This window comes from Acanthochromis polyacanthus, chromosome 1 (assembly GCF_021347895.1).
Source record: "Acanthochromis polyacanthus isolate Apoly-LR-REF ecotype Palm Island chromosome 1, KAUST_Apoly_ChrSc, whole genome shotgun sequence".
Taxonomy (NCBI): Eukaryota; Metazoa; Chordata; class Actinopteri; family Pomacentridae; genus Acanthochromis; species Acanthochromis polyacanthus.
In genome coordinates, this window is record NC_067113.1 from 62142839 (window position 1) to 62287017 (window position 144179).

The 144179-nt window shown below is 41.0% G+C and overlaps 2 protein-coding genes across 3 annotated transcripts in view; both read left to right on the forward strand.

Annotated features, from left to right (window-relative positions):
• The first annotated feature begins 35945 nt into the window (after nucleotides 1-35945).
• On the forward strand, nucleotides 35946-84864 carry slc38a4 (solute carrier family 38 member 4). 2 transcript variants are annotated; one of them, XM_022220164.2, is made up of 16 exons: nucleotides 35946-36092; nucleotides 57577-57806; nucleotides 58339-58435; nucleotides 59550-59665; nucleotides 62204-62277; nucleotides 62939-63031; nucleotides 63637-63718; nucleotides 63805-63887; nucleotides 64555-64613; nucleotides 67044-67304; nucleotides 68377-68456; nucleotides 70318-70418; nucleotides 70561-70685; nucleotides 77838-77982; nucleotides 80894-80991; nucleotides 81162-84864. In XM_022220164.2, exons 2-16 carry the CDS (start codon nucleotides 57682-57684, stop codon nucleotides 81264-81266), a joined length of 1644 nt encoding a protein of 547 aa, XP_022075856.1. In that variant the 5' UTR covers nucleotides 35946-36092; nucleotides 57577-57681; the 3' UTR covers nucleotides 81267-84864. The 2 variants fall into 2 exon arrangements, with proteins under 2 accessions (XP_022075856.1, XP_022075855.1); XM_022220163.2 differs by lacking the exon at nucleotides 35946-36092 and adding an exon at nucleotides 52515-52663.
• A 56054-nt stretch (nucleotides 84865-140918) lies between these two features.
• The window catches only part of slc38a2 (solute carrier family 38 member 2), an 11684-nt gene continuing 8423 nt past the window's right edge, over nucleotides 140919-144179 (forward strand). The window contains exons 1-4 of the mRNA XM_022220361.2: nucleotides 140919-141257; nucleotides 142456-142587; nucleotides 142686-142767; nucleotides 142873-142988. Of these exons, the coding sequence (XP_022076053.1) occupies nucleotides 142463-142587; nucleotides 142686-142767; nucleotides 142873-142988 (323 nt within the window). The 5' untranslated portion in view covers nucleotides 140919-141257; nucleotides 142456-142462. The remainder of the gene's footprint in view (nucleotides 141258-142455; nucleotides 142588-142685; nucleotides 142768-142872; nucleotides 142989-144179) is intronic.

A 144179-nucleotide genomic window follows, 5' to 3' on the forward strand; every position in this document is an offset into this window, starting at 1 on the left:
AACAAAAGATTTGACTACTACAGCCAAACCTTGAGTTAAGTTTCATTTTTTTTAAATTTTCTTTCAACTTATAGTCACAACCATGCAGGTGGACAGACTGCAGGAGAATCAGGGTATGATGATGATGATGATGATGATGATGATGATGACATGGTGCCACTGTGATCATCATACCCTGATTCTTCAAACTATTGAACTGTTACAAGAAAGACTGTCAGCTTTGAATTTCCACAAATTGGACTTTGCTAGAGCACATTTAAAAACAAGAAAATCACTCAGAGACTGCAGTACTCCACCAAGATTGCTCAGTCCATTGTATGATTCTAAAGATAAGTCCCAGTAAGTCCACAGCGGTGAATTTGTAGTAGGAATCTCAATCATGTGATCATCAGCAGGCAGCTGATGTAGTGTTCACTTGTTGTCATAGTTTACAGTGATGCTGTGCCACTATCTCGCAATGAACAGAAATCTCAACAAATCCGTGGATCCAGACTATAAGCTGCATCACTGACAAGGATCTAATCACTTGGTCTTTCTGTCATTTCTGACCTTCCCTGAAAATTTTATCCAAATCTGTTATCTGTTTTGAGTAATGTGCTAGCAGACAGACAGACAGACAGACAGACAGACAGACAAATGTTCACCAATCATCACAACTAGAGTAAAGAAAAAAAGTTAGAGCTGTAATAGCATAGTCAAATGGTGCGCTGATTATAAAGCTTCTTTCTCCAAGTTCACAAGTTCTGTATACGCAGCAATATTTACACCTTCTCAAATATAGAATTGGTGTAAAATCATCTGATTTCAGCATGATGCAGTGCTTTGATACAAATGTGGACACACTAAAAAGTCATTGTTAAACTGAATCTTTTACCATTTTTCAATCAAGGTTACTGATAGGAAATACACATAAAGCGACTATAGCAGTACATATATATACACACGTGGACAAATTGTTGGTATCCCTCAGTTAAAGAAGGAAAAACCCACAATCTCACTGAAATCACTTGAAACTCACAAAAGTAACAATAAATAAAAATTTATTGAAATTAAATAATCAAAAACAGCCATTACTTTTGAATTGTTGATTAACATAATTATTTAAAAAAACAAACTAATGAAACAGGCCTGGACAAAAATGATGGTACCTCTATAAAGATTGAAAACTATTTGACCAGAGTGACATGATTAACTCAGGTGTGTCATTTAATTGACATCACAGGTGTTTCCAAACTCATAATCAGTCAGTCTGCCTATTTAAAGGGAGACAAGTAGTCACCCTGCTGTTTGGTGAAAAGGTGTGTACCACACTGAACATGGACAACAGAAAGCGAAGGAGAGAATTGTCCCAGGACATCCGAAAAAAAATTATAGACAAACATCTTAAAGGTAAAGGCTATAAGACCATCTCTAAACAGCTTGAAGTTCCTGTGACAACAGTGGCTCATATTATTCAGAAGTTCAAGACCCACGGGACAGTAGCCAACCTCCCTGGACGTGGCCGCAAGAGGAAATTGATGACAAATTGAAGAGACGGATCGTTCGAATTGTATCCAAAGAGCCCAGAGCAACCTCCAAAGAAATTAAAGGTGAACTCCAAGGCCAAGGTACATCAGTGTCAGATCGCACCATTCGTCGTTGTTTGAGCCAAAGTGGACTTCATGGGAGACGACCAAGGAGGACACCACTGCTGAAAAAAACTCATAAAAAAGCGAGACTGGAATTTGCAAAAATGCATGTTGACAAGCCACAAAGCTTCTGGGAGAATGTCCTTTGGACAGATGAGACCAAACTGGAGCTTTTTGGTAAGGCACATCAACTCTATGTTCATAGACTCAAAAACCAAGCATACGAAGAAAAGAACACTGTCCCTACGGTGAAACATGGAGTAGGCTCAGTAATGTTTTGGGGCTGCTTTGCTGCATCTGGCACAGGGTGTCTTGAAAGTGTGCAAGGTAAGATGAAATCTGAAGACTATCAAGGCATTCTGGAGAGAAATGTGCTGCCTAGTGTCAGAAAGCTTGGTCTCAGTCGCAGGTCATGGGTCTTCCAACAGGACAACGATCCAAAACACAGCCAAAAACACCCAAGAATGGCTGAGAGAAAAGCGTTGGACTATTCTAAAGTGGCCTTCTATGAGCCCAGATCTGAATCCCATTGAACATATGTGGAAGGAGCTGAAACATGCCATTTGGAGAAGACACCCATCAAACCTGAGACAACTGGAGCTGTTTGCTCATGAGGAGTGGGCCAAAATACCTGTTGACAGCTGCAGAACGCTCATTGACAAATACAGAAATCGTTTAATTGCAGTGATTGCCTCAAAGGTTGTGCAACAAAATATTAAGTTATGGTACCATCATTTTTGTCCAGCCCTATTTCATTAGTTTGTTTTTTTAAATAATTATGTTAATCAACAATTTTGTCCACGTGTGTATATACACGTGGACAAAATTGTTGGTACCCTCAGTTAAAGAAGGAAAAACCCACAATTCTCACTGAAATCACTTGAAACTCACAAAAGTAACAATAAATAAAAATTTATTGAAAATTAAATAATCAAAATCAGCCATCACTTTTGAATTGTTGATTAACATAATTATTTAAAAAAACAAACTAATGAAATAGGGCTGGACAAAAATGATGGTACCCATAACTTAATATTTTGTTGCACAACCTTTTGAGGCAATCACTGCAATTAAACAATTTCTGTATTTGTCAATGAGCGTTCTGCAGCTGTCAACAGGTATTTTGGCCCACTCCTCATGAGCAAACAGCTCCAGTTGTCTCAGGTTTGATGGGTGTCTTCTCCAAATGGCATGTTTCAGCTCCTTCCACATATGTTCAATGGGATTCAGATCTGGGCTCATAGAAGGCCACTTTAGAATAGTCCAACGCTTTTCTCTCAGCCATTCTTGGGTGTTTTTGGCTGTGTGTTTTGGATCGTTGTCCTGTTGGAAGACCCATGACCTGCGACTGAGACCAAGCTTTCTGACACTAGGCACACATTTCTCTCCAGAACGCCTTGATAGTCTTCAGATTTCATCGTACCTTGCACACTTTCAAGACACCCTGTGCCAGATGCAGCAAAGCAGCCCCAAAACATTACTGAGCCTCCTCCGTGTTTCACCGTAGGGACAGTGTTCTTTTCTTCGTATGCTTGGTTTTTGAGTCTATGAACATAGAGTTGATGTGCCTTACCAAAAAGCTCCAGTTTGGTCTCATCTGTCCAAAGGACATTCTCCAGAAGCTTTGTGGCTTGTCAACATGCATTTTTGCAAATTCCAGTCTCGCTTTTTATGAGTTTTTTTCAGCAGTGGTGTCCTCCTTGGTCGTCTCCCATGAAGTCCACTTTGGCTCAAACAACGACGAATGGTGCGATCTGACACTGATGTACCTTGGCCTTGGAGTTCACCTTTAATTTCTTTGGAGGTTGCTCTGGGCTCTTTGGATACAATTCGAACGATCCGTCTCTTCAATTTGTCATCAATTTTCCTCTTGCGGCCACATCCAGGGAGGTTGGCTACTGTCCCGTGGGTCTTGAACTTCTGAATAATATGAGCCACTGTTGTCACAGGAACTTCAAGCTGTTTAGAGATGGTCTTATAGCCTTTACCTTTAAGATGTTTGTCTATAATTTTTTTTCGGATGTCCTGGGACAATTCTCTCCTTCGCTTTTTGTTGTCCATGTTCAGTGTGGTACACACCTTTTCACGAAACAGCAGGGTGACTACTTGTCTCCCTTTAAATAGGCAGACTGACTGATTATGAGTTTGGAAACACCTGTGATGTCAATTAAATGACACACCTGAGTTAATCATGTCACTCTGGTCAAATAGTTTTCAATCTTTTATAGAGGTACCATCATTTTTGTCCAGGCCTGTTTCTTTAGTTTGTTTTTTTAAATAATTATGTTAATCAACAATTCAAAAGTGATGGCTGTTTTTGATTATTTAATTTTCAATAAATTTTATTATTGTTACTTTGTGAGTTTCAAGTGATTTCAGTGAGAATTGTGGGGTTTTCCTTCTTTAACTGAGGGGTACCAACAATTTTGTCCACGTGTGTACACATATATATAAACATTGCAGGGAGGTTGTTGGATGATGGGTGTGCAAGGAATGGGATTTTGTCACCAGAGCATGGAGTTACATTAGACCTGCAACAACTGGTCAACTACTCAACTGACAGAAACTATTTGGGAACTTTTTTGACAACTGAGTCAGACAAAAGGGCTGCACATTGGATTGGTGGTGAACACCATCACCTCGCAGCTAGAAGATCCCCAGTTTGCATCCCGGCCTTCCCAGGATTTTTCTGCATGGAGTTTGCATGTTGTCCCTGTGCATGTGAGTTTTCTCCTAGTTTTCCCACAGTCCAATTGGTGATTCTAAATTGTCTGTAGGTGTGAATGTGAGTGTGATTGTTTGTCTCTAAATGTAGTTCTGTGATAGACTGGTGACCTGTCCAGGTGTCCCCTGCCTTCACCCTAAGTCAGCTGAGATAGTCTCCAGCCACCCTGACCCTGATGAAGATTATTTGTTGTACAGACGATGGATGGAGTCAGGCAAAAATGTCAAACCTTTGCTGATTCCAGCTTTTGAAATGTGAAATGTGAAATGTTTGAGTCTTTCCTTTTCTTTGGCAAAATGAATCATTTGATTGATAAAAATAATAAATACAATTGTTGGAGCGTGAGTTTGCTTCCCAAGGCTCAGGCAGCAAACTTGCTTTTTTTTTTTTAAAGGTTTTAAAGGTTCAATACAAAACTCAAAGCCAAAATCCCTAATCAAAGCTCTGTGTGGGACTAAACATAGCCATAAATGAGTGGATATCATACAGAAATCAAATACACTGCTGGTGATCACTGTTGCAATCTGAATCAATCTTTTGCAAATTCGCAGATGCATTCATTAAACGAAATTCTCTTTACTGGAAGCACAATATAGGGATCAATAAACTACATAAAGCTTGCTGCTACTCTTAAGACTACATTTAGTTTACTCCTTTTGTGTGGCAGCCTCTTTCACCTCCATATAGCCTTATTATACAGTAAAATTTTGTGCTGTTAGCTGGCTGTGTGTATCTGTGCGAGTGTGAGTCACTTATTCAACATATTCATGCTCAACAAACCCAGTCTGAATAGATAAAGTTAAAAACTGGCATCTGCTTTTGCAGTAAAGCCTTAAATGGTCACTGAGAGATCTGTTGATCCACTCTTATGAACTGACGTGTGTCCATGTTGTGGTGACATTTTGTTCAGCTCTATTCTTAAAGCCTTGAACTTCATGTGTTTGAGGTAATTCAACATTTCCTAGATCAGTAGTTGAGACTATTCTTAGACTGTCTTTGCTCTTGTGGTCAAAATAACATGCATCCTGGATAAACACCCATTTGGGGGAGGTGAAGGGTCTTTGTCTAGGTCTGTGATCCCTCCCTCACTCAGATGAGAACTTCTTTTTATGCTAAATCAGGTAGACAGATGTTGGATTTAACAAAAACACATACAGTGGAGCATTCGCCCTCCTGTGCTGTTGTCAATCTGATTTTCAGCCGCAGCGAAACACAGACGTGAATATTATCCAGAAGACAGGGCGGATTACACAATGCACGTCTCTCTGACTTTGAGCAAGGCACTGCTACGCTTAAAGGTTCAATTCCCTATCTAAATGTATTTTCTTCACCAGTTAATGTGCAGTGAGGTCACAAGACCACAGAGTAGAAAGTTGCTGCGTGCATTTGTGTCATTTCTGTGGCAGTTACATAACGAGCACTTTTGTTTGACTGGTTTGCTCAATTGGAATTATCACAGAGTTACAGGTATGTTCCAGTCTCCAGTTTATGTAAGCTCTATCTGTCAATATTAGGTTCCAAGTTGAAGTTATCAAGTTCAATACTGTTTGAACAGAGTGGACAGAACGGCAGCTGCATGTCGCCATGGAAATGTAACTCTTAATAAGAATGAAATACGTTTGCTGGGGCAGAGACACAATCATCCAATAGAAGCAACTTCTTATTATGTAATTTTTAACTTGCTGATGTGTTTCTTGTAACTGTGACTCACTCTTTGAAATTTAATGCAATTTGTGAAGTAAAGGCTAAAAAAATGCTGTCAAGTGTCCGGTACCATGGGACACTTCTTCCTGGTTTGGCAGACATGCAGTTGAGGATGAATTCAGATCTGTGACGGCAGCATGATGAAAAATGGGATGTTATTATTACATTTTTAAACACTCATCCAAAAAATTGTAAAACAGGGAAAAGGAAGCAGTATTATCCACAATCACATGGCAGGAAGCACCTTAGTCATTGAGGTCAAACAGAATTTCAGTAAAGAGCAATGTGTTCACTGACTCCACTATCGTTATCGTGGTTAAAGGGCTAAAGTGTCGAAAGGAGCTCACGTTCATGCACGTGAGGACTTTTCAGGTTACTCGTTTACTGCCTTTAGGTCAGGACATCTCAGTCTAAATGCACAAAATGCCAAAGACAACCTCTGCTGCTATTTTTGGACCAACAAGGTTACTAATATTGTCTTAAATCATATGTAAAGTGGAGCTTGTAAAATTGTAGATATTTCTGCATTTCAAAAAAAGTGTAAAAACTTTAACAAGTCCCCAAAGTAGAAAAAGAAATGTTGGTATGATCAAACTTTAATGCATCCCTATTCTTTAAAAATCATCACACTGATTAGAAAACACCAGATTCTAACTTCACCTATTATCTGCTAAGCCAGACAGACAGACAGACAGACAGACAGACAGACGAACAAACATAAACTGATCATCATATAACTTGGGCGGAGTAATAAATAAATGCATGAGCAAAATATTTTTGTCTTTGTTCTTGTTTAATAGAAGATTGTTAAAGAAGAATGTTTATATATGTCAAAGTCAAAAACTTCGAATAAATTATCTTGACAACGACTAAAGTCTTTCATTGCTGCTGTATGGAAGCCTTTGCATGCCAACATTAAAGTTAAATAATTTAATCAGACAAGACAGCACATCTCACGCCAGTCATCCAGATGTAATACCTACTGGAAACCTTTTTTTATTTAAATTTGATTAAATAACTGAAAACTAAATAACTGATTTTAATTTTGCCACTCAAAGGTCTCCAGAAAAATACATGAATATAGTACATACTGTCCTTTTATAACATTTCGCCTTAACTTTCTTTAAAATGCTAAGTGTAAATGTTTAGTTCCTGAATTTCACACCAAAACTTTGGACCTGTAAGCTTTTGTTGGTGTTTTTCCTATTTAAATTTTATTCAATCATTTTGATGTAACATTGGCGGGTTCATGAACTTTCAAACACCGTTGTATATTTGGTAGCTCACCTGGTAGAGCACTGCGGTGTTCTGACTGAAGCTACCGACAACAAACAGACACAAGGAGCAACCTTTTGGTAAGGTTTGGACACTCAGGTGAACTGTTGACCCACTTGGAGGGGCATTTGAGGTGGGGCTCTCTTTAAGTTTGGATATGCTTCTATCAACCCCGTCTCTGATAAATTATGTTGCTAAGGCAATCATTTGCTGTGTCAAACAACACTATGGTGACAAACATAACACCACTTGGAAGATAGAGAAGGTATTTTGAGAAGTGTTACATTTATGCCCCATACAATGTTGCAGGGAGGTGCTCGGGGTGGAGGATGGGTGTGTGAAGTGCAGGACTCTAACACCACGGTCTGGTGTTCGCATTAGAGCTGCACCAGTTAGTCAACTAAAAAGTAAGCCCGAACTATTTTGTAATTATCATGATTATCCATTTTTCAGGTAAAAATGCCAGCCCCTGATTCAGCCTCCTAAATGGGAAGATTCAATGTTTGGCACATAAGTTTGTTATTACCATGATGCAAGAACACATGCAGCTGTGGTGTTTAGACGAAAATTACAAACAAGAAATAGGCACAAGGAGCAACTCTCTAATAAGGCTGTAATAAAGAAGCTCGGACACTCAGCTGACCTACTGACCCACTTGGAGGGACATTCGAGCCAACACTCTCTATGTTCTAAGACTGGATATGCTTCTATGAACCCTGTGTCTTAGAAATTATGTTTATCGACGATTCATTTGTTGTGCTGATTTCATCGTGGTGACAGTCATAATATAAATAAATAACGGAAGATAGAGAAAGTTTTTTGAGTGAATAAGGTCTTCTTTTATATACTTCACAAAGCTGTAGGGAGGTGGTCAGGGTGGATGTCAGATTTATAAAGGACTTTGACAGAGTTTTTGATTAGAGTTGCAACAATTAGTCAACAGAAAACTAAACAAGAAATAATTTGATAACTAAGTGACACTTAAGTTATTTTTCAGGCAAAAAGCCAAACACCTGCTGATTCCTACTTTTCAGATGTGAAGATCTGATGCTCTCCTTTAGTATTTGTCTTTTTTTATTTTACTCTTTTTTGATAGTGGCAGAGGGGAGAGACAGGAGAGAGAGAAGTAGAGGTATGGTATCTAGAAATCAAACCAGGGACTCAATTCTAAGTTAATTTGAGAACACACACCGCAGAACATTGTAGAGCCCAACATGTTGACTTGTCTGATGCAGATATACACTAACGTTCAAAAGTTTGGGCTCACTTAATGTCCTCATTTTAGAAAGAAAAGCATCTATTTTTCAATGGAGATGCCAATAAATGAATGATAAAACCAGTTTAGACATTGTTAATGTGGTAAATGACTATTCTTGCTGGAAAAGGCTGATTTTTAATGGAATATCTCCATAGGGGTACAGAGGAACATTTCCAGCAACAATCACTCCTGTGTTCTAATGCTTTATTACCTATTATTCATGAATACGGAGCAGAAAAATGTGAAAGAGAAGGTTTATTTGTCAAACATTTTGAAGCCCAAATCTACAATTCTGGAATGACCCCCATGCTACCAAATGCTAGCATGCTAAACTAAGATGAAGTGGTGAATATTGATGCATTAGCATTGCTATTGTTAGCATACTTAGTAGTTAGCATGTGTGTGTTTATTTACACCATAAAATGCAAGCAGAAGTCAATGTTGCAGTTACATCTTATTGCAATTTTACTAGTTTAATACATTTATTTATTTCAGTGAAAACAATAGTAAATAAAACACCACCTACTTAAAATATGGTGTTATAGTGCTAATAAATTCATATTAGAGCTTAAGTAATAACCCAACTTACTTTGCTAATGGAAAACAAAATGGTTTTCTCACATCACAGATGACACACACCGACCACTCCACCCAGTAAGGCTCAGCAGGAAATACTTGTAGGACACATTGTACTTTCAATCTTTTATGCAAAGCCCATAATGACAATCCTGACAGCTAAAATTGCTTCATAATTAAATTTAAAAAAAAACAAAAAAACAGAACGTGTTTGTTTGAAATGTCAGTGTAACTGGAATCTGTGTCAGAAAGTCACACCTGTGGACGACTTCAGGGCCTTTGTTCAGGTCACACTGTCAGTCATCTTTAGATGTACAGTAACTACCAGCATAACAAATCCCTGCAGCTATCACTAGTTTTGGGAAGGACTATAAAGAATAGAATGTTACTTTTAAGAGTATTTTTGGAGCTTTTTTTGTCTTAGTGACAGCGAAGAGAGACAGGACATGTGGGGAAATAACATGCAGTTAGGATCCAACTGAATCAGGGACTCACTTATTACAGCATCTGAACCCAACCACTCAGCTTCCAGATCACCCCAGAACGAAATGTTTTAAAGAAACCTAAAATCAAATCAGTGTCTCTTTCATATCAAACTGTGCTCTCTGTAAACAAATTAATGACTCGAGGAACTGCATGTCCTTTTCTCACACACCCTAATGAGCATGCAGGTCGGTCTGTTTGTTGTGCTGCAGTGTACTTACGTAAAGAGAACGATGCCAGTGTTTGCCATGGCGAAAGACAGGCCGAGGATGCCACTGCCCATGATGGCGTTGCTCAGGTTGAAGCAGGGCCGGCTCTCCCTATACGCGAATTAAGCGGCTGCTTAGGGCCCCGCCGCCACTAGGGGGCCCCCGAATTGACTGTGTCTGATGGTCTGACCCACAGACTGCCATCTAACATCTAACCCCGGATGCGGGGCACGCGTGGGACATGTCCCCCGCACTTTCCACATCTGTCCCCTCTGTCCCCCCGCACTTTTTTCAGCCGTTACAACAGCTAAACCCGTTATTAGCATCCAGTAACGTGTTTTCCCGAGCCGTCTTTGAATGCACCATGAGCGCATGCTAACGCAGGTGTTCCACAGGAGACGTACTGCTACGACGCTGAAGTTAGCTTCCGATTCGGCACTTAAGGGAAAAGTTAAGGGGAAATGAAATAAACGTGCCGTGCGACAGTTTATCCACTGATTATCAGTTTTTTTTCGACACTTCTTGATGTGTAAACATTTTAGACATTTGGGTAAGACATTAACTATGCCTGACAAGAGGTATTGTATTGGTAAAATTAGTATTTTATTTGTGAAAACGTTTAAGGGGATATTTCACCGTTTTTGCTTTATAACCAGTCCTTATTAGACCAGGTCCAGATTGAAAACCACTGTACCTACACTCTTCAAATCTGGACTGAATTATTCTACAGAGCCTGTAGATTCATAAAAACATAGTCTCTGATTTGTGAAAACTTTATTCTATTTGTGAAAATGCAATAAAGGCACATTTTACAGTTTTTTCTCATCCAGACCACATTAGACCAGGTCCAGGTCGAGAACCGCTACACCTAGACTCTTCAAATCTGGACTGAATTATTCTACAGAGCCTGTAGATTCATAAAAACATAGTCTCTGATTTGTGAAAATTTTATTCTATTTGTGAAAATACAATAAAGGCACTTTTCAATGCTATTTGTCATCTGGGATGGGGTTGCGCAACTTATTTATACAATTAGTCAGAACAATGGCCTCTACAGATAATGTAACAATGATATAAGAATGCATTTTTTATGTTTTCTCATTCTTCTTCCTTTGATATGTGATTACAGGTACCTTGGTTTTGGATGCAAATTTTGTCCTTCTAACTTTTGGGAGTGTTAACTCTTTTTATGTCAAGTTTTGTCTTTGTAATGATCTGACCAATCATTCACAAAATACTCACAATATATGTCAACAATGGTATCATGAACCTGTGACACCCTATTTCTATCATTAATAAACACTGACAATCTTCAACATACATGGACATGGTACATGGACTTTCAAAAAAATGTCAACAGAATTATTAACAACAAAACCAACAACAACAATAATAATGATAATAATAAGAATAAGTATAAGGTTAAGTATAGGCTCTCGAACTAGACCTGCTCTAATGTGGTCTATATGCTGAAGAAAACAGTAAAAATGTGCATTTATCGCATTTTCACAAATAGAATAAAGTTTTCACAAATCAGACACTATGTTTTCATGAATCTACAGGCTCTGTAGAATAATTCAGTCCAGATTTGAAGAGTCTAGGTGTAGCGGTTCTTGACCTGGACCTGGTCTAATGTGGTCTATATGCTGACAAAACAGTAAAATGTGCCTTTATTGCATTTTCACAAATAGAATAAAGTTTTCACAAATCAGAGACTATGTTTTTATGAATCTACAGGCTCTGTAGAATAATTCAGTCCAGATTTGAAGAGTCTAGGTGTAGCGGTTCTCGACCTGGACCTGGTCTAATGTGGTCTGGATGAGAAAAAAACTGTAAAATGTGCCTTTATTGCATTTTCACAAATAGAATAAAGTTTTCACAAATCAGAGACTATGTTTTTATGAATCTACAGGCTCTGTAGAATAATTCAGTCCAGATTTGAAGAGTGTAGGTACAGTGGTTTTCAATCTGGACCTGGTCTAATAAGGACTGGTTATAAAGCAAAAACGGTGAAATATCCCCTTAAACGTTTTCACAAATAAAATACTAATTTTACCAATACAATACCTCTTGTCAGGCATAGTTAATGTCTTACCCAAATGTCTAAAATGTTTACACATCAAGAAGTGTTGAAAAAAACAGATAATCAGTGGATAAACTGTCGCACAGCACGTTCATTTCATTTCCCCTTAACTTTTCCCTTAAGTGCCGAATCGGAAGCTGCCGAATCGGAAGCTAACTTCAGCGTCGTCGTACTGCTGTGCTGAGCAGTGCTAAATTTGTGTCTGGAGTAATGTTTAGCAAACCAGCCAGAACCAGCAAGAAGCAAAAAACTTTACACAGTTTCTTCCAAACAAACTGTGTAAGTTGTGTGACCTTGTTGGATGCAAACAATGTTAGACTTGTTAGCTAAATGATGACAAGGTAAAACGTGGCGATATATCAATATGTTAAGCTAGTTAACAATAATTCAAATGTGGTTGCCTCTGTTACATTACTTGCTAATTTGTTTATTCTTGGAATAAACCCAGTCCTCTTTCATTTCTGGGCAGAAGATGTGCTCACAATTGCTCTCCATGTATTTAAGTCTTTTGGTCCCAAAAGAGGAGAGTCAGGGAGGAGAAAAAAGAATAGGCTATCTATGGTATAAATTTACAACTATTTTTTACTCCTTTCTAATTCTATCTCAGAATTTTGATTTTCAGATTTTTTAGTGATTATTTCCATAACAAAGAGCAGAGTCAGGTAGGAGATGGACCAGAGGTGGTGGCCAGCAGTAAATGTTGACCATGCAGGGTCTGCAGAGGTGAAAAAATATATATAAGTGGCTGAGAAAAAAAATATGTATCTATGGGTTAAAATTGATTTTGAGGTGAAAGTTACTGCCAATTTTTACTTTCCTAATGCTATTTCAGAATTTTTCTTACCACATTTTTTTTATGTTTATTGGCCATAACAGAAAGAGCAGAGTCAGGGAGGAGATGGATCAGAGGCCAGCAGCAGGGACAAGGATGTAGGGTCTTTACAGGTAAGGAGAGATTATAACTTCCTGAAAATAAGATATCTATTTCAGGGAGAAACCAGGCAGTACTGATCAATTTCATGTTCAGTGTTTGGCACCTTTGGCTACTCGTCCAGTAGATGTTCAAGGGACATTGTTGTCAACTCAACTAGAGTTTGGCCACTAAAACTTTAGATTTTATAGTTTAAAGTTTTATACTTTATAGTTTAAAGAAACTAGCCTAGTGGTCCCCTGGTATTGTACTGTGGCTGTTAGGGATTATGTGTTCTTTAGCCACTAAGGACGGTGCAATTAAATGTAAGAGAATGATAAATTGCTCTGAAAAATTTGTCCCCCTCACTTCTGAGATGGTGGTTACGCCCATGCCTGTCTTTATTCCAATAAAACATAAATCATCATGGTAACATCATCACTTTAAACTGGCTTATCAGAAAACTATACGGAAAAATACAGGAAAGAAAAGTAAACCAGCAGTCAGTTGGTGACTCCATGCTTCATGCGTAAGTTAGGCTACTGTGACACCACGGCACCGTTTCAAACTTGATCAATTACACTGGTCTGGAGAAGCCACAGATGGAAAAGCAGTAGCACTAGAGATGGCATCATGGCTCCAAAAAGGAAGTTCAGGAGTGGGCTGAATATTTGCTGTTAATCATGTGCATGTGTGTTTTAACCCAATTACAAGCTGTGCACGTGATTTGGTAGTTGCCCTGTGCATGTTTTGGGGCCACAAAAAAAATCCTGCTTAGGGCCACCAAAGTCCTAGGGCCGGCCCTGGGTTGAAGACAGACATGCCGAAGGAAGTGTGACCAGGATGCTGTTCAGAGAGAAACAGAGGATGATAAGAAATCTTTATGAGGAATGCAAACGAATCACGATAAAAAAATTTAAAAAAATGCATTCCTTAGAGGTAAAACCAGACTAAGTGATGATATATTTAAAGTCTCATTGAGTAATCTTATGGTCAAATATACTATACACTGCCATTCAAAAGTTTGGAATAAAAGTGTGAGTTTCCATGGAGAACCTGAAACTGTCTGGGTGACCCTGAACTTTTGAACGGCAGTGTACATCTGAAGATTTTGCAGTTAGCTGAGTTAGTTATTACAGACACTGCACATGCTTTAACATTCGTGGTTAATGGAATATTAACATAAAAACTATGTGCACATGTGTGGAACAAAGGTTGTTAATGCTATTAGCTACACCTGTGATGGCACTGCTTTTTATTTAACAGCACACTTCTAAGTTATATAGTCAGGTGTAGCTCTGCAGTGCAAACAAGCATTTTTAAAATGTTAAACTCCTTTATTTTTAGCTAAGCTAGGGCAGCTCAGAGACTGCAGCCTTTTGCATTGTTTCCATTTGACTGCCCTTATATGCTGTGGTGCAATTGAGTTAGTTTGATGAAAACTACAAAGTCGCCTGTGATGATGTCATAGGGAAGTGGACCGTCGAGGAAGTGGGAGAGTCAGGATAGCGAGCGGACAGAGGCAGGTATGCTGTTGTATAGTGCAATAAACACACGTCGAAGCTGCAGTTGGATTCACGCAGTGTTTTAATAACACGACATGGTGTCAGAAGTCCTGTAGAGAACGTGTGGGGCCAGCCTGGACTTCCAAAGGTTCGTTGTGTGTCGCGGAAAAAAAAGAAGGGAGTAAAGGGCAGGATGAGTGAAGACGGAGATGCTAACGGAGTGCTAGCTACCGCTCCGGGCGCGGCTGTGGCAGCGGGTCCATGTGCAACGTTCAACATCCAGCCGCTGGAGCCCTTCGACTTTTCTAAGCCGCAGGAATGGCATAAATGAATCAGGAGATTCGACAGATTTCAGCTGGCAAGTAACCTGAACGTTCGCTCTGAGGAAAATCATATATATTGCATGGGGGACAAGGTGGATGATGTCTTACGTGGGCTGTCTCTGACAGATGCACAACGCAGCTCGTATGAAACAGTACGTGACGGATTTCAAAGCTTCTTTGTGGTAAAGAAGAATGTTATTTATGAACGCGCAAAATTTAACTTGAGAAAACAGCGAGAAAGTAGACTGTAGATTTTTGTTACGGCACGATATGCGCTGGCTGAACATTGCAACTATGGTTTGCTACATGCTGAGCTACTTCGGACAGACTATCGTTGGTCTGCTGGATAAAAGGTGTCTGAAACGCATGCAGCTACGCAGATCTAACTCTGGAGAAGGCTATCCAGGATGGCACGGCAGAGTGAGGAGGATGAAAAAAGCAGCAAGCTTCTCTCGTGAGGGAACACCAGAACTCAGTCAAGTGAGGCACTGTCTGTTGATAGAGGTGGTTAAAAGGAAGAGGAAAGTCTGCGTAGAAGTAAACCTCAGCAATGCTCACAAACGTGACATTGTCCAGAATAGCAAGAAAAGGGGTAACAGTCAAATGTTCATAAATGTGGAAGCTAGAGGGGCGGGGCGCACATGAGTGACTAGACGTGTTTGCAGTGCTCTCCTCCAACTAATCGAGCTTTATACACTTAAAACACCTTAAAAGCCAAGGCACTTATTGTATAGAGTTGTTTGTGAACCTAGCTACTGAACATTTTTGGAAAATGCCTCCGAAGAAAGCCGGTATACCTAAAAAAGCTTCAGAAGAAAACGAGGAGGAAACGCACGGGAGTGGCATGCTCAGTGGGCTAGCTGCTGGCCCCTCAGCTGATACTGCTGCTGTGCTCGCTGCTATTGGGGATATGAGCCGAAGAATGGATGAGAGATTTAATGCTTTGCAGTCTGCGCTGTCCGAAAACCAGGCCATGTTGGAAGAACATGAGGGGCGCTTATCTTCGGTGGAAAATGCCACTAGTGGCCATGACGGCAGGCTAGCCAAGCTAGAGCAACGGGCCGCGCGGTTGGAAGAGGCTAACAAGACTTTGCAGGACAAAGTCATCGATTAGAGGCTCGATCCAGACGACAGAACATAAAATTCGTAAATTTGCCAGAAAATATCGAGGCTGGAAATCCAGTGGACTTTGTGTCAAAGCTATTGCCCTCTCTTTTTGGACCTGAGCACTTTTCTAAGCCATCGAAGTAGATCAGGCTCACAGGCTGGGTAGCCTGGCAGCTAGGTCGGCTAACAGGCCTCGTATCCTGATAGCGAAGATTCACAACTACCGCGTCAAGGAGCTCATAATGCGGATGGCAATCGAGCAATCTCCTCTGATGTACCAGGGACATCATATTCACATTTTTACGGACTTTCCGGCTGAGATCATGAGACGTCGTCAACTTTTCGAGGACTCAAGGCAGAAACTAAAGCAGCTGGTCACCGCACAGGTTTCATCTATCCGGCTCGTCTCCGGGTTACCCATGGCAACGAGACAACTACGTTCAACACACCGGAGGAGGCGAGGATCTTTGTGGACAGTCTGAGGAGAGGCGAGGAGGATTAAAGAGAACGCTGGTGCTGGTCACCATTACATCCGCTTCTATGACGTTCTGCACTTTGAACTGTAATCTCAGGTAACATTTTGTAACGGTCTATAAAGGTCATTTTATTTTTGTTAAACACTCTTGAGAGTATGGTTTCCCTACGTTGCCATAAGAACATTTTTGTGCCTTATACTTCTAAAATAACGTACATCAGGTGTTTTACGTAACTGATGCTTTTTTTTTCCATTCTTTAGGAGGAGGAGTACACTTTAAGTAGTAGTTAGTTCATTGTGTTTAACAGCTTAGTTGGTTTGTTACTAAGTACTGTTAGGAGTACCCCTAAGACATATGTTAGTTTTTTTTTTTTTTGACCCTTCACGTGGGGGATTGGGGGGGGGGGGGGGGGGGAGTGTTCTGTATGTTCTGTATGTACTGTATCTTTGTGTGTGTTTTTATATTATTTGAGTTTATGTAGAGCACTAAATCGGTCCACTTACCAAAGAATGAGAAGCACAGTTTTTTGATGACAATGGCTAATAAGAAAGATAGGGGGGTCAATATGATTAGCTGGAATGTGAGGGGTTTAGGTAACCATATTAAAAGGGCTAAGGTTTTTGCACACTTAAAATCTTTGTTTGCAGATATTTCATTTCTACAGGAAACGCATATTAGACCAAAAGATCAGACACGCTTAAAATGCAGCTGGGCAGGGCATATATTCCACTCGACCTTTTCAAGTAAAGCACGAGGGGTAACTATTGTAATAAAGAAAAATATTCCATTTGTGCATATAAGAACTATAAGTGATGTTAATGGAAGGTTTTTAATTGTAATTGGCAAACTATATTCCATGCATGTCACTCTAGTAAATATTTATGGCCCAAATGTGGATGATGCAGGTTTTTTTCGCCAAATTTTTGATAAAATTCCAGATTTTGCAAATACTACTTTGATAATTGCTGGGGATTATAATGTGGTCTTGGACTGGCACTTGGACAGATCGGTGAGAAGACAACCTGCACCATCTAATGCCTCAGTAACCTTGAATAGTCTTATTTCGTCAACCAATTTAGTGGATATTTGGCGCATACAGCACCCTACAGATAGGGATTACTCCTTTTTCTCAAAATTACATAATTCTTACTCTCGAATTGATTTCTTTTTACTAGATTCTAAGCTTTTACCAAATGTCATTGATAGTAAATATCACAATATTTTGATTTCGGACCATGCACCTACTAGTGTAACTTTTGATTTTAATATACCAAAACAAAGCTCAACCTGGAGGTTACAACCATATTTACTGAATGACTCCAACTTTTGTAAACATCTGTCACAGAAAATTGAGGAATTTTTACAGACTAATGACACAATGGACACATCGGACTCTGTTTTATGGGAGACATTTAAGGTGGTCTTGAGAGGACATATAATTTCATATGAGGCCTCTCAGAAAAAAATGAGAGATATTCGACTAAAGGATATCGATGATAAAATATCAGAATTAGAAACAAGTTATAGACAAAATAATTGCAATCTTATTCTACAAGAAATTACTAATCTTAAATACGAATACAATACAATTTTAACAAAACAAGTAATCTCCCAAATGTCACGTCTGCGTGTACGTTATTTTGAACTTGGAGATAAGCCTCACACTCTCCTGGCTAGACAACGTAGAGGTCAACAAAATAGTAGGGCTATACATAGAATTAAATCCAGTACTGGAGACAACATTACTTTGCCAAAGTCCATAAGTCAATGTTTTGCCAATTTTTATAAGGAGCTGTACAGGTCAAAAGCACAAGGAGATGTAGATTTCTGGCTCAAGGAGATCCCCATTCCAAGATTGGATGATTCCTCACGTGACACACTGAACCAACCTCTGTCGATAGAAGAGGTTTTGAATTCCATTAAATCATTTTCTTCGGGGAAAGCCCCAGGTTCTGACGGGTATGGGGCTGAATTTTATAAGAAATTTGCAGTACAGATATCCCCACTCCTACTTAGAATGCTCATACATTCAATAGAAACTAAAGCCCTCCCTCCTACGTTATATGAAGCAAACATAGCCCTACTACTAAAGCCTGGTAGGGAAGAGACCAATCCTGCATCTTACCGTCCAATCTCCATGTTAAATCTTGACTGTAAAATATTTACTAAAATACTTGCTACTAGATTAAATTTATGTATTGAGTCAATTGTGCATGGGGATCAGACTGGGTTCATTCCTAACAGGTATTCTTTTTTCAACACGAGAAGGGTGCTAAATATCACATACTACAAATTCCCAGCAGGCTCTAAACAAGCAATTTTATATTTGGACGCTGAAAAGGCATTTGATCAGGTTGAGTGGGGATATCTGTTCAAGGTGCTAGAAAAATATGGTTTGGGAGAATCTTTTGTGTCCTGGGTCCGTTTAGTTTGTGCACAACCATCTGCTGCAGTTGTTACTAATCAGGACAGATCACATCCGTTTCCACTGGAGAGAGGCACTCGCCAGGGGTGCCCATTATCACCATTGTTATTTGCTCTGGCGATCGAGCCCCTGGCTATTAGCATCAGAGCAAATCCACTTATCAAACCTATAACAATCGGAAGAGTTGAACACAAAATATCACTCTATGCTGATGACGTCGCCATTTTTATATCAGACCTCGAGCATTCTATTTCCATTTTGTTAAAATTGATTAATGGTTTTGGGATGGTATCCGGTTATACCATAAACTGGCAAAAGAGTGATCTTATGGTACTTACAACAGACTTGGATCCTGCATTCGTAGCTTCATTTCAGTTTAAAATTTCAGATACTGTTAAATATTTGGGAATTACAGTCACAAAGAATCCAAATTCTCTATTCAAACTAAATTTTACTAAAATATTAAACTCTCTTAAAGAAAATGTTGAGAAGTGGAGAACATTACCACTATCATTGATTGGTAGAATAAATACTATTAAGATGGTTTCCTTACCTAGATTTCTTTATTTGTTTCAGAATATCCCGGTATATATTCCAAAATCCTATTTTAAGCTGATTGATTCGGTTATTCTACCTTTCATATGGGGCTATAAGGCGCATAGGATATCAAAACAACACCTGCAACAACCTAAGGAATATGGTGGCCTAGGCCTACCTTGTTTTTTGCATTATTATTGGGCCGCCAATGTCAGAGTCATGGTATATTGGCAAATAAATCAAGAATCTTCATCATTAGATAATATCCCCTCTTGGTTGACAATAGAACATACTTTGGTTTCAAAGACTTCTCTCCGTGCAATTCTTTTCTCATCACCTAGGTCATTGGTCTCTCAGAGGGGAGAACACTTTATTATATTGCACTCTCAAAAAATATGGTTGCAGATCCAAAAATTTTGTGAACTCCCAAATACGGCAGTACACACTCCGGTATGGCATAATCATGCTTTTCTCCCCTCATTTACAGATGCTGTTTTCAGGGACTGGAATCAGAAGGGTATTGAGACAATTAAAAATTTGTATATTAACAAAAAATTTAGCTCATTTGAGCAATTACAAACAAAATACAATTTGCCTAAAAGTCATTTTTTTTTAGGTTTTTACAGTTAAGAAACTATGTTAGGCAAAATATTCCAACCTTTGATTCCCTTCCTACGGAAAATGATCTTTTTAAAATATTATTGGGGCCTCCAGAGTCCAAAAATTTGATCTCTTCACTGGTAAAATTCTTTTTAAAAAAATATTCTCGTCCTACACTGACAATTAAACAGAAATGGGAGGAAGATTTAAATATCTCAATTAGGGATGATATCTGGCAGAGAGCGTTGAGCAACCTTCATCATTGTTCTGTGAACTCAAGACTTCAGACCATTCAGTATAAAGTAGTTTTCAGATTGCACTACTCAAAAGTGAAGCTGCATAAGTTTTTTCCACAGACATCACCCTTATGTGAAAGGTGTAAGATTATGGACAGTACACTGGCACATCAATTTTGGCTTTGCCCTAGGATTCGGGATTTTTGGGTCGCAATATTTGAATGGTTTTCCCAAGCGTTTAAAATCACTATTAATCCTAACCCTGAAATGGCTCTTTTGGGCTTCTCAGAAGTATTGCAATCACTGGGTCACAATGTGACTTCACTGATTGCATACGGTATGGTCATAGCTAAAAGGTGCATCCTGAGACTATGGAAGGCAGATGTCCCACCTCAGTTTGAAGCCTGGCTTAGAGAATTTGTGGGAGTGCTGCACATTGAAAAACTGAGATTTGAAATATCGGGTAATCCCCAAAAATTTTATGATGTATGGAAACCAATTTTAGATTAATTGAAATTATAATGTACCCCTATACTTTTTTGTGAACTTGGTGATAATTTGATTTACAAAATGTGGACTGTGGTATTGGTTTAAGCACTACACTTTGTGCTGCTCTTGGTGTTGTTTTTGAATGTGTTTTTTTGTTTTTTACTTGTTTGTATTGAATGTAAGTCAAGTCATAATTTAAATAATTTTTATTATAATTAATCATAATTGTTACTGTTTTGTGTAAAAATTGAAAAAGTTAATAAATAAATTGGGAGAATATTCTAAAATAAATAAATAAATAAATAAATAAAGGTGGAAGCTCTCCATCACATTCAAAACGTGAGTGTCCAGCTAATGAAGTGAACTGTCATGCTTGTGGAAGAAAGGGACATTATAAACATGTGTGTAAGGCCTCAAAATCTGTGCTTGAAGTGGAAGAAGATGAGGATGCTGTCTTTCTCGGCAGCATTACAACTGATGGTGATCCTTGGATGGTTAACATCAACATTCAAGACAGCAGCGTGACATTCAAAATCGACACGGGTGCTGATGTCACAGTTTTGTCACATGCAGTGTTCCAGAAAATACACAGAGAAAATCCTCCTGCACTCCGCAAAGCACCTAAACCGCTCCTGGGACCAGGGAGAAGGCCGCTCAATGTTGTTGGTGTCGCCGAGCTGTTGCTGAAGAAAGGTGAGAAAGAGGAGGTAGAGGACGTGTATGTTGTGCGCTATGTACACACAGCACTGCTGGGGAGGTCTGTGAGTTGTAAACTAGGGCTTGTTGCACGCCTAGAAAGTGTCACTATGGAGACATTAAAGGAGAACTATCCCAAATTATTCAACGGACTAGGTGAGGTGCGCCAGCCATATGCCATCAAGCTCAAACCAGGTGCCAAACCATTCTCACTCAAAACGCCAAGGAGGATTCCTTTGCCTCTGATAGACAAAGTCAAGCAAGAGCTTTCTCACATGGAAAGCCTCGGGGTAATATGCAGAATCTGGAGCCTACAGACTGGTGTGGAGGCATCGTGGTAGTGCCCAGAAAGAACAAGATGGATCCTGTGCGAATATGTAAATGGCCTTAGTAAATGGACTTGCTCTTATATAGCGCTTTTCTACTCATCAGAGTACTCAAAGCGCTTTACAACAATTGTTCCCATTCACCCAGACACACACACATTCACACACTAATGTGCAGGTTGCTAATCAACCTGCAACATCAGTCAGTATACATTCATTGTATACATTGTATACTGTCGACATATGTGTCGACCTCACTAACCTCAATGAGTCCGTGTGCAGAGAAAAGTTTATCTTACCTTCAGTAGAGGAAACACTGGGGAGGCTGGCTGGAGCTAAAATATTTAGCAAGCTGGATGCTAATATGGGGTTTTGGCAAATACCATTGACAGAAGACTCAGCAAACCTGACAACGTTCATTACACCCTTTGGACGTTATTATTTCAAACGGCTACCCTTCGGCATAGCATCAGCCCCTGAACACTTTCAGAACAGGATGGTGACGGAGGTCACAGAAGGGCTCGAAGGTGTAGTTTGTCACATCGACGACGTGCTGGTGTGGGGTTGTACACAAGAAGAGCACGATACTCGCCTGCATACTGTGCTGGGAAAGATCCAGAAGGCAGGCATAACACTCAACGTTAGAAAGTGTGACCTGTCGAAGTCAGAAGTGACATTCTTAGGCCATATCATTTCCGCCAGCGGCATCAGCCCAGACCCAAGCAAGACGGTGGCTGTGAGGAAAATGCCTGAGCCTGAAACAGTGAGTGAACTGAGGTCTTTCCTTGGAATGTTGAACCAGCTAGGCAAGTTCATCCCGCAACTAGCTGGGAGGGACAAAGCTCTCAGAGATCTTCGCTTGAAAAAGAACTGCTGGGTGTGGGGTGCTGAACAGGCTAAAGCTTTTCAAGACTTAAAGGATGCACTGACATCACCACCGGTGCTAGCCGTGTATGATCCTAACAGAGACTGCAAAGTCACAGCAGATGTATCGTCGTACGGACTTGGAGGAGTCCTACTACAGAACTGGGACGAGGAGTGGAGACCAGTAGCCTTCATGTCAAGGTCTCTCACACCCACTGAGCAGAGATACGCGCAGGTGGAAAAAGAGGCTTTGGGCTTGACCTGGGCTTGTGAGAGGCTCAGCAACTTTCTTATTGGAAAACATTTCCAGTTAGAGACAGACCACAAACCTCTCCTAAGTCTCCTGGGGTCTCAACCACTGGACACCCTACCTCCTCGGATACAACGCTTTCGAATGTGGCTTATGCGTTATTCCTATTCAATATCTCATGTGCCTGGGAAGTGTCTGTGGACAGCTGATACATTGTCACGAGCGCCTGTCACAAAAGAAGAAACATCAGCTGACAAAGAGCTGTTTGAGGAGACAAACATCTACGTTGATATGGTCATGGAGAACATACCTGCAAGCACTGTTTATCTGGAGGAGCTGAGAGAACAGCTGCAGAAGGACAGTGATGCAGCTTTGTGCAGAAGGTTGGCCGGCTCATGGCATAAATGAACCTGCACTTAAGCTATACTGGACTGACAGGGCGTTCCTTACTGTTCAGGATGGTCTCTTGTTAAAGGGAGATAGACTTGTCATCCCCTCAGCCATGAGAAATTATGTTCTCGCCAAGCTGCACGAAGGTCATCAGGGTGTGGTGAAGTGTAGAGAGCGGGCACGACAGGCCGTATGGTGGCCAGGGTTGAGTCAGCAGCTGAACGAGATGGTTCTCAACTGCAGAGCATGCTGTCAGGTGAGACAGAACCATAGAGAGCCGCTCATTCCAACACCATACCCAGACCGACCATGGCAGAAGTTGGGAGCAGTTTTGTTCACGTTAGGAAACAAAACTTACCTACTTGTAGTGGACTACATGTCAAAATATGTTGAGATTGCTCTGCTAACGCCATCAAGGTCTAATGACATGATACACCATCTTAAGTCGATCTTTGCACGTCATGGGATTTGTGAGACTCTGGTGACAGACAATGGGCCACAATTCTCCGGAGCAGCTTTTGCAGAGTTTGCAAAGTCGTACAGATTTCGTCATGTGACCAGCAGCCCGATATATCCACAGGGAAACGCTAAAGCTGAACGGGCAGTGCAGACGGTGAAGGGGCTTTTGAAGAAGTCAGCGGATCCCTACCTTGCTCTGCTGGCTTACAGGGCTACAGCTCTCCAAAATGGGTATAGTCCAGCTCAACTGCTTATGGGGAGGAGGCTTCGTACAACTGTGCCTGTATTCCCTACGTTGCTGCGTCCTGCTCTTCCTGATGAAGATGCTGTCCTACTGAAGGAAGGAGAGAGAAAAATAAAAGATGTGCAACGCTACAACCTGCAACATCGCACAAAGAATTTCAATAGACTCACTCCAGGACAGGAAGTGTGGGTTACAGATCAAGGAGCAGCAGGAGCTGTTATCGGAAACCACTCAACACCGCAATCTTATTTGGTGAAGGGACCTCATGGGACCATCAGGCATAACCGTCTTCATCTCATTCCCTGGAACCCCTTGTCTGAGCAAAGTGACATTAGTGAAGCTGAGCAGTTCACAGAAGCCGTCCCAGAGCAATCTTAGGAGGAACAACTGGAAGCTACATCTTCACAGCCGAACGCTCCTGAACCACCATCTACTCCTACTCCAAGAACCAGATCTGGGAGAGCGGTTGTAAGGCCAGCTCGGTTCGACTTGTAAATATTTCAGAGACTGAGAGACAGTATTGAATGTTAGAAAACTATAGTTAAAAGAAGAAAAAAAAAGATTTGAAAATGTGATTGCACTATTTTTCTGATATTGCATATTTTGTTAAGCAAATGTACAAGTCCAGGGCTTAGAGTGAGGACAGTACAGTACAGGATTACTATGCTTCCATAAGACTGTAGTTTGATTTTGCACATATTGTTCCATGCTAAGGTAACTTCATGGAGCTCAAGCAGAAATATTGGTGTTTGTGTGTCTAGCTAACATGAGCTAAATTTCTTTTCCAGTGAACATTAGCCGCTAACTTTGCTAATTGTTTGGTGCTGGACAAATGTGAAATCAATTTATTCCATCTTTCACACATGAAACAGATTCCCTCGAACTTATGAGCTAATCTGAGGGATGAGACGGGGCCACACAGTGAATTTTGAGTTAATAACATAAAACTGCTAGCTAAGAAACAAGGGTAACTAGAAGCCAAGGTCATAGACTCTATGAGCTAGTTTGTCTGGAATACCACATATTCATTTCAGTTTTTTTTATGACATTTCTAAATTAGTATCACTACAGTTGTGGGACTTCACATACTGTGTCTGAAAGTAAAGTAAATGGAGATAAGAACACATGAGCTACCACCATGCTATCGTCTCAAAGACCTTCGACTCTTTCCAACTCCACAAATGACAGGCATTTTCTATTTCAGAAAACTAGGTCGCATGGCTTTGTGAGCCAAGTTTTTTTGGTTTGGACGTGCAGTTTAAAGTGTCAGCTTGAAAATACTTCAGTGCTCAATCAGCAGCTATCATGTCGTAATATTCCACAACATTAACTCAGTGTAGAAGGAGAAAAAAGATTCCAGTTTGACAGCTCATGTGAGTGCACGGAGCATACATGGAGGAATAACCGGTCAGTATTATTGATTACTGATTTCTTTTGGTGACCACGAATGCCCTGAAAACCTACTCACCTGTCCACAGACTCTAAATCCATTTGCTGCCGGTGCTTATTAGGTATTCATAATCGTCGTCAGCTGATGGAGATACACTCTCATGTGAGACTCTTTACTGAGTTTCTGTGGTGTGATTCAGAACATGAGACATCTCGGGTCACGAAGCACCGAAACTTAAAAGGAGGAGTGAAGCTTCTGCACCCTTTGCAGTTCTGCGACATCAGATGTGGCTATTTCTGAACTCAGTGGGTGCTGTAATAGCTTCAGGTGTGTTCTTTTGACTTTTTCATCAGCAAATGTTATCAGAGAGCCTTAGTAAACAATAAATTCTGACCGTCTTGCAGCATGGTCTGAGCAGAGAAACAATGGTCTTTCTTATTTCCAATGTATTAGCTTTTAATTTACATGTCTCCTGCAGGGATTTTTTTCTTCACCAAGGACATTTATGAAGATCATACATTTAGCATTCTAAGTAATCATCATGTACATATGTGAAGCCCTTTTACATGTTTCCTTCTTCTAGCAGTGGTAGCTAGTTAAAGGCAGAATAAGTTATTTTATTCTATTATTTTAATTTATGTTTTGATCAGATTCAGTGACTGTCTCCTTACAGTCTACTAGCTGTCCATTCTATGTGTCTACTGACTTGTTCGCACCATAGACTGTGTCATACAGTTTTGACTTTATAAATAGAAAGCAGGAATTCTCAGTCTGACAAACTGGGCACATGCTAACTAGCTAAATATCAGTCAGTGTTTTTATGGCAAGTTGTTTAACAATCAATGGCGGGAACGCATAAGTATTATATATATTCACAGTTCAATTCTTCCTTTCTGATTACAAATATCTACAGTTAAGCATTGTCTGTCCAAAAAAAGTTGCCATCTGGATTTAACTAAGCTAACAGGTAAGAGCCTTCCATTGGATAATTACTGCAGTGATGAATATGTTTCAGCTGCAACAACTTATTTAACCCTAGCTGATGCAGTGAGCAGTCAGAAGACATATCCTGTGGTCATGGAAAGGATGTTACCGTACTTTCCGGACTATAAGTTACTATTTTTTTCTCACGCTGTGAACCCTGCGGCTAATGTATAGATTTTTACAGGCGAGCTTCATGCCATCAATACGTTTAGCCTCGTCACATCAGACCAATAAAATTACCGAACAGGTCACAGTGGACCAATGAAACTGTTTGAATTAAATCAAACGCCCTCACACTAAATTCTTCAGATCAGTCATTTTGCGCTTCATGCACACACCCCCATCATGGAAAACACATGAAGAAATGCGTATGATGCAGCTTTTAAGGTAAAGGCAATCGATCTGCCTTTTGAAGAAGGAAATAGAGCTGCTGTATGTAAGCTTGGCATCAATGAATCCATGGTGAGATGTTGGAGTTGGCAGCGTGAAGACCTGACTCAATGCATTTTACTGCCGTGCTACAGGTACTGTTTGGAAAATATTTTTTATTTAATTAAACATTAAACGTTAAAAAATCTTTCTAGGGAGCCTGGATAGCTCAGCGGGTTGGGCAGGCGACCCATGTACAAGGGCTTCCCCGATGCAACGGTCTGGGTTTGATTCCCACTCGTGGCCCTTTGCTGCATGTCTTTCACCTTTCCTGTTTGTCTCTCACTGCACCTATCAAATAAAGCCGGAAAAGGCAAAACAAAAAATAATAATCTGTTTAAATATCTTATGTTACAACGAGGACACCTGCGGCTCTTAGACAGGTGCAGCTTATGTATGTGCTTTTTTTTTCTTTTCAAATTTAGTGGGTGCGGCTTTTACTCAGGTGCACTCAGTCGTGCGGAAATTACGGTAATCTGTCTCAGAAAGGTCAAATTATTGGCCTGCATCAAGCAAAGAAAACAACTAAAGAGATTTCTGAAACTACTAAAATCAGGTTAAGAACCGTCCAACGCATCATTAAAGCCTGAAGGATAGTGGAGAACCATCATCTTTGAGGAACAAATGTGGTCGAAACAAACTTATGGATGATCGTGATGAAATCATATAAGAAATCACCAGCAGAACTCACGGCTATGTCTAATAATGAAAGTAGCATTTGCACATGCACAAGGGAGGGGAACTCAAAGGATTGGGACTAAACAGCTGTAGCCCTAAAAAAAAACACTGATCAGTGAAACTAAATGAAAAAAATAGGCTGCAATTTGCTACAGAGCATAAAGATTCAGGTGAGTGCAGATTTACCTTGTTCCAAAGTGATGGGGGCATCAGGGTAAGAAGAGAGGCAATGAAGTGATGAGCTCATCATGGCTAGTGTCTACAAGCCTGTGGGGGTTAGGGTTATGATCTGGGGTTGGTCAGGTTCAGCAACGTTATGTTCCCAAAGAATGAGATCAGCTGATACCTGAAGATACTGAATGAGCAGGTCTTTACATCAGTGGAGTTTTTCTTCCCTGATGGCATGGACATGTTCCAACATGACGATGCCAGGATTCATGGGGCTCACATTGAGAATGAGTGGATCAGGAACATTGAATGTGTGTCATACTCAGAGCTAAAGTCAGCCCACCAAAACATTGGAGTGTGCCACTTTTTTTTTTGGACAGGCAGTGTATCTACAATTTAAATTGTGGATATCTGCAGCTGAGTTAAGATGGATATTAATTCCAGGTTCAGATTTTGACAGATGATTTTTAAGTAGTTTTAATTGTGTTTCAAGATCTTCACTTCCTCTCAATTCAAAATATCTGCATTTTAATTCATAAATATCTGAATCCAAGGTTAAATTAGTTATGATGATGTTGTGAAAATATTGAACTGGAATAATGACAAGTCAAAATTATGATGTAACTGTGTCAAACTGGAATTGTGCCTTGTCGAAATGTAATTACAGATATCTTAAATTGGAGACTTGAATGTCAACCACAAGTCTCCATTAAACAAAGCTATCATTCTTCACAAAATCCTTGCTGATGGCCTCTTCTAATTTGCAGTATTTTCTAATAGTCTGATGACAGAAGTTTAAATGCTTTGCTGGGAAAATATCCATAACGAATCCTCACATGAGCTGCATGATGCACAACAATCGAGATTAGCCGTAACTAGAGTGCCTATATAATGAGAGTGGCGACATGACGGGTCCAAAAAATTTTGGTCACGTGATCTATAGGAGCCATTTTGTTTCCTATTTATGAACGCCGGTTATGCCTGTTAACGTTGTTTACAACGCAGAGAGTAATTCTCTGACTTTTTTGGCTTCATAAATACCTGAAAAATGACGGGCTGTTGTGCCTTTGGGTGCACAAATCGATCCGAGAAGGGATTACACATGTTTAGATTTCCCAGGAGTAGTGAAAGAATGAAACTGTGGGAAAATAAAGTCCGGAGAGTGGGATGGAAACCGACTTCATCATGATTTTTGTGCCAGGTTAGTCCCATGTATGTACTTTCATGTTATGATGTATGGGTGAATGACAGATAGAAAAGTTTGATGTGATTTTAGGCAGTTGTGGTTATTTTGACTTTGACCATTTTCATGCATGGAGATGCATGAAATACGGGCCGCTGAAGTTTAACGGGTTGCCCGTTAAACTTCAGCGGCCCATCTGAGCTTCGACAACAGCCTCCCTGTTCATTCACATGATTTCGAATTCAACAAACAGCTGACAGTTTTCTGTTTCCTATTTTCTGTTTTCCGTCCAACCTGCAGTCACTTATCAGCCTCATATGACCCAAACAGGCTCCGTGTTCTTCACCTGTTTCTGGGCTGTTAGCCGCCGTTAGCATGAGGATGCTGTTAGCCATATGCTTACAGCTGCAGCAGCGTACAGGCGGACGGGAAAACGTATTTTACTAAATTGACCGAAGCTGCAAACTCGATGATAGAAACATTATACACCCATGGAAAGCTTAGATTCTCATGAATCCGCCGGTATAAACCACTTTCAGATGTGATTACCACAGCGGGTAATATAAACACATTTGTCCAACAAACAGCAAATAACGTAAACAGCAGAACTCACCTTTGAAGGCTCAAAACTAGTCACAGATGAAAATATTCCACAAAACAGCCATAATCCAACCTTGAACATCCAGACAAAACAAGCGAGTAAATTATTTTGTCCAAAACATGTCTTGAAATCAGTAAACAATCCATAGTTTTCGTGACTGTGCACCTCGCGCTGCGCGTCCCATATTGAGTGAATGGAAACAAAATGGCTTCAAATCCCCAGTTGTCGCCACTCTCATTATATAGGCACTCTAGCCGTAACGACATTAGACATATCGGCTGATGTTATTTTGGCCGGTCCACATTGAATTACAGATATTTCTAACTGTTGCTTTGACTAGTCAGAATGATGTTACAGATATCTGAAACAAGACAACTAGTCACAGTTTATTTGCAACTAGTCAGAATCCATCCATCCATCCATTATCGAGACACTGTTTAATCCTCATTGGAGTCGTGGGGTGCTGGAATCTATTCGAGCTGACTTAGGGTGAAGGCAGAAGACACCTGGACAGGTAACAGTCTATCACAGGGCTACATATAGAGACCATCAATCACATTCACATTCACATCTACAGACAATTTAGAATCACCAGTTAACCTCAGCATGTTTTTGGACTGTGGGAGGATTGTCAAAATGATGTTGATATTTATTTTAATTCCAGTCAAACGGTGAGGGTAATCAAAACAATAATTAAAATCAAAGTTCCTTACCTTTAACCAATCTTTTTAGTATTTGTCAGACCTTGGTGCATTGTGAAGTGAGCAAGCAACAAGCAAAACGCAATAGGGTTTGTGATCTCCTGGATGCCCAAATCCCTCAGAAGGACATTGCCAAGATTGTTGGCATCAGTGAGAGGACCATTCGCCGCATCCAGCATGCCAGACAATCCAGTTTGGGCACCAAGAGATCTCCAGATGGTCCTGGGAGTCTTGGGCTCAGATGGCAATAAGATACCCCCCTACTTCTTCAAGCCAGATCAGAAAAGTGGGGCTGATGTGTACTACAAAGTTCTGAGATACACCGTTTTGCCCTGGCTGAAGGCCACCTACCCTGACAACAACTATGTGTGGCAGCAAGATGGGGCTCCTGCTCACACATCAATCAAGTTCCAAAAGTTCTGTGAGTAGAATATGGCCAACTTCTGGCCCAAAGGCATTTGGCCCCCGAGCTCACCTGATCTAAACCCCCTGGATTTTTTCTGATGGGGCGCCATTGAGTTTGTTGTATCAAATAAAGCGTAAAACCTCCAGGTGTAAGGATGGAAGTGTCAAAAGGCCGCACACACTTAATAGTGGTCAGATTAAAAAAGAGCAGAATACTGATTGCATTGTTTGTATGAACAGGAAGTTCTGACAGACTGCCAACAGGCAGTACTGGCAGACTGCCAACAGCTGGGGTGGCCACTAGGAAGCTGGAGGGCTCAAGGTCAGGTGTGATGGGAGATTCTTGTTTGTAGGACTTCTGTATTCATAGAAGGAGGAGATGCCCTGGCGTTAACTTAACAACACCTGTTGTTGTCTTTAATGTGCCTTCCATAAAGATGCAGAGAGTGATGATTGGAGGGGCAGGGAGCCAGGATGAGAGGAATCACCTTATAGCGACACTCGAACTTTACCACCATTTAGACACCCTTAAGGAAGGATTAAGGAAGGTAATAGTGACAGATTTATGAGTTTTATGATAAAAGAAGGGTGGCCTTGAGGTGTAGAGAACTCCACACACCAGGGCAAAACAGTATAAAAACCCGTGTTCCTCGGGGATTCTCAGATCGTCCCGGGGCATCTCATTGGTGTTTGGACCGTGTGCACATGGAATAAACGCATTATTTGCTGAATCTGAAGATTGTCTCTGGAGCCTTTTTTCTGCCACAATTGGTGAGGAGCCGTGGACTATTATGCTTAGTCTTATATTCAGAGAATTAGATCTTAAAGCTAAAACAGAAGGACCGTTAAGTTGTGGAAAACAAATCACGACAAGTTGAGGACTAATGCCACCCCTCATGCCAATATGGATTTACTTAAGGCTGCATTCTCCAGGGAATGGGAGGCCTAACCCAAGGAGGATATCAGGAGGGCCTGTGCCTCTTTCAGAGGCTGTATCGAGGCCTTCATCATGGTTGATAGAGGACATACTGAATAAACATGTTCTGAAAGCTTTCAATTTGTGTTCTTCAAGAAATCAGTTCAAAATTCCAAAGAATAAAAAAGTTATACCCATTTATAGTTGTTTTTACCTGACAGGACATTTTTGCTTCCCCACCCTGTACCTAAAATTCAGAATAAACCCTTGGCACACTTAATGAGCACAAATCATTGGAATGTAAACATTAATTGCTGTGAGTTTTAGAAATGTAGTCACATAAATAATGTGGAAATATTACTCCTGTGTTCTAATGCTACATTGTGTTAGCTAATGGTGTTGAAAGGCTCATTGATGATTAGAAAACCCTTGTGCAATTATGTTGGCACATGAATAAAAGTGTGAATTTTCATAGACCCCAGACTTTTGAATGGTATTGTCTTGCATACTTTTATTAATAAATATCATTAGAATAACATGCTGAAAAAATCCACATATGTGCTGGGCAATTACGTTGGTCTACTGTTCTCTGCTATTTCCTAATCCTGTGGTGGAGTAAGAGGAAGCTGATGTTAGTTTGACAATATCTGCCTACAGTTTTCCCCTCTAAGGCGTTTGGCTTGGACACACATCATTTCCTATGGTACGTACAATTAAATGACTTACAGTCCTCCCCGCTTACTTTCCTGGATAAACAATTTACAACAATTAACAACAGTGGGAACACAACAGAATTTAAGAAACAATGCATCTTCAATTAAATACATAAATACAAGTTTCTTATTATCCTGCCAAAATAAAAAAAACTCTTTAATAGTAAATAATAAATATATGATATGAGTATATATCAACAGCTGGAAAACTAGGCAATTCAATACCTTTGAAGCAAGTGATACAGTACCACCAGTCTGTGAATTTCCAGTCATCTAATGAGCTGCTGAGAGAGGAGTTAATGGGTATGGAGTTAATGACCAGTGTGGAGGAGAGAAACCACATATCCACACACAAATGAACCAAATACAGCTTTAAGACTATTTTTAGAAAATGCTAAAATGACTACCAGGCACGTGGTGGACTGTTTTTGCTTTATAATCATTTTGCAATACACTACCGTTAAAAAGTTTGGGGTCACTCAGACAATTTTGTGTTTTCCATGAAAACTCACACTTTTATCCATGTGCTAACATAATTACACAAGGGTTTTCTAATCATCAATGAGCCTTTCAACACCATTAGCTAACACAATGTAGCATTAGAACACAGGAGTGATAGTTGCTGGAAATGTTCCTCTGTACCCCTATGTAGATATTCCATTAAAAATCAGCCATTTCAGCTAGAATAGTCATTTACCACATTAACAACGTCTACACTGGATTTATCATTCACTTAATGTTATCTTCATAGAAAAAAATGCTTTTCTTTCAAGAATGAGGAAATTTTAAGTGGCCCCAAATTTTTGAACAGTAGTGTACATATATGTTATTTGAAATTATCTAAAAAAGGGATGTTTTTCCAGTTGATTCTGTGGAGGTGTTATTGGCAGATATGAATTATTTGTACCTGTTTGATATCCAGCAATCTTCTGCAATCCCATGTAGGATGGATTAAATGTTAAGAAATCCCCTCAAAAATGTATACGCTACCAGTCAAAAGTTTGGATACACCTTCTCATTTAATGCTTTTTATTTATCTACATGACTATTTACGTAGATTCTCTCTCTGAAAGCATCAAAACTATGAATGAACACATATGGAATTATGTAGTAAACATGATTCATAGTTTTGATGCCTTCAGTGAGAATCTACAATGTAATAAAGAAAAAACATTGAATGAGAAGGTGTGTCCAAGCTTTTGACTGGTAGTGCAGCATAAATGACTCTTTTGCACATGTAGTCTGGTACTTCATTCTTTGGAAAATTCCTCTTCCACAGACTTAGTCACATGACGGTATCTGCAGGTTTGTCCAGAGCAAACAGACGAACAACTAGGATTTGTGACGCAGAGATATCTGGTGGGTGAACAAAGAAAAGGAACGCTGCAGAACATCAAGAATCAGAGCTCCACCCACACTGTGACACTGACAGGTGAGCTGTGGACCACAGAAGAAGGAGTAAGATAGAAACACCATGCAGACATCTCACAGATTATTAGTAGTATTAGTGAGTATAAGTAGAAAAATAAAAGTATTAAGATTAGGCAGCAGAAAGCTCAAAATTGTTGCTACATTGCTACAGCTAGTGATTATTTTTATTTTCTGATCATCTGTTAATGATCTATAGGAGGTCAGAAAATAGTTTAAAAAAAATGTTGGGCCTAGTTTCCTGGAATCAAGGCGACATCATCTTAAAGTGACATGAAGCAGGGAAAAGCAGCAAATCATCACGTTGGAAAAACTCCATCTGGGAATCTGAACAGAAAAAGGCCAATTCAACATCGTCCAGTTTAAAGAGTTTAGTTTTCAGGCATGACAAATTGTCATCTGAGAAGTAATAAAAGCTGTCAACAAGATGAGCAGAAAATACAATAATTGCCTCTGACATGTTGTAGAAGTATAAAGATGCATTAAATGGAAATACTCAAGGAAAGTACAAGTATCTTAAATTTGTACTTCATTTGTACTTTGTGCCGTTCTGCTGCTGTAACTCATTTTTGTGCTTTGGCTCAGTACCTTAGACTTGACTCCTTACGAATGATTTCTTGACTTTTGGTAACTGTTTTAGCGCGTTTTAGCTTCCTTGATGACCCCCTCCAGTGAAAAACAAGCTTTCTACCTGTTGTAATGTGATGCAGTTTATCAAAAATGTTGGGACATTTGTCTCTCTGTTCACAGACATCTGATCTGTTCACTGAAGAGAAAATACTTTCTGTCATGTAAAGTGTTTCATTAGATATTTCTGTTTTACAGTCGTACAGCAGGATATACGCAGCAGTGACAGGTAACCAGTAGCAACCAAAACACATTTCAATGTTTTATTGTAAGTTGTTGTACTTAAATACACTACTGTTAAAAAGTTTGGGGTCACCCAGACAATTTCATGTTCTCCATGAAAACTCACTCTTTTATTCATGTGCTACCATAATTGCACAAGGGTTTTCTAATCATCAATTAGCCTTTCAACACCATTAGCTAACACAATGTAGCATTAGAACACAGGAGTGATGGTTGCTGGAAATGTTCCTCTGTACCCCTATGGAGATATTCCATTAAAAATCAGCCATTTCCAGATAGAATAGTCATTTACCACTTTAACAATGTCTAGACTGGATTTATCATTCATTTCATGTTATCTTCATAGAAAAAAAATGCTTTTCTTTCAAAAATCAGGACATTTCTAAGTGACCTCACACTTTTGAACATTAGTGTACATGTATATTATCAAATTTCTAAGTACAATATTTACATTTTTTTTCAGAACATGCAAGGAAGTGTTAATCATTTACAAAGTGCCTGTTATTTTATTGAATAATTAGTCGACCAGCTGTTGCTACTCTAATGTGAAACTCATACTGTGGTGTCAGAGACTTGCGTTTTGCTCACCCATCGTCCACCCCGACCTCCTCCCTTCAACTCTGTATTGTACATAAATGTTGAGTTTGAGTCACTCATAAAAACCTTTTCTATCATCCAGGCAGCGATTGTGATTGCCAACAAAGTGTACTTATCTCAAAAAAAATGAATCCTACTAGACTGTGCTGATACAAGCTATGACCCTTTTTTTTACAACATATTACGAGTTGCTCTTTGTGAATTTTTTATCAGTAACTTTCCTTTAAAATGGTTAGATTTCAGTTTAACACTGACTTTTTAAACAGTGTGTCCACTTTTGTACCAAAGCACTGCGTCATGCTGAAATTAGATAATAATAATAAGAAGAAGAAGAAGAAGAAGAAGAAAAATGTATTTGTAATGCACTTTTCATTTAGGCAAAATCTCAAAGTGCTACAATGAAGTGCTAACAATCAGATAAAATTTAAAAAAAAATAGAAATTTCAGGGGCAGATGACTTTACAACAATTTTATCTTTGAGAAAGTGTAAGTCATTTATTATATTAACAATATCTGGAGTGTATTTCTGATTAATTTAATGTTATCTTTAAAAAAACTGCTTTTCTTTCATAAATACGGACATTTCTGAGTGATCCCAATTTTAGTATAGTGTACAACAAAAGAAATCGAGTAAAAGAAGTCTGTCTGAAGAGTAATGGAGTGAAAATGTAGAGTAACACTAAATGTAGAGGACTCCAGTAAAGCCCAGATCCACCACAGGAACAGCTAAATGACAGGGTTTGCAGGACAGATTCCTGCTGTCTGTCTGCTTTCTCTTTAAAAAACCTAATTGCAGTGAATTGGCAGTGAGCTGCTCTCCCTTCAACAACGTGGCCAGCCGGAATGTAAACAAAGGATCCCAGTCAGTAAACGGCCACAATCACTAAATAAACCTTTTTACATAATCTCGGACACTTCGCAAACACACTTCAGCCACATAAAATATGCACACCGATTATCAAAGGCGAGATTATACATATGAGGTGAGGAAATCGGACTGGGTCCTCTGTAATTGTGACTTGCAGGCATCAAGATGTTGGCAGTGGGAGTCCACAGTGATCAGGACAGGGAAGGAGCCCCCAGCAGAGCAGCCTGCTGTAACACGACGCTCCAAGAGTTGCCATCATCACATGGCAGATGGAAATTTCCACTCAGTCTCCTTGCTGGTTAAATGGGAAGGGTCTCCAACTCCTGTTTCCAGTAGTCCGCCTCCTCCTCCGCCTGCTGCAGTCCGCCGCTCTGACACATTGGGTAAGAGCAAACATTCACTGGTTTTCTTCACGCTTTTACACTTTTCTCGCCCTCATGGGATCAGCTGGTTAATTGTGGTGTTTGATTGCCTCGCTTTAATTGAGACCTCGCAACAGGAGGCTGAGAACTTTATTGGGGTTAATTAGAACATCTAAGAGAATAATAATAAAAAAGGCGGATCAGTCGTGCGGTGGTTTGGTGCATTTTTAGCGAATTGTTTCTAGCTTCCCTGAACAGTTTTGCACATGTTTTAGTGACTAAATGAGAGGTCCTGAGCAGTTCTTCCTGCAGGGTGTGCCTGGAGTCAACAAGCAGCGTGGAAGCGCCAAACACGCGTCTTTATTTATATGAGAGAAATCCGCCTTATTCCGCTGCTAAATGCACGTTTCTGCACACACCAGTTGATCTCATCCACGCAAACTGTATTTTGCACGGAGCTCTTGTGTTTTCACGTCTGCTGCTGCCTCTCCGCGTTCACTGAAAAACAAAAAAATACACAAAGGCGACTATTATCGCAGCCTGTTGGCATCCTCACGCTGCTTTGTGTCTGTTCCCAGCAGTGTGTGAGCAGCTCACAAACCACCAAATGACTCTTTATGAGGGATCAACAGCAGGAAAGATGATTAAAGGTAAAAATGTGGATCATGGTTTATGCAGGAGAAGGCGGCAACATGCTAAGGGTGGCCTTTAGAGCTCAGTGAGGTCTAATAAATATGTTATGACTGCAATCACAGTGTCAGGCTGTTGCCATGCTTTAATGGAGGATATTGTAGCATTTATCTGGGCTACTTTTAACTTCATTTAATCTGCAAAAAACTTGTCAGCAAAGCCCTCTTGACTCCTCACTGAAAACCACAGTTTGCTCATCCTCCTTTGTCATGTGGTGCATTGATTGTTTAATTTAGGCGGTCCTCTCTTTGATTCCTGTTTAATATCCACTTCAAGGAGGAGCATTAGAGGGATTTGCTGATAAGCCAGAGCACTATCATTTAGGTTTTTGGAGGATTCACCAAAATCTGCTTCTCTTTGGATGTTTTTCAGACTTGTGCTCAGCTGTTGTTGGTTTCTTCCTTGTAAAACTTCACATTCATGCTTTTTAGAGCCAGTTTTGGTTTGTGTGTAATTTCAAGGAGCAGAGTGACATCTCAGGACTGAGAACAAAGACTAGACTAAGCCAGGAGAATATCGAGGCTTTAACATATTTTAGCGGTGACTTCAGGTTCTGTCGCTCCCCTCCTGAATGCTAAAAATATCCAGTTGCCATACAGTGACTGTACGCTTTCAAACCCAGGTCAGTGTTCAGTGCTCCTCACTTACATAACACTGATGCGGTGGTGACTTCTCCACTCTGAAGCTCCACCTACATCCATGGAGATTCTTCAGGTTTCTAGTTTCCAGCATACCCAAGTGGGTGTGCTTTAGGGTGAATGTGGCGACCATAAATCTTTGAGGTGATGGTGAGAACAGAGTGAATTTAAGGGAGGATTACAGAGTAAATAAGGTGTGAATTGGGCAAAGTTCCATTTAAAGACTTTTTACAGCTATTTAAAAGTGCACTGCATAAGATTAAGGATTTGCAAGACTCAAGTTTTTTAAAAAGAATGGTCAAACTTAAAGTAGAAGAAGCTAAAATATCCTGATTTTCAAGGACTTGGAAGGATTTTGCATTTTCCATGTTCAACTATACGCCTTGATTTTGTCTTGAGAGGAATAGAGAGAGAATGTGATAATCAGACAGACAGAGGAAGAGTTCCCTGTATGTTTTAATTCACTCCCACTCACTTTGAACTACAGTGTTCTGTTAAAATTTGGCATCTTCAGCGACGCTGGGCTGTGTGGTTTTATGCGCTATGACAAATTCTAATTCATTACCTGATGCACATTGGTCTGAAACACATTTTTCCCACAAGCAATCACTGGGAAAAGGAGCGGCTGTCAAACACTCAATAAATCAGAATACGATCAATTTGCTTCAGTAACATTTAGAAAGATGAGAGGAGCCATTTAAGCCCAATTATGTGTGTTGGGAGTCATTTGGACATCAGCCAGTTGGAGTCTTGATTATGCAGAGGCCTGGAAAACTTTTCCAACGTAAACATCACTAAACAGGTTTCACTTGAATGAATGGATGTCCAGATCTCCTCAGTACAGCCATGACTCAAACCCCAAGCTGTGATAACATGATGCTATCAAACTGGCATCATCACACTTATTTTCTCACCATTTGAGAAGCCCCAGGTGCTAAACCTCAGATCAGTGAAGAACTTGATTGCTGCACCTGTACACTTTCAAACATTTGTTAAAGCATCTTGTAGCACAGCCTCCTTAGTAACTTTATAAAGCTGCAGGTGAAGAGGAAGCCCCAGCATAGATGAGAGCACCTGTGAGCAGGGTGGAGCTTGGACGTGGATCCTCATGGCTCTCAGCAGACATGAATGGCAAATGTAGGTCAGAGCGTGCTGCCTGTTTGGGGGCTAGAACGCTGCGGGAGATGCCTGATGTAACTTGGAGCGCGAATGAATAAATGAGCCATGAGCCAGATGCCGAGTCACTTTCAAAGGAGTAGATATCGGTGACACAATGTGGGGAAGCATTTGGCAACTCTCCAAAATACTGTCGGCATATTCATTTGAAATTTGAGAAAGTAATAGGGGGTACAATGTAAGAAGTTGCCTATTTTTACCTGCAGGATTGCATAATTTACACTAGAGGTGTCAAACTTATGGCCTGCAAGCCAAAAACGGCCCGCAAGAGGGTCCAATCCAGCCCACAGGATGGCTTTGCAAAGTGTCAAAATTACAGAGAAGACACTAACTGCAATTTTTCAATAAAAGTAACTGCTATTTTACATTTATCTACTCTAATGCCACAACATTTATGTATTTTTCATCTCTAAATTTTCTACATTTACGAGACAGGAGGATAACTAAGCCTTCTTCCTTAATACGTCCCATTTACTTTGTATGGTGTGTCAGTTCAGGTGGTCAGGATTACTACACAGATGTGGAAATGAATTTAAATTTAAAGTAATTTCAAAATGTTTCGATCATAGAGTAAAATACGATATTGTTTAGTTCCAAATATCTATCATTAAATGTTTGTTCCTTTGTAGATACTCTGCGATCTGGAGGTTGTAATGAGTAAATGATAAACTGAGGCATAATATTGTTGAAATTTCACTTATTTTCTTCAGAAATTACAGTTTGTTCATAATGTTTTGCAAAAACAAAAGATAAAAAAAAGATTTGTTAAATGTGAATGCTTTCAGAATGTGCTTTTTTGCACTCAAAAAAAGTGAAATATTTGGAATTCTCATTATTTATAGATTAATATGCTGTGATTTTACTGGTCCTGCACACTTGAGATCAAAAAAAGGCTACATGTGGCCCCTGAGCTAAAATGAGTTTGACACTCCTGATTTACACACTTGGAGTGTGCACAGAGTTAACAACCACTTACATGTGTGATTGTTTAGTAGCCTTTTTTTCTGTGTGACACTTTGGTGATCCTTGCAGGGCAGTTCCTCTTTTTTTCCTCAACCAGCATGGTGGTCAGAGGTCAGCAGGGGATCAAGGTGTTTCTGAAGATCCTCTAAACACTGAAATTGTAGTTACAACTGAGTTTACATTCGCTGATATCATTCATTTAAAACAAAACATTATTAATATTTGAAGCCTTGTGGTCTATGACTTTGGATATAACATCAAATGAATCCATTAAATGTGCAGAAGTTTAGCATGAGAGTCGTCAAAGGTCACATTTCTTAGAGTCAGTTCAGCTGGATAGTATTTATAGTAAGCTTTTGTATCATATGTATATATAAGTTAGATTGAGTTTCATTACAATCTTTGGATAAACATTATTTAGAGTCATATGCTAAGTCTGATTACCACAGCCAGGCATTTCCTGCTGCTTGGCTTAAAACAACAGGAAGAAGTTTGGGACATTTTCTTCCAGCATTCTTGGAACATTATTTGATTTGGCTTTAGGTTAAAGACTGGGCACATTAGACATGCTGCATACTTTAAGGAAGTTTTTTTTTTTTAAAAATGTATTAATACGCCTTCTTCCCAAGCATCAGATGAGAAGACTGACATTGGATAAATATGAAGCTACCGCTAGCAGCCAGTTCGTTCAGCTTGACATGGGTCATCACCTAATGCAGCTCTAACCAAAGCACAGCCTCCTAGCACCTCTAAAGCTCAATCATTAACACATAAACTACAACCCTTCAGGTTTACACTTTGGTTTTTGTTTGGACTAAACACCAAAGAAAAAAAAATACTAATTTGTGAGCTTCAGTGGTTTTGGTGAGTTTGATTTTTATCTTGTGTTTAACTGCTAAGACTGTAACTTCATGCTTTTATTCTACAGACTTGAGTTTAATCCGTCTTCCTCGTTAGAAGAATGTGAATATACATTTTTCCAACACGTCATTTGTAATGCTGCCAGTCGTAGATCTAAAACCTAATTAGCTAATCCAAATGTGTACAGGTAAAGTTATAAACAAGTTGTAAACAGCCAACCTTGACCTTGTACACGGCAAGAATATATTTATGCTCTTTCTTTCCTATTTGTCAAGAATTGAAAGTTGGAGTTCATATAAATCAGTACGAGTACTTAACAAAAAGCTGCTAAACCTTGTTAGAATCCTGCTAGAATGTCATTGGTGTTTTCATGATGGAATCGCGCTCAGGTCTGCACATGCTGCTTCCCTTCTGTTTTAAGTGCTTACACACACTGCATTTCATACCACTAATCACCCACTAAAACTGTTGTCATTTGCATATTTTCAGTTTCTGACATCAGACAATAGAACAAGGATAAAATACTGACTGAAATACTACTGTTCAAAAGTTTGGGGTCACTTAGAAATGCCCTTTTTTAAGAAAAGCACCTTTTTCAATGATAACAATACATGAATTATAAATCCCATCTAGACATTGTTAATGTGGTAAATGACTATTGTGGCTGGAAACGTCTGATTTTAATGGAATATCTCCATAGGGGTACAGAGGAACATTTTCAGCAACCATCACTAATGCTACATTGTGTTAGCTAATGGTGTGGAAAGGCTCATTGATGATTAGAAAACCCTTGTGCAGTTATGTTAGCACATGGATAAAAGTGTGTTTGAAATTATCTGGGTGATCCCAAACTTTTGACTGGTACAGGGTGGGGAAGCAAAAATGTCCTGTCTGGTAAAAACAACTATAAATGGGTATAACTTTTTTATTCTTCGGAATTTTGAACTGATTTCTTGAAGAACACAAATTGAAAGCTTTCAGAACATATTTATTCAATATGTCCTCCATCAGCCATGATGAAGGCCTCGATACAGCCTCTGAAAGAGGCACAGGCCCTCCTGATATCCTCCTTGGGGTAGGCCTCCCATTCCCTGGAGAATGCAGCCTTGAGTAAATCCATATTGGCATGAGGGGTGGCATTAGTCCTCAACTCAATGGCGCCCCATCAGAAAAAGTCCAGGGGGTTTAGATCAGGTGAGCTCGAGGGGACAAATGCCTTTGGGCCAGAAGTTGGCCATATTCAGGGATGAGAATTTTCCGCGGATCCGCGGAATTCCGCGGATTTTTATCATTGCCAGGGTCATTCTTGTGAATCGTCTAAATTCGAGGAGAAAATTTTTTGGGGGGTGAGGTATGTTTATGGTCAGCAAGTTGTAATATCGAACGGCTGCTAATATCCACCGCGCTGAATGCTAGCCGCCACTCAGTGAGAGCAGTCATGTACAGTACTGTAATGAGCCCGTTGATTGGCTAATGCGAATAAAGGCAACCAATCAACGGGGGTGAGGTATGTTTATGGTCGGCAAGTTGTAATATCGAACGGCTGCTAATATCCACCGCGCTGAATGCTAGCCGCCACTCAGTGAGAGCAGTCATGTACAGTACTGTAATGAGCCCGTTGATTGGCTGATGCGAATAAAGGCAACCAATCGGTGATCGTGTAACGTTTTCCTTTGTCATTCATGCAAAATGGTAGCCTAGCCGCGCTAGACAACCCACGGCAACGAATTTAATTCTCTGCCAGGGTGGGTCTAGTTCCCCTCCATAAGGCTCGAGGTTGCATTGTCCTAAAACTGGACGGATGAATCACCATGAAGTGTAGAGTCAGAAGGCGGGCGTAACTAAGTGACGACAGAGGCGCGATGATTCGCCTGCGGCCCCCCAGACCCCCGGCTAATTTTCAGCTGAAAATATTTTTTCTCATTCTCATCCCTGCATATTCTACTCACAGAACTTTTGGAACTTGATTGATGTGTGAGCAGGAGCCCCATCTTGCTGCCACACATAGTTGTTGTCAGGGTAGGTGGCCTTCAGCCAGGGCAAAACGGTGTATCTCAGAACTTTGTAGTACACATCAGCCCCACTTTTCTGATCTGGCTTGAAGAAGTAGGGGGTCATCTTATTGCCATCTGAGCCCAAGACTCCCAGGACCATCTGGAGATCTCTTGGTGCCCAAACTGGATTGTCTGGCATGCTGGATGCGGCGAATGGTCCTCTCACTGATGCCAACAATCTTGGCAATGTCCTTCTGAGGGATTTGGGCATCCAGGAGATCACAAACCTTATTGCGTTTTGCTTGTTGCTTGCTCACTTCACAATGCACCAAGGTCTGACAAATACTAAAAAGATTGGTTAAAGGTAAGGAACTTTGATTTTAATTATTGTTTTGATTACCCTCACCGTTTGGGCAGGACATTCAAATTTGTCAATAGGACATTTTGCTTCCCCACCGTGTAGTGTATATCTTTTTTTCCATTTAGACACATTAACCAGCAGTCACTTTCTAACTGCTCCTCTGCACTGCTTAAGAGCCACCAAATGCTCAAGCTAGGACTCCGGCTGTGGTGTGAATTTGGCTCCACTTGCATGTAAACTGATCACTCAGAGAGAGAGTTAGAAGCAACAGAATGTCTTGTTTTTTTCTTTCATGCAGCGCACTGCCTCCGTCTGGCGCCTTGGCAGCGCTCTTAGCACATGTGCAGCTCATTCACACTTATGTCAGCTGCCATGTGGGCAACCGAATGTGCTGCTCTTCTGCCACTCACCGAACAGAATAGACACAGACAGAAGTGAGCCTGATGAGGAAGCAAGACCTTAGTTCAGTACTGAGAACTCTCTTGTATGTAAAGTAGTTAGGTTTCCCCCCCAAAAAAAGTTGTTTATTTGTTTCTCTGCGCTTTTTTTGGAAAGAAACATTTGCTATTTGACAAGAATGTTCCCACAGTGATCCTCCTAGTAATCAGTTCACCAAGTTCACTGAAAAGTCCTGCAAATAGCCTCCTATGTTTAACCACATGTAATTAAATTGACCTAAAACTTCAATGCATGGTTACATAATGTAAAAAGGTGCCTTTCAGTTCGTCCTAATTCAGCACTGTATGAATTATGAATTATGTAAAAATGTCTCACTTGGGTGAGAAATACATGACGTTGGTGCAGTGTCTATAAACAATTAGTCAGATGGGTTCTGTGTGTTACCCTGATTGTACTTCAGTAACAGACTTAAAAAGTACAAAATGTTTGTTTTGGTTTGTTGAACATGACCTGTGTTCAACATGGTGATCAGCCAAAAACCAAGAAGAGATCAGATTATTGCGTAAATGTGCTCTCCTGCTGAATGAGTAATCTATCTCAGGTGTGCGGCGGTCAGTGACATCTTTATACAGGTGATTTACAAAAGGCACAAGCTGCAGCTCTCAAATTACACGCAGAGGATGGTTGTGTACAGAGCACATGGTGGAAACTACACAGATGGAACTTTTTCAGTCTTTTAGCTCAATTTCAGTCAAACCAAAACTGAAGTCATTTACAAAAAAAACAAAACTCTCCTTGTGTGAACACGTCATCCACCCTTCTGCTGGAGTAAAGATAAAAACCTTGAGCTTAAAAAGAACTATACATTGTGACAAAACACGATGCTGGCATCATTATTATTACACTTGAGCTGGCAGATCAATACTAACTGATAAGATAAACAGAGAGGTGGTCTGTGAGGTTTACAGCAGGTTAGGACACACGTGCCTTATGTACTAAAGGCCAGAAGGATGTTTACTCAAAGCTAACAGGCCTTTCATGTCACCGTACAACGCAGAGTTTTTGTCAATATGTGTTTTTTCCATTACTAGAAATCGTCATCTAGAACAGGACAAATGCACTTTGAGATCTTCTACCCGTTACTATTGAGGCTCGTTGGTATTATTTCCTCGTCCCGGCCGCAGAGACAAGGGAATAATACCAACGAGCCTCAATATAAAGAACACGATTCAACCTTTAAAAAGTTACTAGTTACCAAATTCATCATAGGTTCAATCAGTGATCAGAAATAAAGAAATGTTCTGTATTTGATCATTAAAATAGCCTGTATGTATATGCATCATATATATAACCCAAAATGGAGAAGCTGCATACAGCAATTAGAGCTGTTAGTTTGTACCACGTACTGTTCAGCCACATCAGAAAGTGTTTACAGTTGCTTCTAATGACAAGACTGGGAGGCACAGTGAAAAGCTGACATCGTGCACTTGGATGCTCACATGAGATGAGAGTAGTTCAATCCCTGGCTCTTCTCTATCCTTGTGAAGCCTGTGAAGAAGTCACAGAAATGGGCCAACTAGAAACCCCAAATCCAGTGTTGGAAAGCTGAAGAGAGGAGGGGGTTTGTGAAGCTACCCTACCACTTTGGATGGAGTATAAAGCTGACTTAAGTGCTACCAGCAGTCGAATGCCCATTTTTGTTCCAGACCTGATAAAATGCGTCATACACTGAGGTAAAACTTACCAGCAGCCCCTGCACCTTTTCTGGAACATCTCGGGCCTTCCAGAGAGGCTCTGGGCTGTCTTACTCTGAGCGTCAGAGCACACGATGTCCAGTCCAACTCAGTAATGTCTCTGAGGAGTATCACTTTTTTCGCTCATGTGTCATGTTAAATTAATCAAGCTGTTGGAGCTCCACCAACAGACATGCGCTGCATTCCTTTCATAGGATACATAGATTAACGTTGTCCATCAGTTTAGATTGTGGAAGATGACCTGACATGAGTTCAAACATCTTTGTCGACTGAATGCTTTACTGTAACAACAAGGGAGTACAATTAGCACAAGTACTGTATTTCCAAGGTTTACACTTTATATAGGGGTTTGTAAATGTTAATGTCGTATACACTACTGTATATTTATATATTTTATTCATGTGCTAGCAAAACTGCACAGGGCTTTTCTAATCATCAATGAGCCTTTCAACACCATTAGCTAACACAATGTAGCATTAGAACACAGGAGTAATGGTTGCTGGAAATGTTCCTCTGTACCCCTATGTAGATATTCCATTAAAAATCAGCCGTTTCCAGCTAGAATAGTCATTTATCGCATTAACAATGTCTAGAATGGATTTAACATTCATTTCATGTTATCTTCCTTGAAAAAACTGACATTTCAGTGTGACCCCAAACTTTTGAATGGTAGTGTATGTGAGATGAGTTTTAATTGCAGAACAAAGACCGCCTTTGTTTTGTCTAGATCTACCCACATGATTAGTCCTGGATTAAAAGAATAAAACAAAGAAGTTGTAGTGAAAAGTGGTCAATAAATCATGTCTGTATGGAAGATGGATTGTTCAATGCATTTTAAACTGGGACACCATCATACTGTTGGTGCCTACAGGACCTGAAAAACAGACTTAACTCAGAATTGTGCAGCTGAATCTTAGCCTTTGTTGGACTGTAGAGCTGGACCGTATGACCACTATCCTCTCCTAGAAATACAGTCCAAAATCTGATAATTTTTTAGTTAAATGATGTTAAATTGATGAATAGAAAATGGTGGTTTTAAGGGGAAACTTCAAAAATGTGTTTGTATTTTTCAGCTTTAGCCTGAGTATGAAAATAACCTCTGGATTTCTTTGAACCAGATGTCAATGGACTCCCGCCAAGTCTGATAATCCATCCACATGCTGTTAACATGTAAAATGTATGACTGCATTGTGACAGGCGAGGAAAATCTATAAGAGGGAGTTGTCTCAACGTGCCGCATATAATAAATTCCTCCCCGGTGAAAGTACAGAGAAACTGGCTGATCTGGAGGAGTATGTGTGGCTCTCAGCTCTCTGGTGTGGCTGTGTTTGTGTAGCCACAAGTGAATATAACACTGAATGAACCAGCAGCCTTAAATCTGTCCGACATGACACGCTTCACTAGTAGCTGTTCGTTGGGTTGGGTATCATAACAATTTGCAGCTGCACGATGGATTCGTTGCTTTTACCCCTCTTACTTCAGAAATGAAACACTTAGAGGAACAGTTTCTTGCTCTAATAAGTCCAGGAAACTTTAAAAGGAAATAAAAGCTTCCTTTAGCTGTTTGTTCTCCATTTCCACTGCAGATTAGATAAAATGCTCAAGCTGTTGTTTTAAAAACTTTGTTAATGGGTATTTTTTCTTGACAGTCATACAGAACTATCTCAATGCGCTTTTAGGTAGACGTTCTCATTGTGGAATCCTGTTAAATGTCTTTTCTCTACATGAATGCTGAGGTCAAGGTCTGGACTTTGTCGTTGATCCATTCGTTGTAGAAATTCTTCTGTTCTGCAGCTGCAGGCTTTTAAAATGTGGAAATTTCCAGAGTGGCTTTTGTTGGCTGAATATTTCTATAAAGATATAGAGAGATACTCTGCTGATTAGAGAAATCAAGAAGTTCTGGAATACTGTTAGGGTTTTGCTCAGCTAGATGATCCCTCTGCTTTCAGTCTTTATGCTAAGCTAAGCTAAATGTCTCCTGGCTGTAGTTTAATTTTTAAAGAAACATACATTGAAAGAAAAGTGCAGGGTTTTATTGACTGAGATCCAGCTCTCTGTCTCCCAGGACAGATTTTATTCCTCAAATGAAACCTGATATTCACATTACTGATGTTTATTTAGTTCAAAGCAGTTCTCCAAATAATTTGTGGTTATTCGTGACTGTTAGTTTTTGCCCATTTTAATAATTTCAAGTCCAGCAGGACAGTCAGCAGGCTACTTATTTAAGTATGAAGCAGCCGCTTTAGTTTCTCTTTAACAGCCACAGTTAAACGTCCAAACAGCCTCATTACAGTGGCTTTGTGGCCTCCAGTGGAGGACTGTGGTTGCAATTTGCAGCTCCCGTGACGTGGGTTCATTTGTGTGACTGAGTCAGCATGAAGCAAGCAGGCCCAAATAACTTTCCATTAACTCTGAAAACACTGATTCATGAACATGCTGCAAAGTACATGTTGTGTTTTAGTCATCTTTTCTGTTTTAGACACAGCTAAAACACAAAACTCACATACACTACCCTTCAAAAGTTTGGGGTCACCCAGACAACTCCATGTTTTCCATGAAAACTCACACTTTTATCCATGTGCTAACATAACTGCACAAGGGTTTTCTAATCATCAATGAGCCTTCCAACACCATTAGCTAACACAATGTAGCATTAGAACACAGGAGTGATGGTTGCTGGAAATGTTCCTCTGTACCCCTATGGAGATATTCCATTAAAAATCAGCCGTTTCCAGCTAGAATAGTCATTTACCACATTAACAATGTCTAGACTGGATTTATCATTCATTTAATGTCATCTTCATTGAAAAGAACCTGCTTTCCTTTAAAAATAAGGACATGTCTAAGTGGCCCCAAACTTTGGAACCTTAGAGTATGTTGAATTGTGTTTTTGATATGAACTCAGATACTCGTGATGCAAATATCCCGAGGGCCCTCTTGAATGGGAAAAAACAAGTGTGAAGTCTGTTTCTAGAAATAAAGGTGTCATATGATGTATGTTACATCATATAGCAGTGTCCTACTTGCAAACAAGTTCACAGAGATGATAGATTTTACACGAAGGGGACAGAAATGTCTGCTGCTTTGGACCTGTGATATTCTTAGAAAGTCCCCTTTAAATTATCTGAAAGAGTTTGGTGTGTTTCTAATATTATAAGAAATTCATGTTCCCTTCTTCACTTGTCTTTTAGCTGTTTTACTCTTTCTCTCTTATTCTGTATTTGTCCAGATCTTGGATGTCATGTGGTCAGTGATTTATTAGCAGAATGCGTTTGGTATTTGCACCCAGTCACATGTGGTTGAGAGGTAGAGGCTTTATTTAGAGGCCTTCAAATTCCAGCTCGTAATGATCACTGCCGGAGTTGTTGGGACCATCAGGACGCGAGGTGGACAAGTGAAGGTACATGAGGTCGCAGTAGAGATGTTTTGCTCTAAAGTGGAGGTTAATAACCCTTTGATGCATGACAGAAACGTCCCCATACAACCTCTTGTTTGCAGGCTGATGTCAACACACTGTTATTCTGTCGCTACTGACCACACTCACATGCCGTCGTCAGAAAAACTAGTCAATGGAAATTAGCCACAGAGAGGAAGAGGTCCAGCAGCACCAGGATGTTTTATGGTTAAACCAAGGAACATGGAGGTGTAACCAACAGCAACACACTGAAATATAGTGAAATAACCAAATAGTGTTACCTCACCTCTTACTGAGCAAAGCCTGTGTCAAAGTGAAACCAATCAGTAGAAACTTTAGAAAGCAGTCCAGATATTATGGGACGTTCCAGCAGTAGGTGGGCTCTGCCAGTAAAATGGGCAAAGTTTTCCCAAAATGTCAATTAGCAGAAGGTTCATGAACATGGCAGAGAGGTGGGTACATTGCAGGGCAGCGGTCAGCATTTACTGGAAACAGTCAGAAGAAAACAGGGTTGGGAAGCTTGTTTCCTGTTCTACATGGAGTCATCAATAGATAAATGAAGTTTCTCTTTCATTATTTGTGTTGGTTTTTACATAATTTGACCGATAAGTTACACAACATCATTTTTAATGCCTGCTGAGCCATACACTCAGGTTCAGTATTATCTGGGGAAAGACACAGCACCAAAATATAGAAAATGCTTTGAATTTCAATTTAAATATGAATCCAGGAATATTGCATTGCACGTGGAAGAATATGTAGAGGTTGAGGTATCTTGATTTTTGCTTTGAAATAGGGGTGAAGCTCCAAATATTCAGAATTCTACAATTCCCTTGATGCAACTTAGCAGTGTCTTTCTTGATTGGTAAATGTCAGTTTTTCAAACTCTCCAGCATGACTTCCTACAGACCTGAACAGATTTCACAGATTGTCCTTTTTGAAAGTACTTATATCTGTGTATGTGTAAAATTGGGTGACAGGCCCTTTAGGTTTTTTTACAATTTACAAGTCACATCTTCAAATCATTTTACTCCTGGTTGTACATGGTTGATGAAACTTCTGACGTACACTATGATTCAAACGTTTGGGGTCACCCAGACAATTTCATGTTTTCCATGAAAACACACACTTTCATTCATGTGCTAACATAATTGCACAAGGGTTTTCTAATCATCAAATAGCCTTTCAACACCATTAGCTAACACAATGTAGCATTAGAACACAGGAGTGATGGTTGCTGGAAATGTTCCTCTGTACCCCTATGGAGATATTCCATTAAAAACCAGCCGTTTCCAGCTAGAATAGTCATTTACCACATTACCATGTCTAGAATGGATTTGATTCATTTCATGTTATCTTCATTGAAAGAAAACTGCTTTTCTTTCAAAAAAGGACATTTCTAAGTGACCCCAAACTTTTGAACGGTAGCGTAAGTATGATGGAGGTATCAGTGTGTCTTTGCCTCGACTGGATACTTGGAGTGTCTTTGTGTTTGTTTGTTTGTGTGTGAGATATAGTTGACCTCAAATCTGAGCACTGTCTTGGGATTGGACCTGAGACAGCTTTCTAGTCACAGGTGATTGGCCGAGTGTGTGTGAAGCCCCCCACACACACTTCTAGGACTTGCGATGCCATTTAAGGAATGTTCCTGCAGCCACACAGGGTGGTGAGGCGTTAACTGCTTGTGGGAATTTAGCTTTCACTTGTTGCCTCTGTTTTCTTACCAGTACTGACACAACTGGACTCAAAGAAAGGCTGCGTGTCTTTTCTCCAACTTCACCGGAAACTGTAAACGAAAACTCCACTTTGGTTGGAACATGCACTGTTCAAGTCATTTCACTGACTTTAATTGATCTTAATTTTGTGCTGCTGTTGCCAGAGGTTTTAACAGCTACCACCAGCCCATAACTGTCACTCGAGGCCACAGCTGCTGTTCAGCAAAAGTCTATTAATGTTGCTGTATTAATGTTCCAATACAATTGGAATATACCAAATTTATTTGATATATTCCCAAACAACAAGAAGAAAACCCAGATATAGGAGTACTACGCCAAGGCTGCTCAGTTGCTGTATGATTTCCAACAGATAAAATCCTTAAACAATTTCTGGTCCACAGCGGTGGATTTGTAGTAGGATCACAATCATGTGATCATCAGCAGGCAGCTGACGTAGTGTTCACTTGTTGCCATGGCTACAGTGACAACGTGCCGCAGTGATACAGAAATCTTTAACAAATCCGTGGATCCAGACTATAACCTGCATCACTGTCTAAATATAATCACTTGTTTCTTGTCTCATTTCTGACCTTCCCTGAAAATTTCATCCAAATCTGTTTGTCTATTTTTGAATAATGTTTTGCACAGACAGACAAACCTACGCCACTCGTCACATAACTCCACTGTGTTCCTTGGCGAAGTAACACGCCCGCCTTCTGACTCTACACTTCATGGTGATTCGTCCGGCCAGTTTTAGGAGCATCCAACCTCGAGCCTTATGGAGGGTAACTAGACCCACCCTGGCAGAGAATTAAATTCATTGCCGTGGGTTGTCTAGCGCGGCGAGGCTACTGATTCGCAATTTAAAATGAGGATACAAAAAAAACAACATTCATAATGTATTCTCTACATACTCTGTACTCTTCATAGTGCATCTATGTCAGCAAAACATATGGTCAGATCAATTCTCTGAACTTATCATGAGTAGCTCTGCTTTTTTAATATCATGTTCCAATCCTGGGACAAAGTGCTCACTTCAGATGGAATTTACAGACTGCAGTAGGTGCCTGTATAGATTTTCAACATTTGTATCCTTTAATTGAGCATCTTTTCATGTTTTAACCCCAGATAAAGGATCGCTCCTCTGGGAGTTGAGAGAAGTTTGAGAACTTTTCAAAACCCAGTTCACAGAGTTCACAGCTTCTTAGCTGCTCACTCATTTGAGGAATAAAATGATGCTGCAGTTTGTTCCTCACATGTCGCATGCCTGAGTGTGTGTGTGCTCTTCCGCTTGGACAGTATTGCAAAGTGAACGGAGATAAAACTTCATCCTTGACATGAACATGACCCTGGGCACAGTGACATCCAGACAGTGGCGTCCTCTGATTGGTTGGCTGCCGGCACAGCCCACCCCTAAAACAACCAGCAGTCACTTGCAGCGTGTCTGGGCATCTGGATACCAGCGAGTGCAGCTGCATGTGCAAGCCACTGCGCATGTGTGTGTGTGTGTCTTGGTTGGCACAGGCAAGGAAGAGTCGATGCATGAAGATAGCATCAGTTTTTTTAGGCGTAGGAGGAGTGTGCGATGTGTCCAACTGTCCTGTCATGGTCAGTCATTGGCTTTATATGACCTCAGCCTCATCAGTTCATATGTGCCAGGCCTGTAGAAATCTAGCTCAGAGTCAGACTGGTCATGTGATCACGTCTTGAAGCGACTGTGGGTATTTAACAGCGTTGGTGCATGCTGATGTCTTCAGTCTGATGATGGTGAACATAGTGGAGGTGTTCTGTTTATTGATCCCTCGCTCCCTCTATACACACACACACACATATATATATATATATATATACAAACATATCTGTACATCCAATACTATTGCACCTGTTTTGGCCTTAATGCTGCTTTCTGTGTGTGTGTGTGTGTGTGTGTGTGTGTGTGTGTGTGTGTGTGTGTGTGTGTGTGTGTGTGTGTGTGTGTGTGTACTTGTTTCTGCTATACCGGTGGGGACTTTGACCTGACTATTTGCTATAAAGGTGGGGACTTGTCTTACGGTGGGGACCTAAAATGAGGTCCCCACGGGTGGCAACACCGTTTTCTTGGCCATATTGTTGTTAATAAAAAATGTAAAATTGCAGAAACGTTTGTTTAGGGTTAGGCATTGATTTGGTGATGGTTAAGGTTAGGGTTAGGGTAAGGGTTAGGAGTTAGATATGAATGGGAGTCAATGGTAAGTCCCCACCGGTATAGAAAAACAAACATGTGTGTGTGTGTGTGTGTGTGTGTGTGTGTGTGTGTGTGTGTGTGTGTGTGTGTGTGTGTGTGTGTGTGTATGTGTATGTGTGTGTCTATGTATTCGGGTTGGTGTTGAGGGGGATGCAGGGGTTAAGACCCTGCTTATGTCTGCCCAAAAAAGGAGGAGCCTGGTAAAACAGTGTCTGTCCTGATTGGCTGACAGAGGCCCTCCCTCCTCCCTTTTAAAAGCCTGATTTCTTACCTGAGTTACAAAAGAGCCACAGCTCCTCACCCACTCACTTGTCTGTCACCTGTCTTTCCTGTGTAGTAAATAAATTTACTGAAATAGCAGAAAAAGGGAACCTTCTCTGCAGCCCTTTGAGGAACTTTGCGGTAAGTGAGCGTTGTTGTTTTGCTTGATAAATGTGGGTCATACTGTGCAGGCAATTCCACTACATGTTTAGAAAACTGTCTGAAAGTGGTGATATTTGTTTTTGATGAATGTCGTCTGTGAAATGTGACGTTTTGAAGGATTGATTTCACTTTGCTGGCTGCAACAAGGTGTGTTTAAAGAGCACACAGTTGCTGCAGTCATAAGTCATGCAGAATAGTTTCTGCACTGTGCTTTGCTGGAAGGGATTTCAGAGTGGGCTGATGCAAGAGTCTGTTTAGGCAGAGGATGGATGAGGTAGTTTGAAATTCTGTATGAAAGATATTTCTTAAAGCAAATGTTATTCTATTTTAAAGCAACATGCTGATGTTCAAAACTGGAGAACAAATCGCTCTTTTCATTTTTCTGCATCAAAACGGTTGATGTTGACTTCACAACAGTTGTGTAGAGTAGAAACTGTAGCAGATATTCTGTGAAAAAGTGAAAAACAGTTGTGTGATTGTTTGGCCTCAAACTTGTTGACTGAGAGCAAAGCTCACCAGTTTGCTGAACTGTCATAATTAAGCTACTAACATGTTGAAATGTGATCATGGATCATTTTGTTTACAATTTCCTTTTTTTGAATTTCTCAAGTTACCATGACTTTATCTGCATGCTTGATTCTGTAAAAAAAAAAAAAAGTACGTGACTGTGCAACCAACTGATAAGTGCTAATTTTATCACTGCCTGAACATCATCTAAAACACAAAGTAGAACTAGCTTTGTCTGACTGTGTTAAAAGCTGCAGACGTGTAGCCCTGTGTCTTAAACCACACGTTTAGCAATAAAATGAACAGCTGTAAACACAAGCGTCAAAGCAGTTAAGACCCCCTGAGGACACAATGGGACCCAGACTCTCAGGCCACTTTAAAGGTGTTTGGGATACATAGAGTATGAACATAAAAGTCCTCATTCTGCAGTGTTATTTGTCACTTTTTTTCTCATTTTCAGTGTTTTATTATGTTGTTTTACCCAGGGTATCCTCAATAGTCCACTTTTACAGCTGTGCTACTAATTGCAAACATGTTTCCTCAGTTTCCAAATATTAACATCCATGATGTACATGTGTAAAATGTATTTCATCATGTTTTGTGAGTCTGATACGACTCAACCGCTGCTATGCACTGCATGGCGCGCTTCCAAACGTATGCTTCTATAATGTTATGGTTGTGACAATATGTGAAGTTAACCCAGTCAGACAGGTTAATCCTCTTGGCTGTGGAAAGCGAAAACTGTTCTCCCGCTTCGCTCTCGCCTCACAGCGGAGAGCAACGTCGGGAGATTAGGTGCACTGGTGTGTGTGATGTGGTTGTTAATGGTAATGTAGCCACTTAATCTCCTTTGGCTCATAGATATCAGGTTTTACTTCCGCTAGAGCAAGATCACAGGAAGAATGACAGCCTATCGGTGACACAGACATCAGTTGAAAGAAGGCCTCGTCTTGTTGGTCGGCCAGCATCAGACAGCTGGGAGTCAGGATGGAGAGATCACCTCTGGCTTTGTTTGCAGCCGAAGTCCTTGTTGTATAATGGGAAGTTTTATGCTGATGCATGGTTCCATGTTGACTGTAAACACCTCTTCACATTATGATGCAAAGACCCAGCTGCTCAACTACTTCCCTCATTAGAAACTGTTCCTTAACTAACACCTACTTGTGTTTTTGTCAGCTTTAAACTTCGTATTTCTGTGTGGCAAACGCTTGTATACTACACTACACTAGTAATACTACATTTTAATTTGATTTATCAGCTGTAGTTACTTGTAGATGAGAGATTTTACATAAAAACACAAAGATCAGTTTAGAACATGGTATGCAGTGTTACAGCTGAAACTATCCATTTGTATATAAAACTGTTCCACCTCAGCACTACCATACTGTTTACATGTCAACTGCACAGTAAACCATACATTAGAGCTGCATTCAATTATTCATTAATGATTTCCATAACCAATTATTCAGTTAAACAGAAACATTTTCTTAAGAAAAAAAAAAGTAATTTCCCCAGTCCAGTTTCCTAAATATGAATATTGTTATGGGTTGTAGACAAAACCAAGCATTTTAGGATGCTATCTTGGGCTTTGGGAAAAAAGATTAAAAATTATCAAGATTTTTCACCTTTTTTTTACAGTTAACAGACCAAACAACTAATAGATTAATCGATAAAATAATGGACAATGGGTAATTAGCAATGAAAATAATGGTCATTTGCAGCCCAACTAAGGAAAGATAAGATAAGATAAGATTGAATTTTATTAATCCCTGAAATAAATTGTTGTGCCAGGTATTGTTCAGAAAACACATGAGTACCATATAAACATCTGTTTTAAAGTGTCATTTTTAACCAAAAACTGACTGTATGCTACCTCGCTAGAACCATGTGGCGGACGGACTCAGTTAACTATTAGCTGCTGAACTTAGTTTCACATTTTAACTACTAGAGGGACAAATATTTTACACAGTTTACCAAACCAGACCTAAAAGAACAATGAATACCTATTTTTTAACCATCAAGCAGACCGTAGAGGAATGCTAATGTTGCTCCATATCTGCTGTTTTTTGTGTAACCTGTGTCATTCGAACGCTCCACATGCCTCGCCTGTTAGTAATTAACTCGAACTTTAAACTACATTTTTATGCCAGATTTGAGGCAAACTTGTAGCTGGTTTGCAGGAAAGAAATTGGTTTGCCAAAAAATGTTGTCATGCATTTGCCCACTTTGGCCGCCAGTGGCAAACATCCAGCAACGTGTTTGCTAGTGGTTTGATAACACAGTCAGCCTGTAGTGCGAGTAAACAACGGGACATTTAACAGGCTACATATTCCATTTCAACATGCCAACATGAGGACCAGCAAGTATATAAATTTAAACCTTATTAAAGGAATATCCAAGGGGGAAAATGCCAGTTTATTTACTGAACTGGCTCAACATTTTGGGATGTACACTCATTGGATAGCTGGTCAAGAGATCTCTGAATCTTTGCTATGTGTAAACATTGCCTGCAGTTCAGCCAAAAAGTCCCGGAATTTTTGTCAAATGACCATTTGTCACAGCTGAGTCACTAATGGCTTTTTGATTGTACAGAGAACTGCAGAATTTTTATGTTTTTTACAGATTCTTGTTACAGCAAAAGGTTTATTTTTTGCACAGTTTTAAATGTAGAAAGAGGTTTCGCTATTTATCCGATTCTCGCTCTGATAAATAGCGAAATTTAGGTAGTTTTTTCAAAGTAAGCATTCCTTTCAAAGCTGCTGGTGGGTTTTGGGGTTCAGAGAGTTAAGTTTCAAAATGGGTACCACTGTATGGTGTTAGCTTAGCTTAGCATAAAAACAGGGAAAGGGAGGTGCCTTAGCTTGCTTGGCTAGGTAATGAAGTACACCCAACAGCTTCTCTAGGCTAACTGTTTTCCCCTACCTCCTTCTGCTTTTCATGCTAAGCTTCAGATGTGATGTACAGACATGAGAGTTGTATTGACCTCAATGCAAAATGCCAAACTGCTCCTTTAACTTTGGATCAGAACATGTTCTGGTTCTGGTCCAGTTTCAAAGCAACTCAACTCCACATTATTACTCCTGCAAACACTTTAAAACAAAAGAGAATGCTTGTTCTGTCCTTTCTTCATGTGTCTAACACTGTGAGTAACAACTGTGTTGTGGTTGTGTACTTGTTGCCACGGTTTGTGTTTTCTCTCTGGGTTTTTTGTCAGTGAATACCTCTTGGGATCTTTTCTTCCAGCCCAGTCAAAGAGCTCTTTGTGTGAGTGACTGTAAATCATTTTTCTGTTAGTTACATTTTCTAATGACGGAGGCTTCGTTCACTGGCTTTGACCCGTTTATTACATAACTTCATGATTAATACTGATGGAAAATGGAAGTGTGTGCCACCGTGTGGCATGTCAGATTTTTTTTCTTTAATGGCAGTTGGCAAGACTGAGTAAAGCAGCTCAACATTCAACAAGACAGCCTGTTGATGGAGGTGGTCAGGAAGCTTCATGAACCTGTTTCAGCCCTGACCTGGTTCCAATGTTTGTCTACTGAACTCCAGTCAGTGATCTTCATGTAAGATTGTAAGATCCTCCTAAAGATGAAAGAAACTTATGACGTAATTTTGTTTTTTAATAGACATTACTGAGTGGGTAGTCTTGGAAATATACACAACCATTCAAAAGTTTAGGGTCACCCAGGCAATTTCATGTCCTCCATTAAAACTCCCACTTTCATTCATGTGCTAACATAACTGCAAAAGGGTTTTCTAATCATCAATGAGCCTTTCAACACCATTAGTTAACACAATGTAGCATTGCTGGAAATGTTCCTCTGTACCCCTATTCCATTAAAAATCAGCCGTTTCCAGCTAGAATAGTCATGTACCACATTAACAATGTCCAGTCTGGATTTATGATTCAGTTAATGTTATCTTCATTGAAAAAAACCTGCTTTTCTTTCAAAAAATAAGGATTTTTCTAAGTGAAACTAAACTTTTTGAGCAGTAGTGTAGCTAGTAACACCACTGGTGGTTTGGTGTAAAAGGTAAACCTAGCAGACCTCCTGGTGCAGGTGAAGCTGTTTGAGAGGCACCAAGTTGCCTCATCTCCCAGTTTTCCTCTTCAAAGTGATATATCAAAAAGTCCTTTGGTTCCAGGAAATGGTTTGCTGTGTAGAGGGCTCCATTTCACTGCAAAGTGGTCATCAAGGCTACAGCCTCTGCAGGAGACTGATAAGACACTGACAATAAATGGATATGCCGACCTGTAATCAGCTGTTGTGTGCCATTCCTGTGGTAAACTTGAGTATTTGAAGAGCAGGGAAAAAGTCTGCTGTTTTCAAAACAATTTTAATTACATAGTCTTTCCTTTGTGTTTCCTCTTTGCTTTTTAGGACTTTTCCTTTGTCTGAGATTGTAAAAGAAGCACCCTGAACTCTAAACCCTGAAAATCCTGAAAACTGAATTTCTCCACTTCCCGACCTGCTGTTTGAACAATAATGCCCGGAGTTGTGGATCGCATGGAGCTTCGGAAAGTCTCCACTGAGGCTGATGACGACAGCACTGACAGTCTGGATGACCGCTACACAGAACCCATCGACTCTGAGAAGGCCACCATCAACAGGTCGGCAGCCAAGAAGTTCTTTCTCGAATTCTGTGTAGATTTAAAGCTTCTGTGAACTTTTGTAAACTTTGATGTACAAAAACACTATCCACCTACATTTCTCTAGGAGATTTCTTAGCAAGTCTCCAATTAACCTGGTTAATTGCATGAGAACAAAGTCTTTGTCAGGGTGTAAAGGATCATTTGTCACAGTCTCAAGTGTTAAGTTAGAATGACTTATTTAGGCTGCTTGTCTAATTGGGGTGCTGGTTTTACTTCAGGGCAGCTAGTCGGTGATTAATTATTAAAGCTGGTGTGACTTCAGGTGAACGACAGGAGCTGCTGGCTGCTTTGAAGTAACAAGAGTTAATTTTTTACACACTATGTCAACTAAAGACTCTGACGTGCCCAAATGACCTCAAATAACCAGCAAAGAGGCCAACGATTTGCGCTTGAAAACAAATAATACAAGTGACAGCAGCAGGACAATTCACAAGATAGAACACAAAAAGCTGATTTTCTTACTAACGTACTTTTTTCTTGGTCCTTGCAGCCAATTCCTGGATGTTAATGATGATGCAGAAAGCCAGAAGTTCCTGTCAAATGGCATGATGAAGAAGAAGAAATATGAGGAATACCATGAAGAATATGTAAGAGAATACACATTACTGGTAGCCAGCATCTGTACACACAATCTGCAGATTTCACAAGTAAATCGAGAAAAAAAACAGCAAAATCTGTTACGTTTTTGCCCATAGTCACAAAAAGGAAACTTCTTTTTATATTACTGGTGTCCTGTGACATCCTCGACAACAGGTAAAACACATAACTGGTCAATTTTTGTTTTTTATTCTATTTATATTAATTTTAAAGGAAATTTCTTTTCCACATGGATTCATAAAAATGTCAGCTATTTGTCATCATGTCGGCATAACTTACAATACGTAATGGAGTTTGAATGTACAGTGAAGGGTTTTTAAAAACCACACGATGGAGCTTGTGAGTCACGGTGAGAGCAGCGATGAAGGAGAAGAGAAGGAGATGTGGTAGCAAATCTAAATCTGCATGATTCATATTTAGCAGATATGTGATTACTTTTACTGTGTAAACCTAGCAGATTCTGATAATGTAGTGACGAGCTGTATTTAATCAGTAAAACTGTGTCAATATTCAGTCTTCCCATTAATTTATAGAAGACCGCTATAGTGAGGCAGCAGGGATAAAGTCTTGGAAATGTCAGCACTTATGAACTGAAGTTGAAGGACAATTAAATAAAAACCGAATAAGTACCAGATAGTCAGTCTTCAGCGGTGTAGAGGATGTGAACTGATAAAGTACAGTGCCATGAAAAGTATTTGCCCCCTTCTTGAATCCTTACTTTTTGAAATATTTCCCGTATTTAATCAAGCAAATTTAAATATCAGACATGTAATAAAGCCATTTCTAAGGATTTAGGACTCCATCGAACCACAGTGAGAGCCATTAGACCTTAAAGTGGGGAAAATATGCAAAAAAAATAAGAATTTGAGAAGGGGGCAAATACTATTTCACAGCACTGTATTTATCAAAGGCAACAGAGTCTGGTGTGGTTAGCCAAGCTTTGGCAGTTTTTTGCTTTCTTTCTGCCCTGCGGGGTGCATACAGTATACTTGACTCAGTGAGGTTTTAAATATATCATCATTTAAGTTTGTATTTTTTTTTTAACTCTGATCGTTTGCATTCCTCATACAGATTTCTTATCATCCTCTGTTTCTCTCTGAACAGCATCCTGGTCACGCTTCCTTCGGCATGTCTGTCTTCAACCTGAGCAACGCCATCATGGGCAGTGGCATCCTCGGCCTGTCTTTCGCCATGGCAAACACTGGCATTGTTCTCTTTACGTAAGTACGCTGCAGCACAACAAACAGACCGACCTGCATGCTCATTAGGGTGTGTGAGAAAAGGACATGCAGTTCCTCGAGTCATTAATTTGTTTACAGAGAGCACAGTTTGACATGAAATAGATACTGATTTGATTTTAGATTTCTTTAAAACATTTTGTTCTGGGGCGATCTGGAAGCTGAGTGGTTGGGTTCAGCTGCTGTAATAAGTGAGTCCCTGATTCAGTTGGATCCTAACTGTGTGCTATTTCCCCACATGTCCTGTCTCTCTTCACTGTCACTAACTAATCAAGACAAAAAAAGCTCCAAAAATACTCTCAAAAATAGCATTCTATTCTTTCTAGTCCTTCCCAAAACTAGTGATAGCTGCAGGGATTTGTTATGCTGGTTGTTACATCTCAAGATGACTGACAGTGGGACCTGAACAAAGGCCCTGAAGTCGTCCACAGGTGTGACTTTCTGACACAGATTCCAGTTACACTGACATTTACAAACAAACACATTCTGTTTTTTGTTTTTTTTTCAATTTTAATTACAGAGCAAATTTAGCTGTCAGGATTGTCATTATGGGCTTTGCATAAAAGATTGAAAGTACAATGTGTCCTACAAGCATTTCCTGCTGAGCCTTACTGGGTGGCGTGGTCGGTGTGTGTCGCCTGTGATGTTTATGCTCTAATATGAATTTATTAGCACTATAACACCATATTTTAAGTACTGTTATTTTCAGTGAAATAAATAATTGTATTAAAGTAGTAAAATTGAAACAAGATGTACCTGCAACGTTGACTTTTGTTTGCATTTTAAGGTGTAGGTAAACACATATATGCTAACTACTAAGTATGCTAACAATAGTGTTGCTAATGCATTGATATTTAGCACTTTATCTTAGTTTAGCATGTTAGCATTTGGTAGCATGTGAGTCATTCCAGAATTGGAGGACATTTGGTCAAAATGTTTGACAAATAAACCTTCTCTTTTACAATTTTCTGCTTAGACATCAATGGTAGCATTTTTATTCCATGTTTTCTGTGTTGTTTGCTAACCCCACTCTAATCACACTAACAGGGTTGCTAATCCATGCTAATGTGATCTTTCTCAGCAGTAGAAGCTAGATATTTAGCTAGCTGTTACTGCTGACCAAGAGGACAAACTGACTGATGGAAAACAGTCCAAAGAATTAGTCTGATCCTGATAATGAGGTAGAGTGAGACATTCAGTCAAGGCTGATAATGTGATGAAAATATGAAAAATAGAAGAGAGGACATAGCTTTGCTCTACACATTCTTTAGGAAAACTGTTTGATGATGTTAATTCCAGTGTTTCATGTGATTCACTGTTTTCTTCTTCTTCTATCAGAAAAAAGGTTATCCTAACAGGGTTGTTGTGGGACACACATACTATAAATAATAATTATTTAAAATACTACGTTGACAAGAAATGTCAATGAAAAAATAACACAAAAAAAGCAGATTTAAATTTAAAACTGTTTTATTTGAGATTCACTTTGGTCATCAGAGGAGTGGGACAAGAGAAAAATTACATTTTAGGGGGAACTCCAGAATTATTTGGTATTTTTAAATGTATTTTCAAGCATTATTTTCTTCTAAGTAAATGTACACAACAACTGCATGTTTTCGTATTTTGTACATGGATTATTTGAAATTTGATGGGTGGACGTAAAATGTCCTCCACTTCTGGAATGACCCTTGTAGTATTTGGCACTAAACACAAGCTACAGCCTAAAAACAGCTCAAGTGAAGGTCACTACATTTGCAGGAAGCTGCTCATAAACCAAGATTTTGGACATTTTTGCATTTTGACTTGATGACTCTTGTATGCATAAATCTAAATTGTGATCATGTGACCACCTGGAGCAGAGAGCAGCTCCTGCCCTTAAGCCCTTCTGCCATCTCTCACCCAGCTATCTGTCCTATGCACATGCATTATCAGCATTCATGGAGGACTTCCACCATCCAGAACCCTGCTGTCACTCAACACCCACATAATGCCCCCATCCAACCCTCCTCTGTGGTCACATCCATGCCCCCGCTGCGTGGTCACCTTATGGGTTGGCAGTGTTACAGGGAACAAGAGTTGAAAAGTTGCAATAGCTCATGTAGATCCAACACCAGGACGAAAAGGAATAGGGGGTAAAATTACTCCTGGAACCTGTAAAAGTTAAACCCTGTCCCAGTGCTTCCAGGATCGACCTGCTGACATACAGTATGCCATCTGAAGAATGCAGTAAATGGATGTATTGACGTAGCACTGATGCAACAGTGCGCTGGTCATGTTGAGCCATGCTGAAGTCGTGTTGAAAGCACACAGCGTCCTCTGAGACGGGCCCTCTGAACACACAAACAACTCAATGACACACATTTGTGAGCAGCTGCAGAATGTCACACATTCTTTGATGTTCCCTTTTTAAAAGAGGAAGGAAGAAAAGGTCCTGCCAGGATTGTGTCAATGCAGCTACATCAAAGTAGAGAGATAACTACGTCTACTCCACCTAACATGTATATTTGTCTTTCTGTGCAGAGTCCTGCTCGTCGCTGTGGCCATCCTCTCCTTATACTCTGTACACCTGCTGCTTGTGACAGCTAAGGAAGGAGGTAAGTATTAAAGTTCACTCCAGGTGCAGTGAGCCCGACTGGCCTCCAAATGACCAGTGGTGAAAACAGTTGTTCTCAACCTGTGGTCGTGATCCCATAATGGGTCGAAAAAATGAAAGAATGAGGTCCAGAGCTGATCGTCTAAGCAGGAAATAGGAAAACAGCTCAACTTAGCTGCACAAAGTCATATCTATTTTATGAAATACGGTACAGTTGCACTGCTTCAGGCCTCCAAAAATATTCAAATATTATTTTGTTGTGTCCTCTTCGACAATGGGGATCTTACATTCACATATCAATAGTCTATGGAAGTTGTCATTCTTTTACTTTGTTTTCAATGATTTTCTGAAAACCTGTAAAAATTTTCAGTTAATGTTGAAGCAAACTTTACTCATTAAGAGTTACAAATGAGCTTCATTTAGTCAGTAAAACTATATTTCTGTACTGAAAAGTCATTATGGGGAGTATAAAGGATCGAAGAGCGATTGAAAAAGGTACAACAATACTACTTTTTTCTATAGTAGCAGAGGGAGGTTAAGCAACTTTAGGAAAGAGGGTGCAAAAAAAAGGATCTGATTGTTTTCTCCTCATCTTTATGTTTCTTCTGATTTCTGGCTTCTTCTTTGAGGGTAATTCTCAATCAACCTCTCTGTTCTGGCAGGATCCCTCATTTATGAGAAGCTGGGAGAGAGAGCATTTGGTTGGCCTGGGAAAATGGCAGCATTCGGATCTATTATCATGCAAAACATCGGAGGTAAACCCTAAACCAGTGTGTTCAAGTAAACTGATAGAAAACACATTAAAGGCAAAGCTGTATTGTGAATGCAAATACTTCACTGCATGGCTTATATACACTACCATTCAAAAGCTTGGGGTCACTTAGAAATGTCCTTATTTTAAAAAACAATACAAAAAAATTTCCAGTGAAGATAACATTGAATGAATGATAAATCCAGTGTAGACATTGTTAATGTGGTAAATGACTATTGTAGCTGGAAAAGGCTGATTTTTAATGGAATATCTCCATAGGGGTACAGAGGAACATTTCCAGCAACCATCACTCCTGTGTTCTAATGCTACATTGTGTTAGCTAATGGTGTTGGAAGGCTAATTGATGATTAGAAAACCCTTGTGCAGTTATGTTAGCACATGGGTAAACGTGTGAATTTTTTGAGGGAATACATGAAATTGTCTGGGTGACCCCAGAACTTTTGAATTATAGTGTAATTTTTCCTTTCATTTGTTACCTATTAGTGTGACAGATGTTGTCAGGGATGTAACAGTGTGTGCTTGTAATGTGTGTATGTGATAGATACTTGTAGGTAATCTCTCAGTATTTCCTCTCTTATTGTCCTGCAGCCATGTCTAGCTACCTCTTTATTGTGAAGTATGAGCTGCCAGAAGTGATCAGAGCCTTCCTGGGCTTAGAAGAAAACTCTGGGTGAGTATGTGAGCTTTTATAGACAAAGTGTATTTTTGTTTTTGTGTGCCATCTCTTGTGATTTTAATCCTGCGCTGTATTTGCAGTGAATGGTACCTGAACGGAAACTACCTGGTGGTGTTTGTGTCCGTCGGAATCATTCTGCCTCTGTCTCTCCTCAAAAATCTGGGTAAGGACACAAATGATAGCTAAAACCTGAATTGTATTTGACCATCAAATTGTGTCTTGTTCAAATATTTCACCACATGTTCTGTGACCTTTAATCCACTTACTTCTAATATCATTACTGTGTGCTGACTTCCAAATGGTTCTGTTCTAATGTTCACTTCCTGCTGCTTGAAGCCAAGTTCCTCAGTGCTTCCATGTTCCTGCAGCTATCTGTAATCAGCTCTGCTCAACCAGAAGTAATGTAACACTAGAGTAGCCCCTTAGTCAGCTCAGCAATTAGAAGTTACAGTAACACAACACTGCTAATACGCCTGTAGTCAGCTGCAGCACTCAGAGGTAATTTATAAACGCAGGAGTCAGATCAGACTCAGCTGGCTCAGCTCCAAAAAGCCCAGCTGACCAGATGATGTAATTAAGACAGTTAGACATAAAGCAGCAAATAGGTTCAAAGCTGTATGACAGAGCTGAATGGAATAAATGACACCAGAGACTGTGGTGTCACCGGTTCTTTCAAAGCATTAAGGGCTTTATTAAAACTGCACCTCAGTTCTGCTCAGGTTGATTTTTGTTGGTTTATTCTTGGATGTTGAAAGCCAAAAATAAAGAGCAAAGTGCAGAGTGTGAGAAGACAAGTGTTGTTTCATACACTAATGTTTTGTCCTCTCTAGGCTACCTGGGCTACACCAGTGGATTTTCCCTTTCCTGCATGGTCTTCTTCCTGGGCGTGGTAAGTTCAGCTTAGACAGTTTAAACACTTACCTCTAGGATATTCTCTACCGTTAGAAAGTTTGGGGTCACCCAGACAATTTCATGTTCTCCATGAAAACTCACACTTTTATCCATGTGCTAACATAACTGAACAAGTGTTTTCTAATCATCAATGAGCCTTTCAACACCACTAGCTAACACAATGTAGCATTAGAACACAGGAGTGATGGTTGCCGGAAATGTTCCTCTGTACCCCTATGGAGATATTCCACTACAAATCAGCTGTTTCCAGCTAGAATAGTCATTTACCACATTAACAATGTCTACACTGGATTTATGATTAATTTAATGTTATCTTCATTGAAAAATAATCAAAATAAGGGCATTTCGAAGTAACCCCAAACTTTTGAACAGTAGCGTATAGTACTATGGGATGTTTTTAAAATTCTGTTATTGATATGTTTATATTAACAGATCAATAGGTACCATTTTCACATCATATTTAGAGATGAACCAACCAAGAATGACCTCAGTCTCACCCATCACTGCTCTTTGGGGCATGGTAATATCTTTCAGTTAAATATTTTGGTGCTACAGCCTGTAGCTTTAAGTCCAGTATTTGCTGTCAGTGTTTGCAAAGGTACATGTGTGTACAGACCCCTCTGTAAATGACCACATGCAGCCCAAAAGTTTCGACTGTGTCGACTGTTCGCGCTGCAGGCATGTAAGCCAGAAGAACAAATTGTTCCCAGAATAATTGTTTGACATTAGGAGAAGCTGCAGGAGAAAATTCTCTGTCATCCGCAGCTTTTTAATTCATCATTAAAAGAGTTGTAATTGAAGTAGTCACAGCCAGACTTGGATGGTGCTTTGATGTGTTGTTGTGTGCTTTCCATCAGTGGAGCCCAGACACAGTAGGAAATTCTAAATTCTCCAGAAATCCTCTCACTGTGCTCGACACAACTCAGGAGTAACCCCTGACACGGTGCCACAGCCAAGCTTATCATACTCTGTAAAAAGTGCAAAGTCATAGACAACTTTGCAGAAATTCCACAGGCGTCCTGAGGGATTTTAAAATCAAAATCAATCAAATCAAATCAAGCTTTATGTCATTTTGCTGTACATACAACAGTAGTACAGGCAGGATGAGAGTGTTTCTCCAGGATCCAATTTAAAATAATTAAACAAACTTGAAACTAGAGAGAAAAAAAGGTAGGAAAATAGAAAATAAGTTAAGAACACCCCACACCTATGCAGTCACACAACCACCCACCCATCCTCCCACCCACACATATACACACATCCCTAAGATGTCGTTTTACAAAACTGACAAAATTGGCAGTTGAGTTGTTATTAAGAGTAAATGGCAGCAGCCTGTGATGTAAAGGGCACAACAGTTAGAGTGATCTTGTGGAACGATAAATAATTTAAAACTAAAAATACTAAAATCAGATTAAGGTGCAGAAGTGTGTGTATATCCAGATCAGCAGTTCAGTGTTCTGACAGCTTGTGGAACAAAGCTGTTGATCATTCTGGTGGTTCTGGCTTTAGTGCTCCGGAAATGTTTGTCTGATGGCAGCAGTGTTCAGCAAAGTCTTTTGGCTGGAAGCTTTGAGGAATAAAGGTCTGGGATAGGAAAGACACTCAAAACGCTAACTCTCGCATTCTCCTGGAGAGGGCGCTGTGTCCATCCTTTGTCTTGAATTCTGTGTTTGATAAGAGGGTCAATGAAACCGTCTGTACAGCAGACGGACACCAACCTCTGGTATGCAGTCATCTGTAGTTTCTTCATGGTGTTGCTGTGTTCACATATCAAAAATACTGTGATTTTTCCATTTGTAAGTCCAAATTAGTTAATATGTTTTTCTGAAAGGGTTGATTTAACTGACTTAGTGCTAAAAAGTGACAACAAGGGGAACGTCCATTTTTTGACTCAATGAAAAACTGAAAGGTATTCCTCACATATAATGAACTATATTAACTATAACTCTATATTAGCATCTGACACAGCAAGAGCTTATGTTCACCACATGGTTAGAAACAGGACACAAAAGGAATGCTAATGTACCTCCAAGTGTGTGAGATGTGTAAATAACCAACTGTTAGCATAGCTACCAACTTTACTAAGAAACAGTATGTCAGTGTCGTGTTTACTGTTTAGTGCTGCTGAATTCAGTTTGTCCAAAAACAAAAGCATGACCACTTAGCTAACCAGATTGTTACCTTGCGCACTTGCAGTAGTGGACTGAGAATTAAATGTTTGCCTGACCACAATCTGCATTACAGGAAGTGAAGTGTTTAGAAACCTGTGACCGCAGTCAACCGATTATAAAGATTACGTTGTGTAGGATTTCCTTGACTATTATTATTATTATTTTTGTCAGATTTCATTCATTTCATGTTCTGAGCTTAGAAGAGCATTGCCTCACTTCATGCTATTCTTCTCCAGATGATCTACAAGAAGACCCAGCTGCCCTGCCCGCTCCCGTTCTTTTACGGCTCGTCGTACAACCTCAGCACGAACGCGTCGCACATGTCGGGGCTGTACACGCTACAAAACAACTCAGCACAGGTGGATTTCTCCCGGGCTGATGTTTCCCCGGCGGTCATCGGCAGTCATGACGCCCATCACTCCACAGGAGTCCACTTCGAGCCTCATCCTGATGACGAAGAGATGTGTACGCCCAAATACTTTGTCTTCAATTCACAGGTACGATGGAGCTGGAAGCGGCAGGTTATTTGTAAGGCTCATTCAGAAATGTCTGATCGATTGAATTTTTTCAACTTGCATGGTAAACGTAACCCATTTTTAAGTCTCACCACTATTTGAACTGAAGAGCTGGTGGGTGTGTCAGGTACTCACAGATGCAAATGTTCCCCCTTAACTCATCTTACCGCTTTAACAGTGACTCATAGAGCAAAGTTAAAGATCTTCCTGTCGCTAAAGAAAAAATGTTAAACATGAAGAGTGAAGAGAACATAAACGCAAAATGGTGAACTTTACATTTGCATGATATAACATGAGACTAGAGAGGTGAGTGAAGTGGAAACATATGGAATGCTTCTTACAACTTAATCCTGCAGAAGTAGAAGGCCAAGTCTTTGCAAAGACATGTTTGGTTAAGGTGGAGTTGTTCAGGGTGTGTTTTGGCCTGTGTGTGTGTTTGGGGATCAATGTCTGGGCCTGTCTGACTTTAAATCATGAGAGGAATATGGCATGAAGCGTTTGACTCCCTCTGGGTACAACACTTCATAGATGGGTTTTAGAGGGGAAGTAGCCAATTTAACCTTTAACTTGATTAATTTTTGACTTTCAATGTTATTTTGGAAGTTTGTTGAAGCAAGCCTCAAGGAAGAACTAGTGCTGACTTAAAAAACACTGAGATTTTTAGAAGATGTCAACTGACAGCTAATATCCTCGTACTGTATGTTCTGTGCCTATGAGAGTCACATTAACCTTCCATATAACTAACACCTGTACACATTTTTTGTATACATATATAAAAGAAAATTACAAAGGGGGATTAAAGCTTTGTGTTGGTTTGTTTGGCATGTTATTGACTGTACATGTTGCTTCCAACTGTGTGGCGAGCCAGAACTCCTCAGTGCTGAGGAAACGATTGCTAAGTGCTTGTTCTTTTTTCTTGTTTCCACCTTGGAACTGCAGCACCGTCCACTGTCAAAAGGAACAGAGCATTTCTGTTCAACAGCTACCATCAGTTTTAATTTTATTTTACTTAATCTGTGTGTCTTAAATGTTTTCTATCCTTGTTTTTCCACAGACAGCGTACACTGTACCCATCCTGGCGTTTGCCTTCGTCTGCCATCCTGAGGTGCTGCCTATCTACAGTGAGCTGAAAGAGTAAGTGCACCTCAAGCTGTGAAGCACCATCGTAATATCTCAAACAAACCTTCAGTCAGTTCACCCATTTCCCATTTTGTAATGCAAATCATGTTGAAATGAGTCTTTGAAAACCATTAGAATGCATAGAGCTGAATGCATTGACAATGTCCTGGTCACTCTAACCAACAAAGTTTACTTTGAAGGGTTTTTACAGACAGTAATACTTTCAATGCACAGTCCATCATCTATGTTTACCATAACCTTAATCAGTGAGAAGTATATGACTGTATAATAGGAGCAAAGTTGTGTACAGTTAGTGTGTTCTGTACATACAACTACTCAGTCCACATTAAGTTATTAAGACACAAAAATACAGTTGTCAAAAATTCCATCTATCCATCATTTATACACCGCTTAATCCTTATGAGGGTCATGGAGGGATGGAGTCTATCCCAGCTGACTTAAAGTGAAGACAGGAGACACCCTGGACAGGTCACCAGGACTACACATCTATCACAGGACTACACATAGAGACAAACAATCACATTCACAGCTACAGACAATTTAGATTCACCAATTAACCTCGGCATGTTTTTGGACTGTGGGAGGAAGCCGGAGAGCCTGGAGAAAACCTACACATGAACGAGGAGAACATACAAACTCTAAACTGAAACCAGGGATCTTCTAGCTGCATCAAGCCACTGTACAGCCATGTCAAAAATTATCTTATCAGAATACACAACAGAACCTCTTAAAGCCCTTGTGTGTACAGTCTTTTTTTCTTTAAACCATATGGTGTGTTTTTATATGCTAGAACATCTGGAGCAAAATAAGCAGTCAACACCACAGCTGAGCACCCACCTTGAAACTGCAGTGTGCTGATGACAGTTTCAAAAACACAGATCCAGAATTCCAACAAACAAAAAGACTTTGGGAGCCCATTCTGTCGGCCTGCAGGGTGGGGCTTTCTTCTTCTTCTTCTTTTCTTCGTTTTTTGAGAATGGGTTTCCAGTTAAGACATGTATGGTTGAATGAGTGGATGACTGAATATTACAACTTAACACTGTGGAGTTCAGACTAGTTTTACACTGTTTGAGCTGTTATAGGTGAGCTGGTGTGCTCCAGGTGCAGAGTGAGAGTGGGTGGGTGGACAGAAATACAGGGACTTACAACATTCTAGAGGAAGAAACAGTGTAGAGCTGCAGCTAGGACATTTGAGGCAGAGGGTGATTTTTTTTGGTGGAAAAACGTATAATTTTGATATGCAGAGATTAATTTTTAATCAGTACTAGGGGAGAGACTTTATATTACGCTGTGAACAAAGAGCTTGGCCTCCTGCCCCGTGCTCTGAGGTTGACTCATTCATCCATTTTTTGGGAATTTCCACCTAAAAAATATCTCCCGAGTGCAGTCAGTGGTAGCTGCACAACTGTAGGGTCAAAATGAGCAACCTATAGGTGAGAGACACTCTCTGTCCACATCTCCTGGCCAAAGTAAGGTTTGATTTAACTGACATTTTCACTTCTACCTCGTCAAAAAAGCAGGGTGTCACTGAAGTCGTTAAAACTGTTGTAAAGATTCTCAGCTATAACGCTACCTCAATGTGACACAACAGTAATGAAGCACAACAGAAAACAAAGATTTTAATAACAGATGCAGCCTGGTCCCAGTAGAGGCATCAGTCTGAACCACACAGAAAGCACAGTGTACACTCACTATAAGTCATGTTTAAGTGCCTGAATGTCACATAATGGAAGTATTTTCTGTCGTTTCCATCGTGCCATTTTAAGTTTGGGCAGCACCTTTAATGAGGTAATTAAATCTAAATGTTTTAAATTGATGTGACGTCTGAACATGAATGCGTTTGTTATGTTTTCAGCCGTAGCCGGAAAAAGATGCAGAACGTCTCCAACCTGTCCATCTTGGCCATGCTCATTATGTACATGCTGTCGGCACTATTTGGCTACCTCACGTTTTATGGTAAGAGCAGCAATACACACAAGTGTTATTTATCAGCTCTGACAACACGCAGCAGAGTCTGCTTCCTTTTGTTTTCCAGTCTTTTCCATAGCTTCTGTCAGTGTTGCTCACAGACTGCTCCTTTTTTTCCTCTCCAACACAGGTAATGTGGAGGCAGAGCTGCTCCACACCTTCACCAAAGTCTATAAGTTTGACACCATGTTGCTGATGGTGCGTCTGGCTGTCCTCACCGCTGTCACGCTGACTGTCCCCATCGTGCTTTTCCCTGTGAGTACAACATGCATAGACGTTGTGTCATTAAAAGTAATTTTTTTTTTTTTAGCCAGAGTTCTACAGCATTTAGATTTGGAACGCAGCAAATCGTTCTTCTAAACGACTAAAATATCCCAGCAGCGGCTTATTTCTACTTTTATTTCATCTCTCAGCATCATTGAGCAGAGCCTCACTTAAGCAGTGGTATAATTTGATTTACGTCAGCGAAGGCAAGCATGTTCTTCAGGCACAAGCAGAGACACACCACCCTTGTAAATTTCGAGCGTTACTGCCACTCTGTGTCATTCTGCTTACAGATGGTGTTTTGTGTTTGCTGCAGAGTCAGTCTTTTTTTGTCATTCTCTGGACGCAGCTGTTTTTTTCCTGGCAGTTTGGTAAAAAAGAACACACTGTTCAGTTTGGAACTCTTCTGGTGTCGTCATTTCAAATCCCCCGTACACAGGCTGAGGTCGTAAAAGCCCACACCTCTAAATTAGACAATCACACACATGCATACACACTGCGAGACCTCAACAGGGCGGACCGTTCTTTCTTCTTTTTTTTTTTACCTATGCTTTTGCTGATGTAGGGTCAGAGGTGAGTCTGCATGTGATTTCTAGTCACCAAAACTTATCATCACACTTATTCACGCAACATGTGCACACTCCTTTTCCTTTCCCCTCCATATATGGTTGTTGGCTAATTTTAGCTTGTCCCTTATCTGACTTCAGAGGAACAAAAATGGCTGCCGGTCAGAGGAAGTTTCCTGCCCCTTTTTAGCTTTCAGCAACACACATGCAAACAGTCACTCAGACACTTGGTTCAGCATAAAGACAAGCAGCTGCTTGTTTAGGAATTATTACTGAAGTGGTTGTAGTTACAGGAGGCTGCCACCAAGGGGCAGCAGCTCTGTTAATATTCAGTCAAAGGGGAATGCTGACAGAGAACGATGCAGCAGTGACTCCATGTTTGGGAAACGCATCATGACACAGCACACATACTTAAATAATGTGCTGCTGGGACATTTCTGTGCATCTGTTCTATCAAACAGTCACTGTGTACACTCACAGTAAGGCAGCATCACATTTAGCTTGTGTTTTCGCAGTGGGTGTCCCTAAAGCAGACCCCCCCACCAACCCTCCCTCAGCAGACACTGCTGTTTTTTGTTGTCAAAGGGAACGTGAGAGAGGATTCCCCAACCCCCTCCACCCTCATGTCTGCAGTGGAAGTTTACAGGCTCAGAGTGGACAGTGGAAAAACCCTCACCCTGACCGCTACCTTCAGGCAGATAGAGACAGAGAGACAATGAAACAGAACCTCTGCAAGGGCCACACAGTCCTCCAAATATACTGCGTTAATGATGGATGATGTTCACAGATCTGCTCCAACACATTGCTAGCAGACCTGTCATGTTTTAGTTTTGGAATCCAACCCTAAATGTGATCTGGAAATGTTTGGTTTTGTAGCTGCAGTGCATTCTGTGATCATCACGACTGTGTAATGTACGTATGTGAACCCATAATTTCGGTTGGTATTCAAAAGTTTGGAAACTCCAAATCAAATCAGCTGCAGCAAATTAGGCAAACACCAGTACTAATGTGATATGACTAAGGTGCTTATTCTACCCGTATACCATTGTCTTTCTATAAAAACAGCATGTTGGTTTTTCTTTAACTACCAGACGGATCTAAAACCTAAAATACAATTACATTACTCACTCTGGTTTGGGAAAAACCTCAGAAAGAACTTCACAGTCAACTGAAGAGCTAAAGTATGCGAGCTGCTATCAAAGTAGCTTCATGTACAGATAAACTGTGTTTACATGTTACATTTTCAATGGCTGTTATCTGCAATTCCTCATTGTAATAAATCTCTGTATTGGTGTTCAAGGTTACTGTATTAATAACCATTGTTAGTTCTTGTGAAAGAGAACCTGTCTGTGGGTCCACTCAATGCAATAACCACGGCAGTTCATCAATGCAACACAGGTTTATTCCCCACCAAACACCACCATACATACACAGTCTTCTTTGCCCGGCGCTACACCGGACCTCGTCCGGTAAACAGTCTCAACGTCCACCCGGCTCTCCGCCGGATCTCGTCCGGTAAACAGTCTCAGCATCTGCCCGGCTCCACAGAACCTCGTCCGGTCAGCTGCCACTCCACCGGATCTCGTTCTGTCCTCTGTCCGTGCGTTCTCTGCTCTTCTCTGTCTGTCCGCCTTTTTGTCCTCCGCTCCAGCCTGCTACTGTGGGGATAATCAGGACAACCTAATTGATGCCACCCGTGTCAATTAACCTGACGCTGTTTCCACACACTCTCCTCTACACCTCTCTCCCCTGCAGCTGAGCTCTCCCACGCCCATCACCACAGTTCTTTTTTTAGTCTGTAACTAAACGAAGCAAAGGCTAAACCTAGTCATGGAACATAACAAACTCGCTAAGGTCTTGCTAAAGCTAACCACTAGCATCTGACGTTTAGTGAAATTTACCTTATTTAATGATGATTTTCTTTTAAATCACAGATGTAAATCTAATAGATTGGAAATAATGTGTTTTCGTGAGTTTAAATACAAATGCACTGCATTCCTGTGCACTAAGTAAATGATCAAATGAAGTTTGTTTTCCGAAACTAAACTAGTTAAAATGAACAAGAAACCGTAAAGAATATATTTAGTAGGGCAATATTGTTTCTCTGCCTCACGTTCTGTGACGGATATCCAAAAGCAAGGTGCAGTATCTATGTCTTATCATGTTTTCTGTTTGTTTGTAGTATAGTGGATCTGTGTTAATCACTTCTGGGGTAAAATAAACTTTCCCTCTTGCAGAGTTACAAATTGTGGCTTTCAGGACCAGTATACTGATAGCTTTGCCATCATAAGCCTTGATTATACCCCTTGCTGACATCCACATGGGCAGTGCAGACAAAACAGAAGCATAGTTGTGATTAAACTACATTCTGGCCCACTGGGAGTCCATCTTGAAGGCTCAAAACATGTGTAGTAGCTTCACGTCAGTGTTTTTCTACGTATTTGCCACATTTACAGCAGTCTGTCAAACATTAAAGACTGCTGGTGGTGTTATTTAACATGAAACCTCTGATTGTCAAGTAATAACAACAAACTCTAACATCCTGACAAGATCAGGATCCGTGATCAGTTTGTTTTTTACTCTGTTCAGTGTGTGTCTGACTACAACTGAATACTTTGACTTTATAGAGAATATGATTCAAAACCAAAGCTGCTCTCATAAAACAGAAAAGGGCAAAAAGCAAGAGTGACAAACGGTGAGAGTTTGAGGAAGGACATCAAAATTTGATAAGAACAGAGAAACACAAGACTGAAATGGGATGCGGCAACGCAGCTGTGGTGAATTAGTGGAAATAGTAGGCATGCAACTCCACACTGGATAGAAGATATGTATTCATGGTCCTGCAATCAGCTATGAAGGGATTAAAAATGTTAAACAAATTCCTTCTGTATGGGTGTGTTACAGACTGGTTGTAGCCTGCATGTACCTGTACGTGTACCTGTGAAAAAGCATGAATCATAGCTTGCTTTGGCAAGAAGCACTAGTTTTGATAGACAGTGATACTGCTGCCTTAGCTGAAAAAAAGTTGATTTGTGCATTTGTGCAGAGTTGGGAAAGTTTAATTAACTGACCATAACTATTCCAGCAGTAAATTAAGCAGTGTTGCTGTAATATGGTTGAAAGATTGACGAAGTTGGATGCATGTACGGCATCCAATCAAAGGAACTACTTAGTCGCTCTGCCAAGTTTCCATTTGACCTTTGAGAATCTTGTCTTGAATTCTCCTGACCTTCATTTTACATGAAAATACGGTCGACCTTCAGCTAGAGATTAACATTAGCTTTGTCTGCAACTGTCCTTGGCTCCTGTGGGGAAGAACTATATGGGAGTAGAAGGAATGTGTGTGTGTGTGTGTGGGGGGGGGGTGCAGTCACGTGAAGGATAGATGCTAACAGAGGCCAGATCACACAGGGCTTTGCCAGGATCCAGTCCATAATGAAAGGGCTTTATGTGGAGTCAAACATGCCCCAGTTCTCAGGCTTCGGCTGCAGATGGAAACCACAGGAGAGGGCTGCAAACGAGCTGATTAACACCTCCAACGTCAGCTTTATGACTAAACCATCATAAAACAGACAAACTGTCTTTGTGCAGTATTAACCTAACTACTTATCTGTAAAGCCTCACATGTTATCTGGTTTCTCTTCACCTAAAACATGCCATATACACTACCATTCAAAAGTTTGGGGTCACAACGGCTGAATTTTAATGGAATATCTCCATAGGGGTACAGAGGAACATTTCCAGCAACCATCACTCCTGTGTTCTAATGCTACATTGTGTTAGCTAATGGTGTTGAAAGGCTCATTGATGATTAGAAAACCCTTGTGCAGTTACGTTAGCACATGAATAAAAGTGTGAGTTTTCATGGAAAACATTAAATTGTGGGAGTGACCCCAAACTTTTGAACGGTCGTGTGTATACTCATGTATCAACAGTTACGATGAAAAAAATCACATTTTGTTGTGCTAGTTAATGTACAGTATGAGTGTTTACAACTGGTGAATATTTGTAGTTAGCTAATCCTGCTAAATATGTAGCAGGTCTGGTTGGTTGGAGGACATTTTAATTTTTTTTCATTTTATTTTGTTTCTCAGTTGAAAAAATAGAACTGTCTTTGTTTTACTTTATTGGAAGCTGATCACACACCAAATGCATCACTGTTTCTAACGCTACGCATAAAGTTTAGCTACTTAGAAGCTAGACAATATTAACTTGCATCCCAATTTCTTAGTTTTATAGGAGGCAGAAGTTAAATAATAGCACTTTGCTACCACGTTCTGATAAGGTTGGTGCAAAAATGTAGTAATGCAGTATTAGTAAATCTATCAGTTATAAGCCATTAGAAAAACGTCTTTTTAACTGCTACAAATGTTTAAAAAAAAGACATGAATGAAGTTCCTAGGGGTCATGAGGTCAACCTATTTTTTAATATTGAAACAATTCAGTGAAATTGGTCCAGATGGCCGGGGACTCTTTTCCAGAAGGGCAAACATCAAATAAGCTTTTGGAGGGGTCCTCTGTTTAATTAAAAAGCTGGAAGGGATAAACAGCAGCCAACAGCCGACATTTCACAAACTGAAAGATTAAAAATAGTCTTTAAAGAAGTACATAGAGGAGTTTTATACCTTTAGAAAGACAGCCTAGTGTGTTTACCCCATGCTGCCCCTGACACAGTGTGCTTGTTGGCTGGTCATGATGAGCTGCAGAGGTCCAGAGTCACCACTAGAGCACTCATGTTTACATCTGCTGCTCTGTGTTCTGAGGCCGGTTTGCCCTTCAGTTTGTTTTGGCTGTAATGACAATTACAGTTTGTGAACCTTTTCTTAGTCATAAAGTTCCAGCATAGCAGTGTAACTTCAAGTAATGCCCCAGTGCTTTTGCAGTCAAAAACACTTTGATATGGCTTTCCTGTTGATATTTTTACTTGCAATGGGACTTTTACCCTGCTGAAGGTAGTTTCAGTTGTTACTTCTGTGAAAATGTAAATGTGTGACTGCTGAGCAAAACTGAAAGTAGAAATAACTTTTACCAGCTGTCACACAGTATCTACCACCTGCCTCTTGTTTTCAATGTGCTTGCATTTTAGCATGTGCACAAACTTTGACTTGACTCAAATCAACGGAGAAAACACAGCAAGTGCACTTGATTTATGTTCATCTGCTTCTTCTTTGGGCAGATTTCACCGAACCAGCTTGCACTGCTAAGACCTCAGTCCCTGGTTTGTTGCTAACTGGCTGAAGCCAGATGTGTCCGGGCTGATCCGGCTATGTGTACAGGCTGACAGGTGAAGACTAAGGTATAAAAAGTGAGCAAATATCACACGGTGGACTCCAAAGGCTTTGCGCCAGGTAACAGTCGGGTGCAGAATAGTTTGGAGCCTTGGAGAGAAATGCTGCGCCCAGGCTCTAGTTTTCCAGGCTGGCCTAATTATGCAACAGCTGGTGGGAGTGAGCAGAAGGTAGCAATGGGGGGAGGCACTGGTTTAAAACTTTAGGAGAGATGCGCTTAAATTATCTTTCAGAAGCAAAGAGTTTTGGCTGAAGTGGTGACACTTCTTTGGCAGAGGACGGTGGAGTGCAGACGTCACCCCGCTGCCTCCTGACAGTCAGGATGGAGGTCACTTGGTTCGATCTGACAGTGCAGAAAATCCAGTTAATTTGATTTTTTTTCCACTGTGCCATGCTAACTGAATATAAATCTTGGGCTTAAGTCAGACTTGGAATGCTACAAAAAGGGCATGTGGTGTTCTGCCAGCAGCGGAACAGATTACACATGTCTGCCCTGTGCAGGTAAACAGGTACAAAGAAGTTCTCTGAAAGTGCTTTTCAATCTCACAAATCCTCCTCTGCATTAAATTGGGAGTAGTAAAAAAGGAATGAAGACGGGCTTGTGAGTGACAATAGCAAGTTGGTGACCCCACCCCCTGCAGACGAGCCCGCCCTCCTCTCACTACCGGCTGATGCAATCCCATGGTTCCATTGCGCTGCTGAAGATAATCCCCAGGCTTTCTGAATGGGCGCTGTGAGCAGTGCTTTTTGTAACCTTTCTCCTGGAGGCCCGCGAGCTGACCCAGTCCTGGGCTTCACCTGATACCTGCAACCTTTCACCCAGTGAAGGCTTTAACAGGCTGCCTGTGGCTCAGCAGCACCAGGCGCCTTAGCTGGGATCTCCTAGTTCTGTTTCAATTCCTCACACACACACACACACACACACACACACACACACACACACACACACACACACACACACACTCGCCTCGTGGCACTTGACACACTTCAGTCAGTTGCCAAGTGCGGGAATCATTCAGGCACAGGCTGGCAGACATGCAGACCATTGAGTTGTTCATTAGACAGACACATAGCACACTGAAATAGTGCAACAACGCCGGCACATTTTATTGCAGTCCACTGTGAAGTCAGCTAAATTTAGTGCCGGAGTTGAATTCATTTCATCAAACCAAACTGTTACATTTGGCGCTATAAGTTGACTAAAACAGAGAGTGTTACACCTCATTAATCAGCTTCATACATTTTTGTCAAGCTCAACACTGAAGTGTCAATACTCTGTGTTTTTCCAGATCCGCTCCTCCATCACCACGTTGCTGTTCAGCGGTCGAGAGTTCAGCTGGACTCGCCACATGCTCATCGCCGCTGCCATCCTAGCCTTCAACAACATGCTGGTTATCTTCGTTCCTACCATCAGGGACATCTTCGGCTTCATCGGTGAGTCCAGACACTGAGTACAAACTTCTAAGGCAGGGGTGTCAAACTCATTCTAGTTCATCAGTCACATTCAGCCCAATGTGATCTCCAGTGGACCAGACCAGTAAAATCACAGCATAATAACCTTTACATAACCACAATTCCACATTTTTCCTTTTGATTTAGTGTAAAAATGTTCACATTTAAGGAATTATCTTTTTACAAAATGTTATGAACAATCTGAAATTTCTTACAAAAAATAAGTTAAATTTCAACAACATTATGCCTCAGTTTATCATTTACACATTACAACTTACAGATCAGACTGTATCTACAAAATTGCACAAAATATTTAGTCTCAGGTATCTGAACATATACAACATAGTATTTTGCTTCATGATCGAAACGACAAAAGTCAGACAAGAAAAGACAAAAAAACAAGACAAAATATTAGAAAAATGAAACACAAAACAACAGAAACGAGAAACACGACAAAAAATGAGACAAACAACAGGAAACAAAACAAAAAAATAGACCAATTTGACAAAAAAGTTACACAGCGACAAAAAATGGACAAACAAGACAAAATAGACCCAAAAAAAAGACAAAAACGAGATACCATCCATCCATTCTCTATACACCGCTTTATCCTCAGACAAAAAAATAGACTAACAACACAAGCGAGACAAAAAACGCAAGACGACAAAAACGATACACAAAAACAAAACACAAAATGACAAAAATGAGACAAAAAACGTAAGCGAGATAAAAAGGAAACATGAAAAGACAAAAACAAGAAACAAAACGACAAAACATGAGACAAACGACAAAAGTCAGACAAAAAAACAACAAAAACAAAACAAAATATTACAAAAGTGAGACACAAAAAGAAAAAAGAACAATGAGCAATCTAGCATTTTACTTTTAACATCAAAGCAACTTGTCATGGTCTAGGAATTATTTTAAATTTATAGTTTTATAAATTTGCAATCTACACTGTTTGACACCCCTGATCTATGACTTTTTAACATATTAAACATACCTTGAGAGGGATATTGGTGAATGTAGAATACACAGGAACATGTAGCGTGTTCTGATATGAGCTGGTGGAACAGCGAGTGGCCTGATTAGCCCCTGTAGTTCAGGGGTCGTTCTACAAAGTAAAGACGTTCGAAGTACAGAAGCTTAAAGTGGTCGGGTTGAGTCAGCTGTGCGGTCGCGTAAGCGGTTTGTGACCACTGTATCTAATACACTTATTCACGTTCTCACTGCCACGTACACAATACCAACAAACAGTACACGCACTCACACAGGTCTCCTCTAGTATTAGCTGCACCCATGTCACACTGATGACACCTGAAAATAATGGATTCTTCTCCTTTCATTGGGAAATTTAGAAGTGTCCTACTTCCTCGCTACACCAGGTCAAACTATGGCCTACTTTATGTAGGATCTCCGTAGACAGTCAGTCTGAAATGGCCAAGGATTCTCAGGTTGATGCATTTCAGTCCTAATATTAGAGCTCAGAGGAACAGCACTTTATCAGCCTTCCTACTCACCCAACTTTTAGTAGTGCTCCAGAGGTGCACTAACCTTTTAAGAGCTGCCAAGAGGTGCTGTTTTTCATGTGCGTAAATTCTGTGGGAGGAGAGGACGTCACTGCTGGGAATGTGGGTTAAAGATGCCATTTTGGTGTTTTCAAAAAAGCAAGGTACTAGCAAAGGCAACAAAGTGATATTAGATTTTTACTATATGATTGTTGAGACCTAAACAATTTAGATCTATATAGAAACATACAATATATACACTACCGTTTCAAAGGTTGGGGCCACCTGGACGCTTTAATGTTCTCCATGAAAACTCACACTTTTATCCATGTGCTAACATAACTGCACAAAGGTTTTCTAATCATCAATGAGCCTTTCAACACCATTAGCTAACACAATGTAGCATTAGAACACAGGAGTGATGGTTGCTGGAAATGTTCCTCTGTACCCCTATGGAGATATTCCATTAAAAATCAGCCGTTTCCAGCTTGAACAGTCATTTACCACATTAACAATGTCTATACTGGATTTATGATTCATTTAATGTTATCTTCATTGAAAAAAATGATTTTCTTTCAAAAATAAGGACATTTCTAAGTGACCCCAAACTTTTTGAACAGTAGTATATGTAGAGAGAGAGAGTTATGAGTAAAATTCATCTTTAACTTTGTTTATTGTGTATTTTGTCTCTTTTTCAGCAAGTTATTTACACATATTAGCTTAACTGTACGGTATGTTGTTCCAGTGTTAGAGTGTCAGCCAGACAGTTACTGGACCTGGACTATTTATAATGTCATGATATGCCTAACATTAACACAATCAATATTTCATTCTTAAGTGTATCAGTTATCATTACCACCAGCATATTATAATGCCTTATTTGGGTCACAATCTCAAATTAAAGAGTAGAAAGTTGAAGCACCTCAGATAAGGCCCAGATTCATTCATTTCCACAAGCTACATTTATTCATTGTGGATTATTTCTTTATTTAGAGTCGGGCTATAATACATGATGTGAGATGTGATCATGTTAGCAGTTTCATTGCAGCAAATGTACAGCATTAATTTCAAAATATAACACTATGACAGCCATTTTAAAGTCTGTAGGGGTTTTGTTGGGCATGTTAAATTAAAAGCGGCCCTTTTCTGGGATTTAAAAATGTTAGTATTTTAAAATGGAACTGTGTACAACTAAAGTCATAGTGATTTCTACTTTCTGGACCAGAGTCCTGCAGTCACACTTTTGTAGGAAGCTTTATGAATACCTGTGAAGTCCTGCTATCATGCAGAGTGTTTATAGTCTTAGTCAACATTTATTGTGAGCCTTCAGGTTGATCTGAGTTGCCAGACTGGCTAAATCAGTCTTCCTCTCCGCTTTGTTGCAGGTTCTTCTGCAGCCACATTGCTCATCTTCATCCTCCCTGCTGCTTTTTACCTCCGCCTGGTAAAGTCGCTGCCATTTCGCTCCCCGCAGAAGATTGGGGTAAGTGTGCAGAAACGAACTGACAACCACACACTCTCAGCTGCTTTCTCACTGTATCAGTTTTCTCCATTCATCCCTGGAGGGTTGGAGTACATTTTTAAAACGTCACCAGACCCCTGTTGTGTATCTCCCCACACTGAATCCATTCCCGTTCTGTCTTTCCTCTTCAGGCGGCCATCTTCCTGGTTGTGGGAATCATCTTCATGATTGGCAGCTTGTCACTCATCGTCCTTGACTGGATCCACAACCCTCCAGGCTCCAGCGGCGGCCACTAAACCCAGTTTCTTTCTTCTCACAGAGTGCAGCCAGCCTCACCTCTTCATCTGGCATCTCTTCTGGTTTACCTTGGTCTTTGGTTCCCTTCACTTCATCAGATCATCGCAAAACCTTTAACATATGGACATACTGGGCTGCACCAAGTTAAGACATCCGTTTGTCCCCAGAGTTTATATTTTGTTCGGCTTTTTTGGATGTGACAACACAAACGATATTCTTATATTCAATATTCTTATTACCCTCAATGAAGGCACAGAACAAACTCACTCTGCAGCCCTCACCTGAAGCAGATCTGTGAACTGTGACTTGCAAGGCTGGAACGATGATGCAAGTCCATCAGTCCTTTGAACTTGAAAGAGACATTTGGAGGTGGAGTGTGTCGTCATCCGTGGAAAAGGAGCACTTCTAGCATTATGTTTCACTTTGTTTGTAGAGCTAACACATATATCAACATCAGTATTTATGCTACTGTCCATAAAAATGCCTAAAATGTATCAAGCAGTCAGATCATCTCAATCGACATTTAATCAGTAACTCAGTTCAGTCTTTTATTCGGGAAAATGTGGTTTAATTTAATCAGAAGCTTTGCCAAAGTCTGCACGCACATACAGATTTAGCTGGTAGGTTCATGCTAGAGCTTTCCAGCTTCACATTCTCAAGGATCCTTCTTGACAGTCGTTTTTATCTCAGCTGTGCACATGAAGCCAGGAGGTACTTTCAGTATTACTGTCACGGAGGGATCTGACCATGTAAGGTATGAATGTACAGAATTAAGTTTATCCACTGAAAAAATGACGGTTGTACATAATGTCTTCCTTCGCCTCTTAAGGTCATTTGTCATCCAGGTTGTATGAAGTTACATGATAATTATCAACAACCAGTTTATACACACCTGCTGGAATAACTGATTAGGCATTTAATATAGGGCCACACAGGTCAACATACGGAACAATATGTTCTTATTTTTATAAATAATTAGCAAAAATGTGTACAAAAAAAACACACATTTTAAAAATGCAGTTTGGACAACTGAAAAATTAATCAAAGCCAGTAGAGACAAATATGGAATTGCTGACTTGAATATTCATATCATAAATGGAGTGTATTTCCTTTCAACATGTTAAGATTATAGCACAAAAATTTAAAAACGTGCCAAACTAGCATCATTGCCGCTGAATAAGAACCTTCCGTCTCCCCCAAAACTGTCATTAAATGTAGGAAAAGCTTCTTTTATTTTCAGTGTAATTATCTGCTATTCAGGTTACAAGAATAGTTGAATATTTGTAGGAATACATAAATGTCAGAAGAGAAAATTTGTACCACTCATGTAATGCTAAATATGTAGCTAACATTACGACTAGCAGGCAGTCAGCTTTTCAAACATAGAAAACAGCTACTAAGTTCTCATGAAACAACAATTCTGTATTCACTGCTTGGTTTTCATTTAAATGAAACTAATGGAATGTAACATTTCAGTTACTACGCTTCAGAAGTCCTGATTGGTAGATTTGAACTTGAGCCATTCAGGCTAAATGTCATCCTCGTTTTCAGTCGTCCTGCTAGTCTTAGCTAACTCCTAACTAGCGTCATGTTTTGCATTCAAAGATGAGTGGCATCAATGTTCTCATCTCATTCACAGCAATAAATTGAATCACTTCTTTTTTGATTTCTTTAAACAATGGTGATTTGGAAGAAGCGGCAAGGTAAATGATATTACAGACATTGTGATGGCTGACAGAGGAGCTAACCAGAGTATTGGTACCGAGAGGACCTGACTCAAGTACAAGACAGTTCAAAATTTGTTACACATGAGTTACTACCTTTGTTTCGTTGTCAAGAAAAATAATCACACTCATTGAGTTCATTCTGTTCTAACCTAATATACACATTTGAACATTTCCTTATACCTTTCACCTAACCTTTGAATCAAGCATAAATTGTGACAGCTAGCTTATAAATTGTGCCTTCTGGATCCCTGTCATCATAATTGGTTTCTCAGACAGGTCCGTTTAGTGGAATAGTTGATGACGACATCCAAGCCTCAGATCTGTCTTGTTCCACCTCTTCTCCCAGCCAAAGTGGACAACATTTATAGATCCTGTGTGGATCTATGTACATGAAGCAAATAGATATTTCAAATGAAATAGTATATTATGTGCATGTTTTTGGACTACAAACATGGTCTTTTTGGACAAATTGTATATGCTCTGTAAATAATCTTTATTTTATGGTACACTGACACTCATTACCTGTGAGTGGGTTGTTGGGGGATTCTACCTGACAAGTCTTCTGCAAACCAGTGTTTGTTTTAGTATATATATAAATATAAATATATATAAAACGTGTATTACACTTTTTTTCTCTTGCTGTATGACAATAGATTTTTTTCCTTTATTTGATGCTTGTATATTTGTAGAAAATTTGTTCCCTCTGTATGCATTTTCTTGTTTTAATGATGACTTCTCAAATCAGGATGTATTAATCAACAACCTACTGCTTAACACGGTTTCCCCAGAGGTCTCTGAAATATGGCATCAGGTTTCTGAGACTCACTGGCTTCTGCTGACCAACACTGGGTTACAAATTAAAACCACAAGTAAGCAGCATGCATGTGTTTTGGAACACACTGATGTTAACAGAAGCAAGACGAGATTCAGAAAGTATTACGTGACCACACTACGGGAAGGTTCCTACAGAACGCCTTAATCATTTCAGAGAAAAGCTGAACCTTTCATGTTAGCTCGTTCTACAGACCTACCAGGACAATCGTACAGTTTTAGTTCAAACCTTGCTGTGGCTTACAACACATCTCGCTGCTGTCATTGAAAATTTTTTACAACTCAGTCTTGGTGAGGTTTTATTTCCATGACGATACTTGAATATAAGCTTTCCACAGCTTGATAACGTCAGCAGGCTTCACGACCGAAGGGTCCACGACCGAAGGGTCCACTTGGCCCATTCTCTATGAATGTTTAACAATGGATTGTTCTCACTTTAAAAGTCTATATCACTTTCTCTCAATTCAGTTTATGAATGTTTTATTGCAACTTCATTAGCCTCCCACCATAGGCAGTCCACATAAGAGCTTTGTCTCTTCCTCGGGTTGGGATTCATCTCTTTTAAAGGCTCATGTTACAAAGAAAGGCGAGAGGCAGCAGTTTTATATCAGTCCTTCTTACACTACACCTCGATCCACTTTAGTATCTCAGGTATTTGATCTAGATGAATTTTCCTCTCACTCATGAATCGCTTCATATCTCTTCACCTCCTTTGCATGATTGAGCCAAGCTGTACAAGACTGTTGTATATTGTGCTGGCCGGGGTGAGAAGCTTTCTTGTGGATTTGTAAAGCTGACACGTTTTCAGCTTAATGCTGACAGTGTTTTGAAAGTAGATGTACAGAACCACCAGCCTTATTTTTCTATGGACCCTCAGCCGTGGAGAAGCACTGCTTGTGTTTCTGCTGTTCACAGTGTCTCTGCTCCCTGTGGACCAGGCTGAATATTCAGATTTGTAATTTTACTGAAACAAAGGGGATGTTTTTTGTATCAGTGATGCTGTTTCATTATGATGAACAATAAAAATGTGAAATGAAAACATTCGTTTTTGCACACTTTTTTTAACTGCTCTAATATTTACACTGTAAAAGAAGGAAATGCTCTGATTATTATGTAACCTATGTGGGTGACTTACTATATTCAAACACCGAAAAAAAACTTTGCTGTCTTACCGTTGCTTATATAACCTGCCTGACGTCTGGGAAGCTATTTTTTGGCATGGCGATTAGATATTAGGCCTCTAGGAATAAAATGGATCCTCCTGTTGGTGTGTAGCTAACATCTACTGCTGACATGTGGCACCTGCTTGTAATGTCTCAAGTCAAGTCAAGTCAAGAAATCTTTATTGTCCCCGCGGGGCAATTTTTGTTGCAGCCAGCTGCAAAAACAACAAACAATCCAGCACAATAAAATGCGATACGCAACAGTAAAATACACAACAGAAACAACAACAATAACAGTAATCAATTAAAATGCAATAAGATACAGAGATAAAGATAAAACCCAAGGATAGTTAAAACGACCACAAAGCAAAGTGCATTATAAAGGTGTTAAAAACCGTTCATTATTAAGAAGGCCAATGGCCAATGGGACCCATGATTTTTTTTAATCTGTCTGATTCTGTCTGTCTCAGACAGTCAAAATGAGGAATTAGGTAGCCGTGCCATTTATTTTTATGAATCAAGCTGGAAATCATAACAGGTGTGTGTGCATGTGTGTGTGTAAATATGAAATAGATATTTACTTCTCATATATAGGCTAATAGTAATGTATAGAAAGAGGTGATTAGAAAGTTTATCTTTGTATCTTTATGTACACATCTTAAGAATTACTTTTTCATTCAGTTTGGGACATTTGAGGGCTGTGAAAAGTAAACACAGTTAATATTGGACTGTGTCTAAAAACAAATTACAAGTATCAATACTGGAATATTAACTTTCTATGCTCAAAACAGGACCAAATGATGTTTTCTGCTCTTAGGTTCAGCTTTATTTCTGTTCATCAGTGTCCTCACATTTTAATCCCACATCACACTCATCTACAGACTTTAATTTAGCTTCATGAGAGGACTAATAACCCCATAGATTCATTGATTTTAATACAAACCCCTCCATGTAGAAGTGAGCATAACACAGATTGTGAGTCTGAATCTGCTGGTTTGTGCACTTAGTCCCACCACATCAGAATGCAGGTCACATTCCTCCACACGGTGTTGATGTAAATCTGGTTACACAACACCTGAGAGCTTCAGCCTCCGGTTGACAACCCGCCGGAGCTCCTCTTCCTCGCCACCTGCAGCTCTCTGTTTGGTGGCATCGCGGTGTTCATGCATGATTACTGAGCTGTCCGTCTTCTCTCAGGAGCTCAGTGCGCTGCAGAGGCTGAGGGGAGGTTCTGATGCAGGACCGATGAATTGAAATCTCCAGTCGCCTGCCACATTGTTTGACTGAAGCAAACCATACCAGGATGCAAGTGTGACTCATTGTACACAAACCACACACACCTAAATCCATTGTAAGTGCAGCACTTTAAGAATAATGGGGCTTTCTGCAGTTTGACACAGTTTATAAAACAGTAAATGTATGTAGTGAAGCCATGAATCCATTCAGATGCAAATAATGATTGACGCTTGTCACATGTCTGAGTCAATCGTCAAATCTTAGCTGCTTATTATTTGGAAAATGTCACTTTTGATGAAACCTGATCCTCCTTTACTCCATTTCCCTCTTTCTTCCCTCTTCGTCTTTCCAACTGAAGCAAATATCCTCCCCCTTACCCAGTCTCCCTCTCCCCCTGCATTTTTCCCTTCATTCTATCTTCTTTTTATGAGGATTAACTGTACCATTCTGTACAGTGGGCTAAATTCCTGGAATACGGTCACCGTTAATAACCTACTATCTGTGTGGGAAAAAGCTTCAGGAGCTCCGATCTGCTGAGAACTGAAGTCCCATTAGAGAGGCGAGGGTAAAAAAGAGAAAACACCTGCTTGCGATCGAAGGTTCCCTCTATGATCCTATGACGAATTACTTTATTACTCGGCCAAGGAATGGCAGAGTAATGTGACGATCGGCGTACGTTTGTCTGTCTGTCTGTTAGCAACATTACTCAAAAACAGACTAACGGATCTGGATGAAATTTTCAGAAAAGGTCAGAAATGACACAATGACCAAGTGATTAGATTTTGGCAGTGATGCAGCTTATAGTCTGGATCCATGGATGCTAAGTAGGTAGCATAAAATCACATTAGCATCTGCCTGCTGAAACCCAATGTCAGAATGTTGACAGAATATTTAAACCTTGGCAGAGAAAAGATGCTAAAATGCAAAGGGCAGCTGCTGGGTCAAATAATTCTCTGTAGGTTTGTCACCATGTGCAACATCATTTACAAACACACAGTAATTTGATCCACTGTTAACATAAAAGCATTGATTTTAGCAGCTCCAGTCTGATGGTTAGTCAGGCTGCCATCCATTATTGATCAGATCAGAGCGCTGCTGCAGATCTGGGTCATGTGGCAGCAGGGTTGTTGCGGTAGTTTTCTGTTGAGCCACATCGTTCAGATTCTCCTGGGGGATCCGAGGCCAGCTGGCTGATACAGTACACTCTGGGTCTACCCTCATACGCCCTTCCCAAAGTTGGATGCACCAGGAATATCTCCACAAGGAAGCGTCTGGAAAACATTCCGATCCTTTATCTGAGCTTCCAAACACGTCTTTCAGAGTGAGACCAGGGACTAATTTTGGCCATTTGTATCTACAATGTGACTCTTTTGGACATTACCAGCAATGATGCTACTGATGCAGCAGGAGACGGAGATTGCATCAGCAGCGGTGTTTGTTCTGGAATAGGCTTGTATGTGTGTGGCATGTTGTCCATGTTTTATATTTGGCACATTCATATGTGCTATATTACCAGGGTTACATGACAAGGCAATTTACAGCCTGGAATTATATCCAACAAATGGTTGGCTTAGCATAAATTTCCATAGCTATAGATCACTCGTTATTGTACATAAATTAGTGTTCATAGCTACCTACCAACATTCTGGAGTCTTAGTGTGTCTCTTTGAGGTTGCAACCAGAAGAGACTCCAGGAATTATCTATGCTCAGCCAAGAAATAGAGTCCTGCAGTCAGTTTTTGCTTTTTAATTTCTTTTATTTTTTTAAAGGTTAAATAAAAATGTGCAATATTTTAACAGCAATTTGCATAAAAAGACTCCTCCGTGTGATATTGAAAACAGAATTCAACTAAGTTATGTACCCCTAGCAAATGTTGACTTAAAGTTACTCTCATTCAACAAGCAAGTTTTTTGATTGAAAATGACACAGGCATTTCCCAAAAGATAAAAAGATGATGAACAAGAGTCATCATTGTGGAAAAAAAATTTTCTCAGCTTTTACTTAGATATAAAAGTAACTTTAAGTTCAATTAAATTTATTTAGTAATTAGTAATTTCAGACTTGACGAACGATAGATAGATAGATAGATAGATAGATAGATAGATAGATAGATAGATAGATAGATAGATAGATAGATAGATAGATAGATAGATAGATGCAGAATACGCATATCTGGAAGATCCAGTCAATTCTACAGTCTTGTCTTTATGCTAAGCTAAACTAAGCTAAGCTAAGCAGCTATTGGTTGAAGCTTCATATTTACCACACATACTTGCGTAGGCTTTCAATTCTCTCATCTAATTCATTCCAAGACAGCCAAAAAATACATTTCCCAAAACACTGAACTATTTGCTCTATCAGCAAATAATTCCCTCCTAGTAATTATTCAGACTGACCTTACTGTCTGAACATGTGAGGTATTTAAAGATGCAATGGCTGCATTCCGAACTGTGATAACGACAGACGCACAATGTCTAAATTTATTTACGATGACACTGACAGTACGTAAGGTGACAAAGGTTGTCCTTGGCTGGTGCCAGCATGTAGGTGTGGTTAATAGACTTGTATGTAAGACAGATTCAGTCTCCATAAAACAGCCCTGCACTCTCATCTTCTAAATGCCAATAAATGTCACCACCACTGAATGACTTTATTCAATATCATCGAGTGGATTAGATTTACAATTTACAGCAAATCATTTGGTGAGCGAGAACATGTGTGCTGCTGTTGTGACTGCTTCCACATTACATAAGCTCAGGCTGCTGGTTGGATGCTGAGGGCTCCTCTGAGAGCAGAATCCTGCATCCATCACCGCAATAAGAGGGTCACGCTGGCAGACATTTTACACACACACACACACACTGAGGCACGCCCAGATGCAGCCACACACACAAACACACAGTCAGGGAACACAGACATGTAAAACATACACTGTTGTGGTAATCACTGGTTTCCATGTTCCAATAGCAGGGTGTGTGTCATGTTGTCATCATGTGACTTTACAGGATCCTATCAGCTCTCAGCACACACGCCTCATCCTGATGTCACACAGCGGTCCTCTATCCACACAGAAAGGAGACAGACTGTAAGTAACGGCAGTAACCAAGTCCTTCAAGGTGACAGCAAACTGTAGATTTGTTAAAACCCCAGTTCCAAAAAGGATAATGGGCTGATGAAGTCCTTAAGCTTTGCTATATGTATCCTGTATGCTCGACACTGTCTGCTTTTTATATCTGATTCAGTCATAATTGAGAGTATTGACTGTTATTTTGAAGATACGTTTCTATCGTACATTTCTCGCCTCTTTGTGGTGATTTCTGCTGAATTTTGTACAATTTCAAGTCCTTGTATCAGTTTATTTATGTCATTGATTACACAACTTTGCTCCAGTTGCATATGCTGTCTTAACCCATTTTGTATCATTTTCTAACATATGGGTTTTACTTTATCATATAAATATATACGGCACCCTCCATAATTATTGGCACCCCTGGTTAAGATGTGTTCTTTAGCTTCTAATAAATTCAGTTTTTTTCTAAATAATATAGGACCACGATGAAAAAAAGACCAAAATCAACCTTTAATTCAAGTGCATTTATTCAGTGGGGAAAAAATCACACACTAAGAAATAATTCTTTTACACAATTATTAGCACCCCTGATGATAATACTTTGTAAAACCTCATTTTGCCAACAAAACAGCACCTAATCTTCTCCTGTAATATATTTTTGTACAATTTTCAGTTTGAGAGTATGCTTCTGCAATAAAAACAATTTTTTTTTAAAGGCTTTCAACACATCTTATCCAGGGGTGCCAATAATTATGGAGGGCACTGTAAATAAATTATTATTTCTAAGGTGATTTTACTTCTTCTAATGACAAATTGCTAGAAAAAACAAGTATATTCAGTACTGTTCAAAAGTTTAAGGTCACTTAGAAATGTCCTTATTTTTGAAAGAAAATCTTTTTTTTCAATGGAGATAACATTAAAAGAATGATAAATCCAGTCCAGACATTGTTAATGTGATAAATGACTATTGTAGCTGGAAACGGCTGATTTTTAATGATATATCTCCATAGGGGTACAGAGGAACATTTCCATCAACCATCACTCCTATGTTCTAATGCTACATTGTGTTAGCTAGTGGTGTTGAAAGGCTCATTGATGATTAGAAAACCCTTGTGCAGTTATGTTAGCACATGAATAAAAGTGCGAGTTTTCATGGAAAACATGAAATTGTCTGAGTGACCCCAAACTTTTGAACGGTAGTGTATATAATAAATAATAATAATAGATACAGCAGTACAAAAATATTTGCATTTATTACATTGTATTGTCTACTTTGCTGTTTAAAAGGTATCTAAAATGTATATGGTAAGCCTGTACTAGCTTTTCCGTAGTTAAATATGGTGCATTGCCATCCATCTGTGCCTCCCCTCCACCACTTAATTTCAATTTTTTTATTTCAGTATTATTACCGCCCGGCAAAACTGCGTTTTCCGGAAGGTATTGTTTTGAGCTGCATGGTCTTGGTTGGTTGGTTGGTTGCTTGTTTGTCTGTAACAATTTGGTTTCCGCGCGATAACTCGATCAAATATTGATGTAGCCTCACCATATTTGGTACACAGGTGTACCATAATACGACACAGTTCGAGTTTGAATTTGGTGACCTTGACCTCATTTTCAAGGTCACAGGGGTCATCTTTGTCGCCAGGCGGTCCAAGTTTGGTAAAACTTCTTGTTATTGTTGTTATTTATTAATTAATTTATTCATTGTTTTTTCCTTTCTTTTTATTTAGTTTTATTCATATATGTTTCATGTTTCACATTTTTTTTCATCAACTACTTTGCACGTTGCACAGTTGTTATACCTTGAGTTTATTTAACTTTATTTAACTGTACAGAGACTCTGTTCCATTGTTCATGCCATTGACCCCCCTGTGAGGCTCTGATGTAGTAGGAAAAAGTGGGAAATGTATAATATGTATAACCTTTTTTTGTATCATTATTGTATTTCCACAAAAAAGATTAATAAAAAAAAACATGGTACATTGAAGGTACATTGAGTATAGCAGGCGTGGGGTCACCTCCTCAGGCTCTCTGAGTGTCAGAGATTAGAGCTGCCTGTTTGATTCAGTGGATGTTACTGGAAGATGCTGCGTGACACACCCACAGTGGGAAAGATGGCGACACAGTGATAGAAACCACATTCAGGTGTGAGAAGGCAACATCTTTAGGCGAGGACACGCAGGTCAGAGCAAAGAGGCTGGTCTTGATTCTGACCTCTCAGATCGTAGGCATGTTATAGCAGCATCACAGTAACGTTTGTGTCTCAGGAGAAAGTCTGAGCAGAAACAGAACGTCCTTTAATCTCTGAAGGACAAGAAAATGTCATCAGCGTTTAAAAGCACACTTTATGAAAATCACACAATGAAAAGTCAGTATTTTAATATATACAGTGGGTACAGAAAGTATTCAGACCCCTTGAAATTTTTCACTCTCTGTGTCATTGCAGCCATTTGCCAAAATCAAAACTTCACCTCTCAAGTTTTAATTACACTTAGTCACTAAAGACAGCAAAATACTGATAACACACACTGCATCTGGGGCTGCGTGCGGCTGGGGCGCCGGCCCATGCCGGGTGGCCCGTCTGGGGTGGCTGGTTCCCCTGGCGATGTTGACCCTCTGGGGGGGGCGGGGGTTGCCTCTTGGATGCCTGGGGCCCGGGGTCCTGTGCTGGGTCCGCCCTGGGCCTCTGGCCCCTGGGGGGTCGGCGGCCGCCGGTCTTGGTTGCCTGGGGCTCGGCCCCGCTGGACGCCGGGGGTCCTGGCCGGGTTCTCCCTCTGCCCCCTTCCGGGCCAATCCGTGGTCATCCTTGAGGTTTGGTGGCTCGGATCTCTACTCTGGGATTGCTGCCGGCTCGCCTGGGTCTTGTGGGCTCTCGGGCCCGCTTCTGGCCTTCACGGAGGTCAGAGGTCATAGTTGCATGATCACAGTCACAATTGCACTGTACTCTGCATGTGGACATAGCAACCATGTTGTCTTGTGGGATGTTAAGTTTGTCCTGGTGCCAAAATATCAAAAGACATGTGTAGAGGCTAAGCCAATGCTTGAAGCCCCTGAGGTGCTTCACCAGGATGTAAATAGTTGACACGCCGACAACTTTACCGCGTCTGATGAAGAGAGCCGAGACCAATGCTTGCGGTTCCAATAACCTGCGTTTGTTACTCCAAATAAGTATAGTCCAACAGCTTTTGTATGAACAAACATTTCATTGTTACTGGCTTTTCAACTGCGACTTCAATGGCGGCGGCGGCGGCGGCGGCGGTCAAAACTGTTTTATCCATCCGGGCGGAACAACTGCCCGGACAAAGATTGGTTCCTATTTATAATAATCGAGCTCATTGGCTCCTACAACATGTTTCCTCAGCTTGTTTGCTTCACATAGATGATCTGAATAATTACTAGATTAGATATAATAATAATATAATATATATAATATATATATATTATATATATAATATAATATAATATAATATATATAGATATAATTACTAGCTGTGTTTCTTAACAAAACCCGTAGGATGCGTTCCAGTGTGTCTTTGTTAAGGTGTACTAGCTTGTTGTCTGTTGTGTCGGTTTCAATTGAAAGATAATTGTATTCTTGCACTCTTCCTTTTCTCTTCACTATCCCCCTTGTTGTTGTTTTTTCTTCCTCTTTTCTCGTTTCTCTCTTCCTGCCTTTCCCCTGTCAGGTCCGGCAAATTTATGTATATTTAACTAATCAACAAGTATTCAAACTAAATAAATTACTGTACAGTATCAAGGGGAGTCTCATACTTATAAACTCCCTTTGGAAAAGTAAACTTCTATGGCACAATGCAGCAGCCAGATCCCCATTCTGCCTGCTCTGTTGCCGGACAGGACAAAAAAAAAATCAAAACTTCATTTTATTTCTCATTAATGTACACTCAGCACCCCATCTTGACAGAAAAAAATCAGAAATATAGAAATTTTTGCAGATTTATTCAAATAGAAAAACTGAAATATCACATGGTCATAAGTATTCAGACCCTGTGCTCAGTATTGAGTAGAAGCACCCTTTTCAGCTAGTACAGCCATGAGTCTTCTTGGGAATGACGCAACAAGTTTTTTACACCTGGATTTGGGGATCCTCTGCCATTCTTCCTTGCAGATCCTCTCCAGTTCCATCAGGTTGGATGGTGAACGTTGGTGGATAGCCATTTTGAGGTCTCTCCAGAGATGCTCAATTGGGTTTAGGTCAGGGCTCTGGCTGGGTCAGTCAAGAACGGTCACAGAGTTGTTCTGATGCCACTCCTGTGTTATTTTAGCTGTGTGCTTAGGGTCATTGTCCTGTTGAAAGGTGAACCTTCGGCCCAGTCTGAGGTCCTGAGCACTCTGGAAGAGGTTTTCCTCCAGGATATCTCTGTACTTGGCCGCATTCATCCTTCCTTCAATTGCAACCAGTCGTCCTGTCCCTGCAGCTGAAAAACACCCCCACAACATGATGCTCCCACCACCATGTTTCACTGTAGGGATTGTATTGGGCAGGTGATGAGCAGTGCCTGCTTTTCTCCACACATACCGCTTAGAATTAACACCGAAAAGTTCAATCTTGGTCTCATCAGACCAGAGAATCTTATTTCTCATAGTCTGGGAGTCCTTCATGTGTTTTTTGGCAAACTCTATGCGGGCTTTCATGTGTCTTGCACTGAGGAGAGGCTTCCGTCGGGCCACTCTGCCATAAAGCCCCGACTGGTGGAGGGCTGCAGTGATAGTTGACTTTGTGGAACTTTCTCCTATCTCCCGACTGCATCTCTGGAGCTCAGCCACAGTGATCTTTGGGTTCTTCTTTACCTCTCTCACCAAGGCTCTTCTCCCACCATTGCTCAGTTTGGCTGAACAGCCAGGTCTAGGAAGAGTTGTGGTCGTCCCAAACTTCTTCCATTTGAGGATTATGGAGGCCACTGTGCTCTTAGGAATCTTGAGTGCTGCAGAAATTCTATTGTAACCTTGGCCAGATCTGTGCCTTGCCACAATTCTGTCTCTGAGGTCCTTGGGCAGTTCCTTCAACCTCATGATTCTCATTTGCTCTGACATGCACTGTGAGCTGTAAGGTCCTATATAGACAGGTGTATGCCTTTCCTAATCAAGTCCAATCACTTTAATTAAACACAGCTGGACTCCAATAAAGAAGCAGAACCGTCTCGAGGAGGATCAGAAGAAATGGACAGCATGTGAGTTATAAATATGAATGTCGCCGCAAAGGGTCTGAATACTTATGACCATGTGATATTTCAGTTTTTCTTTTTTAATAAATTTGCAAACATTTCCACATTTCTGTTTTTTTCTGTCAAGATGGGGTGCTGAGTGTACATTAATGAGAAATAAAATGAACATTTTTGATTTTGGCAAATGGCTGCAATGACACAGAGAGTGAAAAATTTCAAGGGGTCTGAATACTTTCCGTACCCACTGTACAGTGATCCCCCGCCATATCGCGGTTCATTTTTTTGTGGTCTCACTGTATCGCAGAATTTTAAATTGTATTTGGTATCGTGGCTTTTTCACTATATCGCAGGATTTTGCATTATATAGATATGCTGATATATTTTTTATTTTAATTTTTGTGGTAAAATAAGCATATTCTAGCCAAAAAAACCTGAAAACGATATAATATAATAATTAAAACATATTAAAATAATATGAAATTGAAATAGGGGCTGCTCAGTGGGGTAGTGGTTAGCACTTTCGCCTTGCAGTGAGAAGATCCCTGGTTCATGTCCCGGCTTTCCTGGCATCTTTCTGCATGGAGTTTGCATGTTCTCCCTGTGCATGCGTGGGTTTTTGCTGTTCCATACTCACCAGACATGTTACCCATTGAGCATGTTTGGGATGCTCTGGATCGGCGTATACGACAGCGTGTACCAGTTCCCGCCAATATCCAGCAACTTTGCACAGCCATTGAAGAGGAGTGGGACTATGGAGTTAGAACAGTCTTATAATTCACAAATGCACACAGAAGAATTCACAAATGTAAACTGCAATCCACAAATGCACACAGAAGAATTCACACATGTGAACTGGGATTCACAAATGTAAACTGCAATCCACAAATAAATTAAGAAAGTTCACAAATGTATTTCTGCATTCACAAACTGCTTTTGTGTGTGAATCTTTTTTGAGACTGCTCTGCCGTCAGCTCGATCCACAAATGCATTTTTTTCAACACGGAAGTTTCTGTAGCCAATCAGATGTCTCCCTCCTTTCAGCCAATCACAAAAACTCACCCCACGTGGGGGTGGGTGTACTGTTCAGCCAATCATATGAACGCGTCCGCACAGCGTTATACTTGACCGTGGCTGTGTCCGAAATCGCATACTAACGTACTACTCATACTAAATGTGACGTCAAAATAAGTATGTAGTGCGTTCACATTAGATAGTATGAAAAGACTGAGTACGCGAGAAATACCCGGATGTATACTATATCCGGAAAAATTTGAAGTATGCGCGGTGACCACACTACTCATACTCAACCGCCCCATAATGCTTTGCGAGCTATCCACCGAAATGCCAGCCTCTGCAGGATATGTGGCCGGACCGCGGCGATTTTTATTTTATTTTATGTGGTTAAGTAGTCATCCTAATCACCCCACAGATTTGAGAAAAAGGCGTTTTCTGACCAACGTTTTAAATTTGTCAGACGTCTCACAACGTGCTACTGAATGCTAGCAGCTAGTTGCAGCAGCTCGCTTTGCATACAGAACAAGTAGCAGCTACCTCCAGTAGCCTGCTGCTACAACCGAAACGATTCGCATAATCTGGCTAATAACTGCATGAGGAGTGCCGGCTTGAAATTGCCACATTAATTATGCAACTGTTTGTTAGCGTAAAATCGACCTGAAGCCGGCATTCAGCCAAGATATTTGATAGCCGTACTTCCGGCTTTTGTCGTCGGAGGTTTGAAATGCATTATGGGAAACGGAGTAGTATACTACAGTGTGAACGGTCGGCATTCTAATCATACTTCTAGTACATAGTATACAGTATATACTCATTGAGAATGTAGTATGTAGTACGTTAGTATGCGATTTCGGACACAGCCCGTGTCATTGGGCTGAAGAGTGAAGCTGCCCGTCGGAGAGACCATGGCGTCTGATGGGGACAATAGACCCTTTATTTGTTTACAAACATTGTGACGTTTTTTGTGGGCGGGGCTTATGCTGGAGGCAAAAGCTGAGCGAGAAGTCAAGCGGGACTGGGAGTATATAGTCAGTGTTGCCAACTTAGCGACTTTCTCGCTAAATCTAGAGACTTTTCAAAGCTCCTAGCGACTTTTTTTGGTCAAAAGCGACTAGCGACAAATCTAGCGACTTTTTCTGCCGTCTTGGAGACTCTGATAGGAAAACTCGGCTCATTCTGCAGTTACTGTTTTCAACAAGCAGCAGGTCAGGTGCTGCTGTGAGCTTCTCCCCCTCCCAGAGCACAGGCTGTCAGTCCAGTAACCCCGCAGCAGTCCCAGTGAGGGGAGGGGGAGACCCACATCACTCCACGGCCAGACGACAGATGAATCGCGCATGCGCAGTCCCTACAGATCCCATCCAGACTTACGGAGCCATATAAACGAAAATGTTTCTTCACTGTCATGCTAAAATAAACCACAGCATTTAGCCTCAAGTACAAAAACATATTTTGGGTGTTTTATATTCCCTTTTTGGTCTCTTCCACAACGGTATTCCTCTCTCCTACAACGTTGATTACAATTACATGCAAACTGGGAAATATGCAAATTAGGCGATGACATCATTTAATTCAATTCAATTCAATTCAATTTTATTTATATAGCATCAATTACAGTCAAATCGTCTCAAGACGCTTTACAGAACCCATATGCCTGACCCCCAGAGCAAGCCCAAAGGCGACAGTGGCAAGGAAAAACTGTCACAGTTCCGCTCCTCTGTCCTGTCTGTCTGTCTGGTTGTCTCCCGTCTGCTCCTCTGCTCTCTGTCTGGTTGTCTCCCATCCGCTCCTCTGCCCTGTCTCTGTCTGGTTGTCTCCCATCCGCTCCTCTGCCCTGTCTTTCCCCTGCAGCTCGGTGCCTGAGTGGAGTCTAGCTTCTCAAGCTGACTCCACTCAGGCAATCAACTATCTCCATGGCTCCCGGACAGCTGACGATCATTCACTAACGACTCACCTCTGCAATAAGTACCGGCTCAGCCTTCCACTCCCTGCCAGAGTGTTAAACAAGAACCACGCAGTTCGGTTTGCTCTCTAGCCCTCTACACGATCTGTTTTTGAGTTCCTGCCTTAATTTCTGACCTTGTTTTCTCCTGCCTCCCTCAGTTCAGCTGTCCGGGATCCCCCACCATCCTCCTTCCCCTCCGGCTCTCCCCGACAAGCCTTCACCGGTTTCTCCTGCCTGGACCCCCCACTCCTGCCTGGACCCCCCACTCCTGCCTGGACCCCCCACTCTTGCCTGGACCCCCCACTCTTGCCTGGACCCCCCACTCTTGCCTGGACCCCCACTCTTGCCTGGACCCCCACTCTTGCCTGGACCCCCACTCTTGCCTGGACCCCCACTCTTGCCTGGACCCCCACTCCTGCCCGGAACCCCCCGCTCCTACACCCTGGTTTTCCCCCACCAAGCCACCATTTTCACCCCCAACAATAAACCACTTGCATTCAGCCAGCCCTGGTAGTGTGGCTTTCTGCTCTGGTCCACCTGCTCAGTTCGTGACAGAACACTCTGGCCAACAAATGGACCCGGAGAGCACGACCAGGGTTTGGACCAACCCTCTCCTCTCACAGTCGCTGCCAACCCTGCAACCGGATTCCTTCTGCTCTGCCCCTCACCTCATCTCCGGATCCTACAGTTCCCATGGCAGGTTATGACACATCCTCTCCCTTCTGGGGAACCCGTTGGGCAATAAAACTGCCTTCCAAGAGGCACCATGGTTCCCTGGGTTCTGCCTCAGCGAGACCGCACTCCGGCCCTCCGTCTCCAGTCCACACGGGAGCCATCTTTCCGACCTCTGCTCCCCAGAACCGGACCCAGACCCCGACCTCTGCTCCCCAGAACCGGACCCAGACCCCGACCTCTGCTCCCCAGAACCGGACCCCGACCTCTGCTCCCCAGAACCGGACCCCGACCTCTGCTCCCCAGAACCGGACCCCGACCTCTGCTCCCCAGAACCCGACCTCTGCTCCCCAGACCCGGACCCCGACCTCTGCTCCCCCGACCTCTGCTCCCCAGACCCAGACCCCGACCTCTGCTCCCCAGAACCGGACCCCGACCCAGACCTCTGTTTCTCAGAACCAGACCCAGACCCCAATTCCACCAACTGAGGACCCTGACTCCCTGCCCTGGACCCAGGGCTCCTCCCTTGTAGTTCTCTTCTCCTGTTTGGAGAACAGCATATACTTTTATGCATTACGCGATCTACATGACGAGTGGAGGAAAGATCCCAGGGAGGAGACTGTGGCCCAGGGCCTTCGACTGGCGGTTCAGCGACCTGGTCTGATTAATTATCTACCCGACTACATTCAGCAGTTCCTGGACAGCCCCGTCACACTTCCCCATGGCAGCCACTCTCCTCCAGTTCCCGCGGTGGTCGACGCACCGCCTCCAGTTCCCGCGGTGGTCGACGCACCGCCTCCAGTTCCCGCGGTGGTCGACGCACCGCCTCCAGTTCCCGCGGTGGTCGACGCACCGCCTCCAGTTCCCGCGGTGGTCGACGCACCGCCTCCAGTTCCCGCGGTGGTCGACGCACCGCCTCCTGTTCCCGCGGTGGTCGACGCACCGCCTCCTGTTCCCGCGGTGGTCGACGCACCGCCTCCTGTTCCCGCGGTGGTCGACGCACCGCCTCCTGTTCCCGCGGTGGTCGACGCACCGCCTCCTGTTCCCGCGGTGGTCGACGCACCGCCTCCTGTTCCCGCGGTGGTCGACGCACCGCCTCCTGTTCCCGCGGTGGTCGACGCACCGCCTCCTGTTCCCGCGGTGGTCGACGCACCGCCTCCGGCCCCCAGGGCTTCCCTCCAGCTCCGCCCCCGGAGGGGCCCCTGGATCCTGTGCCGCCCCTGGATCCTGTGCCGCCCCCGGAGGACCCACCGGACCCGGCTCCGCCCCCGGAGGACCCACCGGACCCGGCTCCGCCCCCGGAGGACCCACCGGACCCGGCTCCACCCCCGGAGCGGCCCCTCTGCCCTGTCCGTCCGCCGGAGCGGCCCCTCTGCCCTGTCCGGCCCCCGGGCCGTCCGCGGGAGCGGTCCCTCCGGCCCACTCATCCCCAGCCAGTCCGACCTACGGTTCGCCCGCCGGAACGGACCCTCCGCCTACCGGAACGGACTCACCGGCCCACTCATCCCCAGCCAGTCCGACCTACGGTCCGCCCGCCGGAACGGACCCTCCGCCCTGTCCATCCCCGGCCTGTCCAGCCTACGGTCCGTCCTCCGGAGCTACTGTCTGGCCAGCCCAGTCCCCGTCCTGCCCTGTTCTCAGTTCAGTCCGATCCAGTCCCCGTCCTGCCCTGTTCTCAGTTCAGTCCGATCCAGTCCCCGTCCTGCCCTGTTCTCAGTTCAGTCCGATCCAGTCCCCGTCCTGCCCTGTTCTCAGTTCAGTCTCAGTCCAGTCCCCGTCCTGCCCTGTTCTCAGTTCAGTCTCAGTCCAGTCCTCAGCTTCGCTCTGCTCAGTCTCAGTCCAGTCCTGCTCTCAGTTCAGTTCAGTCCAGTCCTGCCCTGCCCTCAGCTCCACTCAGTTCAGTCCAGTCTTAGTTCAGTCCCTCTCCCATTTCTCTCCCTCCCGTCCTTCCTGGTCCTTCCCTCCCTCCCGTCCCTCCTGTCGTTTCGGTCCCTCCCTCCCGTCCCTCCTGTCTGTTCCCCTTGTTTTCTGCCCTTCCTGTCCTTTTGGTCCCTTCTGTTCCGTCTGGTCCCTGTGTCTGTATGCGTGTCTCTGTCTGCTCCTTGGTTGCCCCGGTAGGTTTTGGTTGGGTCCATGGGGCACCGGGAGGCGCCCGTTGGGGGGGGGGGGGTACTGTCACAGTTCCGCTCCTCTGTCCTGTCTGTCTGTCTGGTTGTCTCCCGTCTGCTCCTCTGCTCTCTGTCTGGTTGTCTCCCATCCGCTCCTCTGCCCTGTCTGTCTGGTTGTCTCCCATCCGCTCCTCTGCCCTGTCTTTCCCCTGCAGCTCGGTGCCTGAGTGGAGTCTAGCTTCTCAAGCTGACTCCACTCAGGCAATCAACTATCTCCATGGCTCCCGGACAGCTGACGATCATTCACTAACGACTCACCTCTGCAATAAGTACCGGCTCAGCCTTCCACTCCCTGCCAGAGTGTTAAACAAGAACCACGCAGTTCGGTTTGCTCTCTAGCCCTCTACACGATCTGTTTTTGAGTTCCTGCCTTAATTTTTGACCTTGTTTTCTCCTGCCTCCCTCAGTTCAGCTGTCCGGGATCCCCCGCCATCCTCCTTCCCCTCCGGCTCTCCCCGACAAGCCTTCACCGGTTTCTCCTGCCTGGACCCCCCACTCCTGCCTGGACCCCCCACTCCTGCCTGGACCCCCCACTCCTGCCTGGACCCCCCCGCTCCTACACCCTGGTTTTCCCCCACCAAGCCACCATTTTCACCCCCAACAATAAACCACTTGCATTCAGCCAGCCCTGGTAGTGTGGCTTTCTGCTCTGGTCCACCTGCTCAGTTCGTGACAAAAACACCCTTTTAACAGGGAAGAAACCTCGAGCAGAACCCGGCTCTATATAGGGGGGACCCATCTGCCTGCTGGCCGGGCGGGTTGAGAAGGACAGAAGAGGGCAAGGGGGAGGGATGGGAGAAGAGGGAGGGGTGGGAAAGCAAGGAAAACACAACACACATTTGGATACATGCATGACAGGATATGTGACACAAAGTATAAGCTAACATTGAAAACTGACTCATAATTTACTCTTATGATGTACGGCTCTGACATTAAACATACTCCATATATAGCTAGCAGTAAAATTCAAACAGTATGTAAGTTAGCATAACAGTATAGTGAAGGCAATGCAGAGTTGACTAGTGGAAAAAGGGAGTTGGAAGCAGAGGGCTGGAGGAAGGTCAGCAGCAGCATCCCACAGTGGACATGATGGAGACTGGACCAGCTGGTGGAACATCAACCGCAGATCTGAAGCATCCAGCTCTGGGACCAGGGACACTCGGAGAAATAGCACAGGGGGAAACAGAGTGAATGTACTGCAATAAGGGTATACATATTAAATGTAAAGGTAGATAGAGAAGGGCTCAGTGCGTCAAGAAAAGTCCCCCAGCAGCCTAGGCCTATAGCAGCATGACTAGAGGCAGAACGAAGGGACGTCCAAGAGGGAGTCAGCTGTGCAAATGAAGACACAAGCCGAACCCCTGTGGGTCACCCAGTCAGCCCCAACTATAAGATTTGTCAAAAAGGAACGTTTTAAGCCTGGTCTTAAAAATAGAGAGGGTGTCTGCCTCCCGAACCCAAACTGGGAGCAGGTTCCACAGGAGAGGCGCCTGATAACTGAAGGCTCTGCCTCCCATTCTACTTTTAGAAATTCTAGGAACAACAAGTAAGCCTGCAGCTTGAGAGCGAAGAGTTCTACTAGGATGATAAGGTACTATCAGATCTTTAAGATGTGATGGAGATTGGTTATTAAGAGCTTTATATGTCAGAAGAAGGATTTTAAATTCTATTCTGGATTTAACAGGAAGTCAGTGAAGAGAAGCAAGTACAGGGGAAATATGATCTCTTTTGCTAACTCCTGTCAGTACTCTCGCAGCAGTGTTTTGGATCAACTGTAGATGTTTGAGAGAGCTATTTGGACAACCTGATAATAAGGAATTGCAATAGTCAAGCCTGGAAGTAACAAAAGCATGAACTAATTTTTCTGCATCACTCTGAGACAGAATGTTCCTGATTTTTACAATATTACGCAGGTGAAAAAAGGAAGTCCTACAGACTTGCTTTATGTGTGAGTTAAAGGACATGTCCTGGTCAAAAATAACTCCAAGATTCCTCACAGTAGTACTGGAGGCCAATGTGATGCCATCCAGAGTAACTATTTGCTTTGAAAGCGAGTTTCTAAGATGTTTGGGGCCAAATACAATGACTTCAGTTTTGTCTGAATTTAGCAGTAGGAAGTTAAAAGTCATCCAGGTTTTAATGTCCTTAAGACAATCTTGCAGTCTAGCTAACTGATCAGTTTCATCTGGCTTCATAGATAAATACAATTGTGTGTCATCTGCATAACAATGGAAGTTAATACAATGCTTCCTAATAATATTGCCTAAAGGAAGCATGTATAATGTGAAAAGTATCGGTCCTAAGACAGAACCCTGAGGAACTCCATGATTAACTTTAGTATGCTCAGAAGAGTTATTGTTGACATGCACAAACTAGAACCTATCTGATAAGTAGGATTTAAACCAATCCAGTGCTGTCCCTTTAAAGCTGCTGTCCGGAGTTTGAATCGCAGCGTCTCCCAAAACGCTGTTGGTCCCACCGTCCCTCCCTCTGATTTCGCCCCTTTATTTGTGCACGCGCGCAGTACATGAGAGAAGTGCCCGGAGTGCTGCAGCATCTCGCCTGTTTTGCTGTTTTCCCCTCTTCTACATTTAGTACATTTAGTAAATAATAAAGGAATTACGTTAGAATGCTGTATTGAGTCTAACTTGTCCTAATACCAAAATAACATGAATCTGCTAGGACGAACGAGTAGAGTTTCAATATGTGATTACACTCGTGTATCCCTCTCGATGACGTTGTTTATCAAACTTAGTGCATTTACGCGTGTATATGTGTTAGATTGTTTATTTATTTCTATCTAGAGTTCAGAATTGCATGACTCCTCTGACGAAGAGTATGTCCCAGACGCCCCAACATCTTCCTCCAGAGGTCGGGCATCTAAACGAAGCCGTCAGGCGGGCTATGGAGACCGTGGTCGGGGAGCGAGGCGAGCACCCCGACCACAGCATCTAAACGAAGCCCGCAGGCGGGCTATGGAGGCCGTGGTCGGGGAGCGACGCGAGCACCCCGAGCCAAAAAACGTCCTGCAGTCTCTTGGCCTGACAAGCCGTGGGATTGGTAACTTTTCTGGAAGTTGCTGATCCCTGATGCTCTCTCCTCCACAAGCAAAACAAATGTGCGCGCGGTTGCGTAGTGCGTAGCTCGCCCACCTCTGCATGGGCTTGCTTGCTGTGCGCGTAACCGTTGATTGACAGCATACGACAAAGCTGAAGCTCGAACTTGATTGGTCGGCAGCAACCGGCGCTTTTTGGAATAACATGGGGGTCTATGAGAGGAAGGCGGAGCTCAGGAATAAATTTTCATATCGCGTTATACTAACTTTATATTATAGTATCGAACTAGACTAACACATTTAAGCTTTGTTAAAAAATGATACATAAATTGAAAACAAACGGAAACTCCGGACAGCAGCTTTAATGCCAATTGAATGTTCTAGACCCTGTAATAAAATTTTGTGGTCGATTGTGTCAAACGCTGCACTAAGATCTAACAAAACAAATATAGAGACTAGTCCATTATCTGATGCTATGAGAAGGTCATTAGTAACTTTCACTAGAGCTGTTTCTGTGCTATGATGCACTCTGAAGCCTGACTGAAACATTTCAAACAAATTATTCCTTTGTAAGTGTTCACATAATTGATTTGCAACTGTTCTTTCTAGAATTTTAGAGAGAAATGGTAGGTTGGATATCGGTCTATAGTTAGCTAGAGCCATTTAGCGACTTCTAGCGACTTTTAGGACAGCCAACAGCAACTTTCCTTGCTGAGGAGTTGGCAACAGTGTATATAGTTTGCGCTGGGAGTTTGCAGTGCAAACTCGAGCATTTTTAACCCGTTAAACTTCAGTGTACTGCCGGTGGTACACTTACTAATTTGCATAGGAATTTAAAGAATGTCCGAAGGCTGCAAACGCGATTATATAAACATTATACGCCGATGGAAAGCTTAGATTCTCATGAATCCGCCGGTATAAACCACTTTCAGATGTGATTACCACAGCGGATAATATAAACACATTTGTCCGACAAACAACGAATATCCATCCATCCTTTCTCTGTACACGGCTTTAACGTACACAGCGCGACTCACATTTCCAGGTTCATTATTACACACAGATGAAAATATTCCACAAAAAACGGCCATAATCCAACCTTGGACATCCAGACGACACAAGCCAGTAAAATATTTTGTCCAAAACATGTCTTGAAGTCGGTATATACTCCACGAATCGGTCGTTTTCAAGGAAATGCACCTCGCGATGCGCGTCCAATATGCCCTGTATTTCTCGTCATATTTAACGGGTTATTGTTTTTGATTGTATTTTTTTGTGTGTCTTGTTGTGTCCTTGTTCTTATGGTGTGTGTATTTGGACCCAGTGTCTGGAATAAAACTGAACTGAATAGAATTGAATTGAATATTTTTTATTTACAAATAGAATATTAGCGATTTTTTGTAATGAAAATGGCTGGAATTGACTGCAGCTGATCGTCTCTGTCCAGTCTTTTCGCCTCAGTGCATTTAACCACAACTGTCTTCGTTCCCTCTGAGCACGAGTGTTCGGTGGAATCCTATAAAACTTTAATTTGCGTTCGCCAATGTCATTCCTCCTATTCTGGCATCCAAAAACACAGCAGGACGACATTTTAGAAAAGTTGATAGAGCCTAGTCTCTATCACATTGAGACTAGGCTCTATGTGACATTGATACTGACATTAACCGTGGCATCTCGCCTAAACAGCGGTAAAAGTACTGGTATTAACCGTGGCATGTTCCCTAAACAGTGACATTAACCATGGTATCTCTGCTGGCATCTCCAGAGGCCACTGGAAATGCCGCTGCGGCAGTGGCATCTCGCCCAAACAGTGGCATTAACCGTGGCACCGCGGCGGTGCCACAAAAAGTGTCACTGCTCGCTGCCAGTTCCACAAATCGGACCTGCTGTCTCTCCAGAGACGATCAGCTGCAGTCAATTCCAGCCATTTTCAGTACAAAAAATCGCTAATATTCTATTTGTAAATAAAAAAATATGACGAGAAATACACGGCATATTGGATGCGCATCGCGAGGTGCATTTCCTTGAAAACGACCGATTCGTGGAGTACGTTAAAGCCGTGTACAGAGAAAGGATGGATGGATATTCGTTGTTTGTCGGACAAATGTGTTTATATTATCCGCTGTGGTAATCACATATGAAAGTGGTTTATACCGGCGGATTCATGAGAATCTAAGCTTTCCATCGACGTATAATGTTTATATAATTGCGTTTGCAGCCTTCGGACATTCTTTAAATTCCTATGCAAATTAGTAAGTGTACCGCCGGCGGTACACTGAAGTTTAACGGGTTAATACTGTCAATATTTGACAGAAATGGTGATATTGTGTATGTGGAAAAAGTTTTATATCTTTGAGTTCATCTCATAAAAAATGGAAGCAAAAACAAAAGTGTTGCGTTTATATTTTTGTTGAGTGTACAATGCGTCGCGTACAGCGCTGGGTTCTGATTGGCTCAGTGACCGTAGCATCAGTCTTTTTATTTTTTATTTTACATTTTTCTTTTTTTCTTTTCATCGAGTTGATAAATCAACACGAGACACCTCTTCTGATCAAGGTGGGTTGGCAAATATGTAAAATGAACCCTTTTCAGTTTGAAAGTTTGTTATATTTTAAGTTAAGCCAAGAAAAAAAATTTAATTAAGAAAAAATAATTCAACAATTTTTTTAGATTTTTTTATTTTAAAATCCTTAACATAGCAGGAGGGTTAAGACAAATATTTCTACTGCTATTAAATATTTTTCTATCCAGTTACGTAAAGACATAAATTATGTTACATTTTTAAATTTGGCATTTACTTAGATTTTCGACTTCTTCTTGCAGACTGTGCAGAATTATATCTAGAATTATCATTATTTTGTTTTGTTTCAAAGGGGGACTTTTGTTTAATTTAATGATACCAAAACTATGTTTTTATTGTGTTTGCCGTTTTACAATTTAATCTATAATTGTATTTTTACTCACTGTGTTCACCGTTATCCATTTTTATTATGTGAAAGTAGATCTCAAATATCCCTAGAATGTGTATTTTACACATTTGTATGGATTGTTGATTCTCTCGTGCCCATATTATGCCTGGCTTTAGCCCTGTTCTGGGCTGTTTTAGTGTCTGTCGCTTTAATCTAACTAAGCTACTGTTGTCCACACCCTTTCCAGGAAGAGACCCTGCATCTAACCTGTTCGATGAGTTGCAGTGAAGAGGCCAGAGGAGGTGGAGCCAGTGGGAGGCGGAGCTTATCTTTAGTGACATCACAATAGGCTGCAAACCTGAGCGACTTGTTGTTCAGAGACACAAAGAGAGGCTCTTTTTCATATTTTGTACATTTATAATTAGATGAGAATACGTAATTATGTTGAAAAACTAGATTTTGCATAATATGGTTCCTTTAAGAAGAATGTACAAATAAAGCTATTGTTGTATTCAGGGTTGGGCATCGTTCAGATTTTAACAGTACCATTTCTTATACCAATACTGCTTAACGATCTGGTACTTTAAGGGCATTCTTATCGATCCCTTCTGATTGTTTTTGTTTGTTTTGTAGGTTAAAGGGAAAAAAATAACCAACTAGAAAAATACTCAGAGAGCGCAATACTCCTCCAATGCTGTTCATTCACCCATATGGTATTGTCAGAAATGCAGCATTTTAAAAAAAATAGTGTTCACTTGTTGTCATAGATACAGTGACAGCATGACGCTATCTCGCAATGACACAGAAATCTTTGACAGATCCGTGGATCTAGACTATAAGCTGCATCACTTCCAAAATCTAGCCACTTGGTCCTTGAATAATTTCTGACCTTCCCTGAAAGTTTCATACAAATGCGTTAGTCCATATTTGAGTAATGTTGCTAACAGACAGACAGACAGACAGACAGACAAGCAAACAAACGGCGATCGTCCGCTGTGTTGCTTGGTGGAGTAGTTAAGAACAGAATCAAGATTGCTTTGTTTTATATGTACTATATTTAATGTAGAAAAGTGAAGCTTTAAATAAACAATGAAGATATCCTCTGATTATTTTGATGTATTTTGGTTGGATGACCATGAAAAACTAGAGTTATGTTTTAGGAGGAGAAACTTTTTCATGGCAGAGTTTCTTTGCCAAGCCTGGGATAAAAGGTGACATATTTAGTTTGAGAACAGAGCAGCAGAATAATATGCGTTTGGATGTATTTTTGCAATGCTGGTCTTGTAAAACCATGAGGGTTGGGCACGAAAATAAAGAAACCAATCAATCAACACTAATGTTGTGTTGATGGGATTACCAATATACAGTCCACAGAGTGACAGGTTTTATTCACAAAATAAATCACTATACAATGTGTTTCATTGAACTGCCCAGCATTATATTGGAATTTAAAGCTCCAACTTTGGCATAATGCTAACTGTGTGACTTTAATAGTGGATTTTAATACAGCTTCTACCATTAACACCAACATTTAGTCTGAGAAACACTGAAGGCTGAAGCGCTACAACAACCAGCTTCAACTGTTTTATCTCAGAGGTTTGTTCTAATGACCATCGTAACACTTTCACAGCACTCTTATCTGAATGTTAACTGTTACTGATATCAGCCCTGTCTTTACTTCCTGTGGATACAGTACAATGTTAAAAGATGTGTGACTCAATGTTTGACAGAAAATTTTAACTTTCCACACTGACAGACAAACAGTGACTCAGCATGTTGTTTTGGGAATGATTCTTGTCCAAACACATTGTTCAGGTCAAAGATACATATAGGAGAATTCTTGCATTTGTCCAGCTCCAAACAATATTAGGAAATAGCATGATTCCCAGAAGTAAAGTGGACAAATTCCTGAGATCATTTACTGAAACTGTAAGTTTATGGTATTATGCTGTATTCATTCACTCTTCTGTTCAACAACAACATTTTGTCGCTGTGTTTTTGATTGAACATGTTCTTCTCTCAAGAATTTACCAAAATGTGAAACCGGAGATTAAAACAGCACACTGTGGATTTGTAAATGGGCACAGTTTGGCACATCAGGCTGATTCACAGAGTCTCAGGTACATTTTTAACCCATTTTAAACCAAAGTCTGCTTTTTTTTCTTGATGCACAAAGTGACGACTTCTAGTCTGGGCAAAGTTACAACAAGTGCTCACAAGAGGAAACAGTATCTGAACCAGGATCAGTGTCTCTCGCTGACTGCGTGTCTGTTTTTAGTGCACTTCCTATTCACTGAAGAGAAACGTTGTGTTACTAAACACCCACTTCCGCAGCATTTCAAAGAAAAATAGGGCACTTTTTGAGTACTACAAGTATTTAATGACTTTTTTTGATCCAGAGGGTGGAGACTGACAGGAAATGTGGCTGTCAGATGAAAGACATTTTGCAAAGTTTATAATATGTAAAATGATCAAAATTAGCCAGCCACAATAGTAAAGAGTTGCCTGAATATAGCTGAATTAGTGATAATAATCCGGATATTCATATAAAACACTAACAGGAGATCTTCTTAAATTTTGATATGGGTACTTTTAGTTAAAAGGTCATTTCTGGCACTGAGTTTCTTTTCTCTTGGTCCAGCAGTCTCACACCAAAATGTGTTAAAAGCTGCCCTGGTCAACTGCACTGAATGTTTTAGTTTCACAATAAAGTGTGTCAAATTTCCATCTTTCCATGTTTTGTTGTTTTGTTTGCCTGATTGTCTCAAGATGCTTTACAGAACCCATATGCCTGAACCCCCAGAGCAGCCCTAAGGCGACAGTGGCAAGAAAAACACATTTTTAACAGGAAGAAAGCTTAAGCAGAACCCAGCTCTTTATGTGGGGGACCCATCTGCTGCTGGGTTGAGAGGGACAGAAGTGATAGAGGAGGTGAGACAAGGAAACACAAAACATACATCGGCATACATGTGTGGTATAAGAGACATAAATGATACATGCAAAGTGATGCATAATGAATGCAGAGTGAATTACACAACATTGAAAGGGATTCATAAGTTTACTGTTATAATGCAAGGCTCTGGCATTAAATATACTACATGAGGTCACTTAGAAATGTCCTTATTTTTGAAAGAAAAGCAGTTTTTTTTCAATGAAGATAACATTAAATGAATGATAAATCCAGTGTAGACATCATTAATGTAGTAAATGACTATTCTAGATGGAAACAGCTGATTTTTAATGGAATATCTCCATAGAGGTACAGAGGAACATTTCCAGCAACCATCACTCCTGTGTTCTGATGCTACATTGTGTTAGCTAATGCTGTAGAAGCTGCATGCGTAGGATCCTCAGGAATTACATGAGGCTCCTGCAGACATTGATGGATAATGTAAAAATGTGTGACGGCAAGAGAACAGAGATAAGACTAAACCCTTTTGATGCAAAAACAATATTTCTGAAGTTGTCATTTTAAAGGGCTTAGTCATGTTATTTTCATGAAGGATACATTTCCAGCCAGAAGGAAATATGAACGTTATTGTAGAGGCAGGTTCAAGAGACTCAGACGGGGTCAGTATGGAATTCATAATGTAAATCCACAAGGCCATGAACCCTTTGATGGCACTTTATTTAAAAAAAAAAAGAAGAAGAAGAAAAAGAAGAAGCTCTGGCACTACCATAACATACAACTTGACTCTAAGTGACTGTAGACTCAATACCAGGGTGTTCTGAGGTTGTGTTTGTTCAGGTGGGGCTGCTCCTCTCACTTTTTGGATGTTCTTGTTCAGGTGCTTTTACCTCCGGGGCATTTCATAACCGGCATGAATCAACAGAGTTTGAATGTTTGAGAAAAAAGATAACTATTTAGGGTGGAGCTGGGAAAACAATGGAGGATACTGTGTTCATGGTTTAATGGTTAAAAGTGAAGGGAACAAAAGTGGTTTGTTTGTGCCAAAATGCACTTTACTGCAGTATTTTAAACACTTGCCAGGTAACTATGGCAGCTTTTTGTTTGTTTCAAGAGCTCCTTCTTTATTCAGCTACGTTGGCAGCCATTCCTCTGTCTGTTCCAATATATGAAACATGATGTGCATCACTTCCTCAATCTCACCTTGCACAAGATGACAACAGACCAACCTTACATAGACCTGGTAAAAGATGAGACGACAAAGAACAGAAAAGGACCTTTTCATTTAAATTTGCATTTTTGTTCTAGAGTGCAGTTTTACCACATCACCATGACTCATCAGCTACAACACTGCAAACATTAGTGTGTAATAGTGATGCAGCATGTTTCCACGACCATGAGTTGCCTGCATGGAGTGTTGTTCTGAAACTACTGCCAGCAGTTGCTTAGATTATTCCTCCCATTTGTTTTAAACATGTTCAACCTGTTCTCATAGTACAGCAACAATGAATTAAGGAAAGCTGTTATAAATCAGTTTATTTCTAAGATTGTACTTTCAGAGTTTTGACTCATCGTTAGGATCTGGTACAAACTAGAAAAGTCTTTCACGCGATCCTGGTAAACTTATAAGGACACGACAGTACTTGATCTCTTTCATTCTAGTCACAGGTTAATGTTTAACGCTTAACAGGCCACTGAGTAAACTACTGAATGATATAAATACTGGAAAAAATCCATTCTAAAGTTGGCTCTTCAGCTGTATTTACTTTAAAGCACCCTATTATGCAAGTTCATTAATTAGTTTTGAGGGTGTCTACATGCTTTAATGTTTTAAAAAAACACATCAGTTTTCTCATACAGCACATTGCTGCAGCACTTCTTCACATTGTGTCTGAAATGTTCCTTTTTAGCTTGTGTCTCTTTAAGACTCCCATCATTAAAAGCCCAGGCAGAGAAACATAGCCCAAACATATGAGGTTTTTGGAAGCAAGGATCATACAGATGTGTTACTTTGTGACAAACTACCGTTCAAAAGTTTGGAGTAACTTAGAAATGTCCTTATTTTTGAAAGAAAAGCATTTTTTTTCAATGAAGATAACATTAGGTTAATGATAAATCCAGTGTAGACATTGTTAATGTCCTAAATGACTATTCTAGCTGGAAACGGCTGATTTTTAATGGAATATCTCCATAGGGGTACAGAGGAACATTTCCAGTAACCATCACTCCTGTGTTCTAATGCTACATTGTGTTAGCTAATGGTGTAGAAAGGCTCATTGATGATTAGAAAACCCTGAGGTTTTCTAATGTTCCTGGATAAAACACTACAAACACAGTTAACCTGGATGGAGTAAATTGTGGAGTAAGTTTCTGCCAATAGGAATTAGTGTGTATCTTAAAATGAGAACATGAAGTGAACTGATCCTCTCTGCTCGGCGTATTCACTGCGGCTGATTTCAAAAAGTCTTCTGGGCCAGTAGAGAGGAATCAAGGAAGACTTGTCTGTGGTAAAGCTGACATTTGTTTTTCTTTCTTTTCCAAGATGCTGGAGGTAAATTCTTTCTGTAGCAAGCTGGGCCTCCATTTACCCCTGTCGTCTTCACGCCACACTGTACAAGTTGTGTGAATAATGGGAGAAAAAAAAAACCTCCATCTATCTGTCTCCATAGGGCTACAGAGGATCATTTCCAGCAACCATCACTCCTGTGTTCTAATGCTACATTGTGTTAGCTAATGGTGTTGAAAGACTCATTGATGATTAGAAAACCCTTGTGCAGTTATGTTAGAACATGAATAGAAGTGTGAGTTTCCGTGAAAAACATGAAATTGGCTGCATGACTTTTAAACCATATTGTAGGTAAGTAACAGAACACAAACCTGGACCTGAAGCAGTGTTTTCTTTTGGCGAGAATAACTTCTTCAGATGTGAACTTTCGGCTTTTTAAGCTTGTGGGCTTTTTATCTGCACAAATGGGGGCCTGCCAGAAAAAAATTTGAGAAGCACTGCGTTTGATGTATTTAGCTTAAACTTGATCTTCTGTTTGCTAGTTGTACATTATATGTGATTTAGGTTCAGTTCACTATTGAGACCTAAAGTGTCACAAAACATGCCTCCATTTATCTCTGGTACTTACTGCTACTTTTAGCGGTTGCTTGACTTCAACTTTCTGAACGGTGTTGAGTTGAGACACAGTGTTGTCGTTCAGCTCAAACCAAACGCAACCCTCCAGTCTCTGGTGTCAGCCCTGAGCTTCATATGTCCACCATCCATCCCAACCACCTCCCTACTGTTTTGGTGAGGTACAAAGTGGTTCATTCCTTCCAAAAAGTATTGACTCTGAACAGAATCCATGTAGCAATAATGACTGTCACCATGAAGGATGTAAGCATTAGGACAGTGTAAACAACATTTCTCTGAGATACTGGAGGTATTTAGCAAGTATGTACGACTGATTTAAACCTTTATGAAATCCAATATCCTGAAAATAAGCCTGACTTACTGAGGAAATATCTAGCTTTAATGGCTTGCTTATGAAACTTTAATCTTTTCGAGCATCTGGCCCACAGAGGAACAAACTATTATCGGGGAAAATAATGTAGATGTAGTATTTCGATAAAATAAAGCAGTTGAAAAGATTGTAATGTGGCAGAAAAAGACTCACTCAACTCAACTGCTTACTTTGACAAGCTCAAATGCCTCCGTGGCATTTGTTGATTCTGCCTTGCTGGATGCAGCTGTACTCCAACTATTCACTTCAAAATCTTATCAGATGTTTTTTGGTGGATTTGTGTTGTGTTTCCTTGAGTAGGTTTGTGATCAGCTCATGGTGTGATTGTGGTGATAAAAACAGGAAGGTCCTTCCTTCAGTTCTGGAAATGGTGACTTTTGAATCAGTTTGCTGATATTATGGGGTGCCCTCTTTAATCCACAAGCATTTACTAACAGTCATAAGTACACATTTTAAAAATGAAGTCTGGTGGTCTGAAGGGTTAAAATGTGTGGCCAAAAGTTAATCTTTCATTAAAATACCACTCTATTGAATCTGACTTATTCTGTAAATGCGGTTATGTATGCAGAGGAATGCTTAAACCCATGAGCCACTGAGTATTTGCAGACTTTTTCCTTAGACGCCTGTCTGGGTACAAACAGCACAGTGGCTCATACGCTTTGGTCAATACAAAAAGAAGTAATATTCTCAAAAAATTTGATGATAAAGCGATAAAGTGATGAATATCAAACTAAAGTGTGCAGACGTAATAGAGAACCATCACTTGGTTTATTAACATCAATCATCTATACACCGTTTATTCCCCTTTAGGGTGGTGGAGGGCTGGAGTCTGTCCCAGCTGACTTAGGACAGGTCACCAGTCTATCACAGGACAACATATACAGACAAACAATCACACTCACATTCACACCGACAGACAATTTAGAGTCACCAATGAACCTCAACATATTTTTGGACTGCGGGAGGAAGCCAGAGAATCTGCAGAAAACTCGCCATGCACAGGGAGAACATGCAAACTCAATGCTGAAAGATACCAGGAAAGCCGGGATGCGAACCAGGCATCTTCTAGCTGCAATGCTACGGTGCTGACCACCAAGCCACTTTGCAGCCCCTTGCTTTATTACATGACGTTAAAAAACAAATCATTTTGTGATCAAAATGCTGCCATTTCACCTGCAGTCTAAATCCACTGAAAGTGTTTTATTCCAAACACCTCACACTGTTTTTATTTTATTTATTTTATTTTATTAATTGGACAGGACAGTGCATATTAATGAACATACAATCTCATGATATTTTCCACAAGGCTGCAGTAAATACGCCAGATTTAGCACGAGGCTAATTTCCATCCGTTGTTCCACACATAAAAGAGAAAACAAAACATAAATTAAAATACAGCATTACAGACGTATAAAAGACAATATAAAAGAACAAAAACAAAGACAAAGAGAATGGCGATTAACACTGATTGGGTTTAACCTACCCTAAAGTGCTACTATTTTGGAAAGTGCTTTCAAAGCATAGCCTGTCATAAAGTGCATATAGTTAAAAATCTGTTTTTAAAAAATATATATATACACACGTGGACAAAATTGTTGGTACCCCTCAGTTAAAGAAGGAAAAACCCACAATTCTCACTGAAATCACTTGAAACTCTCAAAAGTAACAATAAATAAAAATTTATTGAAAATTAAATAATCAAAATCAGCCATCACTTTTGAATTGTTGATTAACATAATTATTTAAAAAAACAAACTAATGAAATAGGGCTGGACAAAATGATGGTACCCATAACTTAATATTTTGTTGCACAACCTTTTGAGGCAATCACTGCAATTAAACGATTTCTGTATTTGTCAATGAGCGTTCTGCAGCTGTCAACAGGTATTTTGGCCCACTCCTCATGAGCAAACAGCTCCAGTTGTCTCAGGTTTGATGGGTGTCTTCTCCAAATGGCGTGTTTCAGCTCCTTCCACATACAGTATGTTCAATGGGATTCAGATCTGGGCTCATAGAAGGCCACTTTAGAATAGTCCAACGCTTTTCTCTCAGCCATTCTTGGGTGTTTTTGGCTGTGTGTTTTGGATCGTTGTCCTGTTGGAAGACCCATGACCTGCGACTGAGACCAAGCTTTCTGACACTAGGCAGCACATTTCTCTCCAGAATGCCTTGATAGTCTTCAGATTTCTTCGTACCTTGCACACTTTCAAGACACCCTGTGCCAGATGCAGCAAAGCAGCCCCAAAACATTACTGAGCCTCCTCCATGTTTCACCGTAGGGACAGTGTTCTTTTCTTCGTATGCTTGGTTTTTGAGTCTATGAACATAGAGTTGATGTGCCTTACCAAAAAGCTCCAGTTTGGTCTCATCTGTCCAAAGGACATTCTCCCAGAAGTTTTGTGGCTTGTCAACATGCATTTTTGCAAATTCCAGTCTGGCTTTTTTATGAGTTTTTTTCAGCAGTGTTGTCCTCCTTGGTCGTCTCCCATGAAGTCCACTTTGGCTCAAACAACGACGAATGGTGCGATCTGACACTGATGTACCTTGGCCTTGGAGTTCACCTTTAATTTCTTTGGAGGTTGCTCTGGGCTCTTTGGATACAATTCCAACGATCCGTCTCTTCAATTTGTCATCAATTTTCCTCTTGCGGCCACGTCCAGGGAGGTTGGCTACTGTCCCGTGGGTCTTGAACTTCTGAATAATATGAGCCACTGTTGTCACAGGAACTTCAAGCTGTTTAGAGATGGTCTTATAGCCTTTACCTTTAAGATGTTTGTCTATAATTTTTTTTCGGATGTCCTGGGACAATTCTCTCCTTCGCTTTCTGTTGTCCATGTTCAGTGTGGTACACACCTTTTCACCAAACAGCAGGGTGACTACTTGTCTCCCTTTAAATAGGCAGACTGACTGATTATGAGTTTGGAAACACCTGTGATGTCAATTAAATGACACACCTGAGTTAATCATGTCACTCTGGTCAAATAGTTTTCAATCTTTTATAGAGGTACCATCATTTGTGTCCAGGCCTGTTTCATTAGTTTGTTTTTTTTTAAATAATTATGTTAATCAACAATTCAAAAGTAATGGCTGTTTTTGATTATTTAATTTTCAATAAATTTTTATTTATTGTTACTTTTGTGAGTTTCAAGTGATTTCAGTGAGAATTGTGGGTTTTTCCTTCTTTAACTGAGGGGTACCAACAATTTTGTCCACGTGTGTATTTTCTGCAGGGCCAGTTCCTTGAGTACAAGAGTCACACTGACGGAGACAACAGTGACATGTCAGGAATTTGATCACACCTTCTGATGTCAATAAATAATCCTTATGAGAAGGAGCAGTGGCAGTCAGCGAGGGACACACTTTTCTCATATTTCACCACTAAGTTTGACAAAGGACTACATAAACATACATGAAGCAGACCAATTTACAGCTGCAGACATCTGACTGCTGCTGCTTTTAGATCTTAGACTGCACACTGACGAAAATGCAGTTTTCAAGCTGACGGTGCTGTTTGAAAGATCCATTTACTTCAGCCCCTCACCAAGATCTGAGCTCTTAAAAATGACAACAGTTGGAAAATATATGACTATTTTTCCTCTGCTAGGCAGCTGAAGTCACTGATCAGTGTCGCGATGTGCAACTGAAGACCCTGATTGCATTGAAAAGCTTTGTGACGTGAAGGAAAATAAAGAAACGGCTGAAAAGAAATGCTGTTAAACGGGACATTCAGCATAGTTCAAAAGTGTGAACATAAAGAAAAAATGACATTTAACATGCTATGAGATACTAATATGTTGACTGTGTTGCAGATCACCACCTTTTAGTTTCACAAACGTATCAATCAGGTGTTAAAATAATTTCTTCTAGTTGAGCTTGTGTGCTCACAAATTCTTTCAGATCATTCACATTAAGTTATTATCAATTAATGGACATTTGCATGTAGCAGACTGTCAAATTCACCAACTGCAATGTAAATAATTCTTAACCTTTAATGCCAAAAAGAGAATATTCAGTCTACAAACTGAATCAGACTTTGACATAGTAACTTCAGCTTTATTAAATGAATCCATATCAGTGAATATACACCAGCTAAAGGTACACGTGTTACAGAAAGTTCAGATGTTGATCTGCTGGCCTTCCTGTTCTGTTTATTACATAAGCATGCTAAAAGACAGCCAGCTCCTCTGCACCTGGACTTCCAGCTGTACTTTCTCACTGCCCCAGAGACTCAAATCAACACTTTATCCCACTTTTAAACCTCCAAAAAGTCAAATTACACAGTTACAGGAACAGCAAGCTGTAATGAGGAAGTCTGGAACAGGTCTGTGTATGGTTTTCTACAACAGGGAAGCAAAGATGTGATGTTTTGATTAAACTGGTTAAACCAGCATGCAGCGTCCTGTGAGACCTGCAGCAGGTGTTGGCGCAGTTTCTGTTTTTGCTTCTTTTGTTTTTTCCACCACAACATCAGTGAAGGGCAAACATGCCATAACTCCAACTCATGGTTAGACGGAGAAAAAAACAGAACATGATTCAACATTCGGCAGTGGTTTGATACATAACGCAACTACTGTCACATGGAAACAGTGATGACAGAAATTCTACTGTTTCTTCAGACAGACTTGGTTTAGTAAAAGGGATGGTAAGCACAGCAAACAAGGTAAAGCTCAATGTAGACATCATTTTTTATTACCTGTATGGTGCCAACAGGAAGAAAGTATCAAGAACCAACTTCCAGAAACAAGTGTGTAAACAAAGAATAGCATCTGAAGCAGTGTGTATCATGCTGGCTAGCCTGTGTTTTGCTTCGCTGTGTTGTGAGCAGCTGGAAGATCCCTGGTTTAAGTGTAGGCCCTATAGAGATACTCCATTAAAAATTAGCCGTTTCCAGCTAGAATAGTCATTTACCACATTAACAATGTCTACACTGGACTTCTGATTAGTTTAATGTTATCTTCATTAAAAAATGAAGATAACATTAGTGACCCCAAACTTTTGAACGGTATATGTATGCATATAGTCTCTGTGTGTGTGTGTATGTGTGTGTGTGTGTGTGTGTGTGTGTGTGTGTGTGTGTGTGTGTGTGTGTGTGTGTGTGTGTGTGTGTGTGTGTGTGTGTGTGTGCCCAGTTGATAGGTCACACGACCTATCAACTGGGGTTCCTCAGGGGTCAGTGCTTGGTCCCTTACTCTTCTCTCTGTACACCACCTCACTTGGTGCAGTGATCCGCTCCCATGGCTTCTCCTACCACTGTTATACTGATGACACTCAGCTTTTCCTCTCTTTTCCACCTGACGACACAACAGTTTCAGCTCAGATATCAGCATGTCTGGCTGATATCTCCACATGGATGAAGGAACGGCACCTTCAGCTGAATCTGTCTAAGACTGAACTCATGGTCTTTCCATCTTGTCCATCTGTTCAGCCTCAGATCAGTGTCCAACTTCACTCGAGCCTACTTGTGCCCACAAACTCAGCCAGAAACCTGGGTGTCATGATTGATGACCAGCTGACCTTTAAGGTTCACGTGGCCTCAGTTTCTCGATCTTGTCGTTATGCCCTCTACAACATCAGGAAGAGCAGACCCTTCCTGACCCAACAGGCCACACAACTTCTGGTTCAGGCTCTTGTGATGTCACGCATTGACTACTGCAACTCTCTTCTGGCAGGTCTCCCTGCATGTACAGTCAAACCTCTACAGATGATCCAGAATGCAGCAGCACGTCTGGTCTTCAACCAGCCCAAAAGAGCTCATGTCACTCCCCTGTTCATCTCTCTTCACTGGCTTCCAGGTGCAGCCAGAATCAAATTCAAAACTCTCCTCCTGGCTTACAAAACATTTACAAGAACGGCCCCAGCCTACCTGGATTCCCTGATCCAGGTCTACTCCCCTTCACGCCCACTTCGCTCTGCATGTGAGAGATGCCTGGTGCTTCCAGCCCAGCACAGCTCGAAATCTCTAGCCAGACTCTTTTCCTCTGTTGTTCCCAAATGGTGGAACAAACTACCAAACTCTGTGCGTTCTGCTGGGTCCCTTTCTACTTTTAAGAGACAATTGAAGACTCAATTGTTTAGAGAACACCTTGGCACTTAATCTGACTCCACCTTAGGGGTAGAATAAGTCAGGTGGTCCAAAACCCAGCATTTATTTAGCGCTGACAAAGTAAAAAAAAAAAATAAAAAAAATTTAAAAAGGGGGGAATTGCAACTTGATGGCAACACCTTTGACCAATCGCACTTGAAGCACTTTTTTGCAATTACTACAGGTTTTTCCTTATGTCTGAATTCTTGCTTGTGTTGTACGTCACTTTGGACAAAAGCATCTGCTAAATGAAATTGTAGAATTGTAGAATTGTAGGTGCTGGCTATACTTGTGGGGACAAAATGTCCCCACAACTGTAGGAAAACCAAAAACAATGTCACTTGTGGGGACCTCATTTCCGTCCCTGCAAGTTTAAACAGTGTTTTCTTGGCCATGTTGTTGTTACTGAAAAAAGTAAAAGTGCAAAAAAAGTTTCTTTAGGGTTAGGCATTGTTTTGATGTTGGTTAGGGTTAGGGTAAGGGTTAGGGGTTAGGTATGAATGGGAGTCAATGGTAAGTAACCACAGGGATATAAGAACCAGACATGCGTGTGTGTGTGTGTGTGTGCTTGCGTGTACGTGCATGTGTGTGTGTGTGTGTTCGTGCGCGTGTGTGTGTGTGTGTGTGTGTGTGTGTGTGTATGTGTGTGTGTGTGTGTGTGTGTGTGTGTGTGTGTGTGTGTGTGTGTGTGTGTGTGTGTGTGTGTGGCCTCATTAGTGAAGGAGTCTCAGGTCAGTTTAAGCAGGTTGATGGATGTCAGCCTGGCTCAGAGGGTCAGTGGTTCAGAATGTGTCCTCTCAGTGTATTCACACCTGACTGAAATCAGCTCAGACCAGATGAGAAATGATGGATGAATTTTTGTGGAAATGTGTTTGCACATCTCTACTGCTCTGACTTTAAAGGGGTCTCTGATCATTTTTGATATCCTCGTTTTTCCCCTTGTTGTTTAGCCACAGTATCTGTCATTGTCATACTAACTCAGCTGTTTCTGGTGTGTGACTGCTCAGTTTGGATGTCAGACTCTGATCCATTTTTATATTTACATGGGAAAACATTACATAACACAAGATCAGTGTCCAGCTAAGCTAGTGTGTCTCTAGTCTGTCAACAAAACAGGCCTGGAGATGAAAGAGTGCACTATGTATACACAGTAGAAATCAGTCAGGCCTACTGTGTCGCACTGCTCTGCCAAATACCTGCACTCATAGTAACACACATTCACAACAAACTGTGTGAACTCACCACAGTTAGAAAGTCATTTCCAAGAATAGCTCTGATGCACTAAAATAACACCTATTCACTCATCTGGGTTTTACAAAATCAAAGATTTTAGTTTTCCTGAGTATGTTGCAACACATCTCCCAATATTGGTCACTAGTGACAAACTTAAAGCAAGATACTAGAATCATGAGAGGTTTATCACCACTGATAAATATGTACACCAGCAGTTTTCCACCACAGTTTGACAGTTCTTTCTTTGTTCTTCATTTGTGGCAAATACAAATATCCTTATTTTTGAAAGCAAAGCAGTTTTTTTTAATTAAATAGCATTAAATGAATAATAAATCCAGTCTAGACATTGTTAATGTAGTAAATGACTATTCTAGCTGGAAATGACTGATTTTTAATGGAATATCTCCATAGGGGTACAGAGGAACATTTCCAGCAACCATCACTCCTGTGTTCTAATGCTACATTGTGTTAGCTAATGGTGTTGAAAGGCTAATTGATGATTAGGAAACCCTTGTGCAATTATGTTAGCACATGAATAAAAATGTGAGATTTCATGGAAAACATGAAATTGCATGAGTGAGCCCAAATTTTTGAATGGTAGTGTAGTTGTTGTTAACCTTTGGGATTGAAACTGCAAGTTTGTAGCAATGTCAGTCTTATGATCTTTCAATTTTATTTTTAAACTAAAGCACATTACATGATTGCTGTGACTACTGTAGTTTCACAATGGACCTGTTCTTTTTCGTCTTTTTTCATTTCTTCTTTTTAAAGTGAAAAGGAGACCTGAGCCAAAGCTAGGAAGTGGTTAACTTAGCATGACCTCAAGGCTAGAAACACAGGGCAATCAGCTAGCGTGGTTCTGTCCAAAATCTTTAAAAAAAAGACGTCATAAATACATTAAATAACAAATACTTTTTCAAAAATATGCCCACAAGCACCTCTGAAGCTCCACTAGCCACCTCATAGAGAGAATTGGAGGTTTCTGTTCCCAGCTCCCGAATACAGTATATATCTCCTCAAGAACTATACATTATCAGTTCTACATTTGTTTTTTTTTTATAAATGAGAGAAAAGTGTTACTTAGTGAGCTTTAGAGCTGGAAGTTTTAGTTTTGGACAGAGGCAGGCTAGTTGCTACCAGCCCTGCTTTCAGTCTCTGCTAAGCTAAGCTAGCCTTCTCCCAGCAATAGCTTCATATTTAGCATGCAGACATGAAAGTGGTATCAATGGTCTCATCTAACTCTCAGAAAGAAAGAAAATGGGTCTATTCCTCCAAATGTCAAACTGCAAAGCTTTATTTTTTTTTAAGTGCAACGTATGCTGTCAAAATACCGCTGGCTAAGTCTGGCTCTGTTTTAAATCATGACCAAAGCAACTCTGTCAAGACGTATTTTTTGCACATTTTGAAGGATAGCATTCGCAAAAAATGTTAAACTTACACAATTTTGCAAAGAAACAATAAGTTTCTATATTTCTTTGAGGTGGTTTTGGAATGGAAACAAGCTTTTCAAACACATTCTAATTTAGTGAACATTTATCTGAAATACTGAGCTGTTTCTGCTTCTTTTGTTGTTTTTGTCACCAAACACATCAAGAAACATGTCCAATTCCAGCTGACATGAAAGAACAACTCCAGGGTTTGTGGCTGGAAAAAAATCCGAAAGACTTGTCTACATTTTTGTGTTGTAGATGGACGAAGTTGTGATTGTTCCTTCCTTTTTTTCAGGAGTTCTAGCAGTTGGCTAACCCCTGGTTTTGTTTCCTGCCACGCGTAACACAGCCTATACCACTATATTCTGTCAACACTACACAATCGAGTTTATTTGCTCAAAACAATTAGTCTAAGTAACCCTTATTGGCTTTTCTGTTTTGTTTTTATTTCAAAAGCTTTAAATTCACTCAACAATCTCATGGAAACATGGCTGTTATCGCGGTCAGGACTCAGACGCTTGACTGTGTTGATTTCTTCAGCCGGTGCTCGCTCTTTCACCCAGACATCACAACTCCTCCTCATCTTTGTCACAACATCCTCATTAAACAGCAATTTTTCTTTGTATGGATGTATTCAGTCTAAAATTATGAATGAGCTGTTAAGGGAGTAGGGCTTAATATTAAATCCTATTAATAGTAATTTGTTGAGAACATCTCTTGAAATATCTTCCTGTTCCTACATTGTGTCACGAACAGGTTGCTAATGCATTCCATTCCCCTTAAAAAGAAAAATGAATAACATCTTAACACATAAGAAAAGACGTGGCCCTGCAAAAGTTAGAGATCGCATTTGACTTTTTGACTTTAAATCCTCCTCTTGCTAAATTATAGGACAACAGGAACGCCTCTTCCCGGCATCAGGACGGTGATTGTGTCTTCCTAACCGCCAGCTGCAAGAGGAAACTGTCATGGTGAAGGCATTTCACTGCACTTCCTGTGTTGAAGTCACATTACCATATTGAGACAAGCAGACACACACAGGCCACATAGGAAATCAGAGGTTATCACGTAACAGCCAAGCTTTGTTTACCAGCTGTGATAGAGAAACTGGTATTGTTTTCACCTTCTGATTCTGTCTGTGTGTCGTCATAGCAAAATGTGATTCTGTAGAGATGTATTACTGTTGTGGAAATTACAGCAAAGGCAGTTTTGAGTACTTTCCCTTGTGTTTATACACCCAACTCCTACAGTTTTATAACCACTGGTAGGTGAAGGGAATAATAAAGATGATCTCCTGACAGTGGCACCTATCAATGGGTTAGATATATTAGACAGCAAGTTAACAATCAGTTCTTGAAGTTGGTGTGTTGGAAATGGGCATTCTAAGGATACAAGCAAGTCTGACAAGAGCCATAATGTGATGGCAGGAAAACTGAAAAGATCTCCAAAACCGCAGGTTTTGTGGGCTGTCAGTATATAGGGGTTAGGACCTTCCAAAATAGTCCAAGTAAGGACAACCAGGTCTTGGAAAACCACTTGATGCTCACATGGAGCAACGGCTGGCTGCTGGTTCAAATCCACAGAAGAGCCACTGTAGCTCAGATTGCTGAATACTTTCATTATGGGAAGGAGTGGAAGCAGTGAGTTACTCTGAGTAGTGTTCTTCCAACCTTGGGTCCTGGTCCTAAACATTGTTGCAGACCACATACAGGTCATGGTAGTGGTATTCCATGATAGCAATGGCCTCTTTCAGCAGGATAATCACTCCGCCAGGGAACACGGTGGAGGTTATTGGTGCTGGTTTGTCTGTCTATTTGTCTGTTAGCAACATTACTCAAAAAGGCATTTGAATGAAACTTTCAGGGAAGGTCAGAAATGACACAAGGACCAACTGATTAGATTTAGGCAGAGATGCAGATTATAGTCTGGATCCATGGATCTGACAAAGATTTCTGTATTGCCAGATAGTGGCACAGCATCACTGTAACTACTACAACAAGTGAACACTACATCAGCTGCCTGCTGATGATCATATGATTGCGATCCTACTACAAATCCACCACTGTACATTTTCTGGAACTTATCCATCAGAAATGATACAAGGAACAACTGATTAAATTGTGGGGTGTTTCTGAGTCCCATCAATTCCTGACGCCCGCTACATATTTAGGTCATGTGATTCGGTATTCGTACATAAGCATAACACACACCTGTGCTCAGTGCAAGCACATTTTGTTTGTCCATTTGTTTCTATATTAAATGGACAGATTCTATGTTGCCATGATTTGTGATCATCAATAAGTCATTAAAAAATGCTGCATTTATTTAAAAAATGCTGTGTTTCTGACAATGCCATATGAGGGAATGAACAGTCTTGGTGGAGTACTGCACTATCTGAGTGCTTTTCGAGTTTTCCATGCCACTCTAGACACATTGTTCAGGAATGTTTTGAGGATCATGATGAATAGTTCAAAGTGTTGGCTCAGCCTCCAAATTACCCAGATTTCAGTCTCACTGAGTGTCTCTTGGATGTGCTGGAAAAGTCCACATCCCATCATAAGATCCATCCATCCATCCATCCATCCATCAGTCCATCCAACCATGTCCTTCCACTTAGAGTCAAGTTGTGGTAGTAGAGGGCTGAACAAGCCAATCCAGATGTCCCTCTCCCAAGTATCGGTTTCCAGTTTCTCCTGGGGGATTCCGAGATGTTCCCAGGCCTCATGAGATATGTAATCCCCGGAGAAAGTTCTGGATCTAACCTGAAGTCTCCTCAAAATTCGACGTGCCCAGAAAACCTCCAAAAGAATGCTCCCAGGAGGCACCTCAGCTGGTTACTTTCAAAGCTGAAGAGTAGCGGCTGCATTACGAGCTTTCTCCAAGCAGGTTGGTTACTAGTTGCTGCTGCTGAATTTTAACAGGCAAAAAAAGTGTTTTTTCAGCATTGACTCTCAAACTGGAGAGACACTGTATACTCTGTGTGTATGTGTGTGTGTGTGTGTGTGTGTGTGTGTGTGTTATCCACCTAATCCCAGTCGCTGCAGCCTCACTAATTCCTGTACCACAGCAGTGCCCTAACTTTACCCTGATCTGCGAACTGAATTACCTCCATATACCCATTTTTCTTTTGTTTTTTCTCCCTGCTGGTAGTGTGAGACGCTGAGGCTCGATTCATGTTTTAAGAGCTACACTATCATGGACAGATACACAAACACACGTGTACTACCCCACAAAGACGAACAGCTGGATTTGTGTGAGCAGTGAAATCGAGATAAGTAGACTCACAATTTTACAGAGAATAGACAGGGTCCAGTTAAAGGTGTGTTGTGTCTTCTTACTTTTAAAATGCAACATGTTCTGACTGAAGGTTAGCACACTTCTGGGATGGCATTGAAAAGGAACAAATAAGAAAATCAATAAAGTATGTAAATGTAATGTAAAAGATGGATAGCTGGCCACTAGTTTTCAGTCTTCTCTGAGATTAACCAATCCAATTGAATCACTTTTCATTGTGACAAGTGTCACAAGGGATTTCTTGTTGCAATACCGTGAATAGCCACTGGGAAAAAATGCTGGCAAGCCTAAGTGCTATTGCTTTTCTTGCTTTTGCAAGAAAAGAAAACTAACATTGAAAACTGTGGTCTTGATATGACAATAATATAATAAATTAATTAGATATTTGACTTTTGAAGAGATGAACAAAGAATTAAAACTGGAGCTTAAAGTATGGAGAAAGAAAGCATGCTTAGCTAGCATATCCAGTATGCATTATTTATCATACTGAAATGTTTCAGAATTTCAGAATTTTAATGCAAGACAATGATAACCCAAGAAAACACAAAATGCAGTTTTTAAATGATGATTTTATTTTTTGAAGGAACAATGCTATAGAGCCCACCTTGCCCTGTGTGAAAAGGTCATTGCCCCCTCAGCTACCAATCGACCAAATGACCAAATTCATTTGGCAGTTGGGTTCAGTCTCAGCAACCACACTCGCGTATAATTACTGCCAGGATTGTTGAGTCTAAAGATCACTAAATAGAACCCGTCTGGTATTGTGATTCAGCTAAAGGGTCTCAAAATCTAACACATGATGTCACATTCTAAAGGGATTCAAGAACAGATGCAAAACAAAGTCATTGGCATCAAACCAGTCTGGAGGGTTCCAAAGCCATTGCTGAGGCTCTGGGACTCCAGAGAACCACAGTGAGAAACATTATCCACAAATGGAGAAAACACAGAACAGCGGTGAACCTTCCCAAGAGCAGCCGGCCGACCTAAATTTTTCAAAGAGCACGTTGACATCTAATCCAGGAGGTCACAAAAGAACCCAGACAGACATCAAAAGATCTGCAGGCCTCACTGGCCTCAGTTAAAGGGGAACTTCATTTTTTTTTCAACCTGGGGTCTGTTTTCATATGTCATTTCATACATGTGAGTGATGGAGAAATGAATTTTCGACATAGCTGCAGTATTTAGCCAGGCAGGCAGCTTAGCAGCTCAGCTAGCGAAAAGTATGGGGTAACTTGCCCCCCCGCATCAAAGTCCGCCCTAACGCTTTTTTTTTTTTTTTTTTCCCCCCCACACACTGACCGGCTCAGATAGCTTCAATGAGTGTCCCACAATATACCGGGCTTTGCAAAACTTCTGTTACACTCGGTTTCATGATCTTTAGAGACGTTTACATGTAGGAGTGAAAAATTCCATTAAATAAACTGAAAGTTCTACCTTATAGGCAGGTGTCCTTAATACAAATTTTTTTCTCCGGTGAAGTTGTATCAAGATGGAAGTCAAAAGAGTTGAGATATCTGCTCTCCTTCGTGCTGAACATCAGCCAGATGACCGTCCACAGAGTCGCGGAGAGGCTAAAGAAAGATCATCTGAAACATCTTCACCATTCTTGAGCCTCTCCGCGACTGTGGACAGTCATCCGGCTGATGTACAGCTGCTTGGCTCTGTCAGACTTGTTGTGGCCAGCATGAAGGAGAGCAGATATCTCAACTCTTTCGACTTCCATCTTGATACAACTTCACTGGAGAAAAACATTTGTGTTAATGACACCTGCCTATAAGGTAGAACTTTCAGTTTGTTTAATGGAATTTTTCACTCCAACATGTAAACGTCTCTAAAGATCATGAAACCGTGTAACAGAACTTCTGCAAAGCCCGGTACTAGAGATGAGAAGTGAACGAAAACCTCCACATTACTTGGCGATCACTATTTGTATCCAAATCTCGGGACGCTAGAAAGCAAATCTCACTCCGAAATCGCGCGATAGCTCGCGCCAAAACAAGTAAAACCGGTGTTTTGGGCTGGTGGCTCCAGGAGGTTGCGGTGGGGGGAGTTTGTGGAGGTCTGGCGGGGTCCGAGGGGCACCAGGAGGCGAGGAGAGGGGAAACCAAGGGAGGGGATCCAGAACGGCGGGGTCGAAAGAGTTCTGAGCGGGAGCAGACGGGTCTTGGCAGGAACAGGAGCCCAGAGAGCTGGTCCCAGGCAGGCAGAGGAGAACAATGTTAACAGCGTGCAAGAACACACAGCAGAATTTGAGACTGGCAAGACGATGACTGACTGAAGTGTCTAGTGCAACAATCTGGCGGAGAATGGATGAGTGAGCCGGTCTTTTATTGTCAGGGAGGTGATTAGTGAGATGATCGTCAGCTGTCTAGGCTCCAGAGCGGCGACTGATTACTCGAGTGGACACAGCTGTGACGGCTGTGCTCCACACCGAGCTCTGCTGGGGAGGAAATGAAGAAAGAGAGAGATGGAGAGAGCAGGAGGGAGAAAGGAGGGAGAAAAAGGAGAGAGAGGGTTTTGGGATGCCAGGTGGGTAAGGGTGAGGAGGGAACCCTGACAACAACAGAAAGGTTCATCCGATATTGAAAAAAAAATATCTGGATGAGCCCCAAGACTTTTGGGATAACATACAGTGGTCTGATGAGTCACAGGTGGAACTTTCTGGAAGACATGGGTCCATTGCATCTGGTGTAAATCTAATACTGCATTATACAAGAAGAACAAGATACCAGCAGTGAAACATGGTGGTAATAATGTGATGGTTAGAGGACCTGGATGACTTGTCATCACTGATGGAGCCATGAATTCTGCACTCTATCACAAAGTCCTCTTGGAGAATATCCACCATCAGCCCATGACCTAAATCTCAAGCACAAATGGGTCATTCAGCATGACAGTGACCCAAAGCACACAAACAAATCCACATCTGAGTGGTACAAAAAGAACAAAATAAGGTTTTGGAGTGACTGAGTCAAAGCCCAGACTTGAATCATAAACCATCTAATGTGGTTGAATGAAAACTATTCTGCAGAGAAAAGTGGGCTAAAATTCCTCCATGGTGAAGTAAAAGACTGTAACAAACATTTAATTGTAGTTGTTGCGTCCAAGGGTGGCCCAACCAGTTACTAGGTTTAGGGGGGCAATTTTTTTTTCACAGGGGTGACACAAGTTTCATTAATTCCTCAATAAACTATCATTTAAGTGTAAGAAATATGCAAAATAGAAGATTTCTGAAGAGAGGCTGCACTGTACACAGTTAAGATGTACCAGCTTTATAGTCCCTATCACTCAAACTGCCCCATTACCCCTGTCCTGTGCACGAGCTCAGACAAGCACAATATAAGCTGGAACAGTGATTTTGTTGTTGCTAAGACTAACTGGAATGCATTCGTCATTAAGAATATTCATATCCCTTTATTAGACCTAACAAATAAAATAGAAGCTTTTTGTAAAAAATTCTAACATGTCACCAGAATCATCTTCTTCTACTGGAATGAAACTGAAACCCAATAGCAATTAGCAATCCTTAAAATCCTTAAAAATCTAGTCACTGTTTTGTGGCTTTGCCAGAAAATATTAAGATTAACTACTAATGATTTATGTTGTGAAAATTCTCTGAATTGCATGCAACTGGTGGGTAAAGAAATAGTTTTACTGGTTTGGATCTGACTGACGTGACCTCTGACACATTTCTCTTCCATCTATTCGCTGCCTGTCATTGAAAAATAAAACCACACATCCCATAGCAGTCCGGTGGAGGCGTGCAGGGAGTCAGTGGGTTCACAGGGCCGACCGTGAACCCACCCAGGTCCATCCTGGGTGGAAAGTTTTTGGAGAGCGAGATGAGTGGCCTCCCCTCCCCTCCGGGGGCCCCTAAGGCTAACGTGATCCCCCCATTTGTGCTCCCGTCATAAAGAATGCGCCCGCTAAACCACTTTCCCACCACTAAGAGGATTACTAAGGTAATGCTCCCAAATCAAGAGATGCTCCGGCACATCTAGACATTGGAAAGCTGAATTTAATAACTCATGTAGAAAGATGGATTCAGTTTTTTCCCTGTGGATCAAACTAGCGCCTGACCTGGACATGCAGTTTGGATGCTAGCCGGGTATCCAGGCAGGGAGGGCAGAGAAACATTGCACCTGAAATTTGTTCTGATTCCAGCCTTGAAATTTGTTTTCTGTAATCAACACATGTGGTATGACTGTGGTTCTTGTTACTGCTAAACCGATTCTTGCCCTGGAAAGGCTGTAGACAGTCATGATACGCAAGAGACCACCTGTGAACATCTAAAATACAAATATCCTATCCTCCCAACCAGCCAGCAGCAATGAGGGCATGATTTCTCATTGGCTTCCACACATAATAACCTCCAACTGTATTTATTGGGATGCTGTCAAGGGGGTTTATTTATTCATTAATTTGAGCATCTGTCAACTTTTTATTTGTCTTGTTGGATCTATCTGGTCTGGCTGCATGTCATGATCATTCTGCTATAGGAGGAAAATGATCTGGTATTTTTGCATTTTGCTGAACCAATCACAATAGTTGAGGGTGGTGATAAGCCTGGAATACAGCAATGGCGCCCCTGCAAAGTAGCAATGAGGAAGTTTAGCTTACTCAAGGAACTAAACAGGCCTGTATTATTTTGCAATCCAGATTCTTGGCAAAATTTGCCATTTTTAATGCACGGGTGGCTCCTCAGAGTTGTTGTTCCTGTGGTGAAGGGGATTTTGAAAACAATAGCACGCAGATCGTTGAAAGGGAGGAGAAATGTGTAGTGGAAATAATATGTTTTTACCTGAAACCTGGTGAGTCAGACTACATGATGGATACTTTATTAAAAGATTAGAAGATAAAGAGTTATATAATCGTCCAACAAAGGTGAGACATAAGGAAATATATTTTTCATTCAACAGTATTAACTCTTCCAGTTTTGAAATCCGTCCAAAATACTTTGAGTTCTGAAGAAGCCTAGTTCTCATTCCCACCAGAGGCATTGCTTTCCAACAACCCTGAAACTGTCAGGTTGGTGTTTGCAGTACCAAATCATGCTGCATAATGTGAGTTCTTTGATCACAATTTTCTTTATGTGCATGAATATTTGAATTAACACTGAGAGGGAGCGGGACTGGCATGGGAACCTGCCGGGGAAATGAAACTGTGACATTTAAAGCAAATTAACTTGAGCTCAGTTCAAACTGTGAAGCAACTCCAGCAGTGATTGTTGGACTCTGTGGGTTTTCCCACTGTGTTAGGAGGTCGTGTTTAGCTAAGGAGTGTTTGCGTAGTGATCCTGATCCTGTCGCAGGCCTCACGTCCGATCAGGATCAACTATGCCTCTGTGTGTGTGTGTGTGTGTGTGTGTGTGTGTGTGTGTGTGTGTGTGTGTGTGTGTGTGTGTGTGTGTGTGTGTGTGTGTGTGTGTGTGAGCGACATGACAACGTTTCCAAAAGATAACTCACTTCCTCTTCGGCGACTTGTTTGCTTTTCAGTCTGATGGCCACTAGCCTCCTTTGTGTCGCCAGCGTCAAATGGCAGTCGCATTCAGGCACTCGATGCCCGTCTAAAATGGAAACACACACACACTTAGACATGTGCAAAAGCACTTACAAAGCAAAGAATGTAGGATGAAAGGAGCAGTTTGTTTTAGCAAAATCCCTATTGAAAAGGACCAAAATGCCCTAAATTGTTAGGGCTCCACGGGAAAAAATGCACATAATTTCTTTCCAGGTGGACTCCTGCAGTGTCTCCATCTCGGCTTATCGTCTACTCTGTTAGTGGAAATAACTTGGTTGCCTCTCATGCGTTTGATACCGGCAGATCTCTACCTTAAGGTTTTGTTAGCACCAAGAGCCCATGAAAGAAACCCAATGACCTTTATTTTCTTAATAAAGTATGGGCGATCATGAGATCTCCTCCTTGGAAACGGAAAAAAGTTGTCCGTCTATATTGTAATAAAGATCCTCCTTAGAGGTTAACTGTTCTAAGAATGCTCACAGTGGGTACGGGGTGAGTCGGGTTGAAGAGCAAGAAAATCCCAGATGTAAAGTGAGGGAAAATGAAAAGTTAATAAGTACAGTCTCTGGGATGGGGGTGAGGTGGGAGAGAGAGAGGAGGGTGATGAGGTGGGGAGGGATGGTGTTAGTGATCCGGCCTGGACGCAGGAGGGGGGCTTGGTGGGAGATCAGCCAGGTTAGATGTGATGTGCTGGGAGCGATTCATCTGGTGAGTGGGCAATGGACTTGCATAAGGAAATAGACGGCTACCAGGGAGGTGATTAGCTGTGGGGTGATCGGGTACGGTGACTGTAAGGGAGGGTCACATAGGGTGACTTTTCTTAATCGGCAAGCTAATTCGAAGCAAACTTTAAAAATACCACAAAAAATGCACACACACACAAAAGGAAAATGTGAATTAGTCTAGTTTCCATTACCTGCTTTGGAGTGAATCAACTTGGCTGCATGGCGTCATCAGAAGGTGGCAGTACCAGCTGCATTACACATCGCTGCGAAAAACAGAGTGGAAGAAGAATGGCAAGCAGAAAAAACGCTAAGATGAAGAAGAAGAACACAAGTAGACAAGGAGGTGGAAAAGGTGTTCCATTCTTTATGTGTGGGTTAACTTTTCAAAAAAGTCTAAAAGTTTTAAATGCAAACATTTCTGTAGCCATACTTTAAAATGTGCATCAAAGAAAAGTGACACAGGGCTTAACAACAGTATTCCGCCAAGGCTGTTCAGTCGTTGTATCATTTCCAAGGGATGAAACCTTTAATAAAAAATGACCGTGCGTACGTTATGTATGGATACCAAATTGTGTGACCTAAATATGCAGCAGGTGGCGGGAATTGATGGGACTCAGAAACACCCCCACAATTTAATCACTTGTTCCTTGTATATTTTCACCGTGCTGCTATCTCGCAATGATACAGAAATCTTTAACAAATCTGTGGATCCAGACTATCAGCCACATCACTGCCAAAATCTAATCATTTAGTCCTTATGTCATTTCTGACCTTCCCTGAAAATTTCATCCAAATCCTTTCGTCCGTTGTTGCTCAGTATTGCTAACAGAGAGACAGACAAATGTACGCCGATTGTCACATAACTCTGCTGCGTTCCTTGGCGGAGTAAATATGTCAAATTAAACTGAGCCCATGAGATGTCAGAAATCCCAGGCCTTAACTACGTAATACATGAGACTAATGTACACCATGTGACCATAAGAGGAGGCGGGTAGAGTGGCCGTCTTGCAACCAGAGGGTTGCTGGTTCGATCCTCGGCCCATTGTGCTCATAACCCCAAATTGCTCCTGATGGGTCTTGCATGGCAGTTTCCGCCATCAGTGTGTGAATGTGACATATCTTGTAAAGCGCTTTGGGTACCTTGCAGGTATAGTAAAGCGCTATATAAATATTAACCATAATGCACCACCCATTTTGAGGACTGTTGCTGAAGAAACAACTGGGCAATGTGCGATAACTATACTGTGAGAGGATGAAATGTGCGTTGGCATGTGGGAGTGCAGCAATCAGCTCAAACCAGTCAGACCAGCTGGAGGTCACATGCGTTAATGTAAATGTTGTAGATCCTGTTCTGGCAGCAACAGATATGATCTACATTAACCTTGAATGTTACGTCCACATTCATGCAAGCAGTACCAGTAAAGGGTTGGAATATTTGGAAACTGAAAGTAACTGTTCCATAAATAAATGGGAAATGTGTTCATTTTTTAGGATCACAGTTCATTCAGAATATTGATACTACTTGTCGTGCAAACATTTGCTTTAAACCATTGGTTGTACTGCCGTAAATTTGCAGTGGGCTCAGATTTTCATATGCAAATTAAATTTGTGGTAAACTTGCAGTAGACTTCTGGCTAACTTTGTGGAAAGCTTCACTGATTAGCTATTCTGACTTTATCCTTCAGTCATGTTGGAGGGTGGAGTCTGTTATTAAACTAGCCAGTTCATCACAGGAATAACACATTTACACCCATGACCAATTTAGAATGAATCTACCATGTGTGTGTTTGGACCGTGTAAGCACCGTAACACTGCTCCTAAGACACTATAAAAAGTTACATAAAATATGCAAAATATAGTGTTGTTTGCAGAGGATTAATAGAAGTTAAGGGCTACTGGTAGATTGTGGGCACAAACCTCTCATTATTCCCAGATTATTCTTAACCATTTGCTACAAAAAGTCAACACTGAAAAACTTGTGACAACATTTGTTGCTTAGCAATGTTTTGTTTGTTTTTTTGTTTGTTTGTTTTTTGCTGCAAATCAGCCATAACTTCATCACAAATCTGCTGCAAATATTTTGTTGTTGTAAAGGTAAAGCTATGGCTAGCAGTTAGCTGCTAAAGACTGACCTAGCCAAGAAGCAAAATTGCGTTGAACAGATGCACTATTTTAATAATTTGCTTATAAACAAAGTAGTCTGGCAAAGCTGCTAATTCCACATTTTGCCAAGAGCCAGATAAAAATATTCACACTGCTGTCATGTCTGTGAGCTCATTCAAAATGAAACAAGAGTCTGCAAATAATTAGCTTAGCATAATGATGTAAAAAAAAAAGGTGGAAAACAGCTAGCAAAAGTAAAAACTATATTCTTCCTATTTTCTTTTCTCTAATTAATAACACAACTAAACAACACACATTGGTTTTGTGGGAAGTTAGGTAGCTTTTTCCTCCTGGTTCCAGTCTGTATGCTGGGCTAGGCTAATTTGCTTCTGGCTTTAGCTCAATATTTATCAACAGACATGAGTGAAGTATCAGTCATCTCGTCTAATTCTTGCAAAGGAGTGAACAAGTGCATATCCTGATCTGCATAGCTATGTTTTTAATATTTCTAAAATCTTACTGTTGTCAACAGAGTTAGGTATTAAGATTTATCTCCAAGAAAAATAAAGCTTAATTAATTTCTGTCACCTATTGTATGAGCATTGTTTCCTTTAACATTCCTCTCTCTAGCACAATGAACTGCTGTCTCTTCATTGTGGTCGGGTTTTAGTACTGCTTTTCCCTGAGCAGGTTGAAGTGACCTTTTCGCTTCATCTGAAAGGACAGCACACTGTATTGAAGAGGAGATTTAAATTTGAGCACAAATTAAAACGGCACCAAACGGTCATAGTTCAACATTTTAGTGTCAACAGGTCACTTGTGTCACATCTTAAAGTAAAACATGCAGCCTTCTCTTTCAATTTCCGTGACAGTTTCTACTTTCTGTTTCTCATGAAACCCCTGTGGTTTCCGTTTGTGACACTCTGTCAGGAAGTCTGATTTTTGCTGTATTTTTCCGTACTTATGGCAACATCACCTATCATCTACCAACAGACCAGACGTCTGTGCTTCATGTCATTTTCTCCAAAGGTGTGTGCAGACAAATTCCAGTAGGATTTGTTTTGAGCACACACACCCATGCAAGGGAGCTGCGAGGCATTGTTGCAGGTTTTACAGACAGATAAACCTCATTTATGCTACATTTGCTACATTTATGCTCTATGTACAGAGTGTCAGTGCAGTCGTTCAGATCCAGTTGGTGTTACAGTGAAAGCCTTGTTCCTTAAACTTCTCAGAGCTGGCTCTCAATGTACTAGTCAGCCGCTGCATGACAAAGTCAGCATTATTGGAGGCAGCTGCAGCAGTTGGAGGTTCTGATAGAAAGATAGAAAGAGTTTAAAGGGGCTATAATTATAGTTAGGAAGAAGTGTAATGAGTGTTTAGTGTAATGAAAAAGGCAAAGCGTTCACCTTTTTAACCTGTGGACCTGCCTTTGATTAATATTCTGACCTCCCCCTCTCTCACCTGTCTGGGTCAAAACTCAGAGCCACAACATGCTCTTCTGGATTCAACTCAGCAAATCTTCTTTGTATATGTCAAATATCTGTTATCATTTTTAGTGTTATTATTTTGTCCATGGATGTGGATGTGGCTAATGGGGGAACCGGTGTCCAGACCCGGACACCCTCCCGCTGCACCCCTTGCCCCCGCTCCAGTTTCCTGATCCGTCTTAGATGTGCTGGGTCGAGCTAAAGCCCCAAACAAAGGCTCACACACAGAGAGCCACACACAAACCTACTCATGTGTGACTGAAGGCATAAGAATGCAAATGTGTGTGTGAGAGAGAAATGGGGAGATTATGAAGAGCTGTTGGCGAGAGCATCAACACAAATGGCCTTTCACTTGCAAGTGTCGCCTCCAGAGTGTGGCCATTAGTTCACTCTCTCTTCCTCCTTTGCTAGGTTACATGTCTCATGACTCCTGAGGGGATGGAAGTCATCTCTTAAATCAGTAAACCTGCCTTCCCCTGTTTAGAGACTAAATATACATGTTTGTATGTAAAATAAAGCCTCTTCTGCGTCATACCTGAAGGACACATTGCCATGGATTAAAACTCTGTGTGTTCTGCTACTTATTTTAGATGAAACTCATCCATTACTCTGCCAAGGAATGGCAGAGTTATGTGACAATCAGTGTACATTTGTCTGTCTGTCTGTCTGTCTGTCTGTCTGTCTGTCTGTCTGTCTGTCTGTCTGTCTGTCTGTCTGTCTGTCTGTCTGTTAGCAACATTACTCAAATATGGACTAACGCATTTGTATGAAACTTTCAGGGAAGGTCAGAAATGGCACAAGGACCAAGTGATTAGATTTTGGCAGTGATGCAGCTTATAGTCTGGATCCATGGATTTGTTAAAGATTTCTGTGTCATTGCCAGATAGCGTCATGACATCACTGTAACTACAGTATGACAAGTGAACACTACATCAGCTGCTTGCTGACGATCACGTGATTGTGATTCTACTACAAATCCACCACTTTTCCATCGAAAATGATATAAGCAACAATTGATTAAATTGTGGGGGTGTTTCTGAGTCCTATCAATTCCTGCCACTCGCTACATACACTACCAGTCAAAAGTTTAAACACATCTTCTTTTTTAATGTTTTTTATTTAATTATTTTGTACATTGTGGATTAATGCTGAAGACATCAAAACCATAAAATATTACCAATGGAATTATGTTGTAAACAAAAAAGTGTTAATCTTCAGAAAATGCAGAAAATAATACAAATAAATAAAAGGTATCAAATGAGAAGGTGTGTCTTTTGACTCTTAGTGCATTTAGATGGCATGATAAGGTATCCGTACATAACGTACACATGTATAACACACGCCTGTGCTCAGCGTAAGGTCATTTTGTTTGTGGGTACATTTATAATAAATGGACACATTCTATATTGCCATGATTTCTGCCACAAATTATTTTTCAAATTTCATCCACTGTAATTCAGATAACGACTGAGTCCTGCGCTCTGAGTGCTTTTTTGATGGCCCCGTTTTCTTTTGTGTCTTCTTTGATTTACTCTAAAAACGTATTTTCTGTGAGGAAATGTGACAACTTTGTTTTATATAAAGACCTCCTTTGTCTTGCCGTAAACCGATCGTTCTCATCAGCAGTGGAACAAGTGTAAGTTGAGCTGGCGTCACAAGATCACAAAGCCAAAATGGATATGAGGCTATGAACATTTTGTACAGCAGTTCAGGGTGTAAAGACATAATGACGTTGCATAACGTGTCCAAGAAGAAAGATCTCTTTCTTTGCAGCTGCTGACATTTCACCTCCAACTGAGGCAGATTCATAACACTGACCCCACACTGCACTTGTGTGCAATTTTCTGTTATCTTTTGATGAAGTGAGCAGTTTGAATTGCCTCGAATGAGTGAGTCTGATCATGAATCCTGCTGAAGAGCCCATGAGCAACGAGCTGAAACACCGTCGCTGACCTCTGATTTCTGATTCTTATGCAAAGGAGGACAAGAACTCCCTGCAAGAGTCAGTCCACGGTCATCATTAATCAAGACAACAGTATCAATGACAATTACTCATTGTGGTAGTGGTGATACAAGTTGTACAACTGGTAGTAGTTATAGAACTACTTCCTGGACCAATACTAGTTGTATTATTAGCAGTAGCAGTATTAATCTAAGTAACAGTAATTTCAGGAGCAGTTTCAGCAGTAGAAATGGTCATAATAATAGTAAGTAGTATAGTACAACCTGTAGTAGTCGTAGTAGTAAACATAATCTACCAGGTGGTAGTAGTACTAGTAGATAATAATAATAACAATAAGACTAATAATTTATTTTTTCTCTATTTTGTCATATATTTTTCTACTGAGTCAAATCCACTCAACTTCAGTTTGATTGATATTATCTCAAGTAAACAATAAAAAAAAGTTTTCTGAAATTTTATCAAAACAGAGTTATCTGTTTTTGCAAATGAACTCTTCATATATACTTTATATATACTTTATATACAGTCTATGTTCTGTAGTAGTAGTAGCACAGCAGTAGTCAAAGTATTACAAGAACAAGTAGTAGTAGCAGGAATGCAGGTAGTAGGTAAAAGGTGTAACTGTGGGGATCATCAGTAGTAATACTGTAGTGGTAGCTGTGACAATTGTAAGATTAAGTAACAGTAGTACGGATTGTAGTGGAAAACGTGAGGAGAGTTGTGTTATTCTTTATCAGAAGTGTTCATTTACCAGCCATAAAAAAGTTGTAATCAGCTAAAGTTCAGAGTGGTTGCAAGAGACCGAAGTTTTCATGGATCACGTGGTTGAAGACAAAGGCCACCCATCAGCCCGCGAACAGATTGTTCTGCTCTCAGTCCTCCCAGCATTAATATTAAACAGGAGACCTAGCCGTGGAAGATTTCACTCTCACACATACACACCTGACCCAGCAAGAAAAGCCAGCGGCGTGAACGAGGATCAGGATGATCGCTGTCACATGACGGTGTGTGTGCGTAATCTCCCTCAGACAGGGAGGTCTGCTTTGAAGCTCCTTTCACTGGCTGATCTGGACTGACATCCGTCCAGAACACTCCAAGTCTACTTGACCTTGCAATACTCTCCAGTGGCTCTGCGGTGTGTCTGTGGGGCTCAGTCAGGGGGTGGTGACACTGTTCTGCTGCAGAAATAGAGCAGTTTGCTGGTAAATGAATGAATACTCATCGCACTAAAATGTTAATCAATGCAGCAGTGACTCCCAGAGCAGTGCTGCAGTTTTTAGGAAGTGACAGCTGAACCTGATGAGTCACAAATGGCAAATGGTGCTGTGTGATGTAGCTAGTTATCTGGCAAAGAGGTCTAAACAGCTAGGAGTAATGAAAAAGGCTTTAAATGGTCGTAGAAGCAGCCTTACAAATTCCAAATAGTGAGCTAAAACTAATAAATGATACTAAAAGATTATAATACATTGCTCGAAATGATAAATAGAAACATGAACTACATGATGGAATGGATAAAAGTAGGCTAATGACTAAACAGATGAAATAGTTAGCCAAAAGCAACTGCAATAGCTACTTAAAATGTTGTGATAAAATAGAACACTAGCTTTCAGTTTCAGAGATAAATACAGTGCCTTGTGAAAGTATTCGGCCCCCTTGAACTTTTCAACCTTTCGCCACATTTCAGGCTTCAAACATAAAGATATAAAATTTTAATTTTTTGTCAAGAATCAACAACAAGTGGGACACAATCGTGAAGTGGAACGAAATTTATTGGATAGTTTATACTTTTTAACAAGTAAAAAACTGAAAAGTGGGGCGTGCAATATTATTCGGCCCCTTTACTTTCAGTGCAGCAAACTCACTCCAGAAGTTCAGTGAGGATCTCTGAATGAACCAATGTTGTCCTAAATGACTGATGATGATAAATAGAATCCACCTGTGTGTGATCAAGTCTCCGTATAAATGCACCTGCTCTGTGATAGTCTCAGGGTTCTGTTTAAAGTGCAGAGAGCATCATGAAGACCAAGGAACACACCAGGCAGGTCCCAGATACTGTTGTGGAGAAGTTTAAAGCCAGATTTGGATACAAAAAGATTTCCCAAGCTTTAAACATCTCAAGGAGCACTGTGCAAGCAATCATATTGAAATGGAAGGAGTATCAGACCACTGCAAATCTACCAAGACCCGGCCGTCCCTCTAAACTTTCACCTCCAACAAGGAGAAGACTGATCAGAGATGCAGCCAAGAGGCCCATGATCACTCTGGATGAACTGCAGAGATCTACAGCTGAGGTGGGAGAGTCTGTCCATAGGACAACAATCAGTCGTACACTGCACAAATCTGGCCTTTATGGAAGAGTGGCAAGAAGAAAGCCATTTCTCAAAGATATCCATAAAAAGTCTCGTTTGAAGTTTGCCACAAGCCACCTGGGAGACACACCAAACATGTGGAAGAAGGTGCTCTGGTCAGATGAAACCAAAATGGAACTTTTTGGCCACAATGCAAAACGATATGTTTGGCGTAAAAGCAACACAGCTCATCACCCTGAACACACCATCCCCACTGTCAAACATGGTGGTGGCAGCCTCATGGTTTGGGCCTGCTTTTCTTCAGCAGGGACAGGGAAGATGGTTAAAATTGATGGGAAGATGAATGGAGCCAAATACAGGAGCATTCTGGAAGAAAACCTGTTGGAGTCTGCAAAAGACCTGAGACTGGGACGGAGATTTCTCTTCCAACAGGACAATGATCCAAAACATAAAGCCAAATCTACAATGGAATGGTTCACAAATAAACGTATCCAGGTGTTAGAATGGCCAAGTCAAAGTCCAGACCTGAATCCAATGGAGAATCTGTGGGCAGAGCTGAAGACTGCTGTCACAAACGCTCTCCATCCAACCTCACTGAGCTCGAGCTGTTTTGCAAGGAAGAATGGGCAAGAATTTCAGTCTCTCAATGTGCAAAACTGATAGAGACATACCCCAAGTGACTTGCAGCTGTAATTGCAGCAAAAGGTGGCGCTACAAAGTATTAATGCAAGGGGGCCGAATAATATTGCACGCCCCACTTTTCAGGTTTTTATTTGTTAAAAAAGTTTAAAATATCCAATAAATTTCGTTCTACTTCACGATTGTGTCCCACTTGTTGTTGATTCTTGACAAAAAATTAAAATTTTATATCTTTATGTTTGAAGCCTGAAATGTGGCGAAAGGTTGAAAAGTTCAAGGGGGCCGAATACTTTCACAAGGCACTGTAAGTAACAAACAAATTGCTGAAATGAATAACTTCGAGTAATGGTTGAAATAGCTAAAAATACACAATGAATGGTTGACAGGTTAATAGTTAAACTCAAAGTCCTTATAGGGGAGTCTCCCTGTCAGGTAATTCATGCTAACAGGCTACTATCAAAATGAACAGGGAGAGAACTGTAATGTCAGTGGTCACCAGGACATTAAAACTGTATGTGTAGAACTGACGGTCATATCTGATAAAAACTGTGGAAAAGTTGTGGTGACTTTGCTGTAAAATATGCTTTTAAAAACATTTTCCCCTACTGGGATACTACGCGTGTGCAAAGTCTCATCACAACAAGCTTGAGGGAATGTGACAACATGGATGTTTTCCAGTTACAAGTCACTCAGACAAGTTTAAACTTTTATTCATGAGGTAACATAACTGCACAAGGGTTTTCTAATCATCAGTGAGCCTTTCACCACCATTAGCTAACACAATGGAGCATTAGAACACAGGAGTGATGGTTGCTGGAAATGTTCCTCTGTACCCCTATGGAGATATTCCATTAAAAATCAGCGGTTTCCAGCTAGAATAGTCATTTACCACATTAGCTATGTCTACACTGGATTTATCATTCATTTAATGTTATCCTCATTGAAAAAATGCTTTTCTTTCAAAAATAAGAAGTGACCCTAAACTTTTGAACAGTAGCGTAAGTAAGAAGGTTGCTATTCTGTCATAGAGAGTAAATATTCATGTTACAGCTAATAGAAAGAAACATTACAACTTCTTGTATTTTAAGTACAGAAAGGCAGAAGGCAGAATTTATAAAAATAGGAGTATATCTCATGTACAGTAGTGTTTGGTGCTTTGTTGTGACCTTCTAGCAGCTTGTCTTGTAACGTTTCCATACACATTTAATTGTCAGATAAGTTGAGAGCATTTTTCTACCTTAGTGCCACATAGTATTTTCGTGGTTTCTCGTAATAGCACCTATTGTTAAGTGCTCAGTGTCTGCCTGTGGTTTTCCAGAGGGAGTCTCTGGGTCAGACTGTGTTTGTATACAAAACTACGTCACTGGTGTGCGTAAAGAATCTCCGCCTCCTGACTCCTCCTCTCTCCCCCCCATTCTCCCCCCTCCTGTCTCCCTGGGCTGATGCAATGCTCATCTATAAAGGGTGAGTCCCCACCCCTCCTCCAACAGAACAGGGTCTTCTCTCCGAGCGCGCCGCATCTCTGGGATTTTGGTTTTAATCAGTCAATAAATCCAAATTCTTTTATTTGCTTTTACGCGTCTCTCGGTCTATTCCAAGTGTCTTTTTTTGGGCTACTTGAACCGTTTCAGTGTCTGTTTTAAATCAGATCCTGCCTTCTAATAAGCCTATCAATCCATCTTCTGTTCTTATAACAAAAAAAACCCCGAATATCCTCAAGGATCAGCTGATTTTTGTGAGGAAATCGTCCGGACAGTTGCTGTTTCTTTTGTCGCTGAAGGGATTTTACAGGCATCCTGCCACATCTTTACAAGGTAAGAATGCCGGCATCTTCTCATGTGCTGACTGTCTGTCTGTCAGGAAAATTACCGGGTGTGATCGGCTCAGTCTTTGAACTCGATCTCTACATATCAAGATTTAACATTTCTTGGTTTTCTGTTTATAAATGAACACATCATTTGCTACCTTCATGTTGGATTTTCAGTCACATTTAAACCAAAATACATGTTTCCGCCTCTAATGAGCCAATCATCTAGAACAAATCGCTCTATCACCGTATGTACATGTTATTCTAAGGAGCTAAAAATGCATTTAGGCGTTCTTTCTTAGCAGGTTAGAAAGCCTGGTTCAGATAAATGAATAATGAAGCGGTGTGACAATGATGCTGCAGTGCTGGACTCGTGTCTGGAGGTGGAACAAGGGTGTCACTGCCACACACACCAACAAACACGCTCTGGTTGAAAGGGAAAACGTGCCACAGTGCCCATATGTGTCCTGGATTTTAAAAAAACAAACAAACCAAACACTCCAAACATCTGCCGGGTTTGAATGAGAGCGCAATCCTCTGCGCAAAATGGAGAGCCATGCCCATAAAGGGACAACACGTGCCATTGTTTCCACTGGAGCCGGCCATGGAAATAATGTCATTAAACGGATCTGGCTGTGCGTCTTTTGGGCTCCGCAAGGCTCCCCATGTACGTCATTTTCATCCAAGAACAGATGTGTGAATATTTAAGGATGCCAAATTCGGAAAAAGCTGAAAACATGAAGCTTTTTTTATTCTGATTGAAGTTTAAAGAATGCGATGTGTCCAGAAAAAGACGCGGACACACCCTGATTTCATTTCAATTTTCAAATGATTTCGGAGGGAAATGTGCGCAAAGTCAGCGGCGCGTACTGCGGCTTTTTTTTTTTTTTTTTTTTTTTGTCATTCAGCATCTAGAGAGCAGCTGAGGTGATGTCGGGTGGACGCGGATGCCGGTCTGGTATTTTTCCACTGCCGGTGCGTCACCCCCCTCCCTCCTCTTCCTCCTTCACCTCCTCCTCTCGCTGAAGCGGAGTCACATGACGCTGCTGCGCGTTCCCGTTCACTGTAATATTGATTATTCTAAAGGGAGGGAGCGTGAACGCGCGCGGCTAGAAATAAAGATGCTGGGGCGAGATGGAGATGACGCAGGAGGCAGAAATACACAAATGCAGCAGCATAATCAACACATTTGCTCTGTTTTTCAGCTTTAAAATGCCCAGTGAAAAGCAGCCCACTGCCAGAACTGAGATGAAATCTTTGAAACCTGCGCACGAAGACGACAGCAGCAGCTCCAACAGCAATGAATACCCTTATGTGAAGAAGGTCCCACTGGACGGGTACGGCTCATATATGCCAAAACATGAGGAAAAATATCAACCTGTGTGCTTCACATGAATTCTCCTCACTTCTTCTTTTTTCTTCTTCCCTTCTGAAGCCAATACCCTGACCTGGACGCAGAGAGTCAGAACTTCCTGCCTGAACACAACCTGGGCAAGAAGAAGTATGAAACTGAATATGTAAGAGTTTCTCTCACCTCCCAGCACATTTATCTGCTTGTATCGGATGTGTGATGTGTGATTTTCCCTCATCTCCTGACTGTGTGTGTCTCCTTCCATGCACAGCATCAGGGCAATGCCTCCTTTGGCATGTCAGTCTTCAACCTGGGCAACGCCATCATGGGCAGCGGCATCCTGGGTCTGTCCTACGCCATGGCCAACACCGGCATCGCCCTCTTTGTGTGAGTATCTGCTCTACTGAAGTGTTAATCCTTCATTTTGAAGATGTGTTTATTCAAAGGAGGACATGAGGCAGGGCGAGGTGCAGAGTGTACAGAAGAAACTAAAGCCAGCGAGGGCGGCTTTGGTTTCTTCATCCAAATCAAGCTGAGGCAGGTGTGGTTGTGTCTGTTGCACCAAGGTCACAGATCATGATGTACCGTGGCAGTGTGTTGATTCAGCAGCAGGTCGACCCTGAGGGAGGCAGATTACACCGGGGTCGAAAGTTTGCCCCAGCACAGCTGAAGTGCTCTCTATCGTGTTTGCTGCAGATAAAAGTGTGGAGAGAAAGTTCTTTTATAGCGAGAAGAATTCAACAAATAGCTCTTCTCAGGGTAAACTGAAGGTTTCTATTAAAGCGCCCCCTGCTGGTGATTCAGTGCATCAAATTAGCTGTGAATTTTGCAGCATATGTGAACAACTTAAGCCATTTTACATTATGTGGATTGTGGATTTCTGTAGTTTTCCTCCTCTAACTCAGTTTTCCCTTGCTCATACGAGACACGGCGTCTTAAGAGGCCAAAGGTTTTACTACCACTCAGGCAGCATCTGGTAGGACTGATCCCCAAGCAGCTTATCGTCTCCCAAATACAACCTGAAGCTCTGAGGAGGCGGAAAGCAGTGGAAAAACACTGGTACTAATGGAATAATGGGGAAAATAGTAATTATGTGAACATGCTAGAATCTGATCGTACGCCTCAGTAAAACATGGGTGCCACCAAATGGCAGTTTTGCGTCACTTTACAAACACAGGGAGTGGCAGGAGAAGCAGCTTAGACAGGCTAATCCTGCTGCATTAAGGCCAGAGTTATGCAAACGGAGAGATAATGTACGCTCACATGAGATCATGAATGGAGAAGAGCGTGGTTCTCTCTCAGCCACCGAGTGTCCTATCTGAGCTCTGCATCTGCAGGAAGACGGAGATTACAACAATTTAACAGCTGACGTCGATGGGAGTGTTTCTAGTCGCTCTATCACTGACTAATACGGGATAGTTAGGATTTTACATGTGTTTGCATTTTGAAACCTCGTCTAGTTGAGTGTTACTACGTTTGCTGAGCGCTAACCAGCCCAATGCAGTACAAACTGACTGAAAAGGTCATTTCAGACAAATTATGTCATAGGCAGACAAGTGGCCACTGAAGCAGCTGGAT

Bases quoted from the DNA above. Each gene is read 5' to 3' on its own strand.
- slc38a4 (XM_022220164.2), top strand. From the start codon at position 57,682: ATGCCCGGAGTTGTGGATCGCATGGAGCTTCGGAAAGTCTCCACTGAG. The intron at 62,278-62,938 runs GTAAGTATTAAA...CTGTTCTGGCAG, and splicing joins TGTGACAGCTAAGGAAGGAG to GATCCCTCATTTATGAGAAG. The intron at 80,992-81,161 runs GTAAGTGTGCAG...TTTCCTCTTCAG, and splicing joins GCTCCCCGCAGAAGATTGGG to GCGGCCATCTTCCTGGTTGT.